Below are 144,179 nucleotides of genomic sequence, written 5' to 3'. Positions count from 1 at the left end.
ATACCTACCTGCAAAGAAAGCTGGGAAATATCATCTTGACTTGGGGGGCCATGTGCCCAAGTGAAAACTGGATATTCTATTAGTGTGTGAGGGAAGGGGACACATGGAGATAACTAACAATCTTTGTCACACTCAACCCTCTATGCAAGCCTGTAGCTTTCAGAGACTAATGCGGATTGTCTCAGCTGAATGAAAACCAGAACTACCTCTAACGATTTCAGTTAATCTTTCCTGATTGTATTTTCCATATTCAGAAAATTTTCTCTTAGTTGAAAAACAGAGGCCCTCCCAGTCATTGAACATCCTATCTATGTTACTAAGGGAAGTTTTCTGAATTAAAATAAAAAAAAAACCTGATTATGAAAATAACATATAGAAAAAAAGTTTTTAAGACAAAAAACAAAACTCCTCTATAGTTTCATCCATCTAGTGATAATGACCATTAGCATTTTGGTGTACACTTTTCATATTAATTCCTATTATTTCTCCCTATATATACAATAATTTTAACATAAAAATGAAATTGTACTGTAAAAACTGTTTTAAAACTTAATTTTTCAGACTTAATAGGTTACTAATATCTTTCCATTCCATTCTATAACATCATTTTTCCTCTGTTTTATTTTTCTTCATTTTTTATTTATTTATATTTTTTTGCTGGGAAACATTCACCCTGAGCTAACATCTATTGCCAATCTTCCTTTCTTTTTTTCTTTTTCCCTCCCCAAAGCCCCAGTACATAGTTGTATATCCTAGTTGTAAGTCCTTCTAGTTCTTCTATGTGAGCCACAGCCACAGCATGGCTACAGACAGATGGGTAGTGTGGTTCCGTGCCTGGGGACAAACCCAGGCTGCCGAAGCGGTGAGAGCACCAAACTTGAACCACTAGGCCATCAAGGCTGGCTCCCTCTGTTTTATTTTTGAAAGTATTATTTACATACAATAAAGTTGGCCAATGTTAAGTGCAAATTTTGCTGACTTTGGGTAATTGTATACAGTCCTATAACTATCACCATACACAAGAAAAAGAACAATTTCTCACCTTAAAAAGTTCTCTGGTTTAGTCCCTCAGCATCCATCCCCTCTGCCCACACCAGTGCCAGGCCACCACTAAGCTGCTGACACTATAGTTTTAGCGTCATTTAAATGTCTGTTATTCTTTTGTATTGATGTACCCTAATTTATTTAACCAATACCTTGTTTGGGGGAATTAAGTTGTTTTCAGGTTTTTGAAAAAAAATTTTTTATAAACACCCTGTGATACACATACTTATAGGTGAGTTTTTGCCTTCATCACTAATATGTTCCTTATGATAAGTTCCTACACAAGGAACTGCTTAAATAATAAAATGATACGCAGACTTTTAAGGCTTTTGGAAAGGTGGACAATCCAAATTACTCCTAGAAAGATTAGGCCACCAGTAATATATGTGAAAAGTCATTTCTCTACATTCTTGCTGGGTCACTTTGGTTGGTGAACTCATTTTAAGCATCTCATTTTAATTGGAATTTTTTTTTTTTAATTACTAGTAAGTAATCTTTTCTTTCTACGTTTATTGGTCATACAATTTACCTAATTTAGCTAAACGTTTTCTGTGGTTCAGGCTATATGCACATTCACATTAAAAAGAACCATTCACATTAAAGTACACAATTCAGGAGCCAAAAGTAATGAAAGATAAATTTTATTACCTACCCTCATTTTATGAAGAACATTAAAGGAAATGCAATCCATAGCCCATGTTCCTATGTCTCACATGGCCATCCTCCTCTCTTCAATTTTCTTGCCCTGAGTCTCTTATATCCCAAGCTGCTAAAAGTCAACCCAGGAGGTGTTTTCCTCTCTACCTGCCCGCTTCTCTCCCTGCATCCATTTATCCTGTAGGTTGAGTTAGCCTGTCTCCCGGCCACCCCAAACCTCTCCCCACCAAGCAGGAAGAGGGGCAGGGAAACAAATAAGAAAAGACAATATTTCCCTATGGGTAGAGTCCAAAAGGGAGTACTCTTTCTCCCCATCCTGGCAAAAGGGGCGAGCATCCTTTTGGTTACTTCTCATGCCCCACCACCAACCCCACCCTGCTTACTGAAGGACCGTTGTTTCCATAAAGAAGACATCATGGTTGAGAAGTATCTGCACTTTAATTTTCCCTACTCTTCTTGCCCATCACCCCTCACTCATTCTATCCCTAAGAGCATGCTCGTCATTGTCTACCCACCCTCCACTTCCTCTTAGCTTTTCCCTTCCTCTAAAAAAACAAAAATCTCTGGTAGACCAGATGTGCCAGATTTGGAAAGATGGGCTTTCAAAGATCCCCCCAGTGTTGACACAAGCTTTCCCCACCTGTGGGACAAATGAAACACATTTTGACATTTTCATTTATGCCGAAATAACAATGGATGTGATGTCTCAGATTAGTTCATGCAAAAACTTGAATCCCATTTATAATCCAGTTATTTCTGTGAGTCCCAAGTTGGCGCCTCGACGTGTGCCCATAAAGCCACACTCTCAGTGGTGGTTACTGTAGAGTACCTGCCGTGTCCTTCTTCTTCAGCTTCTCAGTGCCCACTGCCCAAGAAGGTACGAGAAGCAGCCTGTGCCCTGTTCTGACCTTGCCTCCCGCAGAGGTCCTCGTCCCGCACAGGGCGGTGCAGGTGTGGGAAGAGTGGCCTCCTCCCCAGCACTATGTCATTTGCTACCATCTCTGATGCAAAGCAGCCCAGCCCATGCTCAGAATCCCAAAAGGTCTCTCCTAAAAGTCATCTCATCTGTTTCTGGCTCTCACTTCTCCAATCAGAGGCACCAGCTCCAAGCCAGGAGGCCGGGAGAGGAACAGATTCAGAACTAGTGCTTTTTCCCATTATCCTTTCCATCCCTCTTTCCAAGACCTCATTTCCTCATCTCCCAGGGACAGCCCTGAAAGGGAACGCATACCTTCGTCTCTAAATGAACAAGGGACACTGCCACTTCACCCTACAGTGGGAGGCCTAACCTTTTTTTGCACCAGGACCCCTTGGTGGTCTGGCGAAGCCTACAGACAACTTCTCAGAAAAATATTTGTTAACGCATAGAATAAAATACACAGGATCATAAAAGAAACCAACCATATTAATGTATAGTTATTAATATATTTTTCAAAATAAAATTGGTGGTAAAGAAATACATGTACTTTTTGATGCATTAGGTCACAAGACCTTGCAATGGGTTAATAGCTACTCTAATTTCAAAGTGATGAGGACGAATGATATCTAGTGGTATCTGCAACAAGTTTAATTTGCTATGAGAATGTCTGTGATTTCTGTTAGTGACAAAGTTACAGGTGCTGTTAGTCTGCTCTGGTTTGTTATCTACGTTTCTATTTGAAAGGTAACATCAATTACTGTTAGAAGTTAGGGAAACTACAGACGTCATTTTTTCCCATTTCAGTTTATACCCCGCCCTCTCATACTATATTAATGGAATCCCCAATTTCTCCCCTGCCCCCTTCCAAGGTCCCCATGCCTTCTGTCCAGTCAAACCCTTCGACGCTGACAATTTTGTAGATTTTTAGGCAAGTCTGAGTGTGAGCAGGAGTTAGAAATTATTCTCGGTGTTGTACCTTCCTTCCATCCTTTCTGTTAAAAGTCACAGACTGATCTCTGTGTCTCGGGGTTTGGGGAAGAGTCTGAGGGCCTGTTTGGAGCAAAGCTGCCCCCCTGAGAGCAGACTGGTGGGAGCAGTAGTTAAGGAGGCTGGTTGGAGGCGGCTGAGCCAGCTGAGAAGCGAACTTGCAAAGGCCGTCAGCTGGGTGGCATGAAGAGAAAAGAAAAAGCATGAGGGATTTGCTTCTGGGCGCAGGGGATGTAAACACTTAGGAAAACCTTCTGGAAATTGGGGGGACCATTTCTGTCCACAAATCAGCGTGAGCTCCTATCAGCATGGAAGGGTAGCCCCCAACATACGAACAGCAGCTGTCACCTCAGGGTGATGGAATTATAGATGATTTACATTTTCTTCTTTTAAGTATCCTCATTAGTCCAAAGTTAAATTTTCTACAATGACATGCCTGCATTTGTAATAAGAAAAAGTAATAAAGGCTCCTTTTCAAGTGTCATGTAAAATGTCTGGCTTCCTTTTTTATCATTGAAAGGCAGAATGGAGTAACAGAATGAAGCCAAGGTAAAAAAACTTAAAACCTAGGGTTCTCGGTCCAAGTCTACCTTGCTCTGGGACCTCAGGCAAATCACTTACTATAAAAAGAGGAGTATTCCAGGGGCCGGCCCAGTGGCGTGGCAGTTAAGTTCACGCACTCGGCTTCTGTGGCTCGGAGTTCACAGGTTCGGATCCTGGGTGCAGACTGACGCACCGCTTGTCAAGCCATGCTTGACATGTGGTGGCGTCCCATATAAAGTAGAGGAAGATGGGCTCAGATGTTAGCCCAGGGCCAATCGTCCTCAGCGAAAAAAAAAAAAAAAGAGGTGTAGTTGATTATTATGGCTGCCATAATAAAATACCACACACTGGGTGATTTAAACAACAGAAATTTATTTCTGTTCTGGAGGCTGGAAATCCAAGATCAAGGTGTCAGCAGGGTTGATTTCTCCTGAGGCTTCTCTCCTTGCCTGGCAGACGGCTGCTTTCTCGCTGTCTCTCAACATGGCCTTCTCTCCGTATGTGCACATCACATCCCTGATGTCTCTTCCTTTTGTATGTGTTGTGTGTCGTTCTCTCCTCTTCCTAGAAGGACACTAGTCAGATTAAATTAGGGCCCACCCTAATGACCTCATTTTACCTTAATTCCCTCTTTAAAGGCCCTATCTCCAAACACAGTCACATTTCGAGGTACTGGGGCAGGGGTTAGGACTTCAATGTACGAATTAGGGGCAGGGGGACAAAATTTAGCCTATAACCATGGGGATTACGATATTTGTTTTCTTGTCTCTTGGCATTATTGAGAGGATAGACGTTAGGAATCCTGTTAAGGTCTAAGCTATACAATTAATTGTAAAGATCTGAGCAGTAGGAACTGAGAATCTTATACTTCACTGTGAAGTAACTGTTATTTTTCCCCTGCAACCAGAACCCTTTATAAGCAGTTTGCTTTCCATCACAGCTCCCCGATGTAAACGTGGATTGGCTGTCAGCCTCCCCAGTGTAGACTTGAGAGGGAACTCCTGGCCAGGTGCGCAAGACCAGACAATTGTTCCGCCTCCCGCCCACTTCACTGGGACACAGCATTTCATCCCAGGTCATATTATTATCTCAGAAATCATGATTAAGAAGAGTTTGCCTTGGGGCAGGCCCAGCAGCATAGTGGTTAAGTTCTCGTGCTCTGCTTCAGCAGCCCGGGGTTCACAGGTTCGGATCCTGGGTGCAGACTGACTCACTGCTTGTCAAGCCATGCTGTGGCAGCATCCCACATACAAAAAAAAAAAGAAAATAGAGGAAGATTGGCAACAGATGTTAGCTCACGGCCAATCTTCCTCACCAAAAAAAGAAAGAAAGAAAGAAAACAAATGAAAAAGAGTTTGCCTCTATATTCCAGCCCAAAGACTTTTAACATTGTGTTTTGGCTACACCATTTATTCAGCATGGGTTGTGGAAGAGACTCTACTGGCTCAAAAAATTGAAACCTGTTATTAACTAACAGAGCAAGGCAGAAAATGGTGCCTAAAAAATGTAACGAGTGATCTGCACACCGATCAGACCCTGAGAGTAGCTAAAATGACCACTTCCACTGCCCACAGGCCACCTTTCTACCCTTCCCAAGTTGTTGAGGTGAGGCAGGGTTAAGGAAGGTGGGAAGAAAGGGCAGAGTAAGCACTGTGTTTTTTAGGTAAAAGTCTAACCCATTGTTATAAGCACTTTATTTTTTAGGTTGAGAAGTCTAATCTGTTGTTATTAACAACTTTCATAAACAAAGGCTCATGGTTCAGTGAATTTGACTGGCAACCTTTAGACAAACAGGTGCGAATTTCCTTTGTGGAGATTCCACCATTTCTTGCTATAGCTAGAGGACCATAGTGTGTGTGTGTGTGTGTGTGTGTGTGTGTGTGTGTGTGTGTGCGCGCACGCGCGCGCGCGCACATACCAGGGGTGGGGGACAGGACCCAGCTTCTGAGAACAAGATAAAAATCACCATAGAACTGGTGGCATCACCCACCAGCAAAGAGATGCAGGTCACAGATGGTTTGAAAACGAGGCATTGATTCATTCCAAGTCTCCATTGCGAGGCTCACTAATTCCTTCAACAAGCTTTCTGTGTTCCTTCACTGTTTCAGGCTCCTGGACACTGGGGATGCCCAGATGGATGAATCACAGTCCTGGCCCCCAAGAGCCTCAGTCTAGAAAGACAGACAGACACACAAAATGTAACAGCAGGCACGGTTCCTCTAGGCAGCTAAGCTCTCCTTCAGCACATTCCACACCTGAAATTTACATCACCCGAAATTTCCACACCTGAAATTTACATCACCTGAAATTTCCACACCTGAAATTTACATCATATCCGGCACTTGCTCCCCATAAGCAGCAGACCTGAGAATGAATTCTTCAACCTCTTCCTCCCTGAGACCTTGCCTTGGCTTCTCAGGATTCTGCTAACCACATACCTCTCTTCTCAGTCTCCCCTTGGGGTCTGCCTTCCCTTGTGTTTTTAATGTGGAAGTGGTCTTCCCTGTTACAGCATCTTGCTTGGGCTGTTATGGGCTGAATTGTGACCCCCCCCCCGCCACCACCAAAATCCATATGTTGAAATCTCAACCCCTAGTAGCTCAGAATGTAACTGTATTTGGAGATTAGGTCTTTAAAGAGGTGATTACGTTAAAATGAAGCCTCTTAGACTGCTCTTTCAGAGATTCTCTTAAAGCTGTGAGCAAAATTGTTAAGATTCTCTCAAGAGAGATTTCAGTCTTCTTTGGTCTTTATTCTTGGTATCAATGGCAACAAAATATTATACCAAAACACGGTCCTATGCTAGAAATTTTCCAGTGGAACATAACTTGTCTCAAAACGAGAATCAGAAATGATGCTTATGTCATCAAATCAGTGATCGCTATTGCAGAAACTATGACAGCCTGATCTGAAGAAGTGCTGATCTGCTGTCAGGGGGAAAGTTGCTATTTCAGCATAGTCTGTTTATTTAGAGAAAAATTCCCTAAGTTGGCAGCTTCACACCTGTCTATTAGCCCTGTTTCCCGCATGCTTCAATTCTGATGTCCAGGACCGATAATACAGATTTCTTTCAATGCTATCACATTAATATTCCCTAAATCAGTTAACTTAACGTGGTCGACAGTAAACCTTGACAGCAGATGAGAAATATATTGGCTTTTCGGCCAATATGCTGAGCTTTGTAAGAAATGCTTCTTGGAAGGTTATGTGCTTGGAGCTCTGTTTGTAGTTATGGAGACAGAGTTTCCTCGTTCAGTTATTAATTCATTCAACGTCTCACATTTATTCTCTCTTATGATTAATGGCATTCATAAGGAAAAATTGAGGTTAAAGATATAATCAGGGTCATAAAACTGCAAAAGGGTCTCTGGCCTGCCCAGATGTGACCACGATGTGCTTAGCACGTGTATTGGCCATGGGTTTATGGGATACCTCTTATAAAAGGCTTAAAGGGATGTCTATGGTCTTTCTATCACAAAAAGAGACAGATCCTTTCATCTAGTGAAAATAGTTCTCCAAAGAATACTAATCATTTTACTCCCTAAAGTAAATTGGATGAATGAGTAAATGGATGAATTGAGATTCCACAAGTAAAATAATTTTGAGCTGTGTCCAGGAGTATGAGGGAGGTGAGAATTGATGACACCTGTGTTATATGTTCTGGAAATTAGTGCCTAGGAAGATGAGTGTAAACCAATAAATAACTTAACTATTTGCTTCAGGGGATTTCTCCAAACTAATTTGTCCAAGAAAACAGTTTGCTCATCTGGGAAAACAGCTCTCCTATCAGGAAATGGATTGCTCACTTGTGAAAAAAGCTCACTGATTTGATAACAGCTTACTCATCAAAACCCTTACCTTGTTGTGCCCACCAATTCTAAACTATCATGTCATAAACTGTGCCCAATGTCGGTTGGTTTCCTGTATAGAAAAATCAGCCCTATACCACTTGAGCTAGAAATCCTCCTTCTGAGACACTTTGGGTATTCTGTCAAGGTGGTGTTTTTATTTGTTGTAGTAAGTCTAACAAAATTAGCTTTTGGGGAGTTGTCAGTCAACAGAAGGGAGAAAAATAACTAATATTTATTGAGTATTGGTATACGTGCTCATTATATGTCAAACTGTTATATGTTATTATCCACTTCCTTTGCTAATTTATGTAGACCATGTTTAAGTCAGTACTAAATTATGCTGTGACTTGGGCTAGGAGAGAGTAAAGTCTTACATCTTGTTATTTATTCTGAACACTAAGATCCATAATGAAAGACAGTGGACACTTGACTGCTTCCTTAGCATGAGAGTGCTAAAAAATGGCACTTCTGTTGTGTTAACAGAAGTGGGTATGGAAAATCCTTCCTTTCCACTCTCCCCTTCTGCCCAATGCCCACCTTCCAAAGTTAGCTTCTATGGCCATTAGCTTTGCTCAAACAGCTAGTATGGCCCCATAATTTTTTGCTCAAGTCCCGTGTTATGGGTTAAATTGTGTCACCTCAAGAAAGATATTTGGAAGTCTTAATCCCTAGTACCTCGGAAATAGGATCTTTACAGAGGTAGTTGAGTTATAAGGAGGTCATTAGGGTTGGGCCTTAATCCAGTATGACTGTTGTCCTTATAAAAAAGGGAAATTTGGATACAGAGACAGACACATAGAGAGGGAAGAGATATGAAGACACAGAGAGAGAAGACAGCCATGTGACTGGAGTGATGTATCTACAAACCAAGGAATGTCAAAGATCCCAGCAAACACCAGAATCTAGAGGAGGCAAGGAAGGACTTTCTCCTAGAGGTGTCAGGGAGACCATGGCGCTGCCTATCTTGATTTCAGACTTCTAGCCTCCAGAACTGTGAGACAATAAATTTTTGTTGTTTTCAGCCACCCAGTTTTTGGTACTTTTTTACCGCAGCCCTAAGAAACTAACACACCCGAAGTCAACATTTTAACAGAAAGAATGATTACACCAAACATTTCATTATTTTACTATATATGTAATTCATTTTAAACTGTAACTTAATGTGCTTGGAGGCAATGTTAGTGAATAACAAGAATTGAATGCTGGGTTTCTGGTTACCCAGATGGACTTATTACATTAATTCTTATCAAAATAATTTCCCTTCTTAAGTCTTTTTGAAATAAACTGTCTTATGCTGAAATACAACTTTGATGTATTTAGACACGGGTCTACTCTGGGCGCGTGCTTTAAATATATGACTTAAATCATTGATGCAGTTATCAATAATGCTTTCCGAATATAGGGAAATAAGTTAAAAAATATTACATTAACTTGCCCAAGGTCACATAACTTATCTGATAAATGATGAAGTCAGTCATGCTAACTAACTGCCGTCTTAAAACAAAGTGAACTTTTCAACTCCACAATTTCATTATTATAGGAATGAATTACAAGGATCAACTTACAGTAAGGGATCATCACAGCATCAATGCTCAAAGTCATGAAAGAGAAGAGCTGCTTGGGAAAAATAAGATGTCAGTGGCCAAGATCTTTTTCCCAATCTTTTAAAGAATAGTGTGTATATGTTTAATCTAGAAAGATTTAGATTCAAATCTACTAGGTATCAGACCCTATACCAGGTACTTTCATAGACAATTACTTTCAATCCTCATACCAACAAAAAAAAATCTATTCCTATGTGTTAAGATTATAAAGGATTCATATTAAAACAACACAGGTTAAACTTACCGACAAGCAGGGATAATTTAGAGTTCTCCAAACGTCTCTCATTCACTGCTAGAGATGGATTTAATAAAATGTTGTAAATGTTCCATGATGGACTTCTTTTGTAACTTTCTTTGGTGTATTTCAGTGGTTCTCAGGCTTTGATGCAAAGGAGGATTACTGTACAAGACTGTGCACGACATACCACGCAAACTATTCTTTATGAGTTATTTAAGGGATTTTCAAAGATAAATTTAATTGCTCATAATTTTCGCTTTTGTGCTAACCTTTGGTTTCATGTGCAGTTTCATGGCAGTTGCTATGACTCAGCTCCTGATTTTGTGCTGAATTTCCAGGATCCAGTATAAGAGGGCAACATGATCATAGAAAGTTCTAGACTACAGTATGTAAAGGTTAATTTGAAGAAATCAGAAGGGGAATTAGCGCTCTCTAAGAACTAGTGTGGATTCACTGGGAAAAGTCCTCCCACGTAAACCTCACCAGGTTTCAAAGTTATTTGATCAGGCGACTGATCTGCAGATCAGAATTTTCGCAAAGTAGTTGAAAGAGGATCTCATAACATCTTTGGGACAAAAGGTGAAACGTAGGCTGAATGATCAAGAGGTGAATTCATAACATGTTGAAGGACCCTAACTGAATGGTGATCAGCTTTACTTTAGAGACAAGTCGCTGGTGGTAGGTTGAAAGAGTCTATGCTGACTTTCATGTTGAAAAGACTTAATGGAGATTTATATGGAGTTAAGAACAGCATGAACTTGTCTCGTTTGCAGATAATGTGTTTCTGGGAGGAATACACGATGCTCTGAGTAATAGAATTGAAATCTGAAAAGAACTCAATTGTATTTTTCTATAAGTCAAATCAAACACCATAAAATATACTACTAATAAATATAAATTCTGCTCTAGGATCCCTAGACCAAATATATAAGTAAAGGAAGATGGAAGGATGGAAAAGGTTTATGGTCTTCAGTTGGCTGGATCACCAGCAGGAAGTGCATAGAAGATAATGCAAACTTGAGCTGCCTTAGTAACAACCCAGAACTACGGAGACAATCATCTGACTTCTCTGGCTTTCCTCAGGCCACTCCTTGACCAATGATGTCATTTGGGGCAACAAAGTCTAGTGGAAACATTGATAAACTGAAACAGATCCAAATAAAAGCAAACCGAAAGGTGAGAACACTTGAAGTCATGTCAAATGAGGGCCCAGCTGGAGATGCCTCATGTGGATAAGAGGAGAATTAGGGAAGATACGAAAGCTTTCTTCAAATATTTGTATGGCTGTCACCAAGAAGTATTCAAATTCATCTACATAGCCCCACAGGGCAGAACCAGAGCCCACAGGGATAAGTTACAGGAAGTAGATTCTGGTTCAAAATAAAAAGCTTTCTAGAACTCCCAGACGTGGGCCAAGCTGTCCCCTTGCCCTAAAGATGTTCAAGCAAGGGTGAATGGCCACTGGTTGAAGAAATATGGCCGTCACTCACAATGGCTTACTTAATATCCATCCTCTACTTTCTTCCTTTCTGACCACACCTGAGTTTTACTTGGAGATAAACAGATGACCCAGTTCCTTTTTTTGTGTGTGTGAGGAAGATCAGCCCTGAGCTAACATCCATGCTAATCCTCCTCTTTTTGCTGAGGAAGACCGGCTCTCAGCTAACATCTATTGCCAGTCCTCCTCCTTTTTTTTTTTCCCTTTTTCTCCCCAAAGCCCCAGTAGATAGTTGTACGTCATAGTTGCACATCCTTCTAGTTGCTGTATGTGGGACGTGGCCTCAGCATGGCCGGAGAAGCGGTGCATCGGTGCGCGCCCGGGATCCGAACCCGGGCCACCAGTAGCGGAGTGCACACACTTAATCGCTAAGCCACAGTGCCGGACCCCAACCCAGTTCTAACTTTAGAGTAACTTAGACCTTGGAGAAATTCCCTATTGGGCCGTTTGGGTAAGCTTTTGCTTTCCTGATAAAAAGGGACAGATGTGGCTGGTGGCTGCCTCCCCTACCCCCCTTTACTCTGCCTTGAATGCAGATGTGATGTTAAGAGCTGCAGAAGCCATCTTGAAACCACGAGGAAAAAGCCATGTGAGTCAAGGAGTTCTGATGTCACTCAGCTGCTAAGCAAAACCCCGTACCTGCTCACCTCCAGGTACCTTGCTGTGTGAGAAAAATACAGACTTATTTGTTTAAGCCATAGCAGTCAGATTTTCTGTTATTTGCAGCCAAATGCATTCCTAACTAATCCAGGAACATAGAATGCAATTAGCAATGGAAGCAGATTAGATTAACTCTAGATGTTTTTTCAGATATAGATTAACCTGAAGATTTTTTTAGTCCATGAGCTAAATTAATATTCTTAAAATTTTCTATATTTAACCAATAAATATCCTTCTGAGTACTCACTATATAGATGGTAGTACACTAAGAGCACCAAAACATTCCCTTATTTGTGTATAGCATCAAAACCTCTAGCTTTGTGCTGAGAGCTCAACAGTATACCAGAAACTCTCAACGACGCCATTGTAAGGAAAGATGATTTTATTTGTGAATGAGTTTTAAACAGCAATTCTAATACAATTTTGTAACCAATGGCCACTATTTCATACCCAGATCCATATTTGCTTCGAATACTCAGTGGCTCATGGCCCAGGGCCTGTGAAGAGGGTTTAGGGGATTTCCAATAGATCCACATATTTTGGTCAACATCTCCCTCCCACCAGGAGGGAGAGAGAATGCCACACAGAAACTACTGGGGAGGATGTTCTGGGCAAACAGATGGGGCCCTAAGCTAGGGGAGGTTTGTGGTCATTGCCCTGCTTTGGGGCCTGAGGAAGATTTCTGAGGGGACTAGCCTCAACCCCAGCACTTTAGATGAACACACCTCCCTGCCCCAGGCTGAAGAGCTTCCTCTGATGATGGTGTCTCCATTTCTCGGCAGTTAGACAGTACAATCCTGGTGGGCTGAAGATCAGGAACCAACCCTCAGATTGAGGGGTCTCCAGCATAACCTCAGAGACATGGGGGACAGTGGCCCAGGAGCCACGGTTTGCAGTACCACCTTGGTGAGATGGTAGAGGTACCAGAGGAGGGCTGCCAGGGTCGGCAGTGGAACCAGAAGGGAGGGAGTCTGGTAGAGTGGAAGCAGAACTAAGGCCGACTTTGACCACAAGTGGAGGCAGACGCCATCCTGGTGTCTTGATAGTGTCCAAAGGCAATAACACCAAAGGAAGATGGACGAGGAGAGGGAGCAGTTAGTCTGAGGATGCTGTCCTGCTTTGCCAAAAGCGCTAGTTTCCCAGGCAATTTGGAGGAGAGACATGAACCACATCCCCATAAGAGATGCAAGAAAACCACTGGAGACATGGCTGAGAAGTCTAGTTCTCATTCCAAGAACTCTGGTTGTGGGCTTGAGCTGAATAAAGCTTCCACTGTAATCCAGGTCTGAGATTTCTCAGCAGCAGCACGAGCAGGTGTGGCCTCCGAAATTACGACATTGCGTATCGGGCCATTAAATAAATATTTTTCAAACCGTGAACTGCAACCCTTTAGTGAATCATGAAATAAACTTAGTGGGTCTCTAACAGCACTTTAAATTGAGAACTAGAATAAAACAAAGTAGACTGGAGAGAAAATATCAGAGTGCATTGCCTGTAGTAAAGGTAATGTGAAACTTTTATTTGAGTGTGTGTGTGTATTGTGTGTGTACCAAATTTTGACGTCAAACATATGTCTCACTGTGGGTCAAGGTCAAAAATGTTTGAAAGCCACTGAATAAGAGACTCACTGCCTAGATAAATACTTTATTTGAATAATATAGTCTTCAGAACATTTTGTATCCTGTTTCATTTTTATGATTAAACTAACAGGAAGCAAAGTGATTCAGGGCATTGACCAATATTAATCAAACAAATGTCTCCTGATTTTGGAATAACATGTTCTGGTTTCCTATTGCTCTTTTGACTCATACAAATGTTCATACTTTATTCAGTGAGAGGTTGTTTGCTCTTTTGCTGCTCTTATTTCTATCTTTCTCATTGATAGTGATTTATTTTCTGGAACATTCTCTACCTCCATTTCCATAATTTTGATCATTGGTTCCAATATTCCTCCTTTCAATCTGATACACATTCTCCTTCTTTTTTAAATTAGACCATCTCTTTTCTTGAAATGTTCGAGAGCCACGGGAGTATTCCTCCCTCTTCACTTTCTCACTTGGGCGCGTTGAAGAGCTTGCTTTATTTCTCTTGATTTTACTAAGTGCTTGTTGAAGAGATCAAGCAAGAACGCAGCTGCCAGAACCCACTGATGGATGCTGGTTCTAGAGGGGCAAGATTCTGATGAAGAGGGGAATGAAGTGCTCTGATTGAATACATATTGTCTCTAGAGAATTATCACATGCATTGAAATAATTAGATTATTCCTACAAAATAATTAGAGTCATACAAAAAATGAAGAGATCTCAAGGATTCTCCTAGCTGATCCACCTTTGGTCTGGAAGGAGCGCTAGGAATTCCTGGTTGGGTGATGCCACCAATGCCAACATAGTCTCAGGTCTTTTAAAACTTAGCGTGACCTCCTGGATGGGACTGATAAGAGGAACTAAAGTTATTTCTGGTCAAAAAATCAACAGTGAACTGACTGCAAGCTTCCATTGGGCCACAAGACTCACTGGTCTCTAACCTTCCTGGGGTGTCAGACTCTCAACCCCAGTAGGACTTTCATCTACTGTTTTGGCCCTTGCTGTAGACTGAATGTTTGTGTCCCCCCCAAATTCATATGTTGAAACCTAATCCCCGATGTGATGGTATTTGGAGGTGGGGCCTTTGGGAGGTGATTAGGCAGACCCCTCATGAATGGGATTGGTGACCTTGTAAAAGAGACCTCAGAGAGCTCCCTCGCCCCTTCCACCTTGTGAGGGCGCAGTGAGAAGACAGCCGGCTATGAATCAGGAAGCTGGTCCTCACCAGAAGCTGAATCTGCTGGCACCTTGATCTTGGACAGCCCAGCCTCTAGAACTGTGAGAAATAGATTTCTATTGTTTATAGGCCACCCAGTCTGTGGTATTCTGTTACAGAGCCCAAACGGATTAAGATAGCCCTCATCCCCACCCACTGAGTAAGCCTGAGTTTATCTTGCCCTAGTCCTGCCATGACTCTCTATGGTTCTCTTGTCTTTGTCTCCTTCTAGTGATTTTGCCAGGTCCCCCTCTCTGCCACCTTTTACTTAAGTCTTCCCTGTGCCATGCACCCTCTCCTGCACTCCTGCAGCTCAGTGGATTTTGTTTTCTGCTCCATTTGCCTCTATCCTGGCCCATCACTAGGATAATCTGCCCAGTAACTTGCCTTTTCTGCTCCCCACTATTATCATCACTAATAAATGAATATTTGGTATTATGCAGTAAGAAAATGCCAGAAATAGCAATCGCAATGTTGATTATTAATGTTCTGCCAGTCACCTTTTTTGCTTAAATTAGTTTGAGATTTTTTTCCCCTGACATTTGTAACCAAAAGAGTCCTGACTGATAACATATTCACTCCAATTCTGCCAACAACTAGCTGTGGAACATATGACTTAATCTTCCTGGTCCTAAGTTTTCTAATCTGAAGCATGAGGGAGTTGTATTAGATTATTTCCAAAGTTTTATTCCATGTTCAAAATCTCTGAGAATACTTTTATTAGAATTGAAAAGAGGCAAAGCAGTCAGAAGACAAAAATTCCAGAATCAAAGACCATCAAAAAGATGAAAGTCCACAGAATAGAAGAAATTTTTTTGCAAATTATGTATCTGATAAAGGACTTGTATCTAGAACATACAAAGAGTGGTTACAATTCAATAGTAAAAAGACATACAATCCAATTAAAAAATTGGCAAATGATCTGAATTGAAATTTCTCCAAAGAAAATATACAAAGGGTCAATAAGCACTTGAAAAGATTCTCAACATAACTAGCCATCAGGGAAATGCAGTTCAAAACCACAATGAGATACCACTTCATACTCACTAGGATGACTGGAATCAAAAAGACAAATATAAAAAGTGTTGGCAAGGATGTGGAGAAATTGGAAGCTTTGTACACTGCAATGGGAATGTAAAATGGTGCAGCTATTATGAAAATAGCCTGGCAGTTCCTGAAAAGATTAAACAGAGAATAACCATATGATCCAGAAATTCCTCTCCTAGGTATATATACTCAAGAGAAATGAACACATATGTCCACACAAAACTTGTACACAGATGTTCATAACAGCATTATTCATAATAGTCCAAAGTTGGAAACAACCCAAATGTTTATCAACTGATTAATGGATAGACAAAATGTGGTGTATCCATATAATGGAATATTATTCAGCTATCAAAACGAACGAAGTACCAATACATACTACAACATGGGTGAATCTTGAAAACATGCTAAGTAAAATAAGGCAGACACAAAAGGACAAATACTGTATGATTCCATTTATATGAAATATCCAGACTAGGTAGATCTTTAGACTAGTAGTTGCCTAGGGCTGTGGGGGTGGGGAGAGGGAAAGAGAGTTGAGTGGGAATTGGGAAGTGACTGGTAATGGGTGTTTTAGGGGGATGATTAAGACGTTCTAACGTGGATTGTGATGTGATGATTTCACAACTCTGTGAATACACTAAAAACCACAGAATTGTTCACTTTAAGTGGGTGAATTGTATGGTGTGTGAATTGTATCTCAATAAAGCTGTTTTTTGAAAAAGCACAGGTAGAGACATGGGTCCTCAAATGAGAGGCGGGACTTTTGGGGGTCATGGAAAGATTCTGTATCTTGATTGTGGTGGTGTTACTGGGGTATATCATTTCTTAAACCTCATTGAAATGTATGTAAATTCACTTTTAATAAAGTTGATTTTTAAAACTGTCCAGAATCCAGACAAGTAGGCCTGGCCGGGGCTGAGGATCTGCTGTCAGGCTAGTAGGGGCCTCTTTACCTCCCCATAAGAAGAGGGACTGACCCCAGTGTGTGATGTGCATGACATCATAACGCCAGATGGGCAGCCAGACTCGACCGTGATGAGACAGCAATGGGGCAGGAGATTCCAACCTAAGCTCTCAGAGCAAAATCAAACTAATACAGAATTAAGCCACTCCTTTTCTTAAGGATGCCTAGCTACCTCAAACCAGATGAGATTTCCTTGTGTGCTACTTTCCACTCTGATTGAGCAGGTCACTCTTATTACCTTCTGTTTGAGTCAGGTGCCTCATCCCCCGTGTTACATCCCTCTGATGCCCCCACATTACAGTTTTGTATTCCATCCCATCCTTGCTTAGATTATTTCCTTCAGTTTGCTCCCATGGGTCCCTCAGTAATCGGAGACACATTCTCTTTGAGTGACCAAGAATTCCAACTCCTAACCTGCTGAGAGAGCTATGGGAACATACCTAGAATCTATGCTCCAAGGAGCCACCACTTAAGGGTGCATTTTCTAAACTTTCCTAGGAAGCATAAGCACTGAGGAGCTGTTTTCAGTAATAATAATTCATACCCCATAGGTATCTGGGGCTTACAAGTATTATTTTATGTCATCTTTATGATAATCTTATTAGTGTATTATTTTCCTTATCTTACAGATGAGGATTAAGGTTTAGAGAGTTGAAGTAACACGCCTAAGGTCACATCGCTGGAGCACTTTAAAGCTGGAATGCAATAGAAATGTCAGCAGCCAGGGCTCAGAGTCCTGTTCCAACCAGGGATATGCACATGAACTTTGTAAACACGTGTAAAGAGGATAGTAGTTCGAAATGTGCTTTGGTATCATTCCATATGCCATAAACTTTATTTCCCTGTTGGCTTCCCATCCTCTAAAGCTGGGCATTTTCGAGCTTTGGGAAAAAGGCTAATACTCAGAAGAGCAACATGGTTATTTCTCAGATTTGACTATTGAATTACAGAATTAAATCCAGAAGCAACAGGACAATCAGCTTGATTATCAGACTCAAGAGAGTGGGTAAGACTGAGACCCAGGATCACTCGAGTCCTTTGTTTACTAAAGTCAGTGTATCGAGAACCAAGCCTGGAGGGTGGAGTTTCTTCCTTAAAAATAGAAAAGAAGCTCTTTTCCCCTTTGATGGCAAGGAGGATACAAGGAAGGAAAAGAGTGAAAGCCACCTCTTGCAAGTGGAAGGTGGGGGAGAAAGGGAAAGCAAAGAAGTCACAACAAGGATGTTCATCTCCCGCTTCCTGAAAGCAAGTGTGTGTGTGTGTGAGTGTGAGTGTGTGTGTGTGTAAGAGAAGAGAGAGAGAGAGAGACCCCAGCTAGATTTGGGGAAGCAAGAACAACAGGGCTAGTGATCCACTTCCATGAATGTGGCACAGGTAGCGTCTCAAGGAGAAAGGCAGCTGTAGGTCTGTAGGTTAGGTGCCATCTCACACGGCACTGTGGTGGGAGGGGGAGGTACAGTGAGAGGCTGGGGGCTGGATGAGCCTGAGGCACAGCTCCCAGTTCCCCAAAGCCTTCAAGTAGCATGAGAGGGATTGAGACCTTCCTGCATTCCTGGAAGAGAAGGTGTGGACTTTCTGAGTGTGCAAATGGACCAGCAGAGGCCTGGGGTCAGGCCAGGTGGGGATCCCAAGACCAGGGACACCAGGACCACAGATGCCAACCGGAGGAACCAGCAGATCATCCCTAAAGCCAAGATGGGATCAGGCACATCTTAGCTCTCAACGGGACCAGGGAGGAGACCGGTCCAGGCCCTCTGCAGAGAGATCAGTGTGGACCCAGCAGACACAGCACAGGCCACACTCCACCCACAGGGTCCTGGAAAACACAAACACACAGTAACTCCAGAGGCCATCGTGGAGAGGAGCAGATAGAAGTGCAAAAGTCCTAAAAGGACATAACATTTGTCTGAAAAAAATTGTTTAAATTAATGAATGGGAATAACTTGGACTAAAGCATAAGAGTTTCCTTCTGTTGTGGGCTGAATTGTGTCCTCCTGATACCGGCTCAGCACATGGTTGACATAAGGGACGCCATATTGTAGAAAAGAAACCATATTGTGACTTTGAATGACCTGATTAACCAACCCAGCTGGATATGCACCCTCCAAGAGAGATACATGCCCTGTAGATTTTGTGGCCCCTCCCAGGTGCAATAAGTTGATAACTTTGTTCTTTGGAGTTCCTTAGGAATGTGACGACCCCCAGGCAGAGAGTCTATGCTGATAGCCATCATCAATGACAACTGCAAGATCTGGCTATATGGCCTTGCTCCAGTCTCTGATGCATATCTAGTAAAGCAAAAGATTATCAGGAACTAAGACCAGATGCCTCCCCCACCGAGAGACCAGCCCCTTATATAACTGGCCTGTAGTCTCTGTTCTGTAAGATGGTGCTTTTGGCCATTAGTCAACCATCTTCCCCTTTACTAGCAACCTGTAATAAAGCCCTTTCTCTCCTACCACCTTGGCTCTGGACTATTGGCATGTCTCGTGGTGGGCAGATGGCCCCCCTTGGGCGGTAACACTCTCAAAATTCATAGGTTGAAGCTCTGACCATAAGTACCTCAGAATGTGATTGTATCTGGAGATGGCACCTTTAAAGGTGATTCGATTAACATGAGGCCTTTAGGGAGGGCCTTAGTCCAGTCTGGCTCGTGTCCTTCTAAGAAGACGCTATTTGGACACACAAAGAGATGTTGGGGTTGAATGCACACAGAGGAAAGACCATGTGAGGACACAGGGAGGAGGTGGCCATCTGGAAGCCAAGGAGGGAGGCCTCAGAAGAAACCAAACCTGCTGACACCTTGATCTTGGACCTCCAGCCTCCAAAAGTGTGAGGAAATAAATTTCTGTTATTTAAGCCATCCAGTCTGTGGTCTTTTGTTATGGCAGCCCTAGCAAACTAACACACCCTCCTGCCTCCCATCTACCCAATAGACAGAAGTCTTGAGGAAAATCAAACCCCTCAATAGGAAAATAAAGAAGCTATATTTTCTTGAACTTGTTCAAATTATTTGGAAACCCGTTTTTAGGGCCAGCCCCATGGCTTATCGGTTAAGTGTGTGCTCCGCTGCTGGCGGCCCAGGTTTGGATCCCAGGCGCGCACTGATGCACCGCTTCTCCGGCCATGCTGAGGCCGCGTCCCACATACAGCAACTAGAGGGATGTGCAGCTATGACATACAACTATCTACTGGGGCTTTGGGGGAAAAAAAAATAAATAAAATTATAAAAAAAAATAAAGAAAAAGAAAACCTTTTTTAGAATTAAAAAAAAAATTTTACCTACAAATAATCTACTCTCACTTATCTGGAATATCTAGCCATCAAAGAAAAGGAAAGAAAACCTTTACTCATCAAGCCTGGATATATTCAAAACCAAACCCCTACGCCCAAAATTATTCCTTTAACACTTCTAATTGGATTTTAAAAATTAAATTAGGCAGCACCATTTCTTCCAAATTAGTGAGGTACACCATATTTTAATTTCCAAGTCAGTCTTATAGAATTCTAGTTTCATTCTATCTCCCATTTAGTTAAAATGAAAGCTCATATTTTCCCCCTAAAAAGAGCACCTGAAATTAACTTTAGAAATATTTCCCTCCGATTAATATTTGAATGAGTGTTGTTCTTTCGTTCTCTGTGGTCCATAGTTCTAGTCTATGTGTTAAATTTGAAAACAGAGACAAGAAATTTCCTCATGAGCATTTCTAAACAGGGACATTATTTGAACAGAAATGGGACGAAGTGGCCAGTCCTTGGTTGGGACCGCCCTCTCTCTTTGTTCGGCCTAGGCCTTTCCCCTCCTCACTGTAAGTAGGACAGTTGGTGCCTTAGCCTGTTGCCTCATTCAAGCTGAATCTTACAGAACAAAACCTGCCTTTGACCGGGAACACGGTGCCTGGACACTGTGAGCTCCCGACCGTGCACACTTCCATTTGTTGTCCGTGGAAGTTCTTGCCAAGTCTTCAACAGTTGCAGCCGACTAAGCACAATTTCCTAATGTTCACAACTTCCATTTGCAATAATGTAATTTATCACAGGCCCTTTCTGACAAGTATTAGGATCAAGGCCAACCACTGTCTTACCCTCTGAAAAGAGGAGTTTCTAAGCACTTGCTCCTTCCCCACAGACCACCCTGCCCACCTCACCCTGTGGATCAGATGGCCAGAAAGCCGGACTTGGGCTTTAAGTGGAGGATTTTTCTGGTTAGTCACAGTCCCTCCTCTTTTTCTGAGTATAGGGTTGTCTGTCTTAAAGCAGAGAAGGTGTGGATTCAGCACAAGACTCCCCTGGAGACACGCAAATGCAGAAAAAGAATGACTGTTTGGACGGAACATGTCAAGTCAATGAAGATGGAGTGAGGGTGTTTGAAGGGTTAGCAGAGCAACAGAGATTTGCTGAGTCTGAGCCGGGCAGGAAAGCAGGTCATCCAAGGAACACATAGGCAAGTGTATTTCTCTTCTTTTAAAATCTATTGCTCTTCCAAAAAAAGATTCCTTACTAGTGGGTAAGACTCCCAAAATGTGAAAAATGTGACCCCGTGGAAAAAATTGCTGTGTCGTTTTTTGGAAGTTCTCCTTTTTCTCTTTATTTCCAAAATAAAGCTTTCTCCTCCTTCTCCTTTTCTTCTTCTTCTTCATTTTAAATAAAATGTGATTTCAAGACATGGTCAAAACTCAAGAGGTATAAAAAGAAATACTGTAAAATAGTATTTTTTAAGGTGCTGAAATATTTCCGTTAAAGGATAAAAAAAGTACAGAAATATTGTAAAAAAAAAATTCCACCTTTGTCTTCAATTCTCCCTCTCAGGACAGCTACTATGACCAGTTTCTTGTGTATACTTCCAGAGATATCCTATATAGAAGTGTATTCTGACACTTTCTTTTGAGCCCCATAAAAACAAAACAAGATTTGCAACCCAGTAAAAGATCACTCATGGATGGGCCGGCTCTGTGGCTTAGCGGTTAAGTGCGCGCGCTCTGATGCTGGCGGCCCGGGTTCGGATCCCGGGAGCGTCCCGAGGCACCACTTCTCCGTCCAGCGTGAGGCCGAGTCCCACGTACAACAACTAGAAGGATGTGAACCTATGACATACAACTATCTACTGGGGCTTTGGGGGGAAAAACTGAATAAATAAAATCTTTTAAGATCACTCATGGTTCCCAAAGTGAAGGGTGTGGTCTTTATGTGGATTACATGAAATCACGAGGCTCGCTTCTAGATTTTCTGATCCATGTGGAATTCCCCTCTGGATTGTCCTGCTTCCTATCTGCAGGTCAGAAGACACACTCTATCCCTGCTTAGGTTAGACACACAATAAAATAAAATCTCATTCAGAATATTTCCCGCTCTCAATTGCAGGGCACAAATGAGTTGATCCATATCCATCTATATGGAGTTCATCTTTGATCTACAAAAGTAAATAAATCAGTTAGCATATTAGTTGGTTTGGACCAGCATAACAAGATACCCTAGACTGGGGGGCTTAAACAACAGACATTTATTTTCTCACAGCTCTGGAAGCTGGAAGTCTAACATCAAGTTCCAGCAAGATTGATCTCTGGGGGCCGGCCCCATGGCTTAGCGGTTAAGTGTGTGCGCTCCGCTACTGGTGGCCCGGGTTCGGATCCCGGGCGCGCACCAACACACCACTTGTCCGGCCATGCTGAGGCAGCGTCCCACATACAGCAACTAGCAGGATGTGCAACTATGACATACAACTATCTACCGGGACCTTGGGGAGAAAAAGGGAAAAAAAGGAGGAGGTTTGGCAATAGATGTTAGCTCAGGGCCGGTCTTCCTCAGCAAAAAGAGGAGGATTGGCATGGATGTTAGCTCAGGGCTAATCTTCCTCACAAAAAAAAAAAAAAAGATTGATCTCTGGGGAGACCTCTCTTCCTGGCTTGTAGATGGCTGCCTTCTCATTGTGTCACCCAGTGGACACGGCCTTTCCTCTGTATGCGGGCAGAGAGAGAGAGAACTCCCTAATATCTCCTCCTCTTCTTCTAAGGGCACCAGTCTTAGATTAGGGCCCCATTCTTATGACCTCATTTAACCTTATTACTACCTTAAAGGCCTTATCTCCAAATACAGTCACATTGCTGGTTAGGGCTTCAATATATGAATTTTGGGGTGGACATAAGTCAGTCCACAACAGTTAGCAATAATGATGACTATTTTAATAAAATAGTAACAGCTACTATTTATTTAAGTACCTACTACGTGTCAGACAATGTACAGCATGTGCTACGTGTATTACTCGTGGTTCTCAAAATACCTCCATAAGGTAGGCATTATTACACCTGGGGTGATACTAAAAATCCCTAACAGTTGATGTATGATTTAAGTGCTGACCAGTCAGAAGGAACATCAGAGTGGCTATTCTTCCAGTGAATTCGGGCTGAAGATGAGCCCCAAATAATTCCATTGCTCAAGTCAAGAAGAGAGATTTGGAGAAGGTAGGTGAATTGTACAAGCTCTCACAGCTGGCAAATGGTGAAGCATGGACTGAAATCACGTCTGCCCAACATCATTTTGTCTCTCTGCTGCCTTGCGTGGAGCTATCTGCTGGAGGTCTCCATATTTCTCTGCCTCCGTGAGCCGTTGAGTGTGTTTCATCATCTCCACCACTTAATTACAGCCCCTGCCTTGGAAGAAGCTGGCTCAGCATCATGGTGGATTTGCCTGCTGGCTCCTCTCGGAGCTGACCCGGACCTTGGGGCAGGGTCTTCCTCGTGTTCTGTTCTTTGGCTCATGTCTGGCAGTGATGCAGGGTTTCTGAATCTGGGTATTTGCACCAGGCCCACCTATCTTTCCCAAAGGATATCTGGGTCTCTGGGTCCTTTGCCTCCTTCCATGAATTTGACCTCCACTGTTTGTCTAGATCAGGTGTGTGCTACTCCTGCTCATGGTACAAACGACTCATTTATTTGATCTGATCTCAGTGCTCAGATTCAGCCTGATTATCCATCATGAAGTACCAAATACCAAACACAACGCTTTCTGAGAGCTCCATTTCCAGGCAAAATCTTTTCTTTGAGCTACTCCTACTTCAGCTGTTACCGCTTTCCTTCCTAGGCCTTTACCCCCTCCCTAGGAAGCCCCTCTTCCTTTTCTAGGTGCTTCTCATCCTCTCTCCTTCTTTCTTTGATTTTTTCTTGCTTTCATATTCCCCTTCTTTCCTCTTCTTTTTCTATTTCCCTCTGATTTAGGGCTGTGTTAGCATATACTCAAATAAGCAGCCTCCACTTTAGACAGTTAGGGCTTAAAGAGCATTCCTGTCTCCTGGGCTGTCAGGGGCTCAGCATATCCATAGGATATTATATAGAACTCTCCACCCATCAGGCAGTCAGCAATATCTACAAGCAACCTGGAATTAGCCCAAGTTCAAGGCACTTTCATTTAAGGTTAAAAGGCAGCCTTGCTCGTCCCGAACTTTACCACCCTCTCACCAAATGTCACCTTGTCCAGAGGAAAAAAGAAAATGCTCTGTTATCAGTGAATTTGCTAGCTGCATGCTCCATTTCCTCAGCAAAGTCCCACTGTGTACAGTATTCTTTGGTCTTACATCCGACCATACTCATTGTTACTAGAATCAATATTTGTAGTACAAGCAGAACTTTGCTCTGAAGGTAAATCCAAAGGCTACTTAGGGCTCTGACAAATGAAAAGCCATTCTTTTAGCTGCCCTTTGATACGCACTAGATGCTGTGTTTTCTTTTCTGGGTTATGCATAGTGTGCAAATTCCAGGCCCTCCTTGACAAGAGCTCCTAATGATAAACTGCCTCTTTTCTTCTTTTTTTAATTTTTATTTATTTATTTTTCCCCCAAAGCCCCAGTAGATAGTTCTATGTCATAGCTGCACATCCTTCTAGTTGCTGTATGTGGGACGCGGCCTCAGCATGGCCAGAGAAGTGATGAGTCGGTGCTCGCCTGGGATCCGAACTCGGGCCACCAGCAGCAGAGTGCACGCACTTAACCACTAAGGGGCCGGCCCTAAACTGCCTCTTGACAACTCTGGGGAGCCTTCCCCTCCCTGAAAAGTATCTCCTCGTGGCCCCAAAGTTCTCAGTCTATGGGTGAGGTCTTGACTACTTTTCTTTTTGCACCATAAATGAAGCGAGAGTGAAGACATCGCCTCCTCATATTGGGAAGCTGCCTAGGATGTTCTTGAAACTGGACAATCTCGGGAACAGGAAGAGGAGATGTTCATGTGCCAAAACGCCCACGGTGAGGCGTGCTTTACTCCCTCAGGCCTAGAGTTGCTGTGGGGAGGGACTCATTTCCCACATTTGCACAGCTGTGGACACCCAGAGATTAAGGGCTATCTGGGAAAAGCAGCAGAGATCCTGAACCGGAAACCTCAGAAGTGGTTCCGGGCTGCCCAAGAGCTGACGTTCATGCTTTCGTTTGTCACTCAACAAATATTTGCTGGGCACAGCCTCTGTGCCAGACCCTGTACTGGGTGTCAGTGTCCAGCAATGGGGGAGACAGCCTAGGCGCCAGCTTCAGAGAGCTTCTAGTCCCCCAGGAGGCAGCCCTGGGCGCCTTGCTGTGCCTTGTCACCTGGGGCACTGACAAGCAGTGGTGTGAGCTACTAAGCTCCTGCAGTGTCCAGTGATCAAGCCCCGGTGAGCCTCCCGTGCAGCCTCTGAAACACCGCACGTGAACTTCAGCTTGTGAAATCTGCTGTCAATGTGTCAAAGGCCTTGGCTTTTTCTGGTTGGGGAAATTGTGACCAAGATTTAAAATAGGAGCCCAAAAAGCAGTTCCTATACCTAATGTTAAAGGAATGACTGCATGGGGTCCATGCCTCAGAGACCCTCTTCAAGAATGTTTAATCTCATTACAATGGATTTCAGTGACTCCTGCCAAGGTCTCTGAACCCCAGCGAGTAAATGAACACGACATTTGCTCAAGTTAACGCTATCTCGACTAAGTGTAAAGGATCACTATCTTTTCTCCAAACCCCGTCCTCGCCCCAAAATAATCTTTCCTCCAGCTTATCTTCTTTGGCTCCAGGAGATAAACGCTCCTGTTTAAGTCTTTCTTCCTTTTGAACTTAGTGCCATCTGCTTTCTGCAGAGAACTGTCCTAATATTGCTTTTGAAAGGAATTATTTGAAAGTTCTGAAAGCTAACAGTTTTTGGCCTTGTTGGAAAAAAAAACAACTCTATTCATTCAGTGACCAACCCATTGCCTATTTATCACTGCCACTTATTTACTTTAAAATAACTGTAATTCTTAAAGACAAGAAGACAGCCTCAGAAAGGGGATGATTAATGACTTATTTTAAGTCTGGTGACTAAAACACTAAAAACTTCCTGTTTCTGAGTGGCACAGAAACGTAACGCCTTTTCTTTTTTATGATTCCAGTTTTCTAGACACTAGATAAAGAATGGGGTGGGTTGATATTCTATTGGGTCCCCTGGAAATCCCAGCCTGTCTGCTGCCCAGCAAATACCTCTTAGCTGGTACACTGAGAGCTGACTCAACGTGTTGACTGGGGACTCAGTGTTCTATCTCTGCTTGCACCTCCTGGGTCACAAGGAGGTCTGGAATCTTCATGCAACTCTGGAGGTGGAGGCATGGCCCAGGGTGTAACGTATTGGACCAGAGTCCGCCTTAACATGGCAAGTTTGCTCCTTTGAGGACTGACTTACCGCCTGATTGGGAAATTCTTCAGCAGCCTTTGGCTCCCAGTGGGAATTTCTCAGAGGTGCACACTTGTGTCTAGTGTGTCCCCCAATCCCAGGAACCTCAGGTGTGAGGTGGGATGTGGGTGTCAGGCAGGATGGACCCATGGCCTGGTGAAGCCTGCTGGCATTCATCCTAGGTTCAAGGGCTCAAAAAAGCCATTCACATTCAATTGTAGCAAGACCTCAAAGGCAGTCATTTTACCAAGTTCTGGAAATGAAAGCTATGCCCACGGCCAGTACATCTTTGAGCAGTTCCCTCTTGAAGTTGTTGGCAAATTGCTGTCCGTAGAAAAATTCTTTTCTGCCACACAATTCAGGGTTTCCTATTTCTGAATTCAGATAGTCATACTGATACACCTTAAAGTGAATTAAGGATTAATTCATTAAAATGTTACTTCATTTCATTGTTTGACATTGCAAATGTAATTCTGGAAATCGTATCACTATACCAAGTGACTGAGTTCTCAATAGAGAGGACAATTCTTATAGGCTTTATAGGTTATTACAACTGCGGTAACCTATAATAATGCAATTTTGTGATTACTTTTTATTGCATTAACTAAGAGAAATTAGTTATTTTCATCACTCAAGGAAGGATTAGGAAATTTATTTAAGGAGATATAATAAATATTTTCTTAAATGTCATTTCTTTAAGGGTACAACAAGCTAGTTATAAGGGATCTAACCTGGAGATTTGTCTTTGTATTGTTTTCTTGGTCCTGGTGAGAGTTGTGGGGTGGGGGGCTGGGGGGAGGTGATGAGAGAGGAGCAGAGAGGAGGTCAAGTACAATTCAATGCACAGGCAGTCAAATCCAAGAGGACTGGAATGTAAGTCTGTTTACACTTATCTGCTGAACTCTGCCCCTTAACTCACAGTCAGCTGATCATGCCTGACACGTGGCTTTTATCTTCCTGCAAGAAGGCAGATTATATAAACAAACATTTATTGTCCCCTTGCCATGTGAAAGACGTGTGCGCACTAAGTAAGCTCTTTAGGGGAATACAAAGGAAGATGAGGCACGGTCTTTGCTCTCTTACAGCCTTTGACTTAGCAGAAGTGAAGTTAAACACCATTGAGGAAAATAGTGAAGACGTCACTGGTAGCAGTTAGGGGGGTGGGGGAGGCTGGTACCTGTTGCCTCCAAAACTCCCCCTTGGGCTTCCTACACGTGCTCAAATGAATGGGAAGAAAGTAGCTAGTTAGTTCCAACATACAAAGGGCCCCTTCTCCCCAGTGCAGAGCATCTCGCATGGCTAGTGCTTGGGTTCCGGAAGCCTAAGTGAGGATTCCTTTGCCTGCCTTCCTACTCTTTTATTTTTTTTATTTATTTATTTTTTTGTGAGGAAGGTCAGCCCTGAGCTAACATCCATGCTAATCCTCCTCTTTTTGCTGAGGAAGACCGGCTCTGAGCTAACATCTATAGCCAATCCTCCTCCTTTTTTCCCCCAAAGCCCCAGTAGATAGTTGTATGTCATAGTTGCACATCCTTCTAGTTGCTGTATGTGGGACGCGGCCTCAGCATGGCTGGAGAAGCGGTGCGTCGGTGCGCGCCCGGGATCCGAACCCGGGCGGCCAGCAGCGGAGGCGAGCACTTAACCGCTAAGCCACGGGGCCCGCCCGGATTATAACTTTTTTCAAGTGTAGCAGGAAGCATAACTCAACAGCTGCTGCTGCTTCTTCAAAGCACCGTCCACAGGTGAATCCATTTCCAGATCCACTCGCCCTCATCTCCTTTCCTGGGGAAACAGGGTGGGTGTTTTTCAGCAGACACGTGGGTGACAATTTGTGAGTGCCGGGGATCCTGGCTGCGCTGCTGTGAGGGGCTCCTTGAACACAGGCCCAGGAATCATAACGGAGGCTGAGGGCCACTATCTTTTGAGCTCGTGAATCCATTTCATCAATTCATTCATGCCCAGCACGTCTCTTTGCCTATTTCTGGCTATGACTTTCCCCCCCATTTTGATGAGCCCAAGCGCAAACAGATTTCCAATTAGGACTGTCAGAGCAGTTTGATAAGGCTAGCTGCCTAGGAAAAAAGAATGTGTTATATGTCTGCGTAATTGAAAATATTGTCCCAAGATTAAAATATAGTGCTGAGTATGTATGTTGGCTAAACAAATCATACCAAATTAATATCCATAGCCAACAAGTTCAATGACAAACGCATGGATATTTTGGCTCCATGTAAACCTTCCCACTGCCCCTTCCACAGGTGAGAACTTTTATTAATTTTATTTGTAACCTTCCAGCCAGCCTTATATACAAACAAAAAGGACACATTTTTATTTTCCCCTTTCCTACTCAAATTGTTGCACAGTAAGTTGACTGCTCTGCACTTTTCTCTTTTCTTTACCATATCTTGAGATCTTTCCATATCAGTATAAAGAGAACATCCTTGTTCTTTTTTCTAAACAGTTTTATTGAGATATAATTCACATACCATCCAATTCACCCCTTTGGTTTTTTTTTGTTTTGTTTTGTTTTGTTTTTGCTGAGGAAGATTCACCCTGAACTAACATCTGTTGCCAATTATCCTCTTTTTGCTGAGGAAGATTTGCCCTGAGCTAACATCTGTTGCCAATCTTCCTCTATTCTGCATGTGAGCCCCCGCCACAGCATGGCCACTGATAGTTGAGTGGTGTAGTTCTGCACCTGGGAACCGAACCCTGGCCACTGAAGCAGAGTGTGCTGAACTTAATCACTTGGCCACCAGGGCTGACCACAATTCACCCATTTGAAGTGTACAATTCAATGGCTTTTAGTATATTCAAAGAGTTGTGCATCCATCACAATCAATTTTATAACATCTTTATTATCCCCCCACAAAAAAACCCTGTACCCCTCAGCCATCAACTGCCAACCTTCCCACCCCACCCCCTTGCCCAAGGCAACCACTAATCTGCTGTCTGTATAGATTTGCCTATTTTGGACATTTCATACAAATGGAATGATACAATATACTGTCTTTTCTGACTCATTTCTTTCATGTGACATAATATTTTCAAGGTCCATCCATGTTGTAGCATTGCACTTTTTTCAGCGTTTTATTGTGCAGAGGTACCATCATTTGTTTAGCCATTTCCTTATTCAATGCATGGTTCTTCTCACTCTCTGCTCTCTGAAGCATTGCTGCAGTGAGTAACTTTGACGCTATGTCATTTCCTATGTCTGTTAGCACATATGTACAACACGTTCCCAGAACTGAGATTTCTGGAGCAGACAGTAAATGCAACTGTATTTTTGTTAGATAATGCCAACGCACTCCCACCAACAACGGATGAGAAGCTGAATTTCTCATAACCTTACCAGCAGAACATGTTGTCAAACTCTTGAATTTTTGCCAATTTGCTGGGTTTAAAAAAGAGATTGATATCCGTAATTATTGACTATTGTTATGATTTTCTTGTTTGAACTATATTTTCTTGGCTTCATCAGAGTGGTGGTTAGAGTCTACCAACTATAATAATTTGGTTTCCTGCAAGTATTGATTTTCACATTTTGTATTTTGCTGCAGAGATCTGGTTATTTGAGTACTGACAGTTATCATAAAGGTGAATATTTTTAAGCATAAATAATTACCTTCATAACATACGTATCAAGAGGACTATAATTTATTTATTTCCAAATTAGTTTGCTTGTGTTTTTTTTTAGATTAATTGAGTTACAAATTGTCTTTCACTAGTGGTGGTTATTTGGGTTGGCAACATGTCTGTCTTTATCATGAAACTGCAATTCACACGAAATAAAAACATCTATTTATCACCAATTGAATTGCTTCATTATATGTGAGATGCCTGTCACCAGTCCCATTTGGAATTTCTCAGAAAAAGTAAGCTCTAGTATTTCCTGAAAAAAAAAGCTGTTCCTCTGAATAATCTCCTCTTTTCATTAGACATTTTAAGGAGTGATTTTTTCCATTTGAAACTAAGGTTTCTTTAAAGGGTGAGCAAAGCCATCTATGTTCTGACTTATTTACACTTAATGTACTGAAATTTGAGACTTGTGCACAGATTATATGTATTTTTCCTTAGCAGTGAGTCATTTGTCTCTCAAAGAACACTGTTAGGCATTGAGGTCTAATCTGTAGATCTCCCTAAGGGACTGTAGGGTGTCAAAGCAGGAGAGCAGAAGTTCTCCTTGTGTGGGTGACCCTGGATCTCCTGAAAGGAGCAATGATAAAAGTAGGATTGATGGCCAGGCCCTTGGACCTTGACGTCAACACTTTCAAAGCAAAACCAGGAGCAAGCCTGCCCTAACTTGTAAATAGACTATGCTGGTGCTTCCCAGGCATGAGAGAGCAGAGCTTCAGTCAACAGGTGTGAGGGTTTGGAACAGTGATTAATGGCTAGCAGGGGCCAGAAGAGCTTCTGAGAGTGCCAAGGGTGTTATGGCGGCTCCCCAGCATCCGCGGCAGGAAGAAGTATAAACTAAAGGTCAGACCCTCTTGCATAAGCCCGAAAAGTAAGCTGGAATTCTCCAAGAGGCCGCGCCACTTACTATCAGGCAATAGCAACAACAACAGCCACAGTAATAATACAGTCGATTCTACTTATTCATGGTAGTCATGTTCTACAAAGTCACTGCAAACTTCGAATTAGGGAATACCGAATTTGCTCCTAGGGGTAATACATGGTTACGTTCCTATGAGTCTCTGGTAACAACATTTTTATCAACCCATCAATACATAACTTGTGTAATGTGAGCTCACGGCCAACAGCACTGTAACTCATGCCTGAAGGAAGCATGTTTTTATTTAACATCTGTATGTCCTCTGTGATTAGGAACACTAGACAGCTCTGCAACGCTACACTTGGGGGCCATTTTAAACAGCAAAATCACCAAAAAAAGTACAAAAATGCAAAAGATGTGGCACTAAATGGACCACTAAAAGGACACCGTTTTCCAGTCTGATGGCTGAAACAAGAAGGTACAGTCTCACCTGGTCTGACCTCAGTTGAAAATGTGTGCCAAAGGCGACTCAAATCTTTGGCCGCTCTGCCCATGTCCACAACTAGAGCAAGCAGGGAGTATTGATTTTAGGGTTACAATAAATTTTAGCAGGGAGGCAAATTTGCAAGTAGGGAATCTGCGAATAATGAGGAGTGACAGTAATTGTCATCGTTGAGAAAAAAAATTCCTCCTGACATTCGAGGAACATCACACTGATGGAAGAAGCAAAGGAGTAGTTAAGCTGACTATGAAGAAGAGGGGCCGGGGGCTGGCCTGGTGGTCTAGTGGTTGAGTTCCCGCACTCTGGTTCGGCAGCTCGGCATTCCCAGGCTTGGATCCCAGGCGAGGACCTGTACCGCTTATCAAGCCATGCTGTGGCAGCGTCCCACATATAAAGTAGAGGAGGGTGGGCACGGATGTTAGCTCAGGGCCAGTCTTCCTCAGCAAAAAGAGGATTGGCAACAGATGTTAGCTCAGGGCTAATCTTCCTCACAAAAAAAAAAAAAAAAGAGTAGCTGGAAGGTCCTAGTGTGGTTATGATAGAGCCAGCTTGGGGACTGATGCTAATTTTCCATTGATTTCTGGACAGGTCATAGAATTTCATTTGGCCTCAGTTTCCTCATCAGCAAAACTGCCATAATTCCTCAACTACTTACTTCAAAGAGATGTTTTGAAGCTAAGATGTAGAAACCTGAGGGACTAAATAAATTGGAATGAGTTATAAAAAAAAATCCACGATTCAACAGTGGTTATTTCTGTGTGAGAAGGGTAGAGGCAATTTTTATTTTCTTCTTTGTATCTCTAAATTATTTCACAACAATCTCTATTTCGTATGTATAATATTTATAACCCCCCCAAAAGTCTTTAAAAGGAAAAAGCACCTGTGAGAATAACATAAATTCATTTGAAACTACTTTGAAAAAAAAGTAAGCTGTTAAAGATTAGAAGGTGTCCTTTTCCGTGAAATAAATCAATGTTAACAATGGGTTAGTAAACTGAAGGGAAATTCCAGCCTGCTCTGTCATGCTCGGAAAAACAAGTCCCACCTGGTTTGTGTAGTTAATCTTGTCGTCAGAGCCATTTGGCTCAGGCCTGCTTTTATGGAACATTATGGAAGCTCTCCTGCAGTGTGCCTGCCGGCCTCATCCAGCTGCCAGAATCTCCCTCGACTTGGTTTGTGCTAAAGGAAAGACAAAGGGGAAGGAGGACTGAGTTCTTTTCCCCTTGCACAGCCACATGTAATGTAAACTTGTTTATACTACCGAGAGGGAATTATTAGAAATATATTACAGAGTGAGGGAATCTAGGACACTGTATGGGGAAACCTGCACTTTGTTTCCTTCTGATCTAAGAATGCAATTTTTAAAATGTAACGCTAGCGTGCTCTTTTGGTTCCAGGAACTAACTCGACCCACACACGTACGTCTTGGCACTTGAATCAGACCAGGTTTGTCTGATTCAAGAGGGCACTGCCTTCCATAAACAGTCATTCACTTGCCAGTAGATTTCTCCCTGTCCTGCCGATTGGACACGCGACTCTTTTTCATTTTCTGATCTAAACTGTGCCGTAGTGCGGCTGAGAGCAATACAACAGCTGTGATGCTTTATGAGAAATGGTTGGCTCTCCATGCTAGGTAATGTGATCCTAAAACAGATGAAAGAGAGAAGCCTAAGCCCTTCAGCTCTGGCCCCTGGCTTACACAAAACACAAATCTGGTTAATATATTTGACCGATTCCTCAACAATTAGGTCCCTTGCAAAATTCAGCAAGAGTATTACTCTTTAAAGATTTGGAACTAATTTTAGATACGCCAGAATGAAAAGAAACATGCAGAGTTAATAAGGAATGATCTACCTGGTTATTACTATTTAATAATAAGAAATATAAAGTAATTAATGTTTACTGAAGTGAACATTGTTTTAAAATTAATTCTGTTTATACAACTAATGTACTGTGTTAGGTGGATTTAGAATATTAACTGTGTTCCATGCAGGTTTTCACATAAAAGTCTGTAGGTTTTACAATAATCCTTCAAATATTTGCTTGAAAGGAATGCAGAAATGTTAGCCCACTTGGTGAGGGAGTAGGGAATAACAGGAGTTTGGAGTAATTAACAGCCTAGATGGAATATTTTTGTATCCCCAAATTATTGGGATACAAATTATTTAGAGCAATCTAGACAAGACCTGCTCCTAGAACTTCCAAATGCATGAGATTTTGTTTGAGCCATTCATAATTTTGTATCACAGATTAATTATGAGGATATTGCTTTCTATAATTCTCTTTTAGGAAAAAATCCATTATTGTACTGCTATTAGAGAATCACTAGAAAGTGCTTACCTGAGTGAGGTAGTTAATGCTAATCCAAAAGAAGGAAATTTGGTTGTGGCATTTGTAAAAATACCCTTGGAGGGAAACTGAATCTGGAACGTGGTAAAATCCATGATAATAACCCCTGTCGGAAACCAGTCTATTTTGACCTCGTTATTATTTCATATAAAAAGCCCTGTTTGAAAATATTTAGTACAATCAAGGTACAATTTAGGCATCTGAGAAGAGTCTTGAAGGCTGTTGGACTTTCAGGCTGTCAGAATTCGACGAGAAAGGGGGAAGAAAGAGAGAGAAACAAGTGAAAATAAAATAAACCATGGGCCGCTGGACAAAGATTTGGTTTCATGGAACATTCAAATAAATATACAGGCAAAGTATCTTTAGTGACATGTATAAAGTATGCCTTTCTTTTAAAGCATGAGATATAAGCAGACGTCAAGAAGAGGTGAAAGGGGGTAGAATCTCGGGTTGGCCGAACTCAGAGGGACCCCTAACAACATCTCACCAGCCTTGTCATCTTACAGCTGGAGACACTGAAGCCCCAAGAACTTGAGTGACTTGCCCAGCTGAGGCTTTCCTTCATGTCTCACTTCTCTTGAAAGAAAATACATTAAAGAAACCAGCAGTTTGTAGAACCCCTCTGTGACTGGAAGAAAGAACAGAAGAAAGGGAAGAAGGGAGAGAAGGTGATCCTTGCTCGAGGAGGAAGCCGTTGCCCCTGTAGCCCATCCCAAAGCCCCTTAAATAAATGTTTCTTAAACTTTAAGCTGCCTCTTGATCTCCCCTCCTACTCCTAGTTATCTCTGCTAATATCATGGGTTACTGAGGTTCTATGCCCAATTAAAAATGAAATGAACTTGAGGATACAATGTAAGGACATGTTAAAAACAGCACATGATATATCCACATAGAAGAAGAATAAATAAGGTGTTCAAATTGTAATCCTAGTGAACCAAAAAAAATGTTTATTAGGGTATATAAATGCTAACCTAATAAAATACGCTCTGTGACCCGAATGTCCCTAATATTAATTAGCGGGAGGATATATGCCTACAAGCATGAAAGAAAGATTCAGGAGTCTTGGATCTTGTCTCTAATTTGTTGTGTGACCTTGGGCGTGTCACTATACTTTTGTTGCAGCCTCTCAGTCCATAAAAAGGATAATAAAATTACCCACTGAGGTAACCTCAAAGAAGTGTTCTGATGATTAATGAGACGGCTTACACACTGGAAATGAAAGGCAACGTATAAAAATATAATGTCATTGTTGTTGTAATTACAGTCATGTGTCCCATAACGACGTTTTGGTCAATGATGGTGGTCCCATAAGATTAGTACATATGGTCTAGGTGTGTAGTAGGCTATGCAATCTAGGTTTGTGTAAGTACACTTGATGTTTGCACAAGGACAAAATCGCCTAATGACACATTTCTTAGAATGTATCCCCGTCATTAAGCTATGCATGACTGTACACAAGGAGCAAATATGAGGGCTGGCAGTATGTCAGGCACAGCTAAAGACCAAGCTGCTCGAGAAAAAGAATGAGCACATTTATGAATTGTGACTTCATTTGCACTTTATTTTCAAGGTTAATTATTTTAGTGAGACGTACACCTTAACTTGAATTATTGGTGCAATGAAACATTTTCAGAACCTGACTTCCTGGGGGAGATTTGGAATATGTGTAATGCGGTGTTTAAAACCAGAATTGCCTTGCTTTATGTTGGTCCTTTGTCTCATGGAAGTTTTACTGAAATACCTGTTGTGGATTTTACCTACAGTCCCTCTCTGCCCCACTGCTTCCTCCCTGTCTCTAAAAGATTGGCGGTCTCCATGGAGACTGTGCCAGAGCTAGATGTCAACAAGAGACTTGGTGCTATTCCAGAGAGCACTCTTCTCCTTCTCTCTGGGGTGGAAGACTTTGCTCCTGGGTCAAGCCTCTTGGGCATGGCTCCCTCTTCCCTTAGAAGAGGCTTTTTCCCAAGAGGCTCCAGCCCTTCATGCAAATGGACCTCTGGCAGGCCACTCCAGTCCTGGACATCACTGCTCTGTCCTGAAGAATTAGGCAACACATAGAGGTTTGAGGAGTCTAAGTTTTCACTACTTCAAATAAGGATATCAGCAAAACATCTTCTTTTTTTGTGTGAGGAAGATTGACCCTGAGCTAACATCTGTTGCCAGTCTTCTTCTTTTTGCTTGAGGAAGATTGTCCCTGAGCTAACCTCTGTGCCAATCTTCCCTTATTTTGTGTATGGGACGCCACCACAGCACAGCTTGACGAGCAGTGTGTTGGTCCACCCCCGGGATCCGAACCCACCAACCCCGGGCCGCTGGAGCAGAGCATGTGAACTTAACCACAATGCCACTGGGCCGGCCCCCCAAAACATCTTCTTGATTACTGAGATGAAGAAACCTCATTAGATGACATCTCATTCCATACACCCACACTGACTTTGTTTTCTTCTTTCCCCCCGTATTGTCATCTCTAGGCATGACCAGTGTGTGCGTGTATGCAGTTGTTGGGACAGATAAACAGTTCCATTCACCTTTCCGTACCCAGGTGCCAAAGTAGCAGTTAGCCTGTGTTAGGGTTATGTCACTTTACGCTACCCCCTCTTTCTATCAGTACATATACGGATTGGTTACAGAGAGCTACAAATTAAGAGGGAGAGGGAAACCTTCCCTGTGCTAAGGGGCAGACTTTATAACATTCAGTCCAGCTCACTGCCCCAACGCAGAGGAGTGAGATCCAGAGACCCGCTTCCTCCTATCGTACATGAATGTTGTTATGGCGTATGATCTTAGAAGATTTGTAAAAAGCCGTGGATAACTCAAAGTCTAACAGGCATAAAGAGTAAAACCAGAGTATCTGTCCTCTAAGAGGAAAGGGACATGGAGAGATCGTAGTAGAAGGCACCAGAGTTGTTTTCATAGAAGTTCCAGACACCTGACACTAGCTGGGGAGCCAGAACTCACCTTATATGGGATGAGGAACTGAGTATTTTGAAACGTATGGGCAAGTATCTTTCTGTAAGGTTTCTTAATATCACACTTTTCCAACCGGGATCTATATGCATCGGGCATAGGAAGTGCATTTGAATGAAAGACAAGTTTAAAAAAAAAAAATAATGTTAGAGTTCACAAGCCATGGGGTAAGTGTTATTCTATGAAACCTTTGTTTGTACATACATATGTGTATATATATCTACTGGGTTGCACACATTTCTTTCTGTGGGCTCTGGTCAAAATGTCTGAATGTCACTGCCAATATCTTCAGTAATAACCCAGAATATGAAAAATGTTTATATTATAAATTATCCCTTTGTCCCAAAACTGACCACGTGCACAATTTAGCAGCTTGCAACCACTGCTGTTTTTTTTTCGTCCTCCTCCTCCTCCTCCCCCCACAAGCCCAATTTTAATATAATTTGCTAATGTTCAATAGTGGGTTAATGGACTTAAGCCTGCTTTTGTGAGACAATGGTTTTCTTTGGAAATCTCAATTTTAGAAGAAAACTACAAATTTTAACTGAAAGATATAAAAGATGTAAATACATGGAGAGAATGTACCATATCCTTGAATACGATGACTTACTAGCATTTAAGTCTATTGCAAATTGGATTTCCATTTTGTCATAGGTAAACACTCACTTTTTATTTTTGTCCATTCAATCCTTCTATTAATCCTTCTATTAATATTTGTCTATCACATTTAACATTTCCAAGACTTGTTGTTATTTCTTTTCTATGATATCCTCTCAAATTTTTCTGAGGATGTTAATTTATCACAAAATCTTTTGCCTCTCTAATTAACTATATTTCCTCAGATGTTTATTCTTTTGTTTGCTGAATTTGGTGCCTTTTTATGGTAGTGTTTCTCCCTAAATACTTGGTGATACTTGGTTCCTTGTTGGTCTTTGTATTGAAATTTTCTGGCCACCTGCCGATTATATCTAATGTTCTGGGGAGACGTGGAGCAGATAGGAGAAACCGTGTTGGCAGGAAGAGCCTTTAGATTATTCTCTGAATATGAAAGCTTCTCGTGCCCATGGGGATGTATAGTTCCCCAGATCTTGCTCTCCAGCAACCAATGTCCACACTCAAGGCTTTGTCTGTGGGCGAATCTCCCAGCTCTTCAGGTAACCCAACTACTTCTGGATCTTTCCAATTCATCATCCTCTGCATACACTGCTCCTTAGTTCCATTGCCTCTCAGCTGGATGCTCTTCCGGGACTGCTCCCAACACCAAGCTTTGTTTTCCTCTAGTCATCAATTCACAGTGCTGACCCTTAGGGCTTTCTGTCAGTAATTCTCCAACCTTTATGGTCCATTGAGTTCACTCTTGTTTTCCAAGACTATATTAACTTATTGCTGGTGTTGATCAGGCTTGAAGTTTGCTCCAGCTCCAAAAACACAAAGTATAACATTGGGTATATATCTCCTGATTCAGTCTTTTAACTGTCCTTTTGAGGTTTAATATTAACTTCTCACATCTTAAATCACTACCTCTCCAAAGTGGGTAAAGTATTTTCATTATTGGTCCTCTCCTTTTAGTAAAGCAGTTCAGATTTTTTGCTTAGAAAAAGTAAGAAGGAGAGGTCCCAAGTGTATAGAATTACCCTTCTTTTGTGGAGTTACTTGTATTATTAGCACGGGCTGGGTCATAGTTAATTTTATACATATATTACATATATATAATGTATACAATATTATATATATATTTTTGTTGTTTGTGCCATCGAGTTGATCCCGACTCCTAGTGACCCTGTGTACAGCTGGTATTTGAAGTACCAGGGGCACAAGTTTCAGCATCACAGCAACACAGCCACCACAGTATGACAACCGACAGACGGGTAGTGTAGCTTCCCTGACTGGAACGAACCCGGGCTGCATGAGATCCTGGGTGACAGCATGGGATATTAACCACTAGACCACCAGGGCTGGCTAAATTTTATGTACATATGTAATCTCCCTCTGGTCTTTTCCAGGTAATTTCTATATCACCAAGTGAAGTAGTAAATTTCAAATCTAGCGCATTGATTTTATCTATATAATAGATTTTCATGTTAGGTGTCACTTTACTTTCCACAGGAATTTCAGGGCAGACCCTTAAATGACATCTTTACCAGACTTGCCTTCTATCTCCCAGTAGATAGAAACAAAGAAAGACTTGAATAAACAGAGTCAAAAGCCAAAAAAGCCTGTCTTCTGAAGCTTCAATTTCCTTGGAATGGGGCTTATTACTTTCGTCTTTGTGTTTCTGCAGTAGCTTTGCTTCTTAGCTTAGTTGCACAAATTACAATCCATATCTCATTCAAGTACAAGCGCAAAAAAGCCTTCTAAGGTGGTTATTGAAGAAAAGACCAAGTCTCTGATTAAAATAAATGCTGACTTAGAACCAGACAAAAACTGTGTATTAACAGGAGACCACTGGGGCCGGCCCAGTGGCGCAAGCGGTTGGGTGCGTGCACTCCGATGCAGCGGCCTGGGGTTCGCGGGTTCGGATCCCAGGTGCGCACCGACGCACCACTTGTCAAGCCATGCTGCGGCAGCGTCCCATATAAAGTGGAGGAAGATGGGCACGGATGTTAGCCCAGGGCCAGTCTTCCTCAGCAAAAAGAGGAGGATTGGCTGATGTTAGCTCAGGGCCCATCCTCCTCACACACACACAAAAAAAATAGGAGACCACTCCCTTTAACAGATCAATAAGATCAATCATCATCTGAGCACTTCCCAAAACTAAGCAGGGAAGTCTCTCAATAGCAAAGCCAGTCAGAAACAAGTTTCAATAGGCCTAATTTCAAGAAATGGAAGAAAACAAGGGGACCAGAGAAACTATCAAGAAATCACTGCAGTGGCTACATGGGAGTCATTACAGGAAGGATTTGGGGATATTTGCCTTCATTTGTTCTGGCATGGTGGATAAACTGCGTCCTGCTCCTCTCTGCAGCCTTATATAACAGTCTTACTTTTTCAGGTTAAATGGAGTTCACAGTGATTCCTAACCTCATGCTCTTCTAGCTAAAACTTATGACTCATTTTTTATATGTAACTGCCTTACTCTTTCATTTTTCAGTGGAGCTAAAGGGAAGAAGGGGGAGAGGGAGAGAGGGGAGGGCAGGTCCTTAAGGGGAAGCCTGAACTATGGGATGAAAGATACTACTGCTGGCAAAGAAACACAGGCTTCTGCCTGCTTGGTTTTTTGGAACTCAGTCTCCCTCTGCTTGGAACGTTGTCTCCATTCCATTTCAGCTTAAAAGTCATCTCCTCTGGGCAGCCTCCTCTGACCCTCCAGACTAAACATTTCCTTAACTTTCTGTCCTTATCCTTCTTTATATACTCACATGATTAAGTCCCCTACTGGGCCTTAAGGTCACAAAGATAGTGTCTTTGTTTTGCTCACAAGCAGTACTGCCGAGATATCGCAGAGGGCCTGGTACATACTGGGTACTCAAGAAACATTTGCTGAATGAGAGAAGGACTTCGTTTTTCTCCGTCATCTCAACTGAAGTTCTACTTAGGCTTGTGGGGCCCAAGTCTGAGCTGTCAGGAAAGTGAAGTTTCTCAGGCACTCAGCAGAGTATTTTGCTTTTTTATCTTGCCCCACTTCAGTTTTCTTTTTCACTCACCCATTCCCATCTCAAGCTTGGCTCAAAAAGTGCTAAATATGACTTCGCTATTTTGATGAAAGACTTGTGTCTTTTCATTATCTGTCTAAATATCTTCCTAATCTGATATTAATTTTCTTTGTAAAAAATAATAAGCACTCAGTTATAAAGCCTCTTGGATAAATTGGCCATAATTTTTATAAATTGGAAATGAAATATTAATGATGTTGTGTGAGTTCTAATAGTTATATTGCTATCATTACAGGAAGTCATCTCTTCTGAAATCAAATTTGTGACTTAATCCTTTCAAGAAAAATAATATTTTGACTGCCAAAAGTAATCAGGAAAAAAAGTCTTAAATTATAACAAAAAAGCCTAATTAATCATTCAAAATAGAATTTGTTACCCTGATCATCTAATGTTATCAGGTGAGGCATCATTTTCACAAAATGTTTAAAACTGAGGGGAAATAAAAATTGCGTGAAACAATTTTACCTGAAGTATTAATTAAATATAATAATTTAATGAGAAAGAATGTTTAAAAGTTTTAAAAATGTACTCCAAATGTTGGACAACATTAGCAATATAACGACTTATAGAATAACAGATATAGGAGACCAGAGACAAATTGATTAAAACTATTAAATAAACTAATTTTTAAGTTAATAATTATGTTGCTATATAAACTAGTTATATGGACTTATCCTATTAATATATCACATAAATAAAGTTTAATTTATCCCTTCTTCATATTTTTAACTCATTTTGATTAAAAGTACACTAATAATACTTATTTTTTAAATTCATGTGTGGCTTTATATTGCAGGGAGAAATTTCTAGAAGCTTCTATCCAAGAAGGAGAGTTCCCATATACATGGATAAGAAGGGTTAAATATCAGATTATAGAAGTCGGACATGAACTAGTTTTATTTTTAAAGTTTGTTTTATCTGATCAAAAACTTCAAACTTATAACTTATTTAGTTAAAATATTAGAACATTAAAGAGGAAGAAACATTAAGGTATGAGTAATAATATAGAGACAGGATATATCATGTCTTTATTAGAGTTAAAAAGAACCAACTGTAAGGTGTAGAACTTGGACCAAGTCTACATGTAGTTAAAGGTTAACTGCCTTCCGTTGTAGTCTGGCCATGAATATAGAGGGGACAGTTGTACTGAAGCAAAGATTCCCATTTGGCCATTTATGGATATAGCATAATGATAAGTGAAGAATATCCAGCACCTGCTGAGATCATAGCATTATGTTATTGTAATTAGTATGACCTGCTCTATCATGTTCCAAGTTCAAATAAGGTCACAGCTCCCTTGAATAACCCAATTAATCACTGGGGTCCTACAGTGATTGTGCAGGAAGTCTGCTTTCTCTCTTGGGGGCCTCTCCCAAGAGCACCAACAGATTATACAGTCCAGCCAGGCCAGTTCTGCTTCCAAACGTGTTGTCAACAGAACTGGAGAATCTGGTTATTCCACTGATGGATCTCACATTTTCTGAGGTTGTTGCTCCTGTGAATGCCCCTGGTTTATGCTGATATGTTCAGCTACAGTTCCCCAAAGCACAGCTTCCTTGCCAGGGTAAGCCATGCATTCTGCTCCAACCAGCTCTCGATAATCTAGGCCTGATACTGGGCCTTGGACTCCAGGCCAATTTGCCCTTTCCTTCTTGGCAAGATTCCCCTTGCAGATCACCTGGATCCCTTAGAAACAATCAGAACCTCCAAAGGGTAGGAACTGTAAGCCTCCTCACATGCCCCAAAGCTCCCAGTTCCCCATGCAAATTTGCCCACCTGCTCAAAACATACCACTCCTACATACCATGGAAGGAGCATACTTTGGTTGGGCAAAATCAAAACAACTCCACCCAAAAATAAAAATAAAAATGAAGAAGCAATGTTTCCTTAAACCAAGAATGCTTCAGATGTATTTGCTGCTGCGATCTAGGATGAGAGGTGACTGACATTATCCAAATGGCAATCTTTCTAGGTAAATTTAAATTCAGTACTAAGCAGTAAAACAATATTCAAAGTACATCAGAGTGAGAAAAAAAAATTTATAACTGTACGGTGATGGATGATAACTAGATTTATTGTGGTGATCCTTTCACAATGTATACAAATATCAAATCATTACGTGGTACAACTGAAACTAATATAATGTTATATGTCAATGACACCTCAATAAACAAAAAGTACATCGGAGTTGAAAACCAGTTTATTACTCTATCCCTTCTTGTACTATCCTTACTTTCTTCCAAGCTTTTGGTAAATTATCTCTATTTCTGGGTGAAAGAAATTTTTAGCACCACTCCATAACACATTGACAAAGGATGGGGCCACCCTTATAGCTTTAATTTTTTTTTTTTAATTTCCCCCCCCCAAAGCCCCAGTAGATAGTTGTATGTCATAGCTGCACATCCTTCTAGTTACTGTATGTGGGACGCGGCCTCAGCATGGCTGGAGAAGCGGTGCATTGGTGCACCCCCGGGATCCGAACCCAGGCCGCCAGCAGCAGAGCGCGCGCACTTAACCGCTAAGCCATGGGGCCAGCCCCATAGCTTTAAAATATATATTTCATGGTACATACAGCCAAGAAATAGCTCTTAATTTTCTGTTTCTCGTAATTTAACTTCCTGTTTTTTTGAAATCCTTCTTCAACTTCAAAGGCTCTCTTCTTGGAAGAAAATTATGAACCAAATCTAAGTTATCTGACTAAAATACAGTCAGAAATAATATAAATTTGTTGCAGATGGGTTATAATTTGATTATTTCCCTTGTGCTTGGCAAACCTTGGCAGTCTGACCATAATCAGATGTAGATTTAATATCTGAATCAAATAAAATCAAACAAACCAAAAAATCTCTTTGGTTTAGTTATCTTTCCACCAATTTTTGACTATGATGTTTTTAGATTCTGCATCTTCATGGTAGGGGCTTTTAGATATATTTTCTTGAGGAAATATGTCTGGTTTTTATTCTTCTCTTAATATTCATGCTTGCACTGTTTAATCACCCAAGCTGGAAGTTATTTTCTTCTATACTTGTTAATTTAAAATTTTTTTAAGGGAACAAAGACTTTCTGTGTCTGGTCACTGATGGTGTCTCCTTTTGGATTTCAAGAATTAAACATTGTTGTTTGAAATGTACTTTTTTTTTTTTATTTCTCAGCCAAATCGAAATATCTGTAGATTTTGATGTAATATAAAAGACTGGGAAATACCATATGTGTAGTTCCAAATACTTTACATACATTTTCCAGTGGTTTGTTAAACAGTATTTATTAAGTAAAGAACCACTTGAACTTGAAAATTTCTGTAGGATTTTACAGAAAACCACTCGGAATAGAACTCTGCCTCTGGTAACTAAATCTATCCTGACCAAGGTCTTTTGAAATGTTTCAGAAGCTCTTTTTCAAGATCAGAACCCCACATCTATGGTGCTCTGAGACACTGACTTCAGTTGCATTTTATGTCAGAGTCAGCACATTAGCAACACTCCACCTGGCATGGAAGGAAGAAGATCATTTGCATTAATTAGGACTTTTTGTAAGTGACAGAAAAACATCTCTAACTAATTTAGACAATGAAGGGGATTTATTGGCTCACATAATTAAAGTCGCAAGATAGACAGCCTTCAGACAAGGTTTGAGCTCATACTTCCAACAATCTCACCAAGGAGGATATCATCTTCTGGTTCTGCAGGAGTCTCACCACCCTTCACCCCGCCCTAGCAGCTCCAGGTGGCAAAATGGAGGCAGCATTCTAAGACCTCACATGTTCATATCATACATTCCGGGGTAACTAGCTCCTTCACAAGCCTTGGGAGACACAATCTCTTTGACCAAAATTGTGTAATTTGCCCATCCCTGAGCCAATCTCTGTGGCAAGGGGAGGGAACACGTCCATAATCTTAAATTAATCAGCCACCCCCACCCGTTCCTGGAGATGAGATTGGTCCCTGCTATGCCCTGATGGCAGGAGATGGGATAATGGATGTAGAAGAGGAAACCATCAGATACTCATGACGCCCTTCTTCTCCATGGTCTTTTCTTTCTCCTTGCCTTTTAGTAGGAGACACGTGGATATAGAGAACAGCTACCCAGATGTCCACAGCATATTTGACTTCTTTCAGATGGGAGTGTCCTCCAGGTGGCCTCTTTGTCTCTGGCCACTTTCACAGGGCAAAAAGAATGTTGGTACTCCTTGTTGATGTAATTCATTCAGCATCGGTTCATTATTTCATTGATTCATTTGCTCATTCAATGTATATTTATGTGCCAAAGATTGTGCTTTTTTTCCCATCTCTTCTCTTAGGACTGAGTGAAGGTGCTCGGCCACCTTGGAGGAGCTGAACCCATGTGGAGCCAATGTGCTCAGAGGTGATGGAAGCAGAGGGGACAATATTTGAGTAATTTTCCTTGCTATTATGCAAGCCTGCTAAAAGCTTTTCTTTAGGGGCTTATAACTGCACCCACTCTTGCCTAGAAATGTCTGGGGATTTTCAGTGTTATTAATTAGCTATTCAAAGATAATCCTTGGAAAGCTCTTATTTTCAAACCAAGTATCTTTCCATGGTATTTTTAAACTCTCTCCTTAGGTGACAAAGGTAACCACTGCCCCTTATTGAATGGCTAACAGGCAGTACATTACTCATTTTCCTTACATTATTTTATTAACCTCCAAGGTAGGAATAATGACTTTACCCATGACAAAATTAAGGTGTGGAGAAGCCAAGTAAATTTCTCAAGGTAGAAAGTGACAGAACTAGGATGTAAACCCAAATCTGTCCAAGCAAAAGCCAGTGCTATTCCATGGGCTTCTCTCCTCTATACATACAGTGCACCCTGTTTGTCTTATTGTCATTATTAGGTCACAATTAACCCCATCTATCATATCGGTGTCTCTTCAATTCAATTTAATAAATCATTCTGGAACTGATGTGTGGACCTGGAATGGATCTACAAGACCGCATGATAGAATTGCATTTTACTGGGGCTTAGGAGTAGAATTTGGGTTTCCTGACTCCCAACCCAGAGTCCTTTCCTGGATCCCTCAAAAGAAAATATGACACACACCCTTCCTGAGCTTACACTGTAGTTGGGATCAAGACGTACAGAAGACAACTCTACCCTTGGTTGTCAAAGCAAATTGTACAAATAAGTCGAACGTCAAATGGAATGCTATCAACACTAAGAACTCCAGGAGGAGCGTGTACTGCTCCTCTGATTTCTTTTGCTTTTCACAATTGTCGGGAGAAATCGTCTTTCACTTTGTCTCCTTTTTCCACGTGGAGGAACTCTCATCAGAATAATGTGCCTGCGTTAGACGTGAGTTATCTGATTGGTGGGTGGCAAGGATCCTACAGTTAATGGTGCATGTTCCTTGATCGGGTAAAATTAATCTAATTAAAATCTGCAAGGCTGCAACTATCGGAGATTCATTCTCTTCTGTCTCTGCTAGGCCAGTGCAAAGCAGTGATCCTGGATAAGTGCATCTGCTCAGGAGTTTGCTCCCATAGTTCAGACTGTGATGCAGGCCCAGAAAGTTAGCCAGCCCTGTGCTTTGGGCCACAGGTATAACTCCATCTTCTCTAATCACCTGCCACTTTCATCTCCATCTGTTAGTCTCCTGTGACTTATTTCTCAGTTGCCTCAGAACTCCGCAGGGGAAAAAAGAGGTGTCATTATCTATTGACCTCTTCAAACTCCCAAAATATAAAGCATCCACTTTCTTTATTTAAAATCCAGCAAGCATCGTGGCTTATTACACCAAGGGACTCAAGGTAAAACATCTATATTAATATTTTAATTTGCATTATAAATGCTCAACAATGATTTACCAAAATATACCTTTTTAAAACATGTGACTGCTTTTCCCAGGGCTCTTGGCAGTTTACGACTGGAGTAGAGGTCTTTGGAGGCCTATGTCACAGCCTCCCCACCCTCTGATTTCAGCCACTACTAAGGTGGAAAGTTTCCCATGAGCTCAGACTATCCCACCTCAAGCAGATACCCTGTGTTGTTCCATTTTCAACCCCAGAGCCCTCTTCCAAGCTGGGAGTCTGCCCAGCCAACTTGCGAGCACAGCCTGGAATGGTGAGGGAGACAGTGCGCACAGGGCTGACTCTCAGGCAGTGAGGGAGAGGAGCCGGTGAGTAAATGCCCCTGAGGTGGGTGGCCAATCACAGGAGGCATTCAGAACCCTTCTCAGGAGGTCTCAGTGGAACTGAACCCCTTTTTCCCACAGAAGTGATGGATAACACACCTTTTTATTGGCATTTCCTCCTTTCCTGTCTGTCTGCTCTCTCTCACTTCCAGGGGCCACGTCCCAATTAAACTACGTGACTCGAATCCTGGCTCTGCTTTTGGGGAGACCCAAACTAAGGCAATGACAAAAGAGGGTCAACTCTATCCAGGAGGAGCAGACTCTTCCTCCCCTGCGGTACACGCTCCTATCCCAAGCTATCCCAATACACAAGACATATACCACACATACAGACACACACGCACAGGTGTGCACATACAGACACAGACACAGAGACAGACAGACACACGCAGAGACAGATGTATACACAGATATGCACACACACAGACACAAACACACAGACACACACAAAGCAGGCTTCCGGTCATCACCTCTGGTTAGGTTTTGCTGTCACTACTTAAGGGTAAAAAGAAACACCGTCTCTCCATCGAAGCCGTGCCCCTGAATGCCTCTTCTCACAGCCTGGGTTTATCCAGCTACATTCTTCATTAGTCCTGTTCACTAGACTCAAGCAGCTGGTTCAAGTGCAAGACAACATCTTCTAATACTGTGAGAAAATGTCAGGGTCCTAGCTGAGCTGAATTACAAATACAGTTTCAAGTTCCCACATCTCAGCTTCGAACCGTTAAATAATTCTTTCTGACACTATTGCTATCCTTTCCCCATTTTAACCAATAGACTTTTTCTTTTAGATCTTGACTCATGCATTTTTCCTAGACCACCTTCCTCTTCCTTCTTTCGTTTGGGTTATTGTTACTGAGTTCCCCTTGGGGCTTTTGGAGGAAGATGTTTTTTTCCACTTGGGTTCCAGGATTATTCCTTGAGATGCTGGATGAAACAATTACTCTGGAAGCCACTTCCCACACAGTCTTTCCTGTAGTCTCACTGAAGCCACAGCCTAGAATGCTGCTCCATTTGTATCCCCACTGTTGGCTCCTTCTCTTGGAGTCTCCATATTCGGGGTCCTGTCGCAGGTTGGGTTTCCCAGCAGTATACGCTGAAATTATCATATAACAAGTTTTTTCAGGAATGTTCTCAAGATCAACAACTGGGGTGGGGATGAGGGTGAGGGGATGGAACCGGGCAGAGGGAGAAGATGGGCTGCAGGCCAGATGCAACAAGGCGTCATCCCACAGAGAATCCTGAAGCTGGGAAGGCTCTTTGGAGTCTTCCTGAGTTGGAGCGAAGAGCTGGCCTTGACTACCAACTTGTGGACCAGTCATTGGATGCAGGCTGCTCTGGGAAGCGATTGTGACCTTGGGCGTGGCGGGTTGACTCAGTCTAGGCAATTCCTAAAGAGGGCTAACAGCTGAGGGTGTTGGCTGCCAACCAACATTCCCAACAGCTGAGGAAATAAATCCTTCAGCCCTGAAGGAGTCGGGGGAGGGATCCAGAAAGCACAGTTTATCATCCGCAATCCTTCAACACTTTCATTCCTCATTCTTCCCGCAGTCATTTTCCTAAGTCCTCAGCCCTAAGCTCTATCTAGAGATCTTGAGAGTGAAAAATCAAAAACCTAGCAGCGTCTTAAACAACAAACAGAAAAACCTATAAAAATTGTGGTGCAAGGTAGGCCTATGTTCTTACAAAAGAAAAATAGAAACTTCAAATCTTTTGGGTTTTTTTGTAAATGAAGGTCCATGTTCCAAAATATATTTCTGAAACCTAAGGCGTTCTTTTCCAGATACACTAAACTTTGTGAATTCCATAGGAAATGGAAACTTTATTTCAAAAATAAACCTTGAAGCAATTTGAAAATAAAGAGGTCTTTCCTTTTGAACTGAACTAAAAGTTCAGCAGGCCCACAGGCACTGTGAACCAAACTTCTTAAGAGTTCAAAATTTGAAAAGATTGTAATAACAGATGTCCTAGAGTATGTGGCAGGATTTTTAAGTAGCGTAGGGAGTACTAAGCAGGCTCCCAGTTAGAAACTTACATATTTTTTTTCTGAACTTAAAATATATTCTAAGATCCTTGTGACATTATAAAGTTAGGCGAAGACAGGAGTGCAAGCACATTTGGAGGTACAAACAACTCGATATTAAGTCACTGTTATGGGTGGAGTTGTGTATCCTCCCTCCAAACTCCCCAAAATAAGGTATGTTGAAGCCCTAACCTCCAGTACCCCAAAATGCAACTTTATTTGGAGATAGGGTCTTTACAGAGGTAATCAAGTTAAAATGAGGTCATTAGGGTGGGCCCTAATCCAATATGACTAGTGTCTTCATAAAAAGGGGATTTTTGGACACAGAGACGGAGGCACATAGAGGGAAGACTATGTGAAGATGTTCGGAGAAGGCAGCCATCTACAAGCCAAGGAACGCCTGAGGCTCCCAGAAGTTAGGAGAGAGGACACAGAACAGATTCTCCCTCGCAACCCTCGGAGGGAACCAATCCTGCAGACACCTTGATTTTAGACTTCCAGCTACCAGAACTGTGAGAATGAATTGTTGTCGTTGAAGCCACCCAGTTGGTGGTTCTTTGTGGCTGCAGCCACAGGAAACCAATACAGACACTCTGACAGCACCTTCTCCATTCAGCTCTCATTGTCATCTTCCATGAAGGCAGCTCAGGAGTCAGAGGGACTTGATCTTGGTTCAATCATTTGGGCAAGTTACTTAATTTCTCTGAGCCTGTTTTCTCATATGTAAAATAAGAACATTAATAATGCCTACTATCAGGGCTGGCCCGGTGGTGTGGTGGTGAAGTTTGGTGTGCTCCACTTCAGCGGCTGGGGGTTCGCAGGTTCAGTTCCCAAGCACAGACCTACACCACTCATCATGCCATACTGTGGTGGTGTCCCACGTGCAAAAACAGATGTTAGCCCACTCTTCCTCACCAAAAATAATAATAATAATACCCACTATTGATGTCTTTTGAGTACTAAATGAGCTAAAATGGATAAGATCTTTCCTTTGTAGGTGCTTATAAATTCAAGAGCATCACATAACGCCGATTGACTATATTGCAGCAAATGCTTATAAGTCTAATGGTGAGTAATCTGACACTCGTGATTTTTATGCCTCTGAGAGATTCAAATTCAGCATTACTTCCTCTGTCCATTACTGCCCGTTATTAATATTGCTGTTATTTCTTATCAGCTCAATGATCAAAGCCATTAAGTCTCCTGAAACAAAACAACTAGTCATCTTTATGAATTGAGGAAGTCATAAACCAGAAAGTCAACAACCTTAGAACAAGCACCCAGTCTTTCTTGACATGCCATTGTGGGTCAGTCTGGAGACACCATAGATTAATTAGCAGTATGAGTCACAGTCAAGGAGTCACCCAGCCAGCGACCAGCTTCCAGCCTCTTTTGAGCCACATGTGTACACAGGGCTTTATTATTTTAAATGTATTTTTAAAACCAGCTAATCACCCTTGGTTTGTGTGGCACAGACTCTTTCAAATAATACCCAAATATTATAAAACTACATAAAGATGATCTTTGGACTATTGTTTTCATTTGATTATCTGAACTGTTTTCTTTCATTGACAGACATAATTGAACACCAATTAAACCACAGTGAGTGGCCGGCCCCATGGCTTAGAGGTTAAGTGCGAGTGCTCCAATACTGGCAGCCCGGGTTCGGATCCCGGGCACGCACCGACGCACCGCTTCTCCCGCCATGCTGAGGCCGCATCCCACATACAGCAACTAGAAGGATGTGCAACTATGACATACAACTATCTACTGGGGCTTTGGGGGAAAAAAAGGACGAAGATTGGCAATAGATGTTAGCTCAGAGCTGGTCTTCCTCAGCAAAAAGAGGAGGATTAGCACAGATGTTAGCTCAGGGCTGATCTTCCTCACCAAAAAAAAAAAATGGCAGATCTTGGGTCCGGGCCAGCGGCATAGCGGTTAAGTTCACACACTCCACTGCAGCAGCCCGGAGTTCGCAGTTTGGGATCCCGGGCGTGGACCTACACAATGCTTATCAAGCCATGCTGTGGCAGGTGTCCCACATATAAAGTAGAGAAGGATGGGCATGGATGTTAGCCCAGGGCCAATCTTCCTCAGGAAAAAGAGGAGGATTGGTAACAGATGTTAGCTCAGGGCTGATCTTCCTCACCAAAAAATTAAAAAAAAAAAAAAGGCAGGGGCCAGCCCTGTGGCTTAGCGGTTAAGTGCGTGCTCTCTGATGCTGGCGGCCCGGGTTCGGATCCCGGGCGCACACCCGCGCACCGCTTCTCCGGCCATGCTGAGGCTGCATCCCACATACGGCAACTAGAAGGCTGTGCAACTATGACATACAACTATCTATTGGGGCTTTGGGGGGAAAATAAATAAATAAATCTTTAAAAAAAAAAAAGGCAGATCTTATATTTATTGACTACCATAAAATAAAAAGAAAGAAAGGTCGATTACATAATCATTCTACTCTTTTCAAGTGAATCCAGGCGCATGCAGCCAGGGGCTTTGCACACACCGATGCTCTCATTTCATCTTCACACAATGTTATGAGGTGAGGATCATTGTCTCCATTTGACACTTCAGAAAACTAAGGCTCAGAGAGAGGCTTATGGCCAAATAGCTACTAATTGACAGAGTTGGGATTGGATTCAAGTCCTAGTCCTTCCCCAGGGCTAAGTGGCCAATACATAAATTTGTCTATCTATGATCTATCAAGATGGCTCTGATGTAAATATCCATTCCTTTTTTTATAGCAGCAGATCCAGGTTAGTAGGGAAGAAGGTCCCTGTGGGCCCTGTAAGGAGAATTTCCTGGTTCTAAGGGGGAAACTGTGTGGAGTTTTCTTAGGTCCAGATGATTATTTGCAAAATTAAAGTTTGCCTTGAAAGTGCCACTGGAATGTCTCCTGTATTTGTGACCTCAGCTGTTTGAAAGACAGCCAAGGATCCAGAAGCAAGCAAAAATCACCTGCTAACAACACTTAGGATTGCAGAAACAAGGGAAATTATGCTACAGTACCAGAGGTGGCTGTTGTGTTGAGGCTGTAGTCTTTTTGCAAATTATTGCAAAGCCTTTTTTTTTAAATTGAGGTAAATTTCAAAACATACTACAAAGCTATAGTAATCAAAAGAGCATGGTACTGGCAGAAAAACAGATACTCCAATCAATGAAGGAGAATTGAGAGCCCAGAAATAAACCCACACATCTATGGACAGCTAATTTTCAACAAAGGATCCAAGAACATATAATGGAGAAAGGACAGTCTCTTCAATAAACGCTCTTGGGAAAACTGGACAACCACATTCAAAAGAACGAAAGCATTACTGCCCAAGAGTGGGGGTTGTCCGCGCACCACAAGACATGCCAATAGTCAAGATACGGTAAGGTCGTAGGAGAGAAAGGGCTTTATTACAGCTTGCTAGCAAGGGGGAAGATGGCTGACTAATGTCCCAAAGAACCATCTTACAGGACAGTGACTATAGGCCAGTTATATAGGGGGCTGGTCTCCGGGTGGAGCAGAACATCTGGTCTTAGTTCCTGATAGTCTTTTGTTTTACTGGATATGCATCAGAGACTGGAGCAACATCCCATATTTAGATCTTTTAGTTGTCACTGATGATGGCTATCAGCATAGACTCTCTGCCCGGGGGTCATCACATTCCTAAGGAACTCAAAAGAACAAAGTTATCAACGTATTGTAGCTGGGAGGGGCCATAAAATCTACAAAGCAGGTATATCTCCTGGAGGGTGCATATCTGGCTAGGTTCGTTAATCAGGCTATTCAAAGCTGTAATACGGGGCTGGCCGGGTGGTGTAGCAGTTAAGTGCACCCGCTCCGCTGCGGCAGCCCAGGGTTCACAGGTTCGGATCCTGGGCACGCACCGAAGCACTGCTTAGTCAAGCCATGCTGTGGCGGCATCCCATACAAAGTGGAGGGAGACAGGCACGAATGTTAGCCCAGGGCCAGTCTTCCTCAGCAAAAAGAGAAGGATTGGCAACAAGGTGTCAGCTCAGGGCTAATCCTCACACACACACAAAAAACAAAGTTACAATATGGTTTTTTTTTTCCTACAATATGGTTTCCCTTATGATAACCTTGTGTTGAGCCAGTATTAAGTAGATCATTATCTTACGCCATACGCAAAAATTAATTCACAGTGGAAAGTCTTTTCTTATCCCCACTCCCAATCTGCAGCTTTAGTTGGGAGGGGTTTGAGTGATGAGAGGATGAGGCAGTTTTTTCAAAGAGAACTGCAAATGATTATAAAGAAGAGAATCTACCCTTCCTAGTGAGGCAGGCCTCTTCATTGAACACTTCCATGCCTTCATTTTTGTCTTCTTTTTGATTCCTCTTTATTTATTGGAATTTTAAATGTTGGTGATGCCCAGGGTTCTGTCCTTCCCACTTCTCTTTTCATATTATACATTCCCCTTGACTGACCCATCCACAAACATGGCTTCAGCTACCCCTGGTCCCTGGTGACATCTATACTCCCAGCCCTGATGGCTCTCCTGAACCCGGGATTATTGTATCCATTGCACATCTCCAATTCGATGTCCCTAAGCACATTCATCATCTTCTGAAAACTCAGTTTCTGTTGGAAGGACAGCATCAATCAACCAGTCTCCCAAGCCAGAAACCTGGGAACACTCCTGTACTCTCCTCTTTTCTCTTCTCTCTTCTTTTTTTCACCATCCTTTCCGTCTTGTCAATTCTGTCTCCTGTACATTGCTAATTCATTCCTTCTTCTCCACCCATCGTGTTTTGTTTAATCTTCCTTATTAAAACCCACCAGGACCACTGAAGTAGACTGCTTTTGTCTCCCTGCCCCTAGTCTTGTTCCTCTGCAATCTGCCCTCCAGGTAGTGATTAAACAAACAAAACCACATTTGGTCATATTTTTCTTCTGCCTTAAAGCTTTCAGTGGCTAATGCTTGCTTGCAAGATAAATTCCAAACATCCAGGCTTGATATGTTGACAAGTTCATTCATGTTCTTTACAGCCTGTCTCAGGCCACTTTCCTCCACACACTCTGAGCTGTAGTTATCCTGGCCTACTTGTAATTCTCAAAATACACCATGGGCCATCTTGTCTTTGTGCTTTGATACTGATACTGGCTCAGCACAAGGTTCACATAAGGGAAGCCATATTGTAGAAAAGAAACCATATTGTAACTTTGAATGACTTCTGATTAACCAACCCAGCTGGATATGTGCCCTCCAGGAGATATACATGCTCTGTAGATTTTATGGCCCCTCCCAGCTGCGATCAGTAGATAACTTTGTTCTTTTGATTTCCTTAGGAATGTGATGACTCCCAGGCAGAGAGTCTATGCTGATAGCCATCATCAATAACAACTGGAGGAAAGATCTCCTAAAATAGGGTATAGGGTGTTGCTCTGGGTCTCTGATGCATATCTAGTAAAACAAAGGATTATCAGGAACTAAGACCAGATGTCAGCCCCACCCGAAGTCCAGCCCCCTATATAACAGGCCTGCAGTCTTTGTTCTGTAAGATGGTTCTTTGGGACATTAGTCAGCCATCTTCCCCCTTGCTAGCAAGCTGTAATAAAGCCCTTTCTCTCCTATGTCCTTGCCTCTTGACTTTTGGCATGTCTTCTGGCAGGTAGACAACCCCACCCCTTGGGCGATAACAATACATATCATTCTCTCCACCTGGAATGTCCATCCACCCCACTCATCCTCCACCTCTCTGCCTAACCTTTCCATGTCCTTAGGGACTTAGCTCAAATATCGTCTCCTTGTAGAAGCACGTCCTGACCTCCCTGAGCTGATTTGCGGGTTTCTCCTTCAGAACTTTCCCTCATCAGCCTGTGCGGAACCCTACCCTACTCTTTCCATGTTGTCTTAATACTGATTTTCTCCTATAGTATCCTCACTAGGCTAATTATCGTAGGCAGGAACTGGGTCAAGCACATGTTTGAAACGTAGAAAGGATGAAACATGTTGAATGAACGCTCTCTACCTGGAAAACTGTTTCTTCTCAGCCTAAATCATAGGGGTTGATAGACAGCCTCTCCCAGCATTAACAGCAATGCCCTGAGGGCTCCTTGAGACTCCAAATTTGGAGAGAAAAGATGAATTGATTGAGACCTGACAGTCAGAGCGTGTTAGACAGACATTAGAGACATAACAAGGACATTAATGATAATGAGCCCAGATTATTCGATGTGGCTACTTGTCAGGGAAACTGGTAGACATCCCTTGTTTTCACCTTCCAGCAATGCCTTCCCTTTCTTTCCATAACAGTACCTTGGTACTACCTCCCTCACCAACCCAATCCCTGTAGTTCAGGTGAGGTTGATGGCAGGCTTCCACTCCACCCGTAGACACGTGACCTGGGCCTGTCTGGTCAGAACATTCCATTCTCTTTCCCTCAGCAATTGGTTCAGAGACAGGCACATGACCCCAAGCCAGACCAGTGACACTAAACACCAGGACTTTCTCTGGAGCTGAATGGAGACTTTCTGTTTCCACTGAGGTTGCTTGGTGGAAATATAAGGTATCGGCCTGCAGTGCCTGGTTGCCAGCTTGGGCTCCATATGGAAAAAGACTCGAGAATGAAGCCCATGCAAAAGAAGAGCTGAGAGGCAGAAAAACACACCGCTGACGATAATGTTTGAGTGTGAATCCAACTTTGCATGAAGCCGAGCCTGTTTTGTTCTGTTCTTTTCTAGTCACATGATAAAAGAAACTCCCCTTTTTGAATAAGGTAATTCAACTTGGATCTCTGTCACTTGTAACCAAAAGGGGCTTTATTAATACTGAAATTAAGGTAGTCAGCAAACCTAGAGGGAAAATGTGAATACCGAGGACGCTGGTTCTGTGGCCGTCTGATTGGGATGTGTTTCCTTCCACCCAAGTCATTTCACCCAGTGACCCTCTGGGCATACGGACACTGACCCTCTGCACGTGTAGCAGAGGAAAGAGCACCCTAGAGGGAGTGGTGGGTCTCAAACTACCGCCCACTTAGATGGGACACACCTATGCCCCATCCCCTTCACACTTGCCAAAAAAATGTGTTTCAAAATTTATTTTGGGGCCGGCCCTGTGGCTTAGTGGTTAACTGTGCGCGCTCCGCTGCTGGTGGCCCGGGTTCGGATCCCGGGCGCACACCTACGCACCGCTTCTCTGGCCATGCTGAGGTCGTATCCCACATACAGCAAGGATGTGCAGCTATGACATACAGCTATCTACTGGAGCTTTGGGGGAAAAATAAATAAATAAAATTATTTAAAAAAATTTTATTTTGTTTTATATTTATTTTTAATTACTAAGCAAAGATGAATACATTCTTCTTACAGAAATGGAAATACAGAAAGTGCAGAAAGTTTTCTGACTTTTCTTTGCCTAATCCCCTCCAGAGGCCACCGTGTATTCAGCTTGGATCTTTTAAACCCTATAACTCAGTATGGACACACATAGGAACATAGAGGTTTATTTTACATGGTGGCTATGCAGGGGATGGTGGCCGTGACTATGTAGGTTCTGCCCACATATGCACTAAGGGTAAAGTTGCATTAAAAAGTCTCAGCTGGGGCCAGCCCTGTGGCCTAGTGGTTAAGTTTGGCGAGTTCCACTTCAGTGGCCTGGGTTCGGTTCCCTGCAGTGGACCTACACCACTCATCAGTGGCCGTCCTGTGGCAGTAACCCACATACAAAATAGAGGAAGACTGGCACAGATGTTAGCTCAGGGCAAATCTTCCTCAGCAAAAAAAAAAAAAAAAAAAAAAAATCTTAGCTGCAGAAAACGTCTCCCCTCTCACTCCATCACCCAACTCCACGGATACCTGAAACTTCCCCTTCCTTTAAACCCCTTCTATGTATTTGGGAACCCTCTCTAAAAAATTCCTATTAAAAAGTTTCCTGGGAAGGAGAGGATGAGCTAAACTATAATTTTTCTCATGTTTTTTTTCCCACTCATTTAAAAAATTACATAAGTAATAACGAACACATGCCTAGTGTAAAAGATTAAAAAAATACAGGAATACATGGACTAAAAGGTGAAAACCTGCCCTCGTCTCATGATCTCACCTCACCCCCTCCTCATTATATTGTGTTTTTTCCAGTCCTGTCTCTGCATTTTCATTTTATATGTGTAAAGCAGCAATATACTTTATAAACTTTTCCATGTCAGTGTAAGTTATGGAAAACAGAGAATATGCCTCTAGGTAAGGAGATACAGGATGGGCAAGTTTTGAAGGGCGGGGTGGGGCAGGAAATCTTTGTATACAAGCCTGAATAGGGAGGGTGGGGCCATGGAGTGTTGGGAGTTTGAATGGGCAAAGCACTCAGTGGGGCCATGTTAAAAGCAAACCTCACTGGCTTCGCAATTTTTCCATCCTTGCTTCTCAAGTCCTGAGGCTGGAAGGACTGTTGTGTTAGTGGCAGTAATGAGACTCTAATTCCTTCTATTCCTAATTGCTACTTAAAGCTCGGCGTTTCATTTAAAGCATAATATCTATTCTTTCCTTTTTCAGATAAATCAAGCTGGATATCTTTTTTTCTCCCCATGTGTCAGTTTTGGTGTGGCTAACTTGAGATGAATGGTTTTCTTTTCCCCCCAAAGCCCCAGTGCATATTTGTGTATCCTAGTTGTACGTCTTGCTGGCTCTTCTATGTGGGATGCCACGTCAGCATGGCTTTATGAGCGATGAGTAAGTCCATGCCCAGGATCCAAACTGGCAAACTCTGGGCCACCGAAGTGGAGTGTGTGAACTTAACTGCTGTGCCAGGGGGGCTGGCCCCAGAAATGGATGGTCTTTGATGAATGATTCCTGTTTTGAGTTCTCTCTCTCTCTCTCTTTTTTTTTTGGTGAGGAAGATCGGCCCTGTGCCAACATCTGCCAATCCTCCTCTTTTTTGCCAAGGAAGATTGGCCCTGGGCTAACATCCATGCCCATCTTCCTCCACTTTATATGGGACGCTGCCACAGCATGGCTTGACAAGCAGTGCGTCGGTGAGCGCCCGGGATCCGAACCGGCGAACCCCGGGCCGACAAAGCAGAATGCACGCACCCAACCACTTGCGCCACCAGGCTGGCCCCATGAGTTCTCTTTTTTAACTGGCAGAAATTTCCTCTTCCTCATTCTTTTCTTCCTATTCCTCCTCTTTCTTCTGTAGTCTTTCCTCTCTTCCAGTATTCAACATTTCTTTTTTTTTTTTGCTGGGGGGATGCATTTTCTTTACTTTCTTTCTGTAAGGGAGGAAGACAATTCCTCTACCCTTAGGTCCTTCTGGCTGGGCTACAAATTAAATTGACATGAGACAGAATAACAGGAGAAAATCAAACAAAGCTTTATAACACGTGTACATGGGAGAGACCCAGCAAAACTGAGCAACTTGCCAAAATGGCTGAGGTTGTCATCTTAAATGCCATCTTCAGCTAAAGACAAAAGAGGATGTTGGCGGTAGGGGGAGTCAGTTATGGGAGATTTCCAGAAAAGCACAGTAAATAAGAGTAAGGTTATTATGCAGATTTAAGTCCTTGACTTCTGCACTGATAAGAGTTTCTAGAGACAAAATCATCCCCCCTTCTTCCTGGTACAGAGAGGGAGATACCTTTACAGATGGAGATTTCCCTTACAAACGTAAATGTCTCTTATAAAGGGTAACTTCTACTTTTCAGAGCTTTTCCCATGTCTGCAGTTTTTAAAAGTAACCAGCCCCAAATAATTCTTACGCCAAAGAGACACATTTTGGGGCAGCCAATTCTGATCCCCCACAATTCCATTTTGGACTTGCATTCAAATCAGCCTCAATCTCGTGATTACTTATCTAACATGCTAACTATTTTACACTGAGGCTTAGAGAATGCCTATCGCATTTCCAAAATATTTGAGCATATGGACATTTGGTGTGATATAAACATAGCCCCAGGATGACTGACACCACTGCCCTGTTCCCTGGGAAGCAGTGTAGTGCCATGGAGAAAATCAAGAGCTGAGAGTCGGACAGGCTTTGGTGTATGTCCAGGTTCTGACAGTCGTTAGTTTCAGGATCTCAAGAAGGTACCTAACCAAGTCTCAGTGCTTTCTTCTGTAAAGTGGGGAAATACTTCCTTGGGGTATTTACTTTATTAAATAAAATAATATATATGCAAAACACTGATTCAGTATGTGAGTGATATTTTTCCATCCTCATATTTTGATTTAGAGAATAGACATTGGACATTTCACACCATCCATCCAGTTAACCAGGATAGAGGAGGAGAGAGTGATTCAGGCAAATCTGTCTAAATGGAAACACTGCTTTATGATTCCCTTTTGCCGTACTTAGAAACCCGAGCTTGCCTGACCTAGTGCAGGAAGAAAAGGAAGCCCTGGAAACACGATTCTTGCTCTACAGAGATGGAATGATAGCATACACACAGAACACCTGGTAAAAGGTAAGTGACTGTTTGCTAAAGACAGAACTACAATTTCATGATAGTAAAAGCTACCTTCCTAAATTTCAATGAATATCATTTTGAAATCCTCCTTTCATTTTCCAGTTTGGATATCAGGAAATTTGAGTTGCGAATGACTCAAAACTAGCTTAAGCAAACACACACACACACACACACACACACACGCACACCAGATGGCTTCTCAGAGTTGATCCAGCCTCAGTAAACATTAGGCTTAAATTATCCCAACTCAGTTTCTTTCTCAGGATACAGATGTAAAATGCCAGGGGTGGACTCTAATTGGTCCTGCCTGGATCATGTGACTTCACTTGAACCAATACCTGTGCTTTGGGAGGACAGGCTGTTTTGATTGGCAGGTTGGGTTCTTTCTTACTCCTTTGTACAAGGCTTGGTGACCAGCAGTTCCGCCAGAAACAGGCAGAATGAGGAGGGGCCCTTTCCCAAAGGGAAGGGGTGGCTTTTAATAGAAAAAAGTGAGGAAAGTGTTGTTGAGAAGAAAATACAACAGATGTCCATGTGTGAGATAATCTTTTATAAATGATCTTGTCGCTAGAATTTTACTGTAATTGTATAGATTAAAATAGAGCTTTGAAATTTTATGTATCAAGTTCTTTCCCCTCTATGAGAGTATGTTTGCCACATCATTACTTCTGGTAAACATATCCTAAAGTATGGAAAGAAACTATTATTTTTCAGAGCTGCTGTAATAGTGATAATAGGAAGGGCTATATTGAGGTATCTCGCCAAAAGCAACAATTCTCAAAAATTGTCCATCTGGTGCTGTACTTCTTCCTGCCCTTGCTAAAAGTAGCTGACTGAAAAGTGGATAGATTAGAATTTGTGATTTTTGTAGTTAAAACCAATGTGTGGTGGATTACTTTGAGTTTCCTGAATTAACGCCACTGGTATCAAATGAGACTGGGAAGCACATTCGGACACTGTGGGGATTCACCGGCATTGCTAAGCCGTGAGATGGGGTGGGAGTGGGGAAGGTTGGCTTTAAGAAGGCTAGGGTCACTTTTGGAGAAACGAGGTTCTCTAAAACATTTACATACATTTTTTTTTTCTTAGCACAGCTCAAGGGTGTGGCAGGCACTTCTGCTTTTTGGATGAGTAGCAGACAAGCAGGATAAACTCTAGATCTGTCCGTCCATCATCTTTAGCACGGCTCTCCCTCCATCTATGGAAAGTTCCATTATGTCCCTGTTCAGTGTGTCAAGGTACTAGAAATCAGAGATGCTCTGTCTGTTCCCTGGGCCAGTTGTTTTCTTTCTGTGCCTGGCGCTTCTCTAAGTGGCAAGCATGTCTATATCAGGTGATAAACGAACTGACAATCAAGTTCAATCAGTGCTTCTCAAACCTTAATGTGCACAGGGATCGCCTGGAAATCTTGTTAAAATGTGGACTCTGGTTCAGTAGACCTGGGGAGGAGTCTCAGAGTCTGTATTTCTAACAAACTCCCAGGTGGAACGGATGCTGTTGGTCCATGGAAACACATTTTAAGTAACAGGGTTCTAAAGTCACAGGAAGGTTTTCCCAAGTTCTAATTAAAGCTGTTTTGCACCCAGGTGGGATAAATTAGGTACTCTCACTATGCTTTTAGTTAATGCTTTGACGCTTCCACGAGTTATGCTAGTTTGACAAATATGCTTTTAAGCAAAGTGTGATGACATAGTGAATACAAGAGTGTTGTGGTTTAGAAATACATAGAAAGTATATAAAACAGATAAAATATAAAACATATAAAATGTTTTTGTATTTGTGTATGGATCCTAAGAATGTCCACAAGATCATTAGAAATTCAGTATAAACAGGCATAAACTAGCAAGATGCAAATAATCTTTACATGTAGTTTATTTTTTTTAAGAAATTGGACGTATGGCATAGTCCTACTTCATTAAAAAGTTCTGGACTAAAAACTGTCTTTATAATACTAAGAAAACTACAAATAATAAAGGTTTTCGATAGTCAGGATCTGAAGGAGCAAAAGAGAAAAACCAAAACGACTTCTCTGTTTTGACTTGCACCGTAAATCTCAATTCTGTCCACCTGATGCTTCCACCTTTAAGAAGAAAGGAAAGAAAAATGGAGGGGAGAGAGAGAAGAGAGTGGAGAGAAGGAATGTTTCAGATGGATTTGTACATTCTCCAAAGTAGGGTAGTAAAATGAAAAAACACAAGTCCTGGAGTGGACTTGTTGTGTTTTGCACAGCAGCATCCTTCCCCGCATCGGAGGTAAGTTTACTCAAAGTTCTTCCTCGCTCTAAGCTACAGGCTGCCTGCCTTTGTCGATTCCACTCTCAGCTCTGGGGATGGGCCCTGATTAACTTGAGCCACAATATTTTATCTCCCTGCACACAGGGCTGTTTTTGAGACATTGGTAGCCGATTAATCCAATCATGGCCAACAAGTTACCAGGAGATGTTTCCCCAGATTTCAGAAAAAGATAGCTGTTTTCTCTTGGGCTTGATTTGGTGATTTGAGGAAGAGTAGCTTACAGCTGGGGTCACCGTGGACGATGCAGGCAACCCATGAAGGAAGACAGCTCCAGAGAGGCAGAAAAAGTGACGAGCTTGCTTACATGTGAGTCTAGACACAGCTGCACCAGAGGCAAACTCTTCCTCTAGGGTTTCAATTACATGCCTGATTTACACGTAAGTCAATTCCATGACTATTTAAATGAGCTTGAGTTCGGGTTTCGCAGTGAAAGAGAGAATGATCTTAATTGGCTGGGAGTATTCTTGGAAGTGCATAAATATCTCACTCTTCTTTATGTCTCTTCCCCTGCTGGGCCCAGTATGATGCTTTTGTACACAGTAGGTGCTCACTAATGAATGGCTATAGCGGAAACTTCTCTGGGTTGGAAGTTGAGACTTGATTATCTAATCCTGGTTTTTGTAATCAAGGATGTGTGACTATGCACAAATCACTTACCTGTTTGGACCCCACATTCTCATTTGAGAGATGAAAGGATTGGACCAGTTCTTGTATTATAGGCTGATATTATGCCAGTTCTCACTAATGTGGCAGTATTGGTTGTTTACATCCTGTGCCAGTTTTGACTGGTACAAGGACCTATTCTGTTTCACTGGCGCTTTTGCTGTGCTGGTTAAATATTGAAATATGCCTCCTCTCAAATTTATTAATTTAACAAACATTTATGAAGTGCCTGCTGCCCATCAGTCTCCGTGCTGGGCACAGGGATGCTGTGGATAGCGAAACAGACATGGTCTGTTGTTTTCAGGCATCTTACAATCTAGAGTGCAGCTGATCAATACAGCAGCCACCAGCCACGTGTGGCTGTGGGGAACTCAAAAGGTGACTAGTCCAAATTGAGATGTGCTATAAATATAAAATGAACACCGGGTTTAAAAGAGTACTCTCCATGGGCCGGCCCCGTGGCTTAGTGGTTAAGTGCGCACGCTCCACTACTGGCGGCCCGGATTCGGATCCCAGGGCGCACCGACGCACCGCTTCTCTGGCCATGATGAGGCCGCATCCCACATACAGCAACTAGAAGGATGTACAGCTATGACATACAACTACCTACTGGAGCTTTGGGGGAAAAAATAAATAAATAAAATTAAGATATTAAAAAAAAAGAGTACTCTCCAAAAGTATCTCATTAATAATTTTTTATATTGATTACGAGTTGAAATGATATCTGGGATATATTGAGTTACCTAAAATATATTGCTAAAATTAATTTGGCTTTTTTTTTTTTGTACTTTTTTTGTGTGTGTGTGAGGAAGATCGGCCCTGAGCTAACATCTGCCAATCCTCCTCTTTTTGCTGAGGAAGACTCTGGCCCTGGGCTAACATCCATGCCCATCTTCCTCTATCTATATGGGACGCTGCCACAGCATGGCTTGCCAAGCGGTGCCTTGGTGCACGCCTGGGATCTGAACTGGCGGATCCCGGGCGGCAGCGCGGAGAGCGCGCACTTAACCACTTTCGCCACGGGACCAGGACCGGCTGGGATACTTTTTAACATAGCTACCAGAAACATTTAAATTGCAGATCTGGTTCAAGTAGGTCTGGGTGGGGTCTGAGCTTCTGCATTTCTTACACGCTCCCTGGTGATGCTGATGCCGCTCGTCCATGGAGCACACTTGGAGTAGACTAGAAGGGCCTAGAAGACTTATGAAGTGGTAAATTAAATGGGGATTGAGAAGAAAATATATAGGAAGAAATTCATTGTAGAATGAATATTAAGGTAAACTAAAGATATCACAGAAGAAATGACTGAATGCAGCGTGAGGACAGTCTTTCAGGCAAACTTTTAGGAAATCATTTGACATCTTGTGAGAGATTTCAGCATACTGCAAATACCCACATTGGTGCATGTACCCCTTAATCTTATACAGGTGTGTTCAGTATTCAGTAGTTGAATTCAACAAGTGTTTATGGAGCTGACTTGGTGCAGGCATTGTATCCACCAGCACACTGAGTAGATCAAGGATAAAAAGATAGAAAAGACATGCTTTGTCTTCTCCAACGGCTCATCACGGAGTTAGAGAAAGAGATACACACAAGGGACTTAATACAGCACAAGAAGCACTGAGCTCACGGTGGTCCTGTCTGGTGTTTTTGTTCCCTTTCACTTTTCTATTAATAATTGCACTCTGATTTCCCTGTGGGAAATCTATACCTGCCTTTCCAGCACGTTCCCTCAGTGCTCTTGGGGTGTGGACAGCTGAACTCCGCCCTGGGATCCTAGGGCGGAGGAAGTGAGTCAGGTTTGGACATACAGAGCATGTGTTGTAGACACAGAGATGGGGCAAGGAGGGACACACAACACCCCAAGAGGAAATGAGATTTCGGGGAAAAGACTCTGAATTGCCAGTGGGATAGGAGTCTGCAAGGGCCTCTAGGCATCTTGCTGACACCAAGGGAGCAGACCTGGGGAAGGGAGAGAGTCAACAGTGCTCTTTCTCTTCTCTTTTGAGCCCTGTATCAAGCTGTCCCTAAAGGGACATGTACTCCCTTTAATTTTTTAAGCCAATAAATTCCATTTGCTGAAGCAAGTTTAATTTGCATTTTCTTTTTCTTTCTTCTATTTTTTATTATTATTATTTTTTTTTTGAGAGGAGGACAAGCCCTGAGCTAACATCCTATGCCAATCCTCCTCTTTTTTTTGCTGAGGAAGACTTGGCCCTGGGCTAACATCTGTGCCCATCTTCCTCCACTTTATATGGGACACTGCCACAGCATGGCTTGAAAAGCGGTGCGTCTGTGCACACCCGGGATTCGAACCTGCAAACCCGGGGCTGCTGCAGCAGAGCGCAAACACTTAACTGCTGAGCCACTGGGCCGGTCCCTTTCTTTCTTTTCAATTGAGGTAACATTGGTTTATAACAGTATATAAATTTCAGGTGTACATCATTATATTTCGATTTCTGTGTAGCATCATGAGGTTAAAGGCAAGTATTTCAGTGCCAAACATATTGTGTGTTCCATCAGCCACCCCACTTTTACTGAGGGGGCAGAGACTGTTGGTTGCTTACCCAATAACTCTTTTCCCCTTCATGGTTAATAACAGAACTGTGATTTTATTTAAGGGGGCAATGTGTGCTTCTAGGAAAGTTCACTTTCCAACCTACTTAGTAAGTGATGACATTCTGGTCAATGAGATGTTGTGTGGGGAAAAATAATTCCATAATTCCTTTAATTGCCTTAAGAGAATTACTGGGAGTTGCATGCCCTTTACATTCTTCTTTTCTTCCTCCTTGATAGCTGGAATGTGGATGTGATGGCTGGAGCTCCAGCAGCTATTTAATGACCTTGAGTATGGAAGCCACACCTGAAGAAGCCACTTACTGAGAATGGGAGAACAGAAAGAGAGAAGCATCTTGGGTCCCTGATTATTTCATGGAGTTGCTGTACTGGCCTTGGACTACCTAGTTCCATACTCTTTTTATATGGAATAAAAACTCTTGGATGTTTCAGCCACTATTATTTTGCATTCTCAGGTACATGCAGCCAACTTAATTCTAACTGATACATCTAGCTTATCTCTTTTTAATCAACTATATTGAGTTTCTATTCCAGAATATCTTTTAAAAAATGATAGAAAACCAACTATTCTGGAGTGTTTAATATAACTACCTGAATTCAGAGTTCTTTACATATATACTTATAAGATGGAAAGGAGATTCAAATGTATTGATAAATTACAGAGAAGGTTTAATAAAGGTAACATAAAAGGCTGAGAACATAGAACAGCAGTCAAACAAGCCCAACAATGGATTTGAAGGGATTTTTAGACGTAGAAGAACGTGTAGCTAATAAAAGTCCATGGCCTTAAGTGGAAATTATCATTAATCAAAATGAACCAGGAATGAAAAAGTATGTGTTGTTACTTTAAAAAACTGATTAATTTTAGGCTATTTTAATGGCATTCTGGTGGGTGAGGGCTGGGAATAGGTTCTTTCAATATATTTTACAATTATCAGGCTCTCATTAAAGCTTAGGTATTCTGTTTTATACCCCAAGTGATGAACAAGGGAGAACAATAAAAATGATCAAAGGGAAGGCCAACCGTGTGGCATAGTGGTTAAGAGCGCGTGCTCCGCTTTGGCGGCCTGGGGTTTGCAGGTTCGGATCCCTGGCGCGGACATACGCACTGCTCATCAAGCCATGCTGTGGCGGCGTCCCCTATAAAGTAGAGGAAGATGGGTACAGATGTTAGCCCAGGGCCAATCTTCCTCAGCAAAAAAGAGGAGGATTGGCAACAGATGTTAGCTCAGGGCCAATCTTCCTCAAGAAAAAAAAAATGATCAAAGGGATAGAAAATAGGTCATTTGGAAAAGAGTTTTTTTAAAAAAAGATTGTCTAGCCTGGAAAAGAAAAAGTAAGAGAGGTCTTTTATCAAGTATTTTATGAAGGTGACGTGCTATTAAAGGGAGGCTGGTAAGTTCTTAATCACTAAAGTGGAAAAAAATTAAATCACCTTAAATTGTAGAAAGAACGTGTTGATAGAGTGTTTATGCAATTCAGTCTCACTGAAGATACTGAGACTGAGAATCTCAGTCGGTGGAGATCTTTATAAAGTTGAGAGTGGATATGAGCCTGTCCCATGTGATGACTCACCCCATGGTCAACCATGTACAACCCTCCTGAAGCTGATGCCTGTGTTGAGAAGAAGGATTTCCTAGAAAGACAGGACCACAGGATTTGGACACACAGTGGCTTTTAGAATTCTCCTGATTCTTTCTTTGCAATTCGGTAACTGGGAAATTCCTTGAAATATATTCCGGTTTTGTTTAACAAAAGGACAAATGACAGACACTGTTGACTGCCCCCTTGTAGCGGATGCTGTGGGTGCCCTGCACGTAGCCCCTTGGCATTCACGTGCCCAGCATAGGCTGATGGCACCTGTGAGTCTGCAGCTCAGGGCTTTCTCTCTACCACTGTGTAGGGCAGTGATTCGTCCTCACTGGGGCTGATAAATAACCCGGGGAAGAGTTTGCCATCCCTGCCCATTGAGCCTGGCCAGCACCACAATCCGAGGGCTCACAGAATGTCTGATTTGCCATCATGGGATCTTGCATAATATTGGTCTGCCACCAAGGGCCTCGTTTTACAGCAGAGGAGCAACAATGAGCACATGACTACAGGACCCATGGGTCCTGCCATGGACTTCGTCATAGATAAATGCTGCCTGATAGAACTTTTAAAGGCCCAGCTTGAGGATGATGCTCTTTTCTTGGGAAGATGTAGCTCCCCAGTAAACACATGCCAACATGTAGGAGAAGCTGCTCTTCTCTTCTGGCTTTGCGTGTATTGTGTAAAGATAATGCTTGGAGCAATTGCAGCCGTCTTGTAACCATGAGGGGGGAGAACATGAACACTGAGAATGGCAGAGTGAAGAGACAGAAGGAGCTGGGTCCTTGATGACACCAGTGAGCCTTTGAAGCAACCCTGGAATTGCCTTCCTCTGGACATTTTAAGTGAAATAACAGATGGTTTTATTGTTTAAGCCCCTTTTAGTCAGAGATGGGTACTTTCAGGTGATATGCATGGCAGACACTGCTGATTCGGCCTTCCCACATTTATTCCCTCCCACGGCTGCTCCTGTGTTGATGGTAGCTATCTTCCGTTAGAGAGGCCAAAAATGCTCACACTTTCCCAGCCTCCCTTGCAGCTAGGATATGAACATGTGACTCAATTCTGGCCAATGGGACTTAAGGAGCAATCTGTGGTGAGCCCTCTGAGAAAGAGTTTCCTCCTTAATCAGAAATGGCGTTTAGGGTGGCTGGCCCGATGGCATAGCAGTTAAGTGTGTGTGTTCCGTTTCAGTGGCCTGGGGTTTGCAGGTTTGGATCCCAGGTGTGCACCAATGCACCGCTTGTCAAACCATGCGGTGGTGGCATCCCATATAAAGTAGAGGCAAATGGGCACAGATGTTAGCCCTTGGGCCAGTCTTCCTTGGCAAAAAAAGAGGAGGATTGGCATCAGATGTTAGCTCAGGGCTGATCTTCCTCACACACACACACAAGAGAAATGGCGTTTAGGAAGCATGCCCCTATTCCTTGGCCAGAGGCTGTTGTGCCTTCATGTGACACTTGGAAACTGCGGCTGCCATCTGTGACTATGATGGCTTAAGGATAAAACTAATAGGCTGAGACTAGCAGAGTGAAAGATGGTAAAAGCTTGGGTCTTCAACGACGTGGCAGAGTCCCTGGATCCACCTTGGACTTGCCCTGCCTCTTGAACTATCTTTATGTGAGGAAAATAAATATCATAATTTAAGCTGTTTTTTGTTGAACGTTCTGTGCCTTGAAGCTAGAGCCATCATAACTCAAACATATAACATTAATGTGCCACCTCAGGTCTCCCCGCTGCTCAATCCACCAGAAATGAAAGAACAAAACAGTTTCTGTTAAACTTTTAAACATCAGCTGGTCCTGGTTTTACATTATAATGATTATGGAAAATGCTAGTAGTAGTTTGCTATACAGTCACAGACTGTTTCTGCGACCCTTCACATGAAACAGATCATTAGGTATTCATGAGAATTACAAAGACATTTCCTCTCAATGCCCCTGTAATTTGGAGAAACAACAAAACTATAAAAGGAACTGCTGGATGTTTTTATTCCGTTGGCCATTATAGTTTCTGAATTGAATTTCTCTAAAAAGAAGGAAAATGCAGCCAAATTCCAAAACTCTCAAAAGCTCTAAACAAAAATAAAAATATACTGAAACCCTTTCTAAAAGAAAAGCAACTGTGCATGTATTATTTTATGTAAGAAAACATCTAGAGATTAGAAATATTACATTTCTGTTTAGCCTCAGCACACAAGATGAGAATTTAGAATTTTAATTCCAAAGAATATTTTCTTTTGAAAATGTCATATATACATGTATGTCTGTATACAGCCATATATATTTTACAACATAGAAAGATATTAAGATGTTGCTGGAATTCTACTAGTCTGCTTTATGCTTATTGATGGGAAAAAAAGGTTCAACACTGGTTTTCCTCCCTTGGGAATTACTTATTTTTTCTGGAGGCTTTTCATGGTTCTGGAACTCACAGTTCTAAAATATACTTCCCTCTGCATGCAGAATGGTGGCGGGCTTTTCAGATAAGACATTCTGCATTCCTTTCATCTTCAAGGTGTATCCTCTGATAGCATTTCGGCAGATAAGCGAGCAACCAAACATATTTTCTAGTGGAAAGGTAGGTTCCCTGAGTCAGGTATCCATTCCTTTAGGTAGCTGGATTGGCCTGGGGCCCAAGGGGTGTGAGCTTTCTTTGCTCTGTGGATCATCACTCCACAAGTTCAGGCGGCTCCGCTGATTTCCAGATTCTCTTGGGAAGTGAGCCCCTGCTTAGCCTGAGGCTGGCTCATAAATGTCACCTTTCACCGAATTAAAAGTTTTGCATCGCATGGAGATTTTCATTTCAAGTAGCTATTCCTAGCTCCCTCACTACTGAAAAAAAAAAAAAATCAAAACCCTCCAAATCAGTTTTATTTCTTGTGGTATCAAATCTGACTTAATGTTATAACTTCGTTCACAGACCGACTAAATAATATGTTGGCTTAAAAAAAAAAAAATAGAGCCCAATCCTACTATTACTGCGGTAATGAAAGCCATCTTTCTTATAGTGCACTGTAGCTGTTGTTTTAGTCATTGTGTTTGTGTTTTTGTCGTTTGTTTCTTTTCTTGTAGGGGGGTAGTCTACCCGCACTGGATGACTTTTCTCCATTCTGTAGTGTCTAAAATGGGGTATAATGGCCAACTCTTTAAAATACAAAAACACTTTAGATTCATAAGAAGAACGTCCAAAACCAATAACTTGGAGTAAACTTGATCCTTCGAAAACAAATACCAAACTGGTATAAATAGTGAACGCATTTAGGCGAGACGGGTTATTTGCTGGGTTAGGTGAAGCTAAAACAAGAGAAATAATAAAGCACCATGCTTTGGATTTTTGAGCCCCCTCTCGCACCAGGCGTTTCCAAAAATCATCTTATTTTACCAAACGTGACAGAAACGTGTGCAAGAACAGGATACCGAATCCAGTGCAGAATGAAAATAATATGCATATTATCTCAGGATCTGTGTTGAGATTTATGCACGAGAGCAATGACTGCGTTTGCAGATTTGGGGGGGGCGGCCGTCCCGCAGACCCCGCTGGAGCCCCGTCGCGGCCGCAGAGCCGGCGCCCCGCCCCCCGGCCCCGCCCCGCCCCGCCCCCGCCGGCTGCGGCTGGGCCCGACCGCGGCGGCTCCGGCGAATGACCCGTAGTAACCCCGCCCCGCCCCCGCCGCCTGCGCCGCGCTCCCGGCCGGAATTCGATAGGCCCGGCCCCGCACGCGCCACCGCCCGCGGGCCAATGGGCGGCGGCCTCTCTGCATAGGCAACGAGCGCCGGCCGGGCTGCGCGTCCCGGGCGGTTCGGCTCAACAGACGCTGGCTGCGGCGCCGGGTGGTCGCCGCGGCCGGGTGGGCGAGGCGGCGGCGGCGGCGGGGCAGCGGACGGTCGCCCTCTGGCCGTGCGGCCGCGGCGGCGGCGCGGGCGCTGCAGGCCCGCGTGGGCCCGAGGCGGGAGCGCGGGGGCCCGGCGTCGCGGTGAGTGCGGCGGGGGCGGCCTCCGCACGGGCCGGGCCGGGGGCCCCGGGGGTGTGCGCGCCGGGCGGGCCCGCAGCGTGGGCAGCGGCCCCCGGGCCCGGTGACGCGGGGCCTCGGCCGCGGGGCCCACGTGGGCGGGGAGCCGCAGCCCGAGCGGCCGCGCCGTCCGCGCCAGGAGGGATGCGCGGGGTCCCTCCCGGCGCTTTGGGGGCGCGCGGGCTGGGGGGCGGCCGCCTCGGCAGATCGGCCCTGACGCGGTCCCTGGGGGAGGCTGAGCCCTGCGATTTCGGAAAACCGTGCAGCAGGGGCGGGCGGGGGTGTTTGTGGCTGCGGGGTGTGAGCAGCAGTCGGGTGTGTGCGACGGGGCGACCTTGGTGTGTGTCGTGGCCTCACGAGCTGTGGGGGCAGGGCTGGGATTAAGACTCTTGTGGGGGCGAGAGTTGAAGACTGACTTTCCCCTCAGTGCGTGTTAATTTCACACCAGTAATGGAATGGGTGACACCGCGGAAGTGCTTACTACTAGCCATCCTGTGGGGTCCTTATCAGACCCATTTCACAGCTGAGAAACCGAGGCACGGAGCCGTTGACGGGTTTGCCCACTCCGGTTGTAGCATTAGTATACAGATACTCTAAGCTATTGTATGTATCGCCCCTCAAAAATAGAAAGGATGGAAGAGTCTTTAAAATTATATGGAAGCTAGAGAGGGGATAGGCCTTGTGCAAGTGATTAAAGCTGAATAAAATGACAAATAGCTGACATTTATTGAGTCTTGATTACATGCCGTGCACTGTACTAAGAGCTTTATGCGTGGTGTCTTTATACTGTTAACAGCCGTCCAGGGTGGTGATTATTCCCGTTTGACCGCTAGAGGAATGTGGACACGTTCATTTTCCCCAGATCACAGCAAGTCAGAAGCTGGGATTCAGACGCCGGCCTGTCTGAAAATCCAGAGCTCGTCTTTCTAACCGCTGTATGATGCTGCCTCGCCTCGCCTTGCTGGCCGGCTGGAGAGTTGCCACGGTGGATTCTTGTTTGGGTGGCCAGGAGCACTGTGGTTTGATGGTCATGATCCTCACCACCTTTGTTGTTTCTCCACATTAGTTCCCCGAGTTGAAGGGGCTGCTGAGTTGCTCCTGAAAGTGTATTAGAAGGTTATTACAGGGAGGCGGTGTTGTGACGTGGGAGTCTGTTGCACAGACTTTATTCTTCTGTATTCTGGCATCTTCCCAAGCAGTTCTTACCCTTAGGGATGAGTAAGGCCTTTCTAGTCACTCTGGCATTGTCTCTTTAGACTTTTTCTGGTTTCTCTCTTATGCTGTAAAAAGGTTTGGTTCTGTTGGATGGTCTTGTGGTTGGGTGTAGGGCAGAGAGGGCCATTGGATGTAAGGGTCAAGGTGACAAGTGATCTAGTGTCTTTGTTACTGGATTTGTAAGACATTTGGACTGGGTGGTTTAAAGTTGAAATACTCCATGAGTCTAAAATGTCCTGGAAGGAGAGAAGTGTGGAAGAAACGAAGGATGGAGAAATTATGAGAGGAAGATCATGCTCTGTCTGGTTTAGGGGGGTCAGACCTTAAAGCCTCGAGATCTTTCTCAGGGCTTCCCTGCTGTCTGGTACTGCTTAAATGACTAGTTCATTGCTCGTTCAGTTAATTGCTCAACTAGAGCCCTTTAACTCCTGTTATATGTCAGGTACCACGTCAGGAGCTGGGAATAGAGCAGTAAACAGAATTGACGTGATCCTTGCCCTCACGGAGGAAACAGACACGAAGCAAATCGTCATCCAAATACATATGTGATTACAAGTTATGATATGTGCAGTGAAGAAAAGTAGCGTGTAAGTGAAGATTATAATGAGGACTGTGATTTAGATGGAAATCTAGTCTAGGGAGTGTTTTGAATTGATAGGGTGAGCTTCTGCTAGATGACAATCTTGCGTTCTGAGTTGTGATTAAATGTGCATAACGCAAGAGTGTGAAAACTTTTGAGCAACAATGTTGTTTTCATTTCGCAATGTCTGTTCCTACCTTGAATGTCACACCCGGGCACATTACAAGATACGACAACAAGATAGGGATCATTTTCAAGCAGTCATTCTGCCTGCCTTCAGGGTACTTAATTATTCCTATAATACTTAAATTTTCCTCTCTCAAAATGAACATTTGAGAAGCAAGAATCTGTATGTGGGATCTGGACTTGGGAATGGGATTAGAATGTTTTCAGGAAAGCGAGGCCAAAAGAGGGGACAGGTTTTTCGAATTTTCGAGAAGCAGCATCGTAATTATCAAAAGTATCGAGTGTAGTTTACATTTAACAGAGTGATTTTATTTAAAATTCTCACCCCTTAGGAGACAAAAATGATGAGCTGGTTTGGGAAATATAAGCTGTTAAATATGTGAATATTTCAGTTGAACGTGTACTAAGCCAATACGAATAATTCATTGTATTACATTTACTGTGCGCCATCTGCATGCGAAACACTGCGCTAGGTGTGCCATGTGGAATAAATAAAAAGAATTTGGTAAAGTCTCTGCTTTCAAGGAGATTTCAGTTTAATGAGTACTAGTACTTGGATTGAAGTCCCCCCTCCCCGCCCCTCCCTGCGTTTTCAAAGCACTGTTATCTGTTAGCCCATTTGATCCTCGTAAGAGCCTTATATCATGAGCAGAAATATTGAGAAAATGGAGATTTAGAGGTAAAATCGCCAGACATGGTGATTCATGGTATTTGGGGTGGGAGAAGGAGATGTCGAGTGATTACACTTCAGCATTTTGGGGTCATCAGCGTTGAGGTGATTGCTGAAACCGTGGACATGGGTGAGATTGCCTGTGGAGAGACTAGAATAAGAACCGAGGAGGCCTGGGATGGCGCTGGGGAGAGGAACCTGAGCAGCTTGCCGAGGAGAGCGGAGAAGGGGCCAGGGACGCGAGAGGACAGCCCGAGGCAGGTGTCCCTGCGGCAGTCCACAGTATGGGCTGCTCCCACGAGAGGAAGCTTGAGTGCTCTCCGCTGGATTTGGCAACTCAGAGGACCTGGGTGACCCTCGCAGGAGATGTTGATGTGGTGGTCGGGGAGGGGCGGGGAGCAGAAGCGAGCTGAAGGGGAGCAAAGTGGAGACAGCAAGAAGAGGAAACCCTTTCCAAGAGTTTGAGTTCAGCGTGTTTAAATGCTTGTGGGAAAGTGTAGGTTGAGAGGGAGAAGTTGAATCTGAATGAGAAGTGCTACTACTCGTGTTACTATCGTTGTGTAGAGCTCCTGAGAGGATGGGAGGGAATGGGGGGGTGTGGGGTCCAGAGCACAGGTGAGGGAGGGACACCTCTTCTGTAGTGGCAGAAGACAGGCCTGTAACTGACCTGAGGCGAGTCAGTCCCTTGTCATGGAGCCCTGAGCAGTTCCCCCAAAATTGCCAAGGACTGTTAAATTCCTAAACATCAGCCCAACTTTAGCTGACTCATGACACAGTTTTTTCAGAAAACCTCACTACAGAAGCATCCTGTGAAATTGATTTAATATGTGACTGAGTCTTGATTTCATCCACTTTAATAGGGTATATACTGTCATCTGACTTTGGATTATAGTTTCTTTCTCTTCTGAACAAGGAGACATTATAAACATTGTCTGGTGATTTCCCCACATGCTATTTTTAGTTTCATAAGAAAAAGTATTCCAACTACTTCTGTTTTCCTGACTTTTTAAGTGCCTTAATCCTTCTCTTTATTTAAAGTTTTAGCTTTTGTTTTTACTGGAGTATGTTTACTCATATACTTCTGATGTTTCCCGTTTTGAGGGCTAGAGAATTGGTGGATGATTCAGTGGGCTCAGCTGATCTGCTAATTCTTAGGACTGCAGATACCTAATAACCAGCCTTTTGGATAAGTCACTTCCAAATACAGGTTTCTACTTGTCTGTGAAGGTACTTGTTATAAGGATATATAGGGGCATTGATTCATTCATTCATGTTTTTATTTAGTGCCTATCTGGCAAGACACTGGGGATTTGAAAATGATTAAGAGAGGGTCCCTCCTCTGGCCACGTGCTGTTCTGGTTTTCTCAATTTTATGAGATAGGTTTTTCATCATTCTTATTTCACAGGTGGGGAAACTGAGGCCCAGGGGAGCTTACGTGACTTGCCCAGTGTGTGCTGGATCTCACCCCAGGCAGTTTGGTTCCAGAGTGTGTGTTCTTAACCCAGGCTCTGCAGAGAGGAGGAGTCCTCTCTGGGGTGACAGTTGGGCTTGAAGTTGATGTTGACCTCTGAAGGCGTTGTCTCTGGAAAGGAGCTGTGATGACGTTTAGGGACAATGTTTATATCTATTTTAATTACACATAGTTTACTGCCCCCCACAAAGCCCTGTGTGTTACGGGAGAACGTAAGGAGTAACAGACTAAGATGAGAGTTTAGCTAGAATTTTCTTGTACTTGAGCATAAATACTTCAGGATACATTCTCCTTTAACATGGCTTCACAGGAATCATTATCATTGCCCTTTTAGAATTTTTGGATCAGGAATATAAAACAATTTGGGATGCCATAATCTGTGAATTCCATTTTCTTCCTTTTAAAAAAATATGGACATGCTTTCTTTATGTCTGAGAAATATTTCATAATATTTAATCCAGTTAAACCGACTCCCTTCCCCCAAATCCTCCAGTTAACCACTGATCTGAATTTGGTATTATTATTTGTATGCATTTCTCTACAGTTTGACTACACATGTATGTATCCCCAAACAGTGTATAGTATTATTTTATGTATTTTTAAACTCTCTGTAGATGATATGGTGTATATTCTTGTGCAGTATACTTTTTTTTCCCGCTCAGTATCAGTTAATCAGTGTGGTTTCATCAATTGAGTTTCCTCAGTGTGGGTACATGTTGATTTAGTTCGTTTATTTTCGCTGTGACATCATACTGCATTTTAGGACTATACCACATTTTCCCTTTGCTCTGTTAGTAGACCTTAGATGTTTCCTTTTTTGTTGTTGTGATTGCAAATATTACCATAAGTATTCCTGAACAGAATTCCTTGTCCGATGCATTTTTGGCACGGTAGTCATCCGTGCGCTTTTTCTGTTCTTTACGTTCTCATCTCGGCCTTCCTCCAGTCTTTTCATCATTTGACTTAAGGTCCTTCTATCTGTCATACTTACAGTACAAAACCACAATGGATTCTTTTCCTCTAAAGCTCTTTGTAGTAACTTTTCTTTTAGTTAACCTTGTTTTACTGTCTTCATTTTCATTTCTTCTTTTTTTGTTCTTAGTAGATGATTTTGCAGATATATATTTAATGCTATTTCATTTTCAATTCTGTAAATAACTGTACCCTTCCTCTTGGGAAAGTTTTGTTAATCTACTTTTGATTTAGCCAATTCTGTGTTTTAGTACTTGTTTAAGAATTTTCCCCTAAAGGGAGCCTTGTAATTTGGTGGGTAGGAACATGGGCTCGGATTTGCCCATGCTTAGGTTTGAATCCTGGCTCTACTTCTTATTAGCTGTGTGACCCCGGGCAGCTCATTTAACCTCTGTGTGCCTCAGTTTCTTCTTTTGTAAAAAAGAGATGATAAAAGAATCTAGCTGTAGACTGTTGTAGGGATTTATATGAGATAACTTTCTGGCAATAGCCAGCGCTCAATAAATATTAACTATTTTAATTTTATTTATTTTTAGAGCATGCAGTATTTTAAGTCTGTCCACTCTTTATTATTGACTTCTCTTCTGAAGCAGCATTAATATCTTCACATAGATAAATATACTTCGAGAAAATGTCTAATGTATTAGAACCTCTTGTTAATGGAGATTGGGAAGAGATAATGTAAATAGTAGAAAACTAAATTGAGGGTCATTAACTAGATTTTGTTATATTTTAACATCAGTAATTTAGGATTTATCTTGTGCTTTACTTTTCTGGAAATGTGTATAAAGCACATTGAAAGTAGGTTGACATGGTGTACTTCTCATTCAGATAACTAACATGAGTAGTCTCCTCTTGTTAGTTTTAAATGCTTTTTGTAATATGACCTTCATAATGATGTAGGTAGCATTTCTAAAAATATTATCCTGTATCACCAACTTTGTGTTGAGTGGAGAAGGAACCATTGCCATCCATGTGTGTAAAACTTGCTGTGAAAATTTGAGCTGGTTACTTAACCTTTCTGAGCCTTCTATTTCAATTTCTGTAACATGAAGATTTTAATTCTTACCTCATGGGGTCATCACGAGGATTGAGGCGACAACAGATAGCAGTTTAGGGCGCACAGTTGGCCCCTTGTGTTGGTTGCTTCCCTTATTTCTCTGCCTCCCCCTATCGTCTCTCTTACTTTCCTGTTTTCTTGCTTCTCTACTCTTCCTTTCTTCTTCCTCCCTCCTTTCTCTGTCCTTTAATTGATATACAGTCGTGCATCACTTAACAACGGGGATACGCTGTGAGAAGTGCATCGTTAGGTGATTTTGTCGTCATGCGAACATCATAGAGTGAACTGACACAAACCTGGATGGTATAGCCCCCTACGCACCTCGGCTGTATGGTGCTCATCTTATGGGACCACCGTCGTATGTGTGGTCTGTCGTTGACGGAAATGTCACCATGCGGCGCATGACTGTGCAAAAATCTGCACATATTCAGTGTATACAATTTGATGAGTTGGGACATGCGTATACCCATGCAGCCATCACCAGTCAAGGTAATAGACTTATCCATCACCTCCAAAAGTTTCCTTGTGGTTCTCTGTTTTCTGTTTTGTTTTCTTCTGTCCTTCAGAAAGTAGTTTTTTGTTAAGTAGTAACAAGATATTCTGAATTCAGCATGTGAGTGAACCCATCCTATAAATAAAAGCGTACATCATTTGAAAGGAACTAGGAAGTACTAATTCCTTAGGACAATCGAGTGTTCAAGCTGTGTGAAGATGCATGGAAGATGTGGTTAATGATGAGTGAGCAACACAGAGGACAGAGAGGTTGTACTTGGCCAGAGACACCAGGGAAAGGTCAGCTGAGCAAAACCAGACATGGATGGGATTTGAAGCAAGAGTTGAGGTTGAGGAAGGCACTCAGATGGGGTTGTCCAGGGCAGTTGGGGAAGAGCAGGACTGACGTAAAATTGAGACATCGCTGTATAGGGGGACCAAGGAGGCTCTGAGAATAGATCTCATCCTGGCGGGGAAGCAAAAAACAGACTGGGAGGACAGAAGCAGTTAAGACCTTGCATACACTCACTCATTTATTGATTCCTTCACCTCAGAAAGGAATTGCTGAATGAATGGAAGCTTCTAGGAGTAGGAAGGGAGACTGAGCAGCCGGCAAGCGAAGAGAACCTGTGGGCTCAGAGTTCTTACCGGAAGAGCACTTGGGGTCTGGCTGTGCGGGGTTGCCCACGCCATTGGCCTTTCCTGAGCTCAGTTTTCTTGTCTGTAATCCTGTCTTGATCAACAGTGTTAGGATCTGCTTTTCCATCAGGGTCGTTTTTCTTTTATCTCCCTTTCGACTTCTTCCTTTTACTTGGCTCAGGATTTTTATCTGTGCTGTATTTCTTTCTTAGATTTCTTTGATACTTTATCAGTTAGCTTTGTGCATTTTCCCCCATGTGTTCACTACTTGGAATTCACTGGGGTATTTGCATGGGTTTTACTAGATGCTAACTATACTGACTGCTGCATAGGTAGTTCTTATCCTTTTGAATATTATTTTAGTTCTAGAATTGATTTTGTAGGCATATAACAGTTCATTTTTCTGCATCGACCTTTCTGGGTCGTAAAATACTCAGTATCATTTTAGCCAAAATTATGAAAAGTTTCTACTTCAACCATAAAAGTCTCTTATTTTTACTTATTTTACTTTTATCGGGATTGCCGTGTTTCTCATTCTGGACCTTGACTTTGGCTCTTTACTGTAACACTAAAACAACCAGAAGTCCTTCTCGTCTTGTTGGAGACTGACTTGATCTCTGGACTTGAGACCTACCGTTTGGGGAAGAGTGGGGTAGTTGAGTTCTAAGATGAAGCAAGGAGTTTGTTTTAGTTCCATAGAAAACCAGAGTGAACCAGAATGAATTAATCTTAGAACTGTACTTGACAAAATTTTAACATAAACAGCATTAACATTAATTGAAATTATACTACATGGACCATAATACACAGAATCATTATTTTTTGCATATTCACAATTAATATTTTCCTAAGTAATCTTCCTTTTGTATTGTAACTTTCCATATTGCTAGTGTGTTAGAGTCTAAGAATTTATATTCATCATTTACTCTGACTTTTGTAGACTGATGGCTGTTTAGACAGCATAGCACTGGGAGTGAAGTGGCATCACCTGGTTTAAACAGAGCCAGTGCTGTTCTTCCCAGGAGTCGTAGGCCAGGCAGTGTGGGCAGTGCAGGCTGCAGTGATAGGACGGGAGAGTGCTTCATAATCAGAAAAAACGCCTAGGAACAACAACTTTTTGGGGCGTGGGAGCTCAGGAAGAGAGTGATTGCTAGGCTGGTTGTTTGCTTCAGGGATCTACTCATCTTTCTAGGACTTAAATTCAGCCATTGGCTCAGTTCTGATTTTTCTTGGATTCTGCTTAATTTATTGAATAATCTGTCTTTTAGCTGCTGATCTGAAGTGCCACTGTCGTCAAATATAAAAGTCCCATGACGTTTCTGGTTTTTAAATTCTGTACCAGAACAATTAGCATTAGTTTTGACATCTAATAAGGCGCTGTGTCCTTGTTCTGTTTTTTTTTTTAACAAGTTTTAATAAATTTTATTTATTTATTTATTTTTTGTGAGGAAGATCAGCCCTGAGCTAACATCCATGCCAATCCTCCTCCTTTTGCTGAGGAAGACTGGCCCTGAGCTAACATCTGTGCCCGTCTTCCTCCACTTTATATGGGATGCCGCCACAGCATGGCCTGACAGGCGGTGTGTCGGTGCGCGCCTGGGATCCGAACCTGGGCCCCCAGCAGCAGAGCGTGTGCACTTAACCGCCACACCGCGGGGCCGGCCCCCTAAGTGTCCTTGTTCTTAAACATTATTAGCTAATCTTAAAATATTTTCTTCTAGGTAAACTTTGGAATTCATATATCAAGTAATTATACAAACAAACCAGTAACAAAGTCTTAGTAGGGTCTTGAGTGGGATTGCATTTGGCTTATAGGTTAATTTTGATGGGATTATATTTATCCTTTCTACCCAGGAACTAGTCTGTCTTTACATATATGCAGGTCTTTTAGCATCTGTCAGTAGCATGTTATACACACATACATATGTATGTGTTTAAGTAATGGGTTGTGTACAGGAAGTATTTTAACGTTGCATTTGCTATTGTGACTAAGATCTTTTCCCTTTTCATTTTCTACCTGGTTATTACTAGTATATAGGAAAACTATCGATTTTTATTATTTACCTTGTATCAGGGTATCTTAGTGAATGCTCCCTCTCTGGTTGGATATTTTTCAGGTGATTCTTTTGGATTTTCTTGTTAGACAGCCAGTTATGTGCAGAGATGACTTTTCTCTCTCCTTTTCCAGTATTCATACTCCTCACTTCTTCTCATCATTGCATTGGCTGGACTGCAGCCCTGTCCAAAAGAAATGCAACGAGAGCCACAAACGTGAGCCATATATGTAATTTAAATTTCTAGTAGGCATATTAAGTGACACAAAAAGAAACAGGAAAAGTTAACTTTAATATATTTTATTTAATCCCGTATATCCAAAATATCATCATTTCAACACATAATATAAAAACTATTAATGAGATATTTTACGTTCTTTTTTTCATGCTAAGTCTTTGCAATCCCATGTATATATTACCCTTAGAGTGCGGCTCCTGTCGGACAAGCCATGTTTCAAGTGTTGAGTGGCTGCACGCGGCTGGTGGTTACAGGGCTAGAGCCTTCTTAACAGTGTACAGTAATTACAATCGTAGCTGGGCTCCTTGTTTTGTTCTTGGCTTTAGTGGAGATTACCTTTGAGTATGATGTTTGCTGTTGGTTTCTGATACTCATGCTTTTATTAACTTAAAGAAGCTTTGTTTCTGAGTAAGAAGTGCCTTTTAAAGTTAAGAATTGATATGTACCCCCCTCTTGGCACAGAGCTGCTAAGATCCTTGGAATTTACTGAGTGATAGGAGTGTCCTTTGTTATTCCTAACAGCTCCTTTTGATCACAGCTGAGGTTACGTTAATGGAATGATTTAGGATGGTGTCTCCTGATAGCCTGAGGATGGGGACGGTCATCTGAAAGACCAGATGATGCGAGGGTTTGAACTTGCAGCCCCACCACTGACCTCTGGTAAGGGTGAGGGGGCAGGAGACTGAGCTCTATAGAAACTCTTGAACAAGGAGATTCAGGAGGCTTCCTGGTTGGTGACACGTCCAGGTGCTGGGAAGGTAGTCTCCCTCTCCCCCCATACCTTGCTTTATGCACATCTTCCATTTGGCTGTTCCTGAGTTCTATCCTTTATCAGAAACTGGTAAACATAGGTAAAGGCTGTTCCTGATTTCTGTGAGCTGTTCTAGCAAATTATGAACCTGAGGAGGGGGTTGTGAGAATCACTGGTTTATAAGCTGGCTGGGGACTCGCGACTGGCGACTGAAGTGGAGAACAGTCCTGTGGGACTGAGCCGTGTGGGATCTGCCCTAACGCTGGGTAGTTAGTGTCAGAATTGAGTTGAATTGTTGAACACCCTCCTGGTATCTGGGGAATCAGATTGGTTGTTGGTGTTGGAAAACACCTCAGTTCCTAACAGTGAGCCGTCTTTGTACTTGTCGGGTAAACCATGCTTGGTTACGGTGAATCATTCTTTTAACTTGGCTGGATTAGATGTGCTGATATTCTAGGATTTTTTCTCATGTTCACTAGAGAGATTATCCTATGTGGTACATCAGGTTTTGGAATCAGCATTGTACTAGCTCTTGTAAAATGGATTATAAAACAAATCAATTCTGGCTTTAAGAAAATTGTTTTTAAAACTTTTATCAAAGGAATATATGCACACGGTGGAGGACTTTTTAAAGTAATTTCTTAGCAGAGTGTGTATGTGGAATGTAAATTTTCAGAGTCCTTGCGTGTCTATATAATACAGTTTCTTTATTCTACCTGTGATTGATCAGGAATTTAGCTGGGAGTAGAATTCTAGATTAAAATTCATTTCCCTTAAAATTGTGAAGGCATTGTTCATAGCGTAGCTTCCAGTGTTGCTGAGACATCTGATGCTATGATGGTTCCTCTTCCTTTATAGGAAGGGTGACTATACATCCTGGTTTGTTTGGAACACCCCCAAATTGTATCTTATAATAGCACCTGCTTTTATTCTGAAAGTATCCTTGTTTGTTGATCGATTATAGAATCATTTTATTCGTAGGTGACCTGGTTTTTGTTTTTGGAAGCTTTTAGGATGTTCTTATACCTGGAGCTCTGAGAATTCACAGGGCTGTGTCTGGAGGTCAGTTATTTTTTCCCCCCTGCATCTGCTCAGCGCTCAGCAGGCCTTTCCGTCTGAAGACTAGTGTCCATCAGCTCTGAATATTTCATTCCAGAATGCTTCAGTACTTTCTGCCTCTTCATTCTCTTCATTCTCTCTTTCTGGAACTCCTTTTAGTAGAACTTGGATCTTTTGGATTAATTTGATACCTTATTTAAAAAAATCTTTGACTCTTGTTCTCTACTTTGCTTTTGCTTTCCTTTCTGGGAAAATATTCTCAACTTCGGTTTCTAATATATCTCTTGATTTTTAATTTCAGGTTCTGTTATTAATTTCCGAGAGCTTTTTCTTATCTTTAATCCTTTTGTATAGCATCCTATTCTTGTTTCGTGGATGTAACAGCCTCTTATCACTTTGAGAATATTAATTACATAAACATATTTAAAGTTCCCCCCATTTCCTATGTTGTCGGTTTCCATTGAGTTCCCTTTTCCCCCCTTTCTTTTTGTTTTCGTCTCTGTTTTTCCCCCTTTCTTTTTGTTTTCGTCTCTGTTTTTCATCGTGATGGTTTTTCTCCAACACATGGTGACCCAGAACTTCATCTGTCTGGATTTTTGGTTCTGATATAGCTTTCTGCTTATAGTTTATTTTGCCATCAATAAATTGTCAACATTGGCGGTAGATTTCATGTTATGACACAGAGACCTGATTATGCCATTCTCCTGCATGAAAGTCTGGATGGCTCTTCAGAGACCTTGATAATGTCAGACCACTTAGGGTGGGTGGCATACAGGGCAATGGCAGTGAGGTACTGCGTTTGTTTCCTAGGATTGCTGTAACACGACAGATTTGGTGGCTGGAAACAACAGAAGTTTATTCTCTTACAGTTAATAGAGGGCACACTTTGAATCAGCATTACTGGGTGAGTCAGCATTACTGGGCAGAATTCAAGGTGCTGGCAGGGCTGCGCTCCCTCCAGAGGCTCTAGGGAAGAATCTGTTCTTGCCTCTTCAGCTTTTGATGACTGCTGCATTTGGTGGCATCACTCCAGTCTTCTGGGTCAGCATCTTCAAATCTCTCTGCCCTGTCTTCACATCGCCTTCTACGTGTGTGTCGAATCTCCCACTGAGTCTCTCTTGTAAAAACGCCCGTGATAGCAGTTGGGGACCACTGGATAATCCAGGATAGCCTCCTCAAGTACTGACAGCTTTCTTTCTTTTTATTTATAGATTTATTTATTTATTTTTTGTGAGGAAGATCAGCCCTGAGCTAACATCCGTGCTAGTCCTCCTCTCTTTTTTTGCTGAGGAAGACCGGCCCTGAGCTAACATCTATTGCCAATCCTCCTCCTTTTTTTTCCCCCCAAAGCCCCAGTAGATAGTTGTATGTCACAGTTGCACATCCTTCCAGTTGCTGCATATGGGACGCGGCCTCAGCATGGCTGGACAAGCGGTGCGTCAGTGCACGCCCGGGATCCGAACCCGGGCTGCCAGCAGCAGAGCGCGCGCACTTAACTGCTAGGCCACGGGGCCGGCCCTGACGGTTTTCTTAAATTGTCCTTTTCTTGTATACCTCTGTGCTTTTGCAAGTACTGTTGTTATTGCCTGCAGTTCTCTGTCTTCGTGTCCACTTGGCCAAAATACATGGATCAACTCAACTCCTAGTCACTTTTCCTTGACCTTCTCTTCCCCTCCTAGACACAAGACTGCATTTGCCTGTTTTCTCAATCCATTCTGTGTACTTCTCCAGTAGTCTTTGCTGTGTCAGAATGATTTGTCAGTGTCTCCCACTGGAGTAGGAACTTTTCGAGTACTGTCGTCTCATTTCCAGAATGAGAAGCGTTGGGTCTGGAGCCGAGTAGGCGTGCAGTAAGTATTTGTTGAGGAGACTCACCATTTGCTGCGAGCCAGTTAAATGCTAGGACCTGTCCTGTTTGACCATTTAATTAACAAAACAGAACAAGACAGGATAAAGTAAGTATGCACGTGTGCCAGAGTTTTTCCAGGGCAAATGTCTCAGAAGGGATTTGTGAGGTCCTAGGAATTTACATTTTCAGCTTTTGCTAGATGGTTCCAAATTGCTCTTCAAAGTGGCTGCACTTCCCAACAGTGCCAAGAATTGTCTTGTTTCCTATATCCTTGACAATTCTTGTGATTTTTTTTTTTCATTAAAAAAAATTTGATGGGGGAGGAAAATAATATTGTTTTAATTTGCATATCTTTAATAACTAGTAAGATTGACCTTTTTTTATAGTTAATGGACATTTGGAATTTTTCTCTGAATTTACATAGCCCATTTTTTTGTGTTGAGTTGTCTTTTTTGTTTATAGAAATTCCACAAATATTATGGATATGAATTGTTTATATATGTTGCTACTGTCCTCATTTACATACAAGGAAACTGACACAAGAAATAACAAGTAAATTTATAGGATTTTTTTCTCCTCTGGGTGGATAGATGGATAGATGGATGAATAAATGAGTGAACTTGTCTAGAGTCATAGCTAATAAGAAACCGAGAAGGATTTTGTACCCAGATATATCTGGTTTTAAGGCCTAACCTTTTTTTAGTATATCTGATATGTGGCTGCCTTGTAGGGAATGAGGAAATTAATAATGAGGCAATAGTGTGCTGAATTTTGATTCAGAAATCTGTTAGCTCTACTTACCAGCTCTGTGAGTTTGGGCTGGTGTTAATAGATTTTTTTAAATGACTATGATGACAGCTAACTTACCTGCTTCACAAATGATTGAGAAAATCATTGAGATAATGTATAAAAGTGTTGTATACACAGTGAAATACTGTTTATAAGTCTCAGTAATTATTCTTCTTGACCATCATGTGAATAAACTCAATATGCTTTTTAAAAAACAGTTTTGGATGTCCTATTTAAAAAAAAAAAACAACCCAGACTTTATTTTTTAGGGCAGTTTTAGGTCACAACAAGATTGAGCAGAAGATAGAGATTTCCCATACAGCCCCTGCCCTCACATATGCACAGCCTCCCCACTGTCAACATCTTACACCAGAGTGGTACCTTTGTTACAGTTGATGAGCCTGCATTGATGCATCAGTATCACCCAAACTCCTTAGTTTATTTACGTCAGGGTTCACTCTTGGTGTTGTACATTCCATGGGTTTTGACAAATGTGTAATGACATGTATCTACCGTTATAGTATCATACAGAGCAGTTCCACTTTCCTAAAAAGCCTCTGTGTGCTCTGCCCGTTCATCCCACTTTCCTCCCTAACCCTTGGCAACCACTGATCCTTTTACTGTCTCAATGGCTTTACCCTTTCCAGAATGTCATATAGTTGGAATCATACACTATGTAGCCTTTTCAGATTGATTTCTTTCGCTTAGTAATAGGCATGTAAGGTTCCTCCATATCTTTTCATGGCTTGATAGGTCCTTTTTAGCCCTGAATAATATTCCACTGTCTGGATGTACCACAGTTTATCTGTTCATCTGCTGAAGGCCATCTTGGTTACTTTCAAGTTTTGGCAATTATGAATAAAGCTGCTTTATAAACATTCATGTGCAGTTTTTTCTGTCGACATAAATTTTCAATTCCTTTGGGTAAATATCAAGGAGTACATTTGTTGGATCATGTGGTAAGTGTATGTTTAGTTTTGTAAGAAACTGCCAAATTGACTTCCAAAGTGGACTTAGCATTTTGCATTCCCACCACCAATGAATGAGAATTCCTGTTGTCCTACATTCATCACCTGTACAGGTGATGTCAGCTTTTGGATTTTGGCCGTTCTTATTGGTGCGTAGTGCTATATGCTTTTTTGGTGACAAGTTATGTGATAAAATGTCATTTGCTAGTGTGATATATGGTATTTCCAGAAAAACACTACAGAAATTTTCATGTGAGGTGTAGAAGTAGAAATATCTCCAGGAGAAGGTTGGTATTTGGCTCTGATTACCCGCGAGTGGTAATGCTTGTCCTCATGTTTGTTCTGACAGGTGTTGACACAAAGGTGCATATCCTGAAGGCACTAGCACCTCCTACCATTGTCAGCTGGTAAAATTCTTAGTTTTATTACAAAACTTTTCTATTTTTAGGCATAAAATGTATTAAGTTAAAACCAAGTGTGGCTAAAGTGTCAAAGAAAAAAAAATTCAAATTCTTCCCATTTTGTAATTGTAGAATTATGAAAGTTATGAGAAGGTCGTTTTCGTACTAATTTTAGTTCCATACAGACCCATTGGAACAGTAAGCCATGTTGTTCAGCAGTGTTATCTACCTTCCTCTCCTCAATTTGAATTTTAAGTATCTGTGCTAGAGTTTGAACTCAGTAGCCTCTTCATTTGCAAACTTTAGCACTATTAGACCCATAGTACCGTTTCAACACGTGATGGTCATTTTAAGTTTGTGTTAGTGTTATTTTAAATTTCTAACTGGACATTTTAACAGAAGTTGTAGGGTTCAAAGTCAGGAAAACAGCAGTGGGCTTTTTGTTCACCTATGGAAATTTCTGCATGTTAATTACAGTTGTCGTGGGGTAAAATGTAGTACAGTTTTGTTGTTTCCTTACTGTGCTTCTGAAGTGAATTAGGCTGTGAAATTTTGGGGCAAGAATCTAAGGGTCAAATGATCTGAAAGTTTTTTGCATTCTATGAAGTGAAAATAAAATTGGATAGAACTGTTAGAAGGAATAGTCTGGTCAAGTGCTTTGAGAACATAAAGGCAATAAGCATTTTATCTGTTAGAATCATGATTGTTTACATTATCTTTTCCCAGAAGATCATTCTAAAATCTTTGCCCGCAGTTGAATTTACTGATCTTTATGTTTTCTACTGATTTTAAAAAGAAATTACACAAGTAATATGTTTATTATTAAAAACTGTAGACAGTATAGGAGTGTGTCACTAAAAGAGAAACTTCCCTGTCCCCCTGATTCTTTCACTAGGAATTACTTAGAATTTGGAGTGTGTCCTTCCACACCTTTTAGATGCGTGTCCAAGATTACCATTTTTTAATGCAGCAGGTGTGATGCAAAAAGGAATATACCTTGCCCATTGGTGTGCCTTCACTTTAATTTATTTTAGACATTTCTTTGCCTACATCTTCTTGAGGGATATACTTGGCCAGATGAAGAGTGCTTTGAAGTGGCTAAGTAAATGCATTGGAACACAGTACTTTCCCTATAGATTTCTTTTAGTGATTAGTGGGGTTATGGAAACCCCAAACTTTGAATTTCTAGCTAAGAGTGGATCAACAGAGTTTGGATTTACAACGAAATTGAAATTGCAAAGATAATTTATTGCATATCAAACAATAGGCATTAAATAGTAAGGGATTTATGTAAATGACTGCAATAGTATTGCCTTTATAGAGGGTCAGCTAGATTGGGGTAGACAGAGAAGTGGTTTTGGAGTTTTAGTACATCTGTTTGGGGGAGAGGGAGGAGGTGCATGGGAAAAGACAAGGATCACTTTGTCTCATCATTTTGCCTAGACTTGATCAGGTGTCCAAAAAGGGGAAGGAAATTCATCGTCTTTTTATGTAGGTTAACTCTATTATGAGGTAAAGGGAGTTTCACGGACGTTTTGGGGAACCCAGTGTCTTGAGTTCTAAAACTTAGAACCCCACCTGTTCACGTGTGGGAACTGGCCGTATTCAGAAGTCCTTTGACTTAAGAAATGATGTAAGAACTGAAGCTGATTCACATGTGTACATGTCAGTTGTGTAATTGTTGGATTGAAGTATTTTAAACTCCTTAAAAAAATCTGGAGAAGCAGATTTTGATTACAGAGTTTTATCTTAGTGTTATTTAGTAGTCCATCTAAAAATGACATGCAGAATTTGAGAGAGAACATTAACAAATAGAATTGTATATGAATAAATTTAGGCCTTTATCATAGCTCTTATATAGTATTTTAAATGTATGTTACAGAGTCACAGCAAGTTCATTACTCTTCTTTTTTTCTTGATGTTCAATTATATTGGTTAAAAAAAGTATATTCTGTACATGATTCTAGTAATTTATCTTCAAATATTTTATAGAGTAGGCCAGTTTGATGGCCTTCAGGACTTAATCACTCGTCATGGTGATCCAGTGTCCACAGTCAGCTGGTAGCAGAAAGCGTTATCTGTGTGTATAGCCGTGCAGTAGAGAGAAGTTATTCAGAATATTTTCATTCATGTGTGAAATGGTCTAGATGAGAAGTTTGGAAGGAGATGGGAACAGCAGGAGGTTTGCTGTTCCCTTGGCTTCACAGGAAAGGTTTCTTCAAGTTGGGCCAAATATTTCTCATAGCTGTTGAAGGTGCATTCCTTTTTCTGTGCCTTCTATTTTTAAAACACCGTCTAGTTTTTGAACACTTACGGAAACGCTGCAGAGGCCAGAAAACCGGGCCCACTGGAGAATGGAGGCGAGGAGAGGGAAGACGACCATTTACCTTTGATTTTAAAACTTCTTTAGGAAAAGCTTTATTAGTGGTAAAATTGAGAATTTATGGGAAGAAGAAAATATTTTATGTAAAGAATTAAAAAAAGGAAAAATAATATGAATAAGATTATACGAATAAAATAAAATACTAAGTATTGACTAAAGGTTGTAATTGCATGTTTAAACCTTATTCCTTATAATGATGTACACCTGAAATTTATACACTATTATAAACCAGTGTTACTGCAATAAAAAAAAAAAACCAACCTTATTCTTAACTATTTAACATTTAGATAGTACAAATAATGAAGTTGCTATAATGTTAGTTGTGATGCAGGTAATTTATCCTGCAGTTGTATGTATTCCCACAACATACTTGTAACTTCTAATTATATATGTTATTTGGTTTTTCTTAAATTTGTATTTAACTACTATACCAAGATAGAGATAAGAAGGGCTTCTGCATTGAGGAAGGTAATGGAGGAAAAGATATGAAAACATCTAAGGAATCTTACTGAACAATTTATAAATCCTTGAAATTATTGGGCCAGCCTGGTGGTATAGTGATTAAGTTCATGCGCTCTGCCTCAGTGGCCTGGGGTTCACGGGTTCAGATCCCAGGTACGGACCTTCATGCTGCTCATCAAGCCATGCTGTGGTGACGTCCCACATACAAAATAGAGGAAGATTGGCACAGATGTTAGCTCAGGGACAATCTTCCTCAAGCAAAAAGAGGAAGATTGACAACAGATGTTAGCTCAGGGCCACTCTTCTTCACCAAAAAAAAAAAAAAAAAAGATATAGACTTAGTTTGGACAGTCTTTGGTGCAAAATTATTCTAAGCTATTGTAGCTTGTACTCATATATGGAATGAACATTTTAAATTGTCTTGAAAATCTTAATTTAGACACTTGAATCTCTTTACATTCTCAGAGGCTAAACTTACCTGAAGAACTGTCTTTTCTCAAACGTGCGTACTTTACTTTGCTCATTAGCACGTTTACTTTTGCTGACATATTTTGTATGTTTGGAACTATTATATTTAGCCTCTGGCCTTTCAGTTTTCTTTAATCTTATTTTTTATTTTACTTTAGGGAAGAAAATAGGTAAATTCAAAAGTGAAGTTACTAATGGAACTAAAACAACTTTCACTTAAAAATTAGGCTGTCTCCTCACTCTTCTAGGTGTAGGTTCGTGTAATACTCAATATAGTACTTAGCTGGATTGAGTTGGAATTGTTAAGACCCTCAAGTACCAACTAGCCAGGCTGATGTCTTTATGTAAGCTAATACTTCATGTTCTCCTTAAATATTTATACAGTTGGCTCTCATTAATCATTTTGTAGGAGATAATTGGTCTAAATAAGGAATAGTACTAAAGGGGTAAATGGTCCTATTCAGTATTGTCTTAATACAGTCAAGCCATTCACTTCTTGGCTCTTAGTACAGACTGATAAATAGATCAGAATAAAGCTGTGAAGTGGGGCTCCTGCTCTCCCGTTTGGATAATGTAATGGTGACTGCACATGCCGTTCCCCATGCCATTCTTGAGCAGAATGCTAGTATAAAAATCTCTACTTCTGTATAGAGAATTTCATATCACTTCTTTTGGATATAATAATAGAAGGGGGGGGAGGAGTATGTGGTTTGGGAAGGTAAGTAGAAAGCAGAGTAGGAATAGGTTTTCCATAGATGAGGAAGTTGAGGCAGAACGACCCAGAACCCTGAATGGGTGTTGGGGGGTGTGTGTGTGTGGTTGTCTGGGTGACAAGGAGGTAGATGAATGGACTGCAGAGCCACCTCTGAGTACGCCCCGTATGTTGCTGGGCCCTGGCATGAGGTTGTTAAAGGTGGACCTAAGCCTATAAAACCTTGAGAGTTAAGGAAGATTATTGAGGGTCATCTTTTTAATTTTTTAAATTATTTATTTATTTATTTATTAAACCTGACGGGCTTTGGCATTAGACCTGGTGGTTTTTTTTTTTTTTTATAATTTTATTTATTTATTTTTTTCCCCCAAAGCCCCAGTAGATAGTTGTATGTCATAGTTGCACATCCTTCTAGTTGCTGTATGTGGGACGCGGCCTCAGCATGGCCCGAGAAGCGATGCATCGGTGCGCACCCGGGATCCGAACCCGGGCCGCCAGTAGCGGAGCGCGCGCAGAGCTCGTGCGCTTAACCGCTAAGCCATGGGGCCGGCCCCGAGGGTCATCTTTTTTAGATGTATGGAGGCTGTGTAAGTTGAATTGGTTAAACAGAGTTGGTCCTGAGTTATATTCCATGTGTATTCTCTACCTCTGGGACTGGAGTGGGATCCAGAAAATAGGATTCAGCAGTTCTAGGTCATAAAATCTTAAGAGCATTTAAATTTTAGCGTGGAGGGCTGGACATGAGAGAAAATATTTTTAGTATATGTATTTTCTGAAACGAAAATAAATTTGTAATCATCTAACTGAAGCTCATGGAGAGAAATCCCCAAAACTGACTAGCTAACTAGGGATGCTAAATGGAATAGAACCAATTCCAAATACAGGATGTGTTAAGTATCATTATTCTTTTTGCTACTATTATTTTATAAAGGACTTTATAGATGGATATATGGTTTCAGCCCCCTCTATCCCTTAGGCCCCTTAAACCTCTACATTTAAATCTTAAAAAATGTGGTAAATTGAGTCAGTAATGATCATAGCAGCTGAGATTTGAGTCCTTACTATGAGGCAAGCATTACATCCTTTACACGTATTGACTGTTCAGTCCTCTTCATAATCTTATGATACAGATATTATTCTCACGTTTTACAGATGAGGAAACTGAGGCTTAGAAAGGTAATTTACCTAAAGTGGCATTTAGTAAATAGTAGTGCTGAGTGTCGAATCCAGTCTCTTTGGCTCCACAGCCTGAGCCCTCAGAAAAATACAGTTGAATTGACTTCAGTACCTTCAGAATCAGTGGGAGTAAGAAATCCTCAAGATAAAAGAAAAATATTGGTATACGTAGTTTTGTATAAACAACATTTAAGGTACTGTTAAAACATACACGTTCTTTTGTAGTTTATGAGGACTGCTTTCACCCTTCCTTGCTTGTTCCTGAGGGGAGTTGTGTGAGGTGTTTATTATCTCCCCAGTTGTACGGTGAATCTGAAGCTCGGGCATGTTGAGGGTCTTGTCTCCTGTTACCCGATGAGTAAATGGGGGGCCAGCATCAAGCCCAGAGCTTATTGCCATAGTTCTAAAAGGAGCAAGTCTTTTGAACATTTTTTATATGCACTCAAACCAGTTTTGCAAGTAATAGTACCTTCAGTAGATCACATAAGGTTTATAAATGAAACAAATTATACCTGTCTGCTTCAAAAGTCTGCATGAAACAGAACTTTGTATCCAAATCGGCTATACTAATAACTAACATTTATAATGCCTTTGAATTTTTCCAAAGTCCTTTATATTGACCACATTCCGTTTTATCCTCACTTTAAATTTTATGTGTTAGATAAATGATGACAGATATGGGAAAATACGGTACAGAAAGGCTATTTCATAAAGATGTTCAAAGTTAACTAGTGTTGGAGGCCAGGCCACAGTTACCTTACGCCATGAAATGATTGACTGTAGGGTGGCCAGCTCGTCCTGGTTTGCCTGGGGCTCTCCTGGTTTTGGCTCTGAAAGTCCTGTGTCCCTGGTCACGGTCCCAGGCAAACCAGAGTGGTTGGTCATCCTAATTAATTGTCACACTTTGTGGTGGACGGGTTGGGAGTAGGGTTGCTATAGAAAATACAAGGCACTTAGTTCAATCTGAATTTCAGATAAACATCAAATAATTTTTTTACTCTATGTCCCAAATACTGCACGGGGCACGCATACACTAAAATTTGTTCATTGTTTATCCGAAATTCAAGTTTAACTGGGCATCTTGTATTTTCATTTGTTAGATCTGGCAGCCGTAAATAAGAGCGAAGGGACGTTCTGGTGTGTAAAAAGTCCACTTAGCTGCTATTTTGGGTGGACTTAGGCTTCACACATGTATCGACTTAAGGAAGCAGCATCTGGCAGTTTGCTTTTCTGGGGTACTTGACTCTTGTTCTTTCAGCTGTGTGGACAGAGGTAGGTGGAAGGGGTCAGGATGAATCTGTGAAACCAGATTTTGCCCAATGCATTAAAACTGGCGTGTGTGTGTGTGTGTGTGGGTGTGGGTGTGGGTGTGGGTGTGTGTGTTGGCTTGAAGTAGTTAGTTCTCCTTTACTTGGCAGAAAACTCAACTCAGATCTGAGCCCATCCCATCTTTGTTGGGCGGGTCTGTCAAACCCCAGCGCATTCTCACAGACCACCCATGTTGTTTTAGACTATATGGTAAAAAGTATTTTTATTATTGTTAAGATGGTACATTCACATGATTCAGAATGAAAAGGAAGGAAAACCTTTCCCCACCCACTCCTTGCAGCTATTCGTTTGCCCACCATGGAGACAGTGTGATCTGATTGGAAGATGTTAGAATTTGTGAAATGGAACTTAGAAATCTTCCCATTGAGTGTGTTTTGCTTGTTTTTTTTTTTTAAAGCAGAGGAACTCGTTCCCTACCCTCCCCCACCCCCAAAAAGTGGGGGAAGTACCTTATATACAGGACAGCAGTGGGTTCTTCAGGTCATTTAAATCTTCATTGTTTGATGAGTGTCAGTCCTAATCACTTTGGGAGCCTTGGGCATCAGCAGAATATAGTCTTAAAATAGATGTATTTGAATTCCACCAACATTAATGGTGAGCAAATTAAGATTTAGTGACTTGGACAAGGTCTCATGGTAATTAGTGGCAGAGCTGGGATGTGTGTATGTGTGGCTGCATGTGTGTACGTGTGTATGCTTGTACATGAATGTGTTTAAAATCCCTGTTCTGTATCAAGCTGAAAATGGTATAAATTCCCTTGCCCAATTTGTCTGTTTCCTGTTTGATTTTATGCCAAGCCCCAGCATTTTTTTAGAGTGTCTGGCTTGGACTTTATCTAGAAAAAGAAGACGGAATAAAGGTAAATTAAAAAAAAAAAGTGTCTGGATCAGGGTTAGGGACGTCAGGGGACTGTATTTGTGGTTCAAGGAGAATACTCAAGAGTCCTGTTATTTCAGCTAGTATAATAAAAGGACTGAAAAAATTTAAAAATCACAGTGGATAGCTGAAGATTATGTAAAGTTAGTTGGCTCTATCCATCTGCTTTTCAATTTTTAATTAAAATAGATTCATGGCAAAGCCTTGCTAAATATTCCTCCCCTCCCTCTCTCCTTCCCTCCCTCCTTCCCAATATATGTCTTTAGGGCCAAAATTTTCTTTTCTTTTTTTTTTTATAATTTTATTTATTTATTTTTCCCCCAAAGCTCCAGCAGATAGTTGTATGTCATAGCTGCACATCCTTCTAGTTGCTATGTGGGACGCGGCCTCAGCATGGCCGGAGAAGCGGTGCGTCGGTGCGCGCCCGGGATCTGAACCCGCGCCGCCAGCAGCAGAGCGCGCGCACCTAACCGCTAAGCCACGGGGCCGGCCCCAGAATTTTATTTTCTGAGGTTAGAATAAATACAGGCTTAATAGTTTTCTTAAAAAGAAAAAGACCAAACTATTGTTTTCTCATCAGATTTCATAGTTTGAATTGAAAGTTCATCTAATCCAGATGGTAATATGACTCAATCTTCTAGTAATGTCTTTAATTGACTTTCTGGTCCAGAATTTCTTGACCTTTCTATTTGTTGTATTAAGGAAGTACTTACATGGATTAATGATCTCGATTTTCAGCCATACAGTATAATTTCATTCATAGAGCAGTAGTAACTCTGGAGTTATTGGAGTCAAAGTTGAAATCTTCGGTTGTTAAAGATTGTGTTAATATTGAGGTTTTAGAAAGGGAAAATCCTTTGTCTTTCCTTCAGTAAAGGAAGAGGGAGAGTCACTGTATTATGCAGTATTGAGACAACATAATAGATTAGCATGTATGTTGGTATTTGTAAGAATTAAATAAAACTTTCCTGCAGTCGGGTCTGTTTTTTTTGGCTACGGTGCATACAGTCAGTGAATGTTTTAAAACCATTCGCATGAACCAGACGTATTTTTCATATTATTTTTGTTACATGAGAAGCAGAGAAGCAAACATCTTCATCAGATCCAGGGTCCCACCTCTAGAGAAACTCGTCCCTGTTAGCAGATCATAGTTGCTGCTTGCATTTTCCATTACAACTCGTTAGAGCCTCGTTCTAGGAGGGAAATCTTTCTTTTTGCCCTTCTTGACCCAAGTTCCTTTTTTCAAAATAAATAGTTTGGATAATTTATTGGGGACTCTCAGTTTCTGGAGAATGTATGTGACTGTCACTTATTTTTTGTGGAAAGGAGAATCTCTCAAGTAGTGAAGGACTCTTTTTTTGTTTGTTCGTGTGTTTGTTTTTTACTAACAATATAGTATTAACCCTAAGAGTTTAGAGAGTGAGGGGAATTAAAAAGTTTAGGTGGGCTTTGGAGTCAAACATGTAGGTTAAAATTCCGTTGTTAGCTGTAAGTGTCTTTTGGCACAATCTGTTTGAAATTGGGTTTTTGTGACAATTAAATGTGCTGGTATGAAACTCCCTACACAATCCTTGCTTGGTTGGTACTGAGAGTTATTTCCCATTTATTGCAAGCTTGGTGAAAACTTTCAGTGTTATTGCGTGCTAGCAAAATACAGATTCCTTGATATCCATTCCTTGATGTTATCTCTAATGAAGTATAAATAAGCGCAGTCCACTTATACATCATTAGAGATAAAATGCTAAGCTGTTATTTTTCAGATATGAACAGTTATATAGTATTTATTTATTTTTTTTGTGAGGAAGATCAGCTGTGAGCTAACATCCATGCTAATCCTCTTCTCTTTGCTGAGGAAGACAGGCTCTGAGCTAACATCTATTGCCAATCCTCCTCCTTTTTTTTTTTTTTTTACCCCAAAGCCCCAGTAGATAGTTGTATGTCATAGTTGCACATCCTTCTAGTTGCTGTATGTGGGACGCGGCCTCAGCATGGCCGGAGAAGCGGTGTGTCGGTGGGCGCCCGGGATCTGAACCCGGGCCGCCAGTAGCGGAGTGCGCGCACTTAACCGCTAAGCCACGGGGCTGGCCCTGAACAGTTATATAGTATTGATGCATGTTTGGGTGTTGTAGGCTGCAAGGAAAACACAGAAGAGGAAATAAGATTGGGTGGTGGGCAAGATTAACCAGGACATAAATTGTGGCATATCAAGATGTCCCTTCTGGAGCACTGTATCGTCACCTCCTCTTTCCTGAGGCACTCTCTCTGCTCTCAGGGAATTGGTAGGAGCATTTCCAGGTCTTGGGATTCCTCCGCTGGTCTGCAAGTTGAGCTTTTAGCTGCCTTTTCTTGATGGGAGTGGGAGTAGGGGCATGAAAGACCTGCTGTGTTAGTGGAGTGAATGTAGTGGCGTCATTGACCTCTTCCCTTCTGTGGACTTTGCACGGTTTAGATTCTGAGCGTAACTCCCATTTCCATTGTTCAGTCCTCCAACCTTGGAGGTTAATGGATTGAGATGCTATGTTGCATCTCTCCTGAGCCCAAGAGGTTCTTGAAGCTTCTATGTTTAGATAGTTGCAACCAGATCTAAGCAGGTAGAACGGTTTAGTGTATGAACATGATCCCTGTGGCAAGCTACTGCTCCCCCCAAACCCCAATAAATTCAAGCATTTACATTTTTTTTGGTTGCTAAAACACATGTTGTCTCTGGAAGCTTTTCATATGAGGATTTGTAGCTTTTTTTTTTTTTTTTTGGCATGTGAAGAAAAGTGGAAAGTTAATATAGATTGTATGATTATGATATTAATAATCCTCCTTAGTAACAATTTAAAACAAAATTTTTGTCTTAACATCAGAATTTCATACACCCCTGAAGTGTATCATTTGAGGGTGATTTTGTAGGTGGGCATTGATCTCCATTATGTTATGCACAGTTCTTTTCATAACCCAACTTCCGTCTACAGCCTTCTGACCATGACACAAAATCCTGTCTGCCCTGCCTCCTCCTCCACTCTCCCCAAATTCTTCCTCTTAAATAATAGAGGCCACACAGGGAAAGATTTTCCTTAAACCTGATCATTATAGTTTAAAACAACTGTTAATTAAGATGATAGAAAATGTAAATAACTTCTTTGGACGTAACCCAATTGACTATTTACATGGAACATTTAAAAAACGTGTTTTAGTTGTTTGAACCTAGCTGGTTACACAGTTTCACATGTTAAGATTTAGTATTTGCTTATCTATCATTGTATGAATAATGATGGGTCATTTTCTTTTATTGTTATTAAACTTGACTCATCTTGTTATTTTAATTAGCAGTTCTGAGAGGTGGAAGTTATATTCTTCATGGTGGAAAATTAATGTGCTTTGAACCATTATAACTGCATTTAAATATTTAGAGATAATTGCTTAAAAATCTTGACTTCGCAAACCTTTTTCTATAGTCAGACATAAAGCCATGCATACCTGGATATACTTTTTTTTTTTTTTTTGTGAGGAAGATCGGCCCTGAGCTAACATCTGCCAATCCTCCTCTTTTTGCTGAGGAAGGCTGGCCCTGGGCTAACATCCATGCCCATCTTCCTCCACTTTATATGGGATGCCGCCACAGCATGGCTTGACAAGCGGTGTGTCGGTGTGCACCCGGGATCCGAACTGGCGAACCCCGGGCCGCCGCAGTGGAGGGCACGCACTTAACCACTTGTGCCACCGGCCCGGCCCCTGGATATACATTTTTTTTAAATGGAATTAGCAAGGTACATGGAATCCTTCCAGGTCAGTTGCATGTACATGTAACTTGTTTGTAATGGCTGCATAATTGTCCATACTATGGATGTATAAGTTCTTTAGCCATTCTTTGATTGATTTAGATCATTTTCTGTTTTTATTTGTTAAAATTTTCCACAGACAATTAACTGATCTGTAGGATTTATTTAGCAGTTCATGAATTGGGCAGCATCCAGTCTAGCAGATAGAAAGGCGCTCCAAAGAGTTGTACAAGGCAAGAGATTTTTATGGATCAAAGTGAGCAGGAACAAGGAAGTTATAACGGGCATTTGCTGATTGGGTTAAAGCAGGGTTACTCTCCTCATTTGGAGCAAAGGGAAGTCTTGGAGCCTGGCAGGTAGCTAGTGCTCAGCAGGCAAGTGCTGATTGGTTGACCTGGGCCCGCCTTTTCTGCACGAGCCTGACATAGAACCTTAGTTAAATTTGGGTTTGCTGACGTGGGGCTTGGCGTGAGCGACACCATCTTGGGCCTAGTCTGGTTACTTTAACAGTTTTGTGCTTCTGAAACAATACTGCCATGTCGTCCAAGCTTTGCCTTCAGATGTACTGCTTACTCTTCCTTCTTGTTATAGTCATCTATCCCCCCATTCCTTAAATATTTGAATGTCAGGCTTTTTGTGACTCCGCTGCTATGCTGTCATGATTCGTAGTGGTTTCAGTAGCAGCTGCACCATTTTACATTCCTACCAACAATGCATAAGGGCTCGAGTTTCCCCGCCTCCTCGTCCTTGCCAGTACTTGTTTTATGTTTTTTTGATCATAGTCATCCTGATGGGTGTGAAGTCGCATCCAGTTGGGGTTTCGATTTGCATTTCGGTCCTTATCTTTGTTGGCGTGTAGGTAACATGTATAAATCTGTCAGTGTCCTCCTCCTGTGACTCTGCCCTCCTGGTTTTCCTCTGTCAACCCTGACCCCTTCTCTCATGTTCCCTTTGCTGGCCCCTCATCCCCGAGTCCTCTCAGTGTGGACATGCCCCAGGACCTACTCTTCGTACCTCTTCTCAACTCCCTAGGCCATCTCAGCCAGTCCCATAGCTGTGAATCCCAGCAGTATGCTGAGAACTCCCCAAGTTACCTTTCACCAAACTGAACTATTCTTTCCCCAGACCTGCTCCTCCTCCACTCTTCCCTTTCTTAGTAAATGACACCTCGGTTTTTTTCAATGTCTCAAAGCAAAAACCTTAGAGTCTCTTGACTCCTCTTTCTCTCTCACTCTATGTGAGGCTGTAGCTTCAGGGTAGAGTCAGAATCGGGTCATTTCTCACTGCTTCCTTCATCCTCATTCTGGTCTAAGCTGCTGTCATCTCACATCCGATCCCTCCAAAGGCTCCCAGCTGGTCTCCCTGCTCCTGTAGCAGTCGAGTCTTATGGTGGGTCAGAGGATTTCACTCACGTCAGGACAGTTCTCACAGTGGCCTACCAGGCCTTTCAGGATCTATTCCAATTCTCGGCGTATCCTCTCTGACCGCATCTCCTTTCGTTGTCCCCCTTCCTCCCTGGGCTCAGCTAGAATGCTCTTCTCCCACATGTCCATGCGGCGCCCCCCACTGTCTGCTCATAGCATCTGACATGCCTTTTCTTAACCATTTCATAAAGCACAACCCTCTCCCCCAGTATTCATTCCCTTTAACCTGGTTTATTTGTCTCGGTCGCTCCTGTATCCTCTTGATATTCAGTTATTTGTTTATGATCTGTTTACTGTTCATGTTTTGTTTGTGACTGTGACTCCATCGTCTGGAAGAGTGCTTGGTGTGAAGTCTGTGTTCAGTAAGTATTTGGGAAGGAAATGACTGATTGCAGCCTTGTTCATATGTGCTTAATATGCGCTTGCTTTTCTGTAGAATAGAGTTTGGGATTGCTGAGGGTGTGTGTGTGTGTGTGTGTGTGTGTGTGTACAGCCGGATTACTCCAGTGGACTCTGGTTAGTGCGGTCTTTTACATCTTTGTGAAACTACTGGAGAAAATTGGTGGGGCTTCCTTTTAAGCTTGACTACAAGTAAAGGGGAACATGTTGTCCGTATGTGTTAACCATCTGCGTTTCCTCTTTTTTGGCTTCTCTGTACGTCTATGTACAGAGTATGTGTTCCTTTGTGTTGCTTGATTTTTTTTTGTTTTTTAATTTGTAGGGACTCTTTGTATATCTTGTCATGTGTTTTTCTTATTCTGAATCTTGTTTTCCTTCTGATTTTTTAATTCTATTTCGCCATACAGAAATGTTAAATCTTTAAAATTTATGTAGAAGAATAAATCTGTAAGAATTGATAAGAAAATTTTGAAAAATATAGATAATGAGAGTCTTGCCAGATATTTAAAGCAATAGTTCTCAATCATTAGTGTACATAAAAATCATGTGGTTGCTGTTTAAAACTGAGTCTTCCACCGAGTTTTCAATTTATAGGTATTGGGGAGGTAAGGATCTGGGGAGACAGGTCTAAGGAATGTTCATTGTAAATATTCTTTTTTTTTATGGTAAGGAAGCTTAGCCCTGAGCTAACATCTGTTGCCAATCCTCCTCTTTTTGCTGAGGAAGATTGGCCCTGGGCTAACATCTGTGCCCATCTTCCTCTACTTTATATGTGGGACGCCTGCCACAGAGATTTCCTATGTGAGGAGGAAACACTTCTCCTTGATGAGTGGTGCATAGGTCCGCACCCAGGATCCGAACCTGTGAACCCTGGGCCGTCGAAGCAGAGCGCACGAACTTAACCGCTACACCACTGGGCCGGCCTCCATTGTAAATATTCTTTAAGGTAATTCTGATATGATTGGTTCATGGGTCATAGTTGAGAAACACTGCTGTAAAGCTACTGTAGTCAGAGTGTGACATTAACAAAGCAGTAGACAAATAGATCTAAGAAACACAATAGTGTCCAGAAATGGATCCAAGTGTGAGTGAGTACTTATTATTGAAGATGACATTTTGGTTAATTGAGAAAAGTTAGTGGTTTGTTTAATAAATGGGGTTCAGGCAGTTCATCTGAAAGAGAAAGTTAGCTTTCTCCCTTACACAATGTAGGAAAAATAAACTCCATATTGATTAAAGACCTAAATGTAAAAATTATGCAAATACTGGCAAAATCATAGGAGACCATTAATTTAACCCTGGGATGGATGAGGCCTTCTTAAACTAGATTGGAAAGCTCGAGGCTGTGTAGCAAGACATGAGCAGATGTAATTGTCCAGGTTTACTTTCTGAAAGAGGATACTCATTCTAAGATGTGGCGACATAATAAAGTTCTCTCGATTTTTTCATAACTGCTTCATCAAATAGGATGCAATTGGCCAGAGGTTTGTTACTTCACCCTGTTTATCTGAAGCATTTTAGAGAAATTAAATGTCTTGCTTGCACTTAATTGTGTGTGGCTGGTACATCTAGGCTGCGTTTGACACTACTGCGCTCTACTCCTTGGCTGTCCCCTCCCTTGCCTTTCCCGACACCGCCCTCTCCAAGTTCTACTTTATTGGGCTTTTCAGTGGGATTTTCCTCCTCTCAGTCTTAGCGTTGGTTTCCCTTAAACGTCTTCTGTCTTTGCACTTGGTCTTGGAGATTTCCTACATGCTCTCTTTGGGCAGTCTCATCCTCCATCTTATTATGGCTCCAAAATGTATGCTTCTAGCTCTGAACTCTCTTAAGTCTCATGATTTATGTATTTGGATGACTCTCAGGCATCTTAAACCCATTGTTTTCAAGACTTGTATTCATCTCCTTTCCACCAACCGTCCAACCACTGACCACCCATTCTGTCTCAGTGAAGAAACCAGAACCATATTCCTCCTTTCACTGCTCTGCCCTAGTTCGTGACTTTGTTCTGTTCAGGGTGCAGATGCAGAAACCATACTCGCTGTATTAAGCAGGAAGATTTCATGCAGTTGTTGAAGGTGCTGGAGGAACAGCTGCTCCCGCTGCCACCGCCCCCCCCCCCCCAGGGCAGTCGGGAGCTGGGAATTTGAGCTGCTGGCTGCGTGTCACACCACCCTAGCCTGATCTAGGAGGGAAGGATTATTTCAGCCGTCTTTTATCTAATTTCCTTGCCTCCAGTTTCTGCTGCCTTCAGGTTATCCTCTGTTTACAGTCATTTTCTCAGATTGTGTGTTTGTGTACGTTGGAATGTAGACTGAATTCCTTCCCCAGCGTCAAGGGCCGCCGCAGTTTGACCTTTACAGTTTGGGGCCTTTAGCACCCTGCCCTCGTCCCCTCTCGTCCCGCCCTGCTCTGCTGGGTGGCTGATTGTTTCCTCAGCACCTGCTGCTTTTGGTGCCTGTGCAAATTATGTGGTGTCATCTGTTCAAAATCTCCGTTCCTCTCCCTTCCCTCCCCCTGGCTTTAAGATCATACCAAGTTGTTATTTGGTCCAAGATGACTTGCCAGAAAATGCCAGAACTAGCCTCTCCCTTTTACTGTACTCTTCCTGAAGAGCTCTTTACACTCAGTGATTAGTACTTATTAAAAAGTTTTATAGTTTCAGCTCTTCCATTCAGGCGCACGTTCCATTTTAAGTTAATTTTTTGTATGCTGTAAGAAAGGAGTCTGTCTTCGTTGTTTTACATGCAGCTATCCAGTTGTTCCAGCACCATTTGTTGAAGACTGTTCTTTCCCTGTTAAATTCTCTTGCCACCTTGTTGACAATCAGTTGTCCATAATACAGGGGTTTATTTCTGGACCCTCAGTTCTGTTCCATTGATCTGTGTGTCTTTCCTTTTGCTGGTACCGCCCTGTCTTGATATTGCCATTGTTTTGTAGTAAGTTTTGAAATCGAGATGCATGAGCCCCCTCCAAGTTCGTTCTTTTTCAAGATTGTTTTGACTGTTCTGGCTACTTTGAATTTCCGTGTGAATTGTAGGCTCAGCTTACAAATTTCTGTATAAAATCCAGCAGAGATTTTGGTAAGGATTGTGTTGAATCTGCACATCAATTTGGAATGTTGCCATTTTAACAATATTAAGCCTTATAATCCACAAACGGGGTGTTTTTCTATTTGTTTATGTCTTTAATAGCTTTCAACAATGTTTTGTGGTTTTCATTGTACAAATTTTGCACTTCTTGTTATGTCTAATCCCAGGTATTATTTCTGATAGTGTTGTAAATATAATTATTTTGTTAACTTCATTTTCTGATTATTCATTGCTGGTGTGTAGAAATACAATTGATTTTTGTATATTCATCTTATATCCTGCAACCTTTGCTGAACGCTTTGTTAGTTCTATTAGCTTTTTAGTGGATTCCTTAGGATTTTCTATATATTCAGTCATCTTGATAATCTGTGGTCAAATATAGTTTTTTTAATCACAATATTATTTTTTAATTTAAAATACAAACATGCAAAATTAAATTGCAGAGAGAGTATTCAGTGAGATAACATCATTCTCCTGGGTTAAGGTACGTCTGTTATTTGCAGCTCTGCTCTCCTGGAAGTAGTAGGACCATTTGTTTTCATTGTGCTATTTTCCTATGTAGAAACCCTCAATGGCTCCCCATGCTCTTTATGGCAAAAATCTGGATTCTCTGGACTCGTTCTCTAGAGTACTACACAGTACATTGTCAAAGAAAATAGCTTGGAACGGTGAACAGAGCCCGGGGATCATTTGGGAGTCTTGGCTTCTCACCAGCTGTGCGTGGGCAAATTTGGAGGTGTTCTTTATCTTGTGAAATTGCAGAATTGGACTTTTAATTTTTAAAGCATGATTTCCTTTAGTTCTTGGAGCATATTTATAATAGCTGCTTTGAGGTCTTTTCTGTGAAGTCTGACATTTGGGCCCTCAAGGACGATTTCTTTTGCTTGCTTTTTCCTCCTATGTATGGGTCATACTTTCCTGTTTATTTGCATGCCTCATAATTTTTTTGTTGTGAACTGGACATCAGACATTTTGTAGCACTTCTGAATACTGATTCCCTCTTCCCCTTTTCCATGGCTGCTTCTTGTGTTGTTTGCTTGTTTATTTGTTTAGTGACTTGGCTCCTTGAGGTGGGGGAAATCCCCTCTCTTCCCTTCCTGTGTTCTTATGGCTGGACTAATAAAACTGACGCTAGACCCGATTAACAGGAGAAAAACCCAGTTTAAGACACACGTATTGGAGATCATGGAGAAATGATGCTAGAGAGTGAACAGAGCAGGCAGTATATGTATCTTTTATACAAAGAAACAATAAATTTGTGAGGAATGACAGGACAAAGAAACTTAGATTTGAGGTACGTAATTAGTGATGAATTTAAGCTGAGTTTAGGCTTGAGGTAGTAAATTAGCAAGTTTGTTTATGCAGGCTGTTTGGGCCCTGATCCCCTATTCTGGTGATAAGGATGCAGCGAGCGCCTCTCGCAGGGAGATTGATTTCCTGCTCTCAGGGGGAACAGAGACAGGAGGGTCAGAATGCCCTTTGTGCTTCTCAAGTAACTTGAATTCAAAATAATCAACATGCTATTGTGGAATATTTTGGGGTGGCCTGCCCCGGGCCCCAAAACCAACTTCAGTGAAGTTCATTTTTTCTGAGTGTGCATCCTCTGATGCTGCTCCTTAGAGGGCACAGCCTCTTGGGAACACACAGAGTTACCTTGCAGTGCCCTCTTAGGGGATGATGTGGTTTTAGTGGGGCTCTCTTGAACGATCTCTTTCCCTGATCTCCTGGTGAAACTTCTGCCTCTATTGGTGTCACACCCAGCAGTTATTCTCCACTGATAGCTGGCTGATTGCTTGCTGTTCAACTAAGCCCTGGGCCATAAATTGCCTCACAGTGTGATCCAGTTAAATTAGATGGCCCGTGTCGGGGTTGTCTGTGAGGCCAGTCTTTGAGCTGTCCTAACTTAGGAGGGCTCTTCTTAGGGGTCTCTGTCCCCGAGTCTCTCTGTAAACTTCTAGTTGGTCTGCTCTTGGGCATGTTGCTGTCAGGGAGCTACCAGCCTCATCTTAATTGCTCACCACCCAAGTCTCCGTTGTTTTCGACAGTGCCTTTAGGCTTGAGCTTCCCGGTCTCAGTTCCAGCCAGTCGCTTCTCGCAGGGATTGCTTTGCTTAGGGGTTCTCTGTTTTTACAGCCTGCTCCGCGGGCCTTTGCAGAGTCTCTGTGCTGTTGCTCCAGAGCCAGGGGCAGGGACAGCAGCTTGTCCCCTGCTTCGTGTGTGGGGTGCTGGGCTGTGGCTGTAGCCACTGGTGCTCTCACTTTGGAGCTTCTCTTCTCCTGCGTCATCTTGATCAACAAGCTGGGGCGAGGATAATGGGTGCCCATTATTCTCAGCCTGCTGCGCCTAGGGGAGAGCTTCTGTCCTGTGAGCAGGAACTGGGTGTCTCTTGGCCACACTTGCCTGGAATAGAATTTCTACACCATAGAGCTGGGATTAGGAGATGAGAAAGGCTAGAAATCGTAGTCCTGGATTTGGAGCTGGGTGGAGTAATTAGTTAGCAGTTTGTTTCAGTTTTGTGTCTTCGAAAATGATATTATATCCCACCTACCACACGAAGGCTGTTCCCTCTGCCTGGAGTGCCCTTCTTCCCCAGATGGGCACGTGGGCCCACCCTCTCTCTTCCTTTTAAGTCTCTGCTCAGATACCACTTGCCAGAGAGGCTCTTGCGGACCACCCCTATACTGGAGCGCCTCTCCAGCCTCGCCCAGTCACCTCCTGTTTCCCTTACCTGGGTTCATTCGTAGGATTTATCACCACCTGACATGCATACATGTGTATTTGCATACATGTGTATTTGTCTGCATCTCCCGATGAATGTATAGGTTCCATGAGAGAAGGGACTTAGACCGTTCTGTTCACTGCTCTATTCCCTGTACTTAGAAGAGTATCTGACAATAGTAGATTCTCATTAATCGGATGAATGCAAAGCATAAAATGACCCAAGTTTGCTGCCTTCTTCCTCTGCATTTTAAGCTGCCTAAATTGAAGAATATCTAGAGCCGCTATGGGAAGTGAATTTCATGTTGTTTGCCAACTCTAATTGCTTTCTGCCTAGGTTGAGAGAACAGGGCTCATGGGGAAAGAATGCAGGGATTATTTAGCAGCGGCTGCGAGGGCCACAAGAGAGGAGGAGGTGGCATAGGTGCACAGTGCTTGCCATCCCCAGTGTGATGAGACGCTGAAGGACAGGAAATGGGTACATTTTTAGTCTCTATTCTTTTGTAGGTCTTCTGGCTTGCTCCCTCCTTGCCACTGGAAAGTGTTTTTGGACACTTGAGGTTAGGTTGGAAAAGCTACCAGTTTACAGAATGATGTGGAAACTCTTCTGTGGTTATTCCATTGTTAATAGATGTGTACAAATGGGTCTCTTACAAATATCAGAAAGGGACAGCACATTGCTGGGGCCAGTATACTAGCTGCTGCTTGATGGAAAAACGTCATCATTTTCCTATCTAATATGAAGAATGTTTCTTTAAAGTTATTTAAAAATGATTTTGAACTAATGTTTCTTTTTCTTCCTTCTAGATTCCTACGGAAATCTGTTATTTCTCCTTTTTGAGCACTTATGAATAACCACGTGTCTTCAAAACCATCTACCATGAAGCTAAAACAGACCATCAACCCCATTCTTTTATTTTTCATACATTTTATAATATCCCTTTATACTATTTTAACATACATTCCATATTATTTTTTATCTGAGTCAAGACAAAAACCAAACCAAATTAAAGCAAAACCTGTAAATTCAAAACCTGAGTCTGCATACAGAGCTATTAACAGTCTGGATGGTTTGGCTTCAGTATTATACCCTGGATGTGATACACTAGATAAAGTTTTTATGTACGCGAAAAACAAATTTAAGAACAAAAGACTCTTGGGAACTCGCGAAATTTTAAATGAGGAAGATGAAGTACAACCAAATGGAAAAATTTTTAAAAAGGTAAGGTATCTTTCATTGCCTTTGAGTTCCCTCTGAATAAAATGTACTCTTAGAATTGGTGACAAGGGACAAGCCCGGCCTGCTTTTGTTAGAATTTGCTGATGTTGCAGGAGAAACAGGGCAGAAGGGGGCCTGGACTGCTCTCATCTCTTTCTGTACTCTCCAGCACTGGTTTGTTTTCAGTTTTCCCGAAGACATTGAGAATGCCCACTGGTGAGGGGCACTGCTGAGGCTGAATGTCCACCAGGGCCTGGAATAGAATGTCTAGGGCAGTTTTGGGCGTGAAACCATGTTCCCGGGTAGTTCCAGAACCACCTGTGTGTGCTTGCGATTGCCCTGGGTCAGGGGTGTGACCTGCTGTTTCTGATTTTAATGTAGGTTCCGTTGGGCTTAATGTCTTGGTACTTCAGTGGTGGCGGTTGCATGGTTTTTAAGAATTTCTTTTCAGAAATACAGAAGAATCTGCCGTTTGATTTGAAACAGAGAATAAGATGCCCTTAGAGGCAGTGTAACGTGGTGGTGAAGAGCCTGGACTCCAGATCCAGACTATGGCTTTGAATCTTGGCTTTGCCACTTGCCAGCTGTGTGACTTGGGAAAAGGTATTTAGCAAATTTGCCTCAGTGTCATTATTTATAATATGGAGATAGTGATCATTGCTGACATTTATTGGCATTTCCTCTGAGCCAGGCTGTTTTAAGAGCTTTACATCTATCAACGTATTTCAGACACACTCGCCCTATGAGTTAGTGTTATCAAGCTTAGTTTACAGATGACAGCACGGAGGCACAGATAGGTTAGGTAACTCACCCAAGGGCATCACAGCTGGCAAGTGGTAAAGCCGGGACTAGAAACCAGGCCGTCTCGCTCCATACTCCTTAAACTAGTCCCAGCTCTCAGGGTTGTCGAGAGGATTAATTGGATGTGTGTGTGTGTATGGATGTATATACACACATACATACATAGTGTGCGTACAACAGTTTGTGGCATCTAGTGTAAATGCTCTAGCTTTTATTATCATCTTGGGAATTCAGTGGGCAAAATGGTATGAGTGAATATGAAGACTCATCACGGGTTTGTTGAGCACTGTGAAGGATGGTAAGAAATGACATGAAAATGCTGTTTATGGACTCGGCTACATGCCTTTCTTATAAGCAGTTGCGGAAGCTCCAGCAGATAAGAATTGAAGATCAAGTTCTTTTAGAGGCAGTAAGATGATAATTTGGTCCCATTATAGGTTTAGTGCCTGTGTGGGCAAAGTTGTTTTTCTCTCATCCTTGTTTTCCGCCTACATGCTGACTCCAGCTGCCGTTTTCTCAGTCGTGAAGGAGCTCTCCCAACTGGAGGCGAGTCCACGTAACCACGCTGTGGCCTGGGATGCTCAGAGCTCCTCCAGTTACTGCAGGGCCAGGGGGCTGTGGTTGAACTTCCTCAGTGGCCCGTTAATTTCTCCACTTACGGTACTGATTCCTTAGTCATTTTCTTCTACACATAAAGGAGATGGCAAGCAGGTTAATGTCAGTAACTCCTAGGAATTAAAAACGTGATTTTAACGTGAGACAACACAGCCTGTCAACGTTCCCCGCCTTGAAGTAGAGTGACCTTTTATCCTGTGTCTGCAGAGAACTGGTCTGTGCTCGTTCTGGCGTTAATAGTGCCCCCTGACTCTCTCAGAGGTGGTCTGGATAAATTATATGGTCACTCTATTTTTAAGGCATATTCCCTGTTTCTTTCGCTGACTTAGCTTTGCCTCACTTAAATGAATTTTTTCTCCTAATTTAACTTAAGATCCAGCTGAAGTTAATGGCACATTTCTAGAAATTGAAGTCTTGTAGTTAAGCATGTTTGATTATTCTTCTCTAGCCTATAGATTATAGTTTGCAAAACATTTTAGCATAACGATGCCTGATTTTTGTCATATTTAGTTGCAACTTTTTATAGTGTACCATCCTTGATTCTGTCTTTGAGAGATCTGGTAGTTTGAAAGGTACCAAAAACACTGCATTTTTTAGTAAAAGTTTTCTACTCCTTTGCCTTCTCTTCTGTACTGCTCATATTTATCTCTCAAAAACATTCTTTTTTTGTCTTTTGATCTAATACTGTTTGAATTCAAAGATTGGGTTCTCTTATTTTTAATGTAAGCATATATAACAGAAGTCCTATTTTAGGAGGAAGCTTAATTTTTCTCCTGTGTCTCACACACATTATAGGCATTTTTATGGGGCTAGCACTATTTTTTAGTTGTCATTCAGTACTCACAGCAGCAAACCAGTTGCCAAGTATGTAAAAAGGTGAATGATATGGTGAATATGAAATGCCTTCTTAATTCAGTATCAGTTATAATTAAGACGAAATAAAATTCTAGAGCTATCATAGTTGTTCCTTAAATGTGGCCAGATACACAAAGGACACAAGGAAAGTGCTTTTTCCCCTTTGTCTGTGGTGTATGGCTGTGTGTGTATGTGAGTGGCTTTTTCCTCCCTGTGCTGACCATGTGCCTTTGTATTCATTGTTTATTCAACAAAGAAATATTTGAGCTCAAATGGAAAAGTTAGAAGATGAGAGAAACTATTATTAGTGCGTTTTTCTGTCTGTCCTACATGCCTATCGGAGGGTCTGCCTGCCGTGACGTTTGCCAACAAATTGGCATTTGTCATTCGTCAACCTTTTTTCAGAAGGCTTTATATAAACTGTGATATAGAAAACACGTTACATTTTTCTGGTTTGAAATTGGGCTCACTGGGAAAGTAAAACTAATTTTTAGGTTGTGTGTGTAAGGAATGAAGCAGATATTTCCCGTTAGCCTTACTGAAGGAGCAAGTGTGGTATGCTGGCTAGCTCAGACTTCAGTTTCTGTCGGTCTGCGTTGCAGCCGCAGCAGTGGCCTGCAGACTGGACAGTGGGCATCTCAGCTGCGCGTTCAGCAGGCTGGGCTTTCCCCCCGGTGGGTTTCTTGTTGGACGACTGTATTGCAACAGTAGAAGGATCTGCTCTGATAGGAGAGCGGAGGGGGCCTTACACACCTGGCGCTTCGATGTGCGAGTGGAGATGCTCCGGCGCTGTGTCCTGTGCTCAGAGGGCGTGCCAGCAGTGCAGCGCAGACACGCTTGTGAGGAAGTGTGTCTTCATTTAATAGTTTCCATATTTGAGGATCATCTTTCACTGGGAAAGAAAGCTAATGATGTAGCAATATCGAAGTTTCCTCCCTATTTTGTGGGCTGAGTTTTGGAGATTTAACCCTAGAATGTGTCTGATAAGGTTGAAACAAAGGTACTCAGACCTTTATTTCAAATTAATAAACCCTGAAGCTTTGTTCCCATCTTATCCTAAAAGTCAGTTTTGAGCTCCCAAGGGAAGATAAGCAGAAGAGAAGGAGTGGTGATGATTCTGCTCTAATTATGCCCACGATAGTGTGGCCATTAGCTTCACCAAGACAGGGCTCTCCAGGGGGCACAAATAGAAAAACAGAAAGCCAACAGGCAGCGGCTGCTGTGTTCTTGAGGCTTGGCAAGCTCTTTTAGGACTATCGTCTCATCATTTTAAGTTTCATATGGTTTTATAAAACAGAGTTAAGCACCTGGAGTGTGTGTCAGTGTCTCCTGATTCCCGCCTTCCCAGCAGCAAATGCTTGTACTAATGTCTTTTGAAATGAAGAACAGCGAAATGATTGGTTTCCAGAGCATCTTTAAAATACGTGTACCGGAACTAGACAGAGTGGCAAAGAATAAAAATAATTTTACAGAAAAGAGCACAAGGCCAGCTCGAACATTTAGTGATTTAACATCCAGAAACACTGTAATTTTTTTTTCTTATATATTTACACCCATTAGAAGAAAATAGAAGGAACTAGGTAATTATAGTGCTTAGAGAAGATTTCACTATGACATTCCTTCTAAATTGATCAAAAAGATAATAAAAATACTCGTTTCTGTTCTTGGGAGTTGACTTACCTGTTTTCCTCTTCCTGAGTGCCTACTTTTCTGTTGTTTCTTACTTTAGAGTCACATTTTTTATCCTATTTGCATCTGTGTATGATATTTATTTTCTGACTCATTAGGACATTTACATCATAATTAATTTATGTAAAAAAAATAATGGTCCATCTCTTGGCCAGGATTTGGGGTTTGGTTGTTATATTCCTCTCCCCAACCAGAAATTCCTTTCCATCCTTGTTCCCCTTCCTGTCATCCCCGTTTGTTAAAGGCACCACCGTGTACCAGATGGCTCAGACCAAACACGCAGGAGCCTGATTTTTTCCTCACGGCCCGCTCTCCCCTGCTCCTCTTTTTTATAGGTCTTCTGCTGGCACTCTGGCCCGTGCTGTGATCCACTCACTCAGCACTGGACACAGAACCTAGATTCTGGAGGGAGTCTGCCTGGGTTCATGATCTAGTCTGGTCACTTAACAGCTGGGTGATTTTGAGCAAGTTCTACTCACTCTCTGTATCTCAGTTCTCTCCTCTGTAAAATAGGGAGAATAATAGTCACTGTCTCTTAGAGTTATTGTGAGAGTTTAGTAAGCTAATACTTGCAGCGTACTTGGCACAGTCAACACTAGTAAAGGTTAGCTGCCCTCATCAGTATCATCATCATGATTATTACCAGCCATCCAGATCTCTCGAATATTTTCATGCTCTCTGGCTCCCTCACAATAATTTGCTCACAATGATCTTCATTTGCAGAGAGAAAGGTTAACTGAAGCCAGGTGTACTTTGTTGAAGAAGGCAGGAGAGTAGATCATTTTGAAATATTTGTATTCTACATGGTTAAAGTAAAAAAAAATGTCCTAGTGTTGACAGAGGTTAAACTTTCAGCCACCCGAAAACTTGATCTTTATTAGACTGTCTCATTCTTCAGGGCCCTGAAGGGTTAAGTATTTGTGTGCTTTTATTTTAGAGAATGTTCTGTATGTTATCTCCATTTTATTTTTATAGGTTTCTTTTGAGATGAGAGACCCTTAGCATCATCAACACATCTGATTTCATATGTTCCTGAACAAAGTAAATTATTAAGTTCTGGTGGCCTGGGCATGATAGTCTGAGTGATAACACTGATACTTACATGTGTGTGTTTGTGTCAAACCTGTCACAGAATAAAAATACAGCCAGTTAAATGTGAGGGGGGAAAATGACAGAAGGGATCATCTTATCCCTGCCCCTAAGTTTACAAATGAGGAAACTGCTCAGAAACTCCACAGTGGTCCTTCACACAGCCACACTAGTCATTCATTTTCCTGACTCAGGAAAACTGAACATATTTGTGTCTCATATGGGTCGCGAGTAAGCATATTTAAGAGGTGGTAGGCAAAGAATATATGTGATTGAATGGTGATCAGAATAACAGTAGCTGTGGGAGTTAAATGATCAGATGGATATGGATTTATTTCAAAAGCAATTTTTTTAAAAAGGAGGCTGCTAGAGGAGAGGGAGGTCAGAAAACTCCCTCAAAGCCCAGAATAAACTGAAGTTGTGTTTAATTATCCCATCCATTACACACAGTTAGCAAATAATTGCTGAGTGCCTACTGCATGCCAGGTACTGTTCTATTTTTATTTTATTTATTTATTTATTTATTTTTATTTATTTATTTATTTATTTATTTATTTATTTATTTTTGTGAGGAAGATCAGCCCTGAGCTAACATCCATGCTAATCCTCCTCTTTTTGCTGAGGAAGACAGGCTCTGAGCTAACATCTATTGCCAATCCTCCTCCTTCCCCCCCCCACCCCCAAAGCCCCAGTAGATAGCTGTTATGTCATAGTTGCACGTCCTGCTAGTTGCTGTATGTGGGATGCTGCCTCAGCATGGCCGGAGAATCGGTGCGTCGGTGCGCACTGGGATCCGAACCCCGGGCCACCAGTAGTGGAGCGCGTGCACTTGACCATTAAGCCACGGGGCCAGCCCCCAGGTACTGTACTAGACACCAGGGACACACAAGTTACTCTTCGCATGGATCTTACATTTTTTTTTTTTTAATTTAATAATTTTATTTATTTATTTTTTTCCCCGAAAGCCCCAGTAGATAGTTCTGTGTCATAGCTGCACATCCTTCTAGTTGCTGTATGTGGGACACGGCCTCAGCATGGCCGGAGAAGTGGTGCCTCAGTGCGCGCCCGGGATCCAAACCCGGGCCGCCAGCAGCGGAGCGCACGCACTTAACCACTAAGCCACGGGGCCGGCCCAGGATCTTACATTTGTATGGGAGGAAGAGACAATAAATAATAAGTGAACAGGTTTAATAGCTACTGTGAAGGAATACAGCTGATTGGAGGTCAGGGATAGCCTCTCTGAGTAGGTAATGGCTGAGTGGAGGCCTGAGCCACGTTGTGAAGAGCTGGGTAATGAACCTTCTGTGCAGTGGCTCTAAAATGCGGGTGAGCCCAGTTTGGTGAGGCCCCCAGGTGCAGAGTTTAAGAAGGCATTCAGACCCTGAGAGTAAGTGCCTCCTTAAATGTTGTGCCCTAGGCGCCTGTCTTGCCTTGTCCTCCTTCCTGCCCTGGCCCAGCCTGTTTGAAAGACAGAAAGGACAAAGCTGTCTTTACAGGAAGTGGGGTAGAGGAAGGGTGTTAGAGGTGAGCACAGAGACACTGGCAATGTTAGGTCCCTTAGGTCTGTCTAGGCCAGGGTGAGGTTTTTAGACTCCGTTCCTACTGGAAACGGAAAACACTGCAGAGTATTAAGCAGAGGAGTGAGGTGATATATATTAAAAAGAAAACAAAACCACTCGCTACTGTAGGGAGAAGGGCTTGTGGGGGAATAGGGATGGAAGCAGGTTGGCCAGTCAGCATTCGTTATTTCAGGGGAGAGATGGACTAGGACGACAGGGTGGAGGCGGGAGGAAACGGCTGGGTTTGGGGACTATTAGACATCTTAGTTGAATAATCGAGTAAAAAAGGAAGTTGCATATCCAAGTAGGGGTGGTCAGTGCTGGATGGAAATTTGGGAAGCTCTTGGAAGCAAAATCCTGTGAGTTTGGCTTTTGTCAGGGACACGTCACTGCTGTAATACCATGAGGGACTGCAGAGAGTATGGGCGCAGATGTACGTTGTCATGAACTCGGTGGTGGGAAGAGAAGGGAGTTGCTGTTTAATTTCTGTTCTCAGTGAAGTGTGAGGCAGTATCATCACCTGCACGTGGAGAGGGAGGGAGCAGGTGGAGGATATCTGAGTAGAGGGAACGTTTCAGGTAGCCGTTTCAGAGGGTGATAAAATGAGTATACCGGGGAAGCGAAATAGGGTTGCTGGGTGCTGAGGTCTGTGACCCTGGATTTAATAAGGTTGGGTCTTCTTCCCCAGTGGTCAGCAGCATAGGCAGGGCAGAAAGAAACGAGTGTAATCTCAGACTGGGCTAGCCATAGGGACAAAGGATTAGAAACTTTCCAGCACAAGTCAGATAAAATTTGGGGGTAGGTAGGGTCCTTTAAATGTAGTCTTTGTAGGAAAGATCACTCCTAGGAGATTCAGTGGTTTAAAGAATTAAATGAAATTCAGATTTTGGTTACACTTGAGTTAAACTCATGATTTGATTTCTTTGCCACATGGTGGCACCATCATATGGTTTATATATTTGGATTATATATCTAATGCCTTTTCAGAACACATATATTCTCTGAAACTTACAGAGCTGATCATTTAGGTTCTAGAATCTAGGAGGTAGCTCACGCTTACCTTTGGAATGTAAAATTCTTAATTGTAATCCAGTTCCTGCACGTTTTGGCCAAATTCTCATCTGTCTTCTCACCCCCGCAGAGCTCCTTTTGAAGTCATTGGAGCTCCCCGTGCTGAGCATTTCGTGGGGGTGCAGAGCAAGGTGAGAGTTTGGGACCACTAAAGTTAAATAAGTATTTTAAATACGGTTGCCTTATCCATCAAAATAAGAATTTATTTCTTAAGTTCATTATGGAATAAGACACTAGAGGTCAGTATTTATCCTTTTTCCATTTTTATCTTCATCTAGCCTCTTATTTCTAGAAATCTCCTAAATGTTGAAAATGAATGTGGTTAGATGGTTTTAAGGTATGTGAGACATATATTAATGACACAGCCATGTTTGGGAACTATCTGTATATTTTTGCAGCAAGAGGAGCTTTTTATCCAATCTATATGTAATTGGGGATGTATGGTCTAAGTTGGAGAAAATTCCTAAAGACAAAAATATGTTAACCGGCTTTAAAAGGGGATTATTACGAATATAGACTTGATGTTACCCACACCTGTGGTAAGCACGATAAAATGTTGAAAGCCCGGCGGTGCCAGTAAGCATTTAAGGCTTCAACAGAGGGATCTTGATAAATAATGTAACCAGTCCCCACCTGGTTGCCTAAATAGAGACTTGTTTACTTTGCTTATCCAGAGTTAGATACAGCAATTAAATTGAACAGCCATAAATATTTCTGTTAGCTTGGATCTGGCTAGTTTCTGTTTGTGAATTGTATTGTACCATCTGATGTTGAAATCCAGGAATTCATGAGTAGAGGGAAAGTAAAATTTTGATACCAGCACTTGATATTAGGCTAAATTTTAAACTAACATGTAAATCATTTAAGTAAATGAAATCTGTAAATGAATTATTAGTATATGATCCTTTGGCCAGAAAGTTGACCTTTAAGAGCTCATCAAACCCTGAATATTTTTGAAAACAAACCGTGCCTCTCCCACCCCCCCAAAAAAAAATTACAGTTAAAAGATTTAGTATAAGATTCGAGTTGTCATAGAAGATATCATAAAACAGTTAATTTTCAAAATAGAGTTTTCATTTGCAACTCACTTTCTAGCTTTTTGTTAGAAAATAATAGTTGAACTACATGCAAACATAACGTTCTGGTTTGTCATAAAATTCGGAACACCTCCTGGCTCCTTCCTCGAAATTCATATTTTGGTTATATTAAAAGTTATTTGTGTGTTTTTTGTTTGTTTTATCAGGTTATTCTTGGACACTATAATTGGCTCTCCTATGAAGATGTCTTTGTTAGAGCTCTTAATTTTGGAAATGGCTTACAGATGCTGGGTCAGAAACCAAAGACCAACATCGCCATCTTCTGTGAAACCAGGGCCGAGTGGATGATTGCTGCCCAGACCTGCTTTATGTATAATTTTCAGCGTATGTAGGCTTTCTTATTTTCTGGAAGAGTGGACTTAACCTTATTGTGGGAGAGATGATACTAACTTTGTATTATAAATATTTCACTCGCAAAAGGTTAAAATTCTGATATTAATTTTCACCTTGCATCCAATCAGTGGGGAACTCTTTGTTACAAGTGAGAATTATTGGTCTGTTTTGAAACAGAACCAGTTGTGGAACAGATGGTGTAGTCAGTGTAGTAAGGGGACTAGAACCTATTAATAGAGGACTTGCTGGGTCGGGAGCTAGACCTACACCCCTGGGTCAATGCTCTGCTACCATCTCTCAGGAATTCCCCCTTGAAGTCAGTGTCATTTTGTTAGCCACTTCCATCAGTGCTAACGGTTGACCCCTAAAACACTTCCAGTACTCAAACCTAGGCGCTAAGATTAAACGATATGGAGAATTTTTATATTGTAATTATTTGAGTGGTCGTCATGATCCCTCAGTTGGTGAGGTAGTCCTGGAAGCTTAGTTCAGAGGTCTTGGTGCCAAAATGTGATGTTAAATATAGATGTTGTCTTATCCTTTAGATGAAACAGAAAGGATACTTTTACCAGATTTCTTGCTGTAAATGCTTCCCCCGGTGTTGTTTTTTTTTCAATTTTTATTTATTTATTTTTCCCCCAAAGCCCCAGTAGATAGTTGTATGTCATAGCTGCACATCCTTCTAGTTGCTGTATGTGGGACGCGGCCTCAGCATGGCGGACAAGCAGTGCGTCGGTGTGCGCCCGGGATCCGAACCCGGGCCTCCAGCAGCGGAGCGCGAGCTCTTAACCGCTAAGCCATGGGGCCGGCCCTTTTTTTTTTTTTTTTTTGTGAGAAAGATCAGCCCTAAGCTGACATGCATGCCAATCCTCCTCTTTTTGCTGAGGAAGACCGGCCCTGAGCTAACATCCGTGCCCACCTTTCTCCACTTTATGTGGGACGCCACCACAGCATGGCCTGACAAGCGGTGTGTTGGTGCGCGCCCGGGATCCAAACCCGGGCCGCCAGCAGCGGAGCGAGAGCACTTAACCGCTAAGCCACGGGGCCGGCCCTGTTTTTTTAAAAACTGGTGTACCTTTTTGTTTTCACAGCTTTGGGTTCCCAGTGTGTTTCTTTTGAGAAGCTTTAAAATAATTACCATTTCTAAAAGTCACTTTAAGTCTCACTTTTTCGAGTTTGGCAGAATGCAAATGAAAATCCCCATTATTATTATATTTAATTTCAACATTTCTAAGAATGTGTTTCTTCAGATTTTTCTGCTTTAGAATAAGCAGTACTACCACTTGGTCATGCTATTTACTTAACATATAACACCTTAAATCTGACAGTGTCTTATTAGTATATGTTTTTTTCATGTTGTAGTATCAAGTAGTTAACAACTAAGACTTTGACATTTTAGAAGTCAGATATAATTCCTTTCGATATGACAGTCCCAGAATAATGTCTGTAGGTGAAGCAAAATAAAATTAAAAAATTTTTGTTTTAAAGTATGGGAAATCTTGGGGGACCTTAGGGAAGGGTGAGTGGGCGTAATATTGATTAGTATATTAAAATGATTTAGAAAAACACAGCACAGTTAGATCATAAACTAGAGATCTAACAATTTGGGGTTCATTGTACTCCATTATGATTCACATCCACTTTCAGAGGCTTTGTTTACATTTAATACTTCCATGAAGTGTTCGAATATTTAACTTGCCTTCCTTTTCCCTACAGTTGTTACGTTGTATGCTACTCTAGGAGGTCCAGCCATTGTTCATGGATTAAATGAGACAGAGGTGACCAACATCATTACTAGTAAAGAACTCTTGCAGACAAAGCTGAAGGTGAGGGCTGTAGTTATTTTATGATTGTCCGATACTTTAGCCTTTTCAGTGTCATGAGCCCTATTATTGATAACTTAGTTCTTTTATGATCTTTAAAATCCTTAATATCTTTGTAAGCTTTTAGGAATATCAATATCATACTTTATCCCTTTCCTTTAGAAAAGAAAAATGGCTTTCATAAATATTTGTGTGTAAGTAGTGCAGAGAGTTACAGATTGTTAATATGCCCATGTCTAAGGTGAGGGCATTGCAACTTTGTCTTTTTCTTTATTGTGCTTATCTATTTTCTAATCTATTTTCAATAGATTTGTAATTTTGAAGGGTTATTTTTAAACTAGTAATTCATTTATTTCTGAAGCACTGAGTCTGAGTTTTCAGAATTTTTTTAAAGGGAAAAAGACTTTATGAAACTATAGGGAAAAGGGATTTCTTCAGTCTCTAGACAACTCCCTGTGAAAACAATAACACCTGGTCTGTTGTTTTTGTAAGTTAGTTCCCTCCCTCTCCGCCCATATCTTTAGTAGCCTCTTAAAAACGTGAGGGACTTTTGCCTGCTCTGTAGTTCAGGCAGCCACATGTTTACACGCCCATTTTGTAAAGATGTTACCAAAGAACAGGGGTACACCGAATAAATCTAATGCTATAAAAAAGTAATTTAAATTTCAGACCAGTATTTCTTTTATTTATTTCTTTATTTATTTATCCTCCAAAGCCCCGATAGATAGTTGTATGTCATAGCTGCACATCCTTCTAGTTGCTGTATGTGGGACACGGCCTCAGCATGGCCGCAGAAGCGGTGCATCGGTGCGCGCCCGGGATCTGAACCTGGGCTGCCAGCAGCGGAGCGCACGCACTTAACCGCTAAGCCACGGGGCCGGCCCCAGACCAGTATTTCTACATCTGAAAAAATGTGGTGTTCGTATCTGTGCCCTCCCTCCCCCTTGCTTTTCTTTAATTTGTTTTTTTTGTGAGGAGGACTAGCCCTGAGCTAACATCTGATGCCAATCCTCCCCTTTTTTTGCTGAGGAAGATTAGCCCTGAGCTAACATCCATGCCAGTCCTCCTCTTTTGCTGAGGAAGACTGGCCCTCGGCTAACATCCGTGCCCATCTTCCTCTACTTTATATGGGACGCCGTCACAGCATGGCTTAACAAGCGGTGCATCGGTGCGCGCCCTGGATACGAACCGGGGAACCCCGGGCCACAGCAGCCGAGTGCATGCACTTAACCGCTTGTGCCACTGGGCGGCCCCCCTTGCTTTTTTTTTGAGGCAAGAAATTACTTTGAATGTGGTAAACCGCTTTTCTTGTGTCCTGGACTATTCGCTAAGCTGGTTAATGAAGAATGGTGAAGAACATGATGAATGCCTGTGTTTTCCAGGATATCGTTTCTCTGGTCCCGCGTCTGCGGCACATCATCACTGTCGATGGTAAACCTCCATCCTGGTCGGAGTTCCCCAAGGGTGTCATCGTGCACACCATGGCTGCAGTGCAGGCTCTGGGAGCGAAGGCAAGCCTGGGTATGTCCTTGCGTACGTCCTGCAGTGATGCTGTGCTCTAGAATCGTCTCAGTATTTGACCCTAAAGTTAGATCAAGCGACAGATGAGTTCCCTAGACCATCACTTCTGGAAGTAAGGTCGCTCCAGGTGTACTTTCATCTACCCTTTAAAGGAAGGTTTGAAGAAAAATACAAACATTAATTTATTAATGTTCTAAAAGTAGTATTTACTTGAAATTAATTAAAATACGTTTTACATTATACAGTTTTACCGTTTCCTTTTTTGATAGTTTCGGATGGTTTGAGGTTAGTTTTTTGTGAATTATCTGTAACTATTAACAGGTAGCTTGAGTGGTAACCCTAAGTCCCTCCTGTTACTGCCTGTCCCAAGTCTGCCTTTTCCAGAGGGGACATCTTTTTATCCTCCAACCAGCACACCTATGGCTGGTGCCTGGAAGTTCCTCCTCTCAGATGAGTGTCAGGAAATGTTAGAGAGTGTACTGGTGTTCAGGGCTATCACAAAAGCTGCTAGGATGCTGGGACTATATTTCTTTTATAGTTGGAAACGTAGTGATTAATTAGATGTAAGCATTCACTCAGCTCAGGAATGGGGTTATGTTGACTTTAATTTGGGGCATATTGAATTTTAGGTGCTGGTGGGACATTCACATGTAGACATCTAGTAGGGAGTGGTAATGCAAGTCTAGTACTCTGGAGTTCAGTTTGGAGGTAAGAGATGTAGGAGCAGTTAGGTTTTAATTATAGCTGTCAGAGTAGGTGAGGTCACCCGCAGAGAATGGTGCCTTCAGAGGCCACCAGGGGTTGGTCAGAGAGGAAGGAAGAAAACATGTAGTGGGTGGTTCATGGAAGCCAAGTGGAAGGAGCGCCTCAGTGAGGCAGCAGTCCTCAGTGGAGGAGTCAGATGACACAGGGGTTGCAAAGGACCGTCAGACTCAGCAGACGTCACGTTAGAGCAGTTTCCAAGAAGTGGTGGTGGGGAATGGTGCCGTGGGGTGAAGGAGTGAATGGCAGATTAGGAAGTAAGGACTTGAATGATTACAATTGTCAAGACATATATCTGGGCAGGTAGGAGAGAAAGGGTTCACCAGGGATCTTGTTGACAGTTTCCCCCCCTTATTTAAGAAGTCCACATTGAGGGTAGTTCCAAGATTCATTCAGGCAGATCAGCAGTGCCCCCCATGACCCTTCCCTGTCTTGCTCCTGTGTCACCTCCATAGGGTGTTGGCTGCTGTCCTTAGGCTGGTGCAGATGGAGGACGTGGTCTTTTAATGCAGGATTCCGAGTGTAGCCAAGTGCACTTCCCACTGTGAGGCAGAGAACACTTTTTAGCAAATGTCTAGGTACCCTGGTCCAACCACCCTTACTTCTTAGTTGAATTGCTGGAGTTGCCTTTTGTCTCCCTACCTCCTTTCTTCCCTGTCTTAACTTAGGTAGCCACACAGCAGCCAGATGGTAAGCTCCTGTTCAAAACGACATTGCTTCCACTTCAGAGCGAAATCCAGAGTCCTTAGCATGGCCTCCAAGGCTCTAGCGGACGTGGTCCTGGCTGCCACCTCACCTTCATTTCCTGCCACTTTTCCTCTCGATCACTCCATCCCCACCACACCTTCCTGGTCTGTCCATATGCCAAGCACATGCCTACCTCAGGGCCTTTGCGCTTGCTTATTTTCTTCTACATGAAACACTCTTATCCCAATTCTAGGATTTTCCTGTCTCCTTTCCTCACTTTATTCAGGTCTTCACTAAAACACGAACTCTACAGAAAGGCCTTTTGTGTCTTTTCCATCTAAAATAACTTCTGCTATCATCTTCTCACCTTGTCTTGCTTTATTTTTCTTTGTAGCTCTTATTACATTATAGATTTATATGTCTGTCCCAATAGAATATATGTCCCTTATGTGCAGGGACTTGATCTGTTTTGTTGACCTCTGTATGAATATAATTAATAGTTTTTGAATGAGTTAACAAATAAATGGTTATGGAAAAAATTGATATGGCTAAATTTCTCTGAAGTGTGTGTTTTTTTTTTGTCCAATGCAGAAAATGAACCTCGTAGCAAACCAGTGCCCTTAGATATTGCAGTAATCATGTACACAAGTGGATCCACAGGAATTCCAAAGGGGGTCATGATCTCCCATAGTAACGTTATTGCTGGTATAACTGGGATGGCAGAAAGGATTCCAGAGCTGGGGTATGTCATGGTCAATAAATGTGGGGTCGTCCGGTGTTTATATATGTTGTTATATTGACATTGGTGTCGTTTGGTAGGACCTGGTGAAATGAGTCCTTCGGAGTCTCTTTACAGTAGGTATTTCCTTCCAAAAAAGCATGTTAAAATTAATTACAAGATAGTTATAGCTGTCAGGTTTAAAATGTAGTTTATAGATATCATTGTTAATATTATAAATTTTAAGTGACTTAAATGTATTAGTTTAAATTATTTTAATCAGTTGGTGGTGTTGCCTCTTAGGTCATTTTTATACCTAAATGTTATAATTCGTATTGGATATATATATATAACTTAATATATCCAATACATATTTATTGAGCTTCTGTATTCAGCCTCTGATTTTTCTTTTTAAGACAAATGCCAGTAGTAGCAGGGGAAGGTGGTGTACTGGAGTGGGAAAGGGAATCACAGAGGAGAGCAGATGGGGGTGTGAGGGGTTGTGGGGGAAACGTTCCCGGGGCTGGAATCAGTGTTCTGATTACTGATCTGAGCAGCGGTTGGATATTTTTTTTTTCTGAAGGAAGCTATTTTATTCTTAAATGAATCACTGTTGTGAACTAATGGGCTGTGCAGCTTCTCAGACTGGAGAATCCCACTGGGCACCGCCACGTGCGTTCCCTGTTCCATGTTGATTTTTGTGCCGCGCTTGCTGTGTTATCAAAGCAGCCCCCGAAGGCCCGGCAGGGCACGGTGTGCCGGCCCTGGACAGGGTGTGGCGCCACCTGCTGTGGGAGCTGGGAACCGCTCCCTTGGTGTCTCTGTACTTGTCCCAGCTTTAAATATCTGGTGGTGTCCTGTGGGCTGGCTGTGGTGTCCCAGGCGTCTCACCGTGCAGCTGGGAAGCGGGGGTTTTAATGGCTCACAGGCACCCTGAACTGGTCACTGCGGCCTGGCGGGTAGTGGGTTCCCGCGAGAAGGGGCTCGCAGTGGTTTGATATTTTTGATGCCCTTATGCACAGAAATTACACAGACACACAGACACAGACTCTCACACTCGGACACCTGACTCCCCACCTGCAGGGAGCCCAGATTGATGTCCTGGGGTCCTTGCACGTGCCTCTTCAAGCTCGCTCCCCGTGCAGCCACTCTCAGTGGGGCCGGCCCCTGACGGGAGCTTCTCTGTCTCCCTTTTCTCTCAGAGAAGAAGATGTTTACATTGGGTATTTGCCTCTGGCCCACGTCTTAGAACTAAGCGCTGAACTTGTCTGTCTTTCTCATGGGTGTCGCATTGGCTACTCTTCACCGCAGACCTTAGCAGATCAGGTAAGTTAAATGCCCGTGACTTGAGATACTAAAAAATCATCATTATTTTTAACACATTTTTTTTTTCCTTCAATATGACAGTATATTCTAAGGATGACAGTTATTCATTTTTAAGTAAGCACTTGCCTTTTAAGTGCTTGTTAGAATGTAAGTGAATTAAAATGATGAATTTATAATATGCTTTTTGAGCTAAGAATTCTATTGAATTTTTAAAACAAAGATCACTTGATATAGATCACTTTTTCTCTCTATAGTCTTCAAAAATAAAAAAAGGAAGCAAAGGGGATACATCCATGTTGAAACCAACACTGATGGCAGCTGTTCCGGTAAGAACTGACCGTTAATTAATGTCAGGTACTAAAGAAGTATCGTCTGCTCCAGACATAAATGCTAGTGGGAAGATACCGTTGACGAGGTAGTTTGTGTAGGATTTATTCCGTATTAATTGTTTGTATTGCCTTAAGCGCTATAGGATTTATTCAGTCTCGTTTTAGTTTTTTTTTTCTTATCTACTTAACATTCAAATTAGTTTCAGCTTCTATATGATATTGTCAGCTCCTTTCCCTAAAAAGCTTCTTGTTCAAATCATTTTCATGACATCTATTTGCTATTAGTAGAAACCTGAATCCCAGCAGGATATAGGAGGGAAGGTTTGAGATCACCTCCTTCTAAGCAAATCGTGTAGTTATCCTGAGTCCTCAGGGAAAGCCTGGCCTAGACACCAAAAACAGTGACATTGAGAGGTTGGTGTGACTTTGAATTTTCTGAGAAGCACTTGCATCCTAATATAATACCAGGCATAGGGAGGGCCTGGGAATCAGATCAAAAGAAGTGGGGCAGCAGTGATGTTCTGTCTTCTTACTGTAAGTTTTATGTGGCTCTCTGATTTTGTTTGAAAGTGTTGGCAATTGTTATCAGATACCCGAGTGCTCACATCCAAGTGTAGTTACATAGTCATTCCAAAGTCAAATGTAAATGCTCAGTAGTTTTGGGGTTTCTGCAGGTATAGAGTTTCCTTAGTAGTATCCTACTTTAAATTCTTAGTTTACTTAAAAATTAAGTATAATTTAAAATTTTAGAGGAAAAACGATTTCAAGTCATTGAAATATCTTCATAGCAATCACTTCATAGCAATAGACCTAGCAAGCAAAATGCAGTTTAGACAAGGAAAATTTCCCCCGTGCAGCATTAAAAGACAACCAACCAACCTAAAAACCAAAGAACCCCCATGGTCCTTTTATAAGCAAAAAATGTGATACTCTATATCTTTATAAGATAAAGTTATAAGAATTTTAAAAACCATTTCATATAGTTGTTCGTTTATTTAGTGAGTTTAGTTTTTAGTTCAGAATAAATAAACAAGCAAAGCAATATAAAGAATCAAATATGGTATATGACTGCCCTAAGGCTTCTATTTCCTTTTTTTTACTACTCATGCGAGCATCTAGATCTATTTCTGCTATTAAAAATGATTTTTACAGAAACCTCATTTTTAAACTAATTGTGGCTCTATTTTACAAGTTTGTTCCTGATAGAATATTCCTTTCAAAATGCTTCAGTATTGATAGAAATGTTAATCTGATGTTAAGATTTTAATGTATAAGGCAGCCGATAGCATTATTGACTATATTAATGCATTTTTATACATCTAGGAAATCATGGATCGGATCTACAAAAATGTCATGAATAAAGTGAATGAAATGAGTAGTTTTCAGCGCAATCTGTTTATTCTGGCTTATAATTACAAAATGGAGCAGATTTCAAAAGGGCGTAGTACCCCACTGTGTGACAGGTGAGTGTAAAGGTTCCTCCCCTTGATAATTTAACCTTTTTATTCACATTAATAGCTCAGTTAATTGAGATAGTTATAGGAAATAAATTTATTTTAAAAAGTCAAAGGGACTCTTTAAAAATCCATCTAGTATAAGGATATGAGCAATTAAAAAAATTGCAATGTTATTTGAAAAAATTTTTCACCTAAAATTTTACTGTATTTAATAGTGTTCTTATATTTTTTATGGACATTTATGTGATTTTAATTATTTTGAGAAATAGTTTCTCTTTGCTTTTAAATACAGTCCAATATGAATATAAAATTGCAACCAAATATGATTAAATGTTTTATGCTTAAAATGTTACATGACCAGTTTTACCACAGATCTATTTTTTGTTTTTGTAGTGCTAATAGAGTAAGTAGATTTAATTATAAAATAGTTTAGAAATTAGAAAATGAAAGTATGACATACAAATTATTTTTTATGGGAATATTACTATAGTTTTCAGATGCTTCAATTATTTAAAACTTTATAAGTTTATTTCTCTGCCTTTCTTTTAGTTATTTCTCCAGAGAGATATATAACCTATTTTGTAAAGCCTGTTAATATTATTTTTTAAAAGTGATTGCTACTTGGCCTTCATCTTTTTCAAAGTTATTAAAAAAACCCAACCCCTTTCCCCTTTTTGATCAAGGTAGTAAGCAATCTTTTTTATTAGTGTATTTTCAGAAACATTTCAATTAGATGTTTGAATTATTTTCTTTTTTTTAATTTACTGGATATTGTTAAACAATAAACACTTCAGAACTTGAATTAATGAAATTTTAAAAAGAATTGGATTGCTGTATGCAAATATGTACACATTTCTAATGAAGTAAGCTAAAGCAAAAAATTAATGTTTTTAATACTAAATTTTATAAAGCTACAATAGGATTATTCAGTATTAACATGTATTATATAATGATATAAAACTAATTGCTCTGGCCTTAAGCAAGGGTTTTCCATTACTGTACAAAATTAAACCCAAGTATTTTTTTTTTCTTTTGGTGAGGAGCATTGACTGTGAGCTAACATCCGTTGCCAATCTTCCTCTTTTTGCTCGAGGAAGATTGGTCCTGAGCTAATATCTGTGCCATTCTTACTCTCTTTTTTATGTGGGTTGCTGCTACAGCATGGCTTGATGAGCAGTGTGTAGTGTGTGCCCGGGAACTGAACCTGTGAACCCCTGGCTGCTGATGTGGAGCACGCTGAACTTAACCACCACACCACCTGGCTGGCCCCTAAACCTGACAATTTTGAATTCAAATATTACTTGAAAGGTTCTTAAGAGAAAATTGTATATTCTTTACTTGGTTGAATTTCTAAAAATTAAGTAGTGGGTCAAGAGAATCTCTTAAATTGACTTTGTGGCTTTGGATAAGTCACTTAATCTCAAAATCTCATATATCAAAATTGAGAGATTAGTCTAAATGATTTGGAATATCTCGTTCAGCCTTAAAATCCTGTGATTCTCTGATTAATTTTTTTTTAGATTTATTTTCCGGAAAGTTCGAAGCTTGCTAGGTGGAAATATTCGGCTTCTATTGTGTGGAGGTGCCCCACTTTCTGCAACCACACAGCGATTCATGAATATCTGTTTCTGCTGTTCCGTTGGTCAGGGGTATGGACTCACTGAATCTTCTGGGGCTGGGACGATTACAGAAGGTGAGTGTTGTCCACAAAGTGGTGTGTCCAGCAGAGGCTGGGGTGTAACTCCAGGCATTTTCTGGTGTGGGTTGTTTTCTGCAAATATATAGGAGAAGAGAGGTTAAGGTATTTGTGTAGCAGAATAATGATCAATTCCAGGTACTGTGATTATTGATAACAGTGTATTATGTACATCTAATAGTCAATAATTCATCTAGAGGACTTTTTCATGTTAAACTATGATATGTAATGTTAAAAACTACTTAGCATTCTGGAAAAGAAGTTTTAGTAACAAGCATTGGCTGTATTGTATACATTTATTTTCTTACATCAGTTATTAACTTTCTTTTTTTGTAGAAAAATTAACGTGTTTTGTCGAGTTGTTTAGGTATGTGTATTCAGGCCCAAATTCAGAAATGTTTAAAGTGGGGGATCTTTGTAAGTGTAGAGAGAAACTAGATTCGGGTCTAGAGATTATAATTTCCAGAGTTTATCACGGTGACGTGGTGGAGGAGACGATCCCCGACCCAAGTGGTTTCCAGATGGATCCCATGGTGCCTCGTGTGTCCCTGCTATGGAGGGAAGTTCCTCTGCTCCCCAGGACTAGGAAAACCTCTGCTTCTCCCTTGTATTTTCTAGATGTTGATAGATACTAAATTTACCTCTGATCGTGAAACTCTGTTTACCTTGAGTGCTTGTGTGTACCATTCTTATGCTAGATTCCTCTTGCATTACTTCTGTATTTTCCTGTTTTCAATAATGTTCTCTATATTTTATATATTTTTGGAAGCTACTTCTAAGTCTTGCTTTTTAGGAAATAAGCAATCTTAAATTCATGCATATGTAGTTCCTTTTTTCTGAGGATCTTTAGTGTCTTCTGTTTTTAAGATTCAAGTTGACTGATTAATCAGTTACAGTTTATGTTGTAAATATAACGGTCTGTAAAGTGTTAAATGTCAGCCTTTTGTTTCTGATATTTGAGTGATCTTTGAAGAGGAAACATAATGTAGTAATTCATGGTAGTGGTGGGGGCTTTTCCTGGATCCTTGGAAGTTAACAATCTTAATCTCCAGCCCCGTCTCTGAACCCTTACTGTCTGAATTTGAATAGATTTTGATCATAAGCTGATGTGAGGGAGGCTGCAGAGGTCTCACTTTGAAATAGTGGTACGTAGGAGAAGATTGGGGAGGTTATTTGTACTGCAAAGCTGTTAAGCCTAGTAAGAAAGTGGAACAGCTATAAAGCAGTGTGCTCTATCATCCTGTAAGAGAGGGGCTGCAGATTCATGAACCAGACAGTTACTTAAGTGAGTGAAGTGGGCCCTGAGGTAAGAAAATGTGATAGATAAGGATTCTGGGGGGACTGGAGCAGGCACGCCCCATCTCATGGGGATGATAGTTGTTGCTCTGCTGGAAATTGGGTCCCTTGTTGCTGGAGATTCCACACTTACATGTAAAATGTCCTGATTTTTGAATCTAGGTAACCAATTCAGAGTAAAAAAAGAAAAGAGAAAAACTCATTGTGGGCCCCACAGCCTGTGGTTCACCAGTTTGCGACTTCTACTTTTAAGGATTCTCTGGGGATATCTAAGCTTTGGGATAAATCATCATTTTGGTAATTTAGGAAAATGAAGCAATTTATTAACTACTGTAATCAAATCCTTTTTTTCATTTGCATCTTAGTGTGGGACTACAATACTGGCAGAGTGGGAGCACCATTAGTTTGCTGTGAAATCAAGTTAAAGAACTGGGAGGAAGGTAATAACCTATTTTAACCAAGAGCATTAATTCATATAATATTAAACTTTAAAATTAGAATTGTGTTTCATTTCCTTCCTTACTTTAGAATACAAGTCACCCACAAGTGCTCATTTTTCTTCTTTATAGTAGAAACATTTTATATAGAGCTATATGAATACATTTATTTTGTTTTAAAGATGACTCTGAAGAATTATAATTTTTATTTTGCTTATTTTATTACATAAATGCAAGTAAGAATTATGGCAAAAACTTGAAAAATGTGCTAAATGAATAATGTCAGTAAATTAGAAATGATCATAACTTTATTTTTTAGAAGCAAAATCACAAAATTTATTCTGTGAAACTGAAGATTTTTTCATGTTTTTTCTTTATTTCCCCCAAGGGCTTCAACTCAGAATTATCAGAAGGAAGTTTTCACTATAATTCGATAAAAATCTATTGCTTATGCCATTTAAATACTATCCACTTTTTAAAACTTTCCTTTGACCCTGTTAACATGTTCACATTATATGTGATTTGCTGGCTGCACTTTTCTTTTATACAAAGTAAAAATAAAGACTCCAAGGCTCAGACATCACTTTTCAGCTGTCTTTTAGCAGAATTAGTGAAAATGTTCAATAAATTTAAACTTGGAGTCATTCTGAAATTATCTGTCAGGAAAAATCTTCTAAATATATAGTTATTTGATTTTATACAGAGATTTATTGTTCTCTTACTAAAGGCATGGTTTAATACTTTTATCAGTTTATTAGTATGTTGTTTAAGCATCTCTACAGAATCTTTAAGGGGATTCACCTGTAGTATTTGTAGCTCTTTTATTCAACAGATGGAAGCTGTTGGGTTTTGGAGTATAGTTTTTTTCTTGGTAGCTTAAAAGCATAAGTGCTTGTGGTCAAGCAACTGAAATTTTGCACCTAGTTTTCTGCCGATGAGTTTTCTTCCTGCCTTATTTCCTTTGGGAAGCTAATCGCATTTAAAATCAGATGTGTCTATTTAGAAACTAATAGTTTCAAATTTTCACATGGTGCGTGCAGGGATAGCAACATTGAATTAACGCCAAATGACTCTGTGCTCCTTAGGTGGGTACTTCAACACCGATAAACCACACCCCAGGGGCGAAATTCTTATTGGTGGCCAAAATGTGACCATGGGGTACTACAAAAATGAAGCGAAAACAAAAGCTGATTTCTTTGAAGATGAAAAGGGACAGAGGTGGCTCTGCACCGGAGACATTGGAGAGTTTGACCCTGATGGTTGTTTAAAGATTATTGGTGAGCCACTTGATATTTTTTTTGAAAGTGATGTTTCTGAAATGGTTTTATAAAAGAGATACTATATCTTTAGAGAAGCTCTCTAATAATGTAAGAATATATCTTTATGTAGTGTTGGTATGGTCTGTTGCATCGTCCTGGAATTTAAGAATTTATAATGGGGACTGTGTGGAATTTATAAGGCTTGACAACATTATGAGGTCTCAAAAACTGTCCAACAGCAGTGGTATTTTTAATTACTATTTAATTATTACTAACCCTTAAAAGTCAAATTCGTATAGGGAACATTCCTTTTATGAATCTTCGGCATCTAGAGATTATTGCACAGGACTCTCTCCTGTCGGACCGTGTCCTTGCCTGTGAGGACTAAGGAAGGCCTGGCAGCTGGAGTGCTGTGACCCACAGGGCGAGAAACACACCCCCTGCTTCTCCTCTTAGGTTCTTGTTCTCAGGTAATGCCATTTCTGTCCCAGTGATGCTAACTGGAGACCCAGGAGGAGAGGAGAGACTCTTCTCTTCAGTCAGCTCCTCGTATCTAACCCATATCCTGCTGATGGACCTTATGAAATATGCCTCAAGGTCACTCTCTCCTCTCTTTCTCTGTCCCTCTCACTGTGATTGTAGGTCAGGCCTGCCCTTTCTGTCACCCTATTGCAAAGAATTCCTCTCTGTTGCCATGCTTGCCCCCTTCAGCGCGCCCGCTCACTGCGTCCGTGTGATGACTGAACACCCGTCTCACTGGGCCGCTTTCCTGCTGGAAACCTCTCAGTGGCCCCTGGAGGCTTAGTTGAGGCGGCCTCTGTTACGTGCCCCGGTTCCCCTCTCCGCCCCCATCTCGGTTGTTTCCTCCTTTATGCTGCAGTCATTCGAGCTGACGCCTCTCTGTTCCACTTGGCTACCACTCAGTCTGCCCTCAAGACTCAGCTCGGGCCTCGCTTGCAGGATTCTTTCCAAATCGTTGGAGAGTCTTAACACATAGCAATACCGTATTGTATTGTAAGATGTCTTTGCATCGTGCGTCTCTCCAGCTAGAATGTGAGCTTTCAGATGGATTGACTGTATTCTGTACCTTCCTGGTATTAATGTTTACCAAGAATATACCTGTTCAGCAGAACATACCTGAAGTCTTGATGATGGGGTCCCTTAATTAGAAGCTAATTTTTTTTTAAGAATGTATATAATAGTACAAAAATTAGGGCCTAATTTTATTATGTACTTTTAATTTTAGCATAACTATTATAATGAACTTAATCAGTAGCAAATTACTTAGGGAATGGCCAATATTTATATGTATTAAAGGTGTTATTAATTTTGTCCTCCAATCTGCCCCCCTCCCGGCCTTTGTTTTGTATAGATCGTAAAAAGGACCTTGTAAAACTGCAGGCAGGAGAGTATGTTTCTCTTGGGAAAGTAGAGGCAGCGCTGAAGAATCTCTCACTAATAGATAACATTTGTGCATATGCAAATAGGTAAGAACATAGAATTCCTGCTGCTTGTATTTACAGCATTTGGTGTGCTGCTGGTATTTCCTTCCACTAGGGGCCTTCTTTGTAAAATTATACCAAGAGCTCTTCCTTCTTATCTGTTGTCTCGGGGAACGGCCTCTTCTCATTACAGCCATTAGCTGATTCTTTCCTTGTGATGCTTCCCCTGCTCATCTTCCTGAGTGTCCCTGTTTTCTGCTTTACATCTCACTGCCGTGTCCAACGTGTAGGGAGGTGAAGAAAATACAATCCTCTTTCCTGCTGCCTTGCTACCCCTAGCCACATGTCCCTCTGCACAGGGCAGCTTCCCAGAACCAGTCCAGAGGAAGAGGGGGTAAGGAAAGGAAGTGGGGGGCGGGGGTCAGCCAGCAGCACTCTGCTCAGTTCTTTCTACCCTGCTCTGAGCCAGAGCCTGTTTGAGACCCTGGCCAGGGCTGAGGGCTTCCGCCTCAGCTGTGTGAAGCTGTGGCTTAACACATAGCATCTCTAACCCCAGGTGCTGTAGAGGCAGCTGGGAAGGAGAGTTTAGAGTTAAAATCCCAGAATGCATTCTTGGGAAATGTGTTGGAATTTCAGATTGGTGCTCTGATTACGTTTTTCTGTAACAGTATTGCATGTGGCAATTATTTTCAATGTTAATGATCAGATATTTTGTGGCCAGCCTTATTATAGCAGCTGACATAATAATTATTATGAAAAAATAAAATCTGGTGTCAGAAGAACCAATTTAGAAACAGACTTTGAGCCCAAGTTAAAGATTTACTACCTTGATTTATAAATGATTCTGCACTTCAGTTAGCCGTGAAGTATTTTCTTCATTGTTGCTGCAGTTCTGGATTTTACTTGTATGATACTAACCAGAACTGTCCTTCTCTTCCTGACGCTGCTGCCATCTCTTCAGTTTGCTGCCATCCGTGGGCACTCACAGTTCCTCTGTCAACACGAATTCTCGTGATCACACAAGAAAAAAATAATCACATTACTTTGATTTGCTGCCAAATTTCTTCAGATACATTAGTTTTTATTTTTTTAACCTGTTTATGTGAATTTCTGATTTTTTTAACAATAAGATGAATTTTCTGATATTTGTAATTTTCTTTTAAAAAATGTGTATGTGGCACTATTCATAACTATTCAACTATGTATAGTTGAAATTTATCAGGAAATGTCAGATTAAAGTTTATTTAGCAGTGAACTGAGCCAAAGCATTGGAATGTGTTATGAATCAGACAGTAAAAGTGGCTGTTGCTGAAATAAGTATGCCAATACCAAATATGCCTCATGCGTTTTCTTTAAAATAGTCAAGAGTTGGCTACCAAAATGTCAGTGTAATCAGTAACTCCGGTTAACATGGCATGCCATTTAATTCCTTCCCTAAGCTATGCTTTATGTATTTCAGTTATCATTCTTACGTCATTGGATTTGTTGTGCCAAATCAAAAGGAACTAACAGAACTAGCTCGAAAGAAAGGACTTAAAGGGACTTGGGAGGAGCTGTGTAACAGTTGTGAGATGGAAAACGAGGTACTTAAAGTGCTTTCTGAAGCTGCTATTTCAGGTGAGTGACTGTTAAACTGATTCTAAGAGCGGAGAAGGGAAGAGAGTCCTTACACTGATTTCTCTTGTTCCATTACAAGGCTTTGGTTACATCATTTCGTGCTTGGAAACCAATCATATCTTCCTACCATTAGTGGATAGAAGAGCATACTTAATAGCCCCCTGTTCAAGCCCCTCTGTGGGACACGCGAATCACCCACTCCCATGGCTGATGAACATGTCAGAATGTTCTCGTCTCTGCAGCTTCTGTGTTCTGGGTTGGCCCTTTCTGCACTCACCTCAGCTGTTTCCCAGGCCCTGCTCAGGTTCCTGGCCGCCCCAGTCCACAGAGAACCATCTCAGCCTCTTTTCTACACTTGCTACACTGTTAGTGTACTAGTAGTTGGTTGTACTAACAGTTTCTGTACCCCCTGTGTGTGTGTGTGTTGAGGATGCAGTGATCTAGTTTAATATTGTTGGTTTAATAAAAACAGCTGTACCTTCTCAGTCATCAGCATTAAGTATAATACAAGTATGTATTTTTATTCTCCTGGGATATGTTATTCAAGATTATGAAAAATGTAAATTGCATTTAACCGGATGGAATCATTATTCTGACTCTTTAAATTATGTTTTGTAGTATGTCAGTTTGAAGATAGTTTCCAGCATTTTTAGGTAACTTAAAACCTCGGACTGATGCTGAATTGAGTTAATTAATGGATAGTCGTTAGAAACCTACATAGTTTCTAAGTAAGGTGGAATACTGAAACATTAGTAATAAATTCATACTTTTCTGCTTGTTTTTTAATTTTATGTACATTTTTGACAGCTTTATTGAGATATAATTCACATACCAAACAACTCACCCGTTTAATGTGTACAGTTAGTTTTTAGTATATTCACAGAATTGTACAACCATCACCACAGTTTTAGAACATTATTATCACCCCAAAAAGAAATCCCATGTTCATTAGCAGTCACTCCCCATCATACCCTAAACCTCCTAGCCCTTGGCAACCACTAATCTGTTTTCTGTTTCTGTAGATTTGCCTATTCTGGAGATTTTGTGTAAATAGAATCATACAATATACGTTTTTTTGTGACTGGTTCATCCGTGTTTCTTTGTTGTAGCATATATCAATACTTCATTCCCTTTTATTGTCAAATAATATTTCATCATATGGATATATATCACATTTTGTTTATCCATTCATCAGTTGATGGACATTTGGGTTGTTTCCGCTTTGGACTGTTAATGAATAATGCTGCTGTGAACATTTGTATACAAGTTTTTGTGTGGACATATTTATTTCTCTTGGGTAGATACCTAGGCCTGTACTTGCTGGGCCTGTGTTAACTTTATGTTGAACCTTTTGAGGAACTACCAGACTATCTCCATAATATGTTTCAAACTATTTTCTGAATTGGTGGCACCGTTTTACATTCCCACTAGTGTCCTATGAGGGTTCTAGTGTCCCCACATCCTTGCCAGTGCTTGTTATTGATCATCCTTTTGAGTCTAACCATCCTTTTGGGTATGAAGTGGTATCTCATTGTGGTTTTGATTTGTATTTCCTTGGTGGCTAATGATGTTGAGCATCTTTTCATGTACTTATTGCCCATTGTATATCTTCTCTGGAGAAATGTCTATTCAGATCCTTTGCCCATTTTTTTAAATGAGGTAGTCTTTTTATTATTGAGTTGTATCAATTCTTTATATATTCTAGATATAAGTCCATTATCAGATACGTGATTTGTAAATATTTTCTCCCATTCTGTGGGTTGTGTTTTTACTTTCTTGATGGATTCTTTGAAGCACAACAGTTTTAATTTTGATAAGAACACAATTTCTTTTTTTCTTTTGTTGCTTGTGCTTTTGGTGTCACATCTGAGAAATCATTCCCTAATCCAAGTCACAAAGATACACCCCCACCCCGTGTTTTCTTCTAAGAGTTGTGTAGTTTTAGTTGTGTAGTTCTGTGTACATTTAGATCCTTAATCCATTCTGAGTTAATTTTCATATGTGATGTGAAGAAGGGATCCAACTTCATTCTTAAGCGAAATCTATATTAGCCAGGTTTACACTAGAGAAACAGAATTAGTTGGTTGTATATATTGAGAGACTTATTGCAAAGAATTGGTTTACGTGACAATGGGGGGCTGGCTAGGCAGAGTTGGAAATGCATAAGGCATACCGTAGAAAGGGTGGATTGGAGCTTGCAGGCATGAGCTGAAGCTCCTGTCCACGGGCGGGGTTGCTTCTTGTGTGGGGAGCCTCCGCTCTGCCCTCAAGGCCTTTCAACTGACTGAATCAGGCCCACTGAGATTATCTAGGGTAATCTTCCTCACGTAAAGTAGACTTCATCACATCTACAAAATACCTCAAAGCAATGCCTGGATTAGTGTTCAACTGAGTAACTGGGAACTCGAGCCCAGCCCAGTGGACTCATAAAACTGAGTGTCGCAGTCCCCTCTGGCCAACTTGGCACCCATTTACGTCTCCTTAGTTAACAGTTAATAGTTCATTTCCAAGTAAAGACAGTGACAGAGTCAGACGTCCGCCTAACACGATACAGCTGTTCTGCGTACCACTGAAAATATGTTAACCTTTTCTCCAGAAGAGGATGCAAACCCCTTGAGTGATTTTTGTTTTTCTCCTTTGATATCCTATAACTTCCTAAATACTGTGATATAAAGTTAACTTATTAATACATATGTCAGATAAGAGAATAAGAGGGAAGAAAACAAAAATATTTGCTTAACATCTATACAGACATGTTTATAACAAAATAAGGAAGAAATACTCCAATTATTACAGTCCTTATTCTTCCAACTGGACATGGCTGTATTTATTTTGCTAAAACAGTGGTTTAGATGGTATCACTATACAATTAACATAGTTTCGAGTCAGGTCATGGCGTGCAGTGCTGAGCAGGTTGAAATTTGAAACCTCACGTGGTCATCCACACTTGCTTTTTAGTCTCCCCCACATCTCAGTGGTGCAGAGTCCTGTCCCTTCAGTCTTGTGGTCCGTGCCAGACTGCCTGTGGCTCCCGTCATTTTTCCTCTTGGAAACCACTCCTGATATGCTTGTAATCTTTGAAGAATAAAACCTTGTTTGTTATCTCTACGAGGTTTATTTTTACAAGTTAGAGTTAATATATCTCTTTTGCTCCCAAGGTACTTATGCCTTTAATTTAGTACTTTATATATATATTATTCTGGCTAGATTTTCACCTGTTTCCCCTTATTAGAGTGTATACCACTTGAGAGCAGAAACTATTCAATTTTGTATCTTTAAAGAATGTTTAGTAAAGTACTTTACACAGTAATTTTTTTCAATAAATATTTGTTGAATGAATGCTGGAAAAATAAATCTTACTAAGGAAATGTGTGTCTTCAAAACTGCATCTCCCTCTTTTCCCTCCCTCCCTCCACCATTGAGAATCCACTGGGTATCAAACAGTGTGTTAGGAACACAGTAGTGAACACTTGTTCTGTTCTCGTAGCTTACAGTGGATATCCTGGTTCAGTGACAAGATTCTCTTTAAACTTTATTATTTTTTAGTTTCTAAAGTGATTATGCTCTTTATGATAAATTCAAAGAAAACAAATGGGCATAAAGTAAAAAGTGACATTCCCTTTTCCTTAATCCTGGGTCCCAGCCCCTAGGAGTCTATAGTTAACAAGTTTGCTTTGTATCTTTCTCGTCCTGCACATCTAGAGGCATGTAAGTTTATCTAGTATTAAAAAGAAATTTGCCTTTTTTTTTTTTTTTTTTTTTAAAGATTTTATTTATTTATTTTTCCCCCAAAGCCCCAGTACATAGTTGTCTGTCATAGCTGCACATCCTTCTAGTTGCTGTGCGTGGGACGCGGCCTCAGCATGGCTGGAGGAGTGGTGCCTCGGTGCGCACCCGGGATCCGAACCCGGGCCGCCGGCAGCGGAGCGCACGCACTTAACCGCTAAGCCACGGGGCCGGCCCTGAAATTTGCCTTTTTTTAACCTAACAATATATTGCACGTATCTTTACACACTCATCCTATGTAGATCTAACTCATTTTTAATGACTGAATTGTATTCTATTTTATGCCTATATCATAATTTATCTAACTCGTTTTATTGATGGATATGTAGATTTTTTTAAACAGTTTTTTGCTGTTATAATCTTCATACGTATCTATTTTTTTTACTTATGCTAGTATTTCTGAGGGATAGATTGCTTAGACTCGAGATTCATGGGCTGTTGCTTGTGCATTTTGGTTGGGTGCTCAAAGACTGGGGAAGCTATACTGTTTGCTAAGAATTTTAATCGTACACTTTTTTATGCCTTTGCATTTACTTTTTTTTCCCCACCATCTCAGCAAGTCTGGAAAAGTTTGAAATTCCGCTGAAAATTCGTTTGAGCCCTGAACCCTGGACCCCTGAAACTGGTCTGGTGACAGATGCCTTCAAGCTGAAACGCAAAGAGCTCAAAACACATTACCAGGCGGACATTGAGCGAATGTATGGAAGAAAATAATTATTCTCTTTCAGCTTCGGTTTGCTACAGGGAGCTCAGATCAAATAGGAAAATACTTGAAATGCATGTCTCAGACGGTGAGGCAAACTCCATTCCTCAGATGAAACCTAAACTGTCCTTTCTCGTGGCGTCACAAGTTTTAACTGACAGGATTAGTAAAATATTAAGACAGCAAACTTGCGTCTGTCTCTTCTTTCTTCCCCTCCTCTAGTTTATTTGACCACCTAGGGCTGCACTTGTCAGCATGAGACTTTTCTGAATCATATTGGGGAACAGTGATTTTAAAACCTCAAGTTTTTAAACATGATTTATATGTTCTGTATAATGTTCAGTTTGTAACTTTTTAAAGTTTGGATGTATAGAGGGATAAATAGGAAATATAAGAATTGGTTATCTGGGGGCTTTTTTACTTACAGTATTTAAAAACGCAAGGGTATGGATGTGAAATTATGTAAATTTCAAATGCTTATCAATCAAATCATTGTTGAACAAAAGATTTGTTGCTGTGTAATTATTGTCTTGTATGCATTTGAGAGAAATAAATATACCCATACTTGACGTTTTAAGAAATTGAGACGTTGTGAATATATGCCTGACATCATCTTCTTTATATATTTATTTTTTGTTAGAAAAAAATTGAAGTTTTGTTGGTGTTGCATGAAACAAAATAGCAGTAGGAAGTTATGGTTTAATAATAAAGAAGAAAACAGAGCGAGTGTAGTCTCACCAGTGGGTAATTAGTCTCTAGTAGCTCACCATCAGAATATTGTCTTCTAGTTAGCTGTTGAAACTAGGGGAATATCCCAGCAATTCTAAAAGTGTACAATTAAAAAAACAAAGGATAGAAGGACCATATGTACATTGAGTTGTCTATATTTATGACACATTAGTCAAGGAAAATTATTCTATCCCACTCTCCTATTTTTTTAGTGTAGACGTTTAATCATATATCACATTTCAAAATTAGGATTTTTTTTTTTTTGATAGTTTGGGTGTGTGTGTGTCAGTGTCTGTTGGCAGTTTATGAAAAAAGCACCTTAACCTTTCTTTCTACCATAACCTCTCTGCACTAGAAAATGGAATAATTTAGAATGCTTCTGAGAACAGCATTCTAAGATACGTGAGAATTTAATTGACTTTGTAATGAGGTGAGTTCAGATTTAATTTGCAGGTTTTTATGTCAGTGTGGACGTTATTTGGGATTCTAAAAACGTTGCTTGTGTGATACATAGTCTTTTCATACGTGTTGCTTGTCTCTTGTTATTTGAGCATTGTCAAGAGTAATATTGCACCAATTAAGATGTGTTCAAGTCAGGACTTCAAAAAATCATAGGTACCGTGTTGTTCATATCATGTTAGTTATTTTCTTGATTCTCAGTTACTTCAGGTATCAAAGGCAAAAAAGGAAAATATGGAAAGATATGCACGTAGATCTGTGTAGGATGGTGGGTGTTGTGGACTCAGGGCCCTGTGGTCTTGGGTCGTATCACAAACACATCATATTTCGAGATAATGCAATACGGTGTTTTGTTTTGAACTTTTCTTGTATTTTTGTATATTTGTATTATGTTTTGAATGCTTTTGTCCTCGTCATAGTTTAAATTTTCATAAAGTTTGGAAAAACTGTCAAGAAGAAGTAAAAATATGAAAGAAATTAAGTGGAACCTCTTACCAGAATATTGTGATCTAAAAATTAAAGTCAGGGTGGGTGGAGAGAATTTGTTTCTCATGCTTTATCTTTAGAATAATTGATTTCAAATGATTTTTGAGAAGTTATATTTACAAAAAAAGGTTCAGTGTTTCAAAGGGGAGAGATCAATATAATTGTGACTTGAAATAGTGTCAGATGAATATGTAGTTTATCACTGATTCAGAATAAAAGTTGTTTCTTTTCAGAAACACCTAATAAGGCTGGTTTAATCTGTATCTAGTTCCATTTTTCTGATTTTTTATAATTCCTTTCAGTACTAAAATATCAGCTGCCACAGCAGAATATGAAATTAAATAAGTAGAATCCCCTTTCAAACAAATTACTCTCTAACCCAAACCATCTTTAGTGACTTGAAAAATAATATCTTTTAATATTACCCTTTCAAAAAGAAAAAGTTGGTTGATTTAAAAAAAACAAAACAAAACACCCAACAGCTATAATTCTCTTATAAGAAATGCTGGTTTAACCAGAAGATACTTGGGGAGGAAAACTTTGAAAATGGACCACAGATCCTAAAAGAATGGTTCCTAAGAACTATTGTTTTCTGGAAATATAAGCTGTATGAAGAATTCTTACACCTCACCTGTTACAGTAAGTTGAGCGGTTTATAGCACGCAGATTGGCCTCCTCCATGCTTGCCCTCTCCCCACGGCCCCGCTCCCCCCAGCAGGGTTTTACTGACCACAGAACACAACTGACAGTGGTGTCTACGTTCAAAGTACTACTCTGTTTTTAAGTAACGCATTTGACATCCATGATGTTTTCTAAAGCTTGCAATTTTTTCAGCAATGTTTAAAAATAGATTAACCTGGAATAGCTTTTTGTTTGCTGCTAAAATACACAAGGTTTGATAGTTTTTAAACAATTATTCCCTGTGATACAACTTTAAAACTAAAAAAAAATACCTTTCATTTGTGGGTTCTTTCTTTTGTAGGAAAATTATGTACATCTGTGTGTGATATTTTCAAGGGGGGTCCACTTTTAAACAGTGTGCATATTGGACTACACTGAAATGTAATGCACCCTCTCTGTATACTTACAATTGGGTATTTACTGTGAGTTCATTTTCAATGTCTTGGTTATTGCTGTTTTCTCCCTGAAGAAGTGTACATCCTAAAGAAGCAACATAGCTCCATGGTGTGGATTATTTGTAACTTGACATGAAGTTTGAAGAATAAAGGTACATAAACAAGTTTGATATTAAAACTCAATATTTTATTTTTCTAAAGAAAACTTTCTGCATAATAAAGTCCAACTTGAATTGACATTCCTGAATTAGTGGAAAAAGGAGTTTGGGGAATTTCCTTTCTTGGCCTAGCAATCCATTTGAAGGGACATTTTTTATTCTAGAAATTCCGTTTCTAATCTACTTAATTTCCCAGCATCCTTCTATCCCTCTATCCTTCTATCCCCTTTGCCCTCACCTCCTCCTTCCCGCTCCTCCCTTTCAGTTTTGACTGCACAGAAGCTCTGCTGTCAGCATGTTCAAGTTAGTGCTGATAAAATGTTTTCTATACTTAACAGTATTCGCATAACATGATGTCTTGAATAGATGATAAAATTTGTGGGGGGAAGAGCAGTGTGGCAACCATGAAATATAATCTTGATTTTGTGCCAACATTTAATCCTACGATTGTGGGAGGAAGAGTTCTGTCGTGCCCTGGTATCTCAGGAACCGACCCCTCCCTGCCCTCAACTACCAGTTAATGTTTGTTTCTGACGAAACTAGGAACATGTACCTTGATACTAACATTAAAAAAGTGGTCTTTGTATATCATTCTGTAACTGTAACAAAACTTTTAATCATCAAGCAGCTTCATTGAGTGTTTGCGTCAATTTAAAGAGATTATTGTACCTCATTTCTCTGTCGTTTACTTTTTTCAGATTATTCTTTTAAACGTTGGTAATTTATTATTTCTACCACACCAAATACGTTTGTAATTTTAGGATGAGGCGTCTATATTATCATGGAAAGATTCTTTTGACATACTGTATAATAACAGCAGTCTATGTACACATATATAACCTGATTTAGGTAATAAAATGTTATCTTCAACCTGATCCACCCCCCTGTCCCCCCAAAAAAACTTGTCATTCCCTTCTAGTGGGTCTACGCGCGAGCATGTGGGCTGCAAGGACACATCCAGTTCAAAATCACGTCTGGCCCCAGTGCCTTAACGTGGTGCGTGGTCCCCTGAGGAGGCGTTCCGTAACTGAGTGAATTAAAATGTTAACAAAATTACAACGGCACCGCATATACAGCATATACGTGTCCCTGTTTAATGTTCCATGCATTTTCTAGTTCAGTTCAGTTCAGACTTGTGAAAACACTTTTCACAAACCCTTCCCCATTAGTGTCCGTAGCTACGGAAATCTTTGAATGCTGTTAACTCTGGTGGGATTCATTCAGAAGCAACTTCTCCCATTTGGTGATTCCTTGTAGGTTAATCTGTTCTTTGTGAAGAAAGGCTCTTCTCTTGTGTGAGTTCTATGTTACCAATAAAATGGGGCCTCAGATCGAAGCCTTTTCTGCATGGCTTACTTTTAAGGAAGTGTGGTTTCTTTCCACTGTGGGTTTTTTGATGCAGAAAGTTTTTCTGCATTTAGTGCATTTACGGATTTCTTTCCAGAACGTGTCCTCATGTTGAGAGAAGGACGAGCTAGAGGTCTTCCCACACTGTCTGCATTCACAGGGTTTCTTCACAGAATTCCCAGTGTGAGTTCTCACATTAATCGAGGGCAAACTACAAGTGAAGATTTCCCCACAATGACTACATCTGTGGAGTTTCTTCAGTACAAATGATATTGACTAAAGAATGCATCATAGCTAGATTTTCCCACTTTCGTGACATTTGTTGTCTTTTTTTTTTAAACTTGTATGAACCCTCACGTCTTGCATGAGGGAGGGGCTGTCCCTAAAGGCTTTATTAGTATTTACAGTCATAGGATTTCATCCCTGTCTGATTTTTCACATGTTGATGAAGGCAGCAGTTCTCAAACATTTTGGTCTCAGGACCTCTTTGCAATCTGAAAGAAATTATTGACAAAATTATTGAGGACCCTAGGAAACTTTGGTTTCTGTGGCTTACATCTATTGATATTTTTAAGTTACAGGCTTTTTCTTTCTAAAGTGTGGAATGTTAAAATCATTCACTTTGGTGTTCCTTAATAACCACAGTCATATTAAGACAAAAAGTGGTGAGAGGCAAGAGTAGGGGTTCATCCATCTCTAACAACCCAGCAATGTGCTGCCGGGAAGTCCCTGAGTCTGGTGCTGAGAGATGGGCCTCCTGGTCCCTCAGCCCCCCAGCCCCACTCTTGGCCTCCAGCCCTCTGAGTACTTTCCCAGGCCAGCTCAGGCCACTTTCCTTCCTCTGTAACGTGCTTTGCCCTGCATGATAGCCTTCTGCTCCGCTTCAGTACTGACCCCAGCATCACTTACCTACCTCTCTGGGCTTCAATGAGTTCTGCCTCAAGAGGAGTCTGGCAAGACCTCTTAGAATAAAAAAAAAGTTCCCACAAATGTAAGGAAAGACTGCTGTGCTATAGCCATGGTCACAAGTAGCCACCAGGATCTGTTTTAAACCTGTTCGGTTGATCAATAGCTCATCTAATTTTGGAAAGCAAGATGCATCAGAGGCTGAAAAATGTATGTTTTTTCCATCCATTGATTCCTAGATTCCATCTAGGAATCTAATAAGAAAATAGCCGAGACGTGGATTGAGAGTTCTTGCACAAAGACCTTCGTTGTGAAGTTGGTTATAGTAACCACCAATTGGAAACAACCTAACTGCCCTAATACCCAAATGTTATATAACATCCACCTGATTATATAGGCAAGAAAGGTGTTTATACATCTATTTATATCATAAAGATTATTTCATATTATGAATCATTTGGGGGGAAGAATGTGGGAATAAAAATACAGTAGACACTTAGGTAATAAAATTCTGTGTGTGAGTGTGTGTGTGTTGCATGTATATTGCATAGAGAAAAGCCTAGAAGGAAACGTGCTAACGTGGTGGTTATGGAAATGTGGCTGACATTTTTCTCTTCATGCTTTCCTTTATTAAAAGTTGTCTACAATGGTGTTACTGCTATAAAGATCCAAGCTTATGAGAATAAATAGTTTAAAGCTTTCTTATTTTTCTTATCTTGGGAAAATTAATGAGTTTTAAGAAAATACTCTTGAAATTGCCTCCTGTTTTGGTAAATAACTAGAACCCCTTTTATTTTCTAATCTTGTTGTCTTTATATTAGTTTCCTAGGGCTGCCATAATATAGTACCACAAATTGGGTGACTTAAAGCAACAGGAATGTGTTCTCTCACAGTCCTGGAGGCTAGAAGTCCAAAATCAAGGTGTGGGCCGGCCCATGCTCCCTCTCAAACCTGTGGAAGAAGCCCTCCTTGCCTCATCCTAGCTTCTGGTGGTTTGCCATGATCTTGGGCATTCCTTGGCATGTAGATGCATTTCTCCAATCCTTCGTCTGCACACGGCCTTCTCCCCATGTCTTTACATCAGCTGCCTCTGTGCGTATCTCTGTGTCCAAATTTCCCCTTTTTACAAGGACACAGTCATATTGAATTAGGACCCACTCTTATGACCTCATCTTAACCCGGTCATTTGCAATGACCCCATCTCCAAATAAAGTCACATTCTGAGGTACCAGGAGTCAGGGCTTGAACGTATCATTTTTGGGGGGGACACAATTCAAACCATAACTGTAGTTGTGTTTTTTGAAAGCTTTCTCCAATTGTACTCTTGCTTATCAATCTTGTTCTGTTTGTTCTGTCTTTATATGTGATATTTGAGTATCTGTTCTCGTGTTCTATGCTTGCAGTAAAGAACTGTTTTCTCTGGTAATTCCTGCCGTGTTTTGTGTATCTTTATTTTCATATTCTTAATCTGATTTTTCCTCCTATTTACTGCTGCATGACTCGATTTGAATTTTTCTATAACTGAATTGTGTGGAATGTTCGCCCCCCAAACAGATCTTTTCTAAACTCTTCGTGTATATCCAACAGATTGTTATGTCCTCCTCCCTCCCCCTTTTTAATGTAGAATTTTCTCAGTATCAGGTCAGATGGTATATTTTTTCGGATCATCCGTCTAAATAAGTGTGGATAATTTGCTAATCTTTTAAAACAGCTCCCACGGGAAATGGGAAGTTCAGAAAGAGGTGCTTTCCTCCTATCTTTTTTCTGAAAGTTGCTCGGTTCTCCTTTGCCTTTTGGGTTTGCTTTTGGCTGGTTTTCTGATTCTGGTCCTCGGCGTTTGGTGGTGTCCTTGTCATCTCCCCTCCCTGCCCCGAGGCCAGCTGCTGCCCCCGTGGGATGACTGCACCAAATGTCCTTTAAAGACCAGGCCCGTGGCTCCATCCCTACGGTTATACTCTTTTTAAAAAGCTTTTTTATTTGAAAGCAATTTCCGACATGAAAAGTTGTAAAAATACTGTATTAGTTTTTAAAGACTTACTTATTTAACGTAATATATGAATTTATACTCATAAAACTTCTAGCAATTCAGAAATATAGACAAACTGAAAATCCATACAGACAGAGTTTTTAAAGAGCATGTTATGGGCTGAATTATATCCCCCCAAAATTCATATATTGAAGCCCTAACCCCTAGTACCTCAGAATGTGACTGTATCTGGAGATACTGCCTTTAAAGAGGTCATTAAATTAAAATGAGGTCTCTAGGGTGGGTCCTAAGGCAATATGACGGATGTCCTTATAAGGGGAGATTAGGACACACACACACACACACAGGAAAGACAAGAAGACAAAAGATAAGCCAAGGAGAGAGGCCTCAGGAGAAACCACCTTGATCTCAGTGACCACTGAGACACCTTGATCTCGGACTTCCAGCCTCCACAATCGTGAGAGAATAGATTTTTGTTGTTTAAGCCTGCTGGTCTGTGATATTTGTTATAGGAGCCCTAGCAAACTAGTACAGGACATAATTGGACCACGGTATATGTTCTGTAACTTGCCTTTTGTCATTGAGAGTATACATTGGGCATCTTCCTATGTCAATATGCCTAAGTTGACCTAATTAATTAGTAAATCGATCTTTTTCATGACTACATAGTATTCCACAGCATGGATGTATTATAATGTATTTAATCATTCTTTTATTGCTGAGCATTTAGGTTCTCCATTTTTACTACTAGAATTAGTGTGACAACAAACAGCCCTTACTAACATTTTTGTGCGTAAGTGGAAACTCATCTGTAGGATAGCTCTGTAATAGCGGACTGGCTAGATCAAACCTTAGAAGTTTTGCAAGCTATCCAATTGTTATTCTGTTTTGAACGTATGTATCTTAACTCCTCTGGTCAACTTAAATTCCTGAGGACATGGGTGCTTTATTGATTCTTTGTATCCCCAAGTCAAGTGTAATGTGTCTTTCTTCTAAGAGATTCTGAATAAGTGTTTGCTATAGTATCATTTCTATCATTTAGCCTTTAATCCAGGCTAAAATGCAGAGAACGAGGGGAAAGAAGGTGTGCAGTGTGACCCAGGCAGGCCCCATCCCTGTGAGTTTCTATGGACACTGTGTCCTGTTAGGTTTCTTTGTCATGTATTCCCCAGCTCCTCCGTCCCTCCCTCCTTTTTCTGTCTGATTATAAGTAATAATTTCATATGACTTTTGAGTCATTTGTGGAATGGTTTTGTTCTGCCTTTTCCCAGGAATACGCTAATAATGAGTAAAACATGAACACAGTACCATTAATCAAACCGAGGCTCATGCAGGCAGTTGATGGAGAACCCGAAGGCAGCCCTGCCTCTGTGTCTTGCCTTCCCTCCTCCGCAGCCCTACAGGAAACTGCAGGGGCTGTGTGGGGATGAGTGATGTCGCTGTCTGCGACCCCTGCCACCTCTTCCCCGCCATGAATCACCAGCCCCGCGATGCTGTTCACCA

The 144,179-nt window shown here is 41.4% G+C and overlaps 1 protein-coding gene across 2 annotated transcripts; it reads left to right on the top strand.

Annotated features, from left to right (window-relative positions):
* The first annotated feature begins 69,955 nt into the window (after positions 1-69,955).
* On the top strand, positions 69,956-136,113 carry ACSL3 (acyl-CoA synthetase long chain family member 3). Of its 2 annotated transcripts, none has more exons than XM_087424764.1 (15): positions 69,956-70,107; positions 105,149-105,563; positions 114,483-114,660; positions 116,386-116,495; positions 117,875-118,013; positions 120,054-120,204; positions 121,383-121,506; positions 121,761-121,832; positions 123,159-123,298; positions 124,813-124,985; positions 126,650-126,724; positions 127,807-127,998; positions 129,353-129,467; positions 130,882-131,039; positions 135,382-136,113. In XM_087424764.1, the coding sequence occupies exons 2-15, from the start codon at positions 105,189-105,191 to the stop codon at positions 135,537-135,539; spliced, it is 2,160 nt and encodes a 719-aa protein (XP_087280890.1). In that variant the 5' UTR covers positions 69,956-70,107; positions 105,149-105,188; the 3' UTR covers positions 135,540-136,113. The 2 variants fall into 2 exon arrangements, with proteins under 2 accessions (XP_087280890.1, XP_087280892.1); XM_087424766.1 differs by lacking the exon at positions 69,956-70,107 and adding an exon at positions 99,365-99,480.
* The last annotated feature ends 8,066 nt before the right edge of the window (positions 136,114-144,179 follow it).

This window comes from Ceratotherium simum, chromosome 37 (assembly GCF_057802395.1).
Source record: "Ceratotherium simum simum isolate JZ-2026a chromosome 37, ASM5780239v1, whole genome shotgun sequence".
In the NCBI taxonomy this organism is placed as follows: Eukaryota; Metazoa; Chordata; class Mammalia; order Perissodactyla; family Rhinocerotidae; genus Ceratotherium; species Ceratotherium simum.
Note: the sequence above shows the minus strand (reverse complement) of the source record. Positions and strands in the feature narration are given on the sequence as shown.

Bases quoted from the DNA above. Each gene is read 5' to 3' on its own strand.
- ACSL3 (XM_087424764.1), top strand. From the start codon at position 105,189: ATGAATAACCACGTGTCTTCAAAACCATCTACCATGAAGCTAAAACAG. The intron at 126,725-127,806 runs GTAATAACCTAT...TGTGCTCCTTAG, and splicing joins GTTAAAGAACTGGGAGGAAG to GTGGGTACTTCAACACCGAT. The intron at 127,999-129,352 runs GTGAGCCACTTG...TGTTTTGTATAG, and splicing joins TGGTTGTTTAAAGATTATTG to ATCGTAAAAAGGACCTTGTA.